The sequence below is a fragment of the Lepidochelys kempii genome, chromosome 16, assembly GCF_965140285.1.
Source record: "Lepidochelys kempii isolate rLepKem1 chromosome 16, rLepKem1.hap1, whole genome shotgun sequence".
Lineage (NCBI taxonomy): Eukaryota > Metazoa > Chordata > Testudines > Cheloniidae > Lepidochelys > Lepidochelys kempii.
The window spans coordinates 9,618,577-9,751,603 of NC_136395.1; the positions used below are offsets into that span (position 1 = coordinate 9,618,577).

Consider the following 133,027-nt stretch of genomic DNA (forward strand, 5'->3'; position numbering starts at 1 on the left):
TTAGTCATTGGGCTAGAAGGAGAGACAGCATGAGAAAGAATTATTCCATAGCCCCAAGTTTAGAGCACCCCCTGTGGGAGACCCAGGATCAAGTCCCCCTTCTCCACTAACTAATTATTTATACCCAAAGGAACAGCTTCAATAGGGGTTATCGAGGGAGCCTGACACCAGAAAATCCCATAGTTCAGGGGATCACAGTGATGCTTAGAACTGGGATTTAGGCCTCTGGGACTTGGGCACCTAAGGACCTTTGTGGATCTGGGCTTTAGCTCCTCAGCATCACTCTGCACCACGGAGCAGGTTGGGGAGATACCAGCTCTAGACTTACTCTCTCTCAAGAAATAAAGAGGAGGTCCTGTCAGACACTGAGGTGGCAGAAAAGGAGGTGCTGAAAGAATCAGATGAAATACAAGGACCAGCTGGCACTTCTGAAGGAACTTAAGTGTAGAGTGGAGTGGCTGGGCTGCTAGCAAAGACATGCAATCTCATTAAAAGAAGCTGTTATACTGGGGGGAAGCAAATTTTGTACCTGTCTTTAATAAAGATGCTCGGAGTGCTCCTAGGAATTATATGCCAAAGAGCCATACTTTTGTATTAGAGGGATTAGCCCAGATGTTTAATAAAATAGAATGATAATTTCACAATAACCAGGACATGTGGAGGAAAAAGCACCACTGAGCTTTCGTAAAGGAAAGTGGTGCCTTTTCGCTGCTAGAGCTATTTCACAGCATCAGCCAACCGGTGGATAAATGAAAAGTAGCTGACCAGTTGCACCTGCAAAGCATTTTGACAAAGACCTTCACAAGAAGCTAATTAAGAAAGTGTAGTCGTCACAAGACAAGAGGTAAAGTTCAGACATTGACCAGAAACTGGCTAAGAGAGAGAAAACAAGGAGTAGGAAGAAATGGTCAGTTTTCAATATGCAGAGAAGTTAACAGTGTCCCACTATTTAGGGCTGGTGTTTACTGCATTTAACAGAGCTGGTAGGGAGTTCTCAGTCCATCTTTTCTTGACAGAAAATACCTTTTCCACAGAACTGAACTTTTCCAGGGGATCTTCGTTTAGGACAGAAAGAGAGGTTAAGATAGTAGAATTTCTGGTGAGATGGAAATTCTGATTTTTGACCAGCTCTAGAGTTACATGGGATATGGAGAAGGAGAGACCACTCTAGAGCGAATATCGGAGATATAATTATTGAGATGAGTCTGGACTAAAGTACATTGAGAAACTTCAAAAAGGACCTACCAAAGGCGGACAAATGGGCAGCATGATGTGAATTAAATTCAGTGGAGGCAAGTGCAGGATAACACACACTGGAAGGAATCATTTGAGCTACTCATCTTCATTGCTGGGATCTAACTTAACAACAACAACAAAAATTTTAAAGCCAAGAAGAGAGACCTGGGCATCTCTCTGGGCAGAGCTCAGTGAAAAGCTCTGTCCTTTATTTAAAAAAAAAAAAAAAAAAAAGGAGGGAGGGTGGATAGGAAACCATGAATATATTTTAGGGCTGTCGATTAATCGCAGTTAACTAACACAATTAGCTCAAAAAAATTTATCCTGATTTAAAAAATTGTGATTAATCGTAGTTTTAATCACACTGTTAAACAGAATACCAATTGAAATTTATGAATTTTTGCATGTTTCTACATTTTCAAATACATTGATTTCAATTACAACACCATACAAAGTGTACAGTGCTGACTTTATATTATTTTTATTACAAATATTTGCACTAGTATTTTTTAATTCACCTCATGCAAGTACTGTAGTACAATCTCTTTATTGCAAGAGTGCTACTTACAAATGTAGATTTTTTTGTTACATAACTGCACTCAAAAACAAAGCAATGCAAAACTTTAGAGCCTACATGTCCACTCAGTCCTACTTCTTGTTCAGCCAACTGCTCAAACAAGTTTATTTACATTTACAGGAAATAATGCTGCCCATTTCTCATTTACAATGTCACCTGAAAGTGTGAAGAGACATTCACATGGCACTTTTGTAGCATTGCAAGGTGTTTACATGCCAGATACGCTAAACATTCATATGCCCCTTCATGCTTCGGCCACCGTTCCAGAGGACATGCTTCCATGATGATGCTTGTTTTTTAAAAAAAAAAAAAAAAGCAATCATTAAATTTGTGACTGAACTTCCTGGGGGAGAATTGTAGGTCTCCTACTCTGTTTTACCAGCATTCTGCCATATATTTCATGTTCTAGCAGTCTTGATTGATGACCCAGCATATGGTCATTTTAAAAACACTTTCACTACAGATTTGTTTCTTTACATTAGTTCTTCTCCCTGTCCTCCCTCCCCAGGGAATAGATTAAAGCAACACAGCCTCCTGAGAATGCTGCAGGCTGTTTACTCTCATAGAATCATTTCCTTATCCCACCCCACCCCGCCTTTGGCCCAGGCTGGGACGTGATGTGAACTCTGCAGATGCGCCTCGGAACTCAGACTGCACAATCCAAGGACAGCAGCCATGCGTGAGGTACATCCGATGAAGTGAGCTGTAGCTCATGAAAGCTTATGCCTTAGTCTCTAAGGTACCACAAGTACTCCTGTTCTTTTTAGGGAAAGGACAGGCATGTTAATGGGACTTGTGTTGCTGGACTTTTCTTTCTTTCTTTCCTTTGTACATTTATGAACCCTGTTTGTGCTGTTTCCCCAAAATAATGCTGCATTGTTTCCCTCCTTTTATTAAAAGATTTTTTGCTACACCCAGACTCTCTGCTTGTGAGAGGGGAAGTATTGCCTCTTAGAGGCACCCAGGTGGGTAGTGTGTAATTGTCCCAGGTCACTGGGTGGGGGCTTGAGCCAGTTTTGCACTGTGTTATTGGAACGGAACCCCTAGATATTGAACCCAGCCCTTGTTGCTGCAACCCTGATGGGCAGAAGGGTTATGTTAATTTATAAGGGCGGGGTGGAGGTCACAGTCAGAGGCTTGCTGTGTGAAAGGGGTCACCAACACAAAAAGTTTGAAAACCACTGAGCACTTGCCTTTGAAGTGTGTTTGTTTAAAGGTGCAAACAGCCAAATTCTGAGGTCATTTTTATTTAACTGTGCAGAGACTGATGCCTAGCTTACAAAATGGGCCATTGTGCTCCAAGCAGGCAGCTACAATTTGTGGACTAAGGCAGGACGCACCTGCAATACCAGGCTTGGCTCTGCAGAGGGTGCTACAGAGCAGCCCCACCTGTGACAGGTGTCATTTCTGAAGAACGCTTTTTTCCTTTATAAAAACAGAGATCAATGTCAGAAGCCCAACTCTCATAAGCAACAACAAATCAGGGTATAGACTCCAGTTCTTAAGAGCAGCCCACCTGTAAAAAAAAAAAAAAAAAAAAAAAAAAGAGCACCTTCATCCCATGCCCGGAGCAGCCCTATAATAATTGATCTATCTACACAGAAGCAAAACCCTGCGGTAATGAATCTGTGGGCTTATCACTCAAGATGCCCACAATAAATGACGTTGTATGTTGAACAAAATATTCATGAGCAACCCTACAACGATAAGCAGCCAAACCCTTGTTCTTGTTGGGTTAATCAAAAAACCTTGTGAGTGCAATGAATGAAAACAGATTTCAGTTTCTAGGTAAAATTTTTTGCTTTTTAGGAATTCTCTCTTACCCTGTCGAGGTTCATCAGTGGCCGTTGGCCACTGGGGCGGAAAGACTGGGAACTCCAGATTTTCTACCCAAAATTTCAAAAGCACATAAGTGATTCCGCAGCCTAAGTTCCATTTTCAAAATGGATCCAGGCACTTACAGTCTGGATTCAGGAAGGGACGTAGGGGTGACTACACTGAGCATAACAAATCACTGGGACTGACAAAGCCAGAGTTCAGCGCTCAGGCTCCCTGTAAGATGCATGGAGGGCGCCTCGAAATAAGATTCACAAAAGCCAGCGTGTTAGGCAACTCCCCACCTGAGCTAGGCAATACCAGATACCAAGGAGAGGGCTGTGTCCTAAGCCCACGCCTCTCGTGGAGTCTGTTGCCTAAATTAGGGCTGAAGGGAGGCACTCCACCCCACCTTCTTTGGTTTCTCAGTTGCAACCCCTCTTGGGATTAGGCAGAATGCTATGCCATAATGTGGCCAATTAAATAGTTGAGGCCCTATCTTTTAAGAAGAAATTCAGGGTCCTGACTGATCAGTCTCCATTAGCATGATTATATAAAACAAAGGGCTCCCATTCAAAACTACGATGGAGCATGACTCTCCAAGAATATGATATGGAGATTGTACATCTAAAGGGGAAAGAAAATATGGTGGCATAGAGCCCTGTCCTGGACAGGGCTCTGATCTGTTGCCTCCAGGTCAGCCAATGGCTAACCCTCCAGCATTTTTGTAAGGCGGTGGGGGGGAAGGTGTGACCCTAACAGCACCCCAATGCAAGAGGCTCACTGGCATCTGGCAGTAATTTTCAACTGGCCTGACCAGTTTGGTGTACCCCCATTCATTAATGTCAAACTGTATCTGATGTCAAGTATCAGAGTAGCCGCTGTGTTAGTCTGTATCCACAAAAACAACAAGGAGTCCGGTGGCACCCTAAAGACTCACAAATGTATTTGGGCATAAGCTTTCTACCCATGAAAGCTTATGCCCAAATAAATTTGAGCATCTTTAAGGTGCCACCAGACTCCTCGTTTTTGTATCTGATGTGTGTCATGTAACATATAATTGGAAAATTAACACCCTAATCATTAATATTTTTGTATGGTATATGTATGGTAAGTGCCAAAGGGATCACACAGATCTGAAGGAAATGTGGAACTAAAATGTGTTTACCAGACACATTTACAAAGCCCGGACTCTTCTCCTCACGCTCCTCGTGTGGCTGGGCTCCAGTTGCAGCACGTGCCCTGTTGCGAACTGCAGTCTGTCTGTCACCCCATCACCGACACGCAGGAGTTTGAGGTGTGTGTATCCCCATCTCTGAGTGCTGGGAATGAGGCTGCACCCCGATCCCCCTCATTGCATCCCTCCCCGTCCCATCCTGCCCCCAACACCTACCCATCCCAGCCCTGTACCCCTTACAGTGCTCTCCCACTCATCCTCTTCATCTCCCAGAGCCATCCCCACCATGTCTCTCATCCCCCACAGCCCTGCACCCCATTATGTCCCTATATACTCATGCCCCCCACATCCTCATGTACCTGTAGCCTTCTGCCTCCCTCTGCATCCCCATCCACCCAACATACCCCCTCCTCTCTCCTTCACAGCCTCCTCTCACTCCCACCCTGCTCTCATCCTTGGCCTCTTTCCCTCCCCATCCTCTCTCCTCCACCACCACCCCTTTTCCCCTCCAGCCCACCCTCCTCCCTTCCTGGCTGGGTGATTTAGACAGCCCCTGGGAAAGTGTCTCTCTGTAGGCAAGTTTGTGCGTATGTGTTTAAGAGACTGTCTCTTGGTGTGTGTATTGCCATGCGTGTGTGTAGCTGCATGAATACAATGTGCAACTTAACTCTGTCTTTTATTCCTTTTGCTGGCTTTCAGACACAAAAATTGATGACAGAGAGTGAGTGTGTGTGCGCATTCATTTTATAACAAGTTTTTAAAAGAGAGGGGAACTCTAAAAGAAATGTACTATTTCTTAAAAAGTGAAAGTTGGTGACTAGTAATTGCAGAAGAGCCAATGTATCATACATTTCTCCCCGCCTTTGTCTAGCTACATTGTGAACTCTTTGCTGCACTTTTTTTTTTTTAAAAAAATGAGTATGTCCAGCAGCTACCACCCTGGATCTCTGATCTTAGTTGGGGTCTCTAGGCACTAAACAACTGTAATATTAAATAATGTGGCAGTATATGCATTAGTGCATTCTAGATGTGTACACATGAATACACATGTGCATCTGCATGCAGGTGTGGGAGTCAGTTTCTACAGATTTATTTATATAGGTATCTGGACAGGTGTGCATTTCTGTGGTTGTGCTCTGTGGATTTGTATTTGGGCTTCAGGAATGGGCCTTTAATGGACCCGTAGCAGCTGTGATAATGTGTGGTCCTAATTCCACACACAGAACCATAGAACTGGAAAGGACCTCGAGAGGTCATCTAGTCCAGTCCCCTGCACTCAGGGCAGGACTAAGTATTATCTAGGCCAGCGTTTCCCAAACTTTTTTGGCCATGGAACACCTGGTATATATTTACGGAACACTTATATTTTGTAGTCGTTTGGTTTTCAAATAAAAAAATTGTTTTATAAAATAAAAATCGAGCATAAATAACGCAAAGCAAAAATACAAATTTAAAATAACTTGAACTAAATTTCTAACTGGAAAGCGCATATAAAGTAGCAAAAATCAAGTGCAAGACCCCCCTTTTTTTTTTTTTAATTACGATTCTTTCACGGAACACCTATTCACATCGTGCGGAACACCAGTAGTCCACGGAACAGTTTGGGAAATGCTGATCTAGACCAGTGGTTCCCAAACTTTAACAGCCCATGAACCCCTTTCACTAAATTGTGAAATCTTGCGAACACCTTCCTAAAAATAAATAAATAAGAATATTTCCAGGGATTTAAGTTTAAATTTCCTCAGTGCGATGGATGTGCTTGCTTTGCTCTACATAGCTCTTGGAAGTCCAGAACCACCGGAGAAAGAAAGTCTCAGGTCCGGTTCAGCATCAAGTCTGTTTCTGTATTTGGTTTTCAGATGTGCATATGAGGAAAATGTTGAAAATGGTAACAAAATTGCAGCAGCTTTTTCTGCCAGAAGGGGGTACTCATTTCTTAAACTCGGCCAAAAGTTGATCAATGACAGATTTCTGAAACTCCTTTTCAGTTCATAATCACAGGAGATCTCAATGAATTTCTCTTTTTCCTCAGTGCTCAATATCTGTGTTGAGAAGGTGGTATCATTGAAAGGGTTGCGAAGCCAATCATGCTTGCCTGACGTAGCTGGAAAGTATTCCCTGAAAGTTGTGCAAAGTCCTTGTAGGTGTGCAATTATATTGGTTTTAGTGCACTGATCCAACTGAAGTTGATGTTCTGCCAGGAAGTCATGAAGATTACTGAAACACTCAGTTTGATTGTTTTCCAAACATCTTTCCCAGAACTGCAACTTCTTTATCATGGATTCAGCTTGCTCTTGCACATTGAAAAAACTGTTGGATTGAGGACTTGAAGAGAGAAATTTAGGTCATTAATCCTTGAAAAAATATCTGCTAAATAAGTTAGGCTCTGGAGCCAGACATTTTCCATACAGCTGGCAAGGTGGAAAGGGTGGCTTTTGAGAAAACAAAAACAAAACAAAAACAAAAACAAAACTAGGATTTTGGTTCCAAGCTCAAACAAGCACACAAGGATTTTGCACTGTGAGAGCCATCTAACTTCAGTATGGGTCAACAGACAATTGTGTATACTACCCATTTCTTCACAAAGTACGTGAAATATTCTGGAATTTGTTGGCCGTGATTTTATTAAATTCACCATTTTCACTGCATTGTTCAGCACTTTCTTCAGTCCCTCAAGCATGCGTTTTGGTGCGAGAGCTTTTCTATGGATGCTGCAATGAGTCCAAGAGACTTTTGATGCAACCTTTTTTGTTCGAGCTACAAATCCAGTATACTTCCCCGTCACTGCAAATGCCTAGGCAAGGAGACCAATCTATTTCCTTTTCTTGAAAAGCTGCATTAGTCAGATTGAAGATTTCTCCAGTCGTACGTTCTTCCAATGGTCGGCAAAACAACAAGTCTTCTTCAACCAGACCTTCATTCACATAACGTACAAACAGTACCAAAATAGCTAGATTAGCTACATCAGTTGATTCATCCAACTGTATAGCATAATACGGACTATTTTTCACTCATGTACAATTGTGATCTCTACATTATTTGACAGGTCATTAATTCTTTGTGACAATGTATTATTGGACAAAGGTACCATGTCAATCCTTTTTGCAGCCTTTTCTCTGAGCGTGCAACGTCTTTTATACATGGACCGATCAAGCTTTCTGCTATGGTGTGAGCTTCTGATGCTTTTGCTACAAGTGCATTTTCATTATCAGCATTTGCTTTGGATAGAACACTGGCAATGTCACTTTTCCTCTAGCTAATTTTCACTTGAAAAAAATCAACAGGCTTGTCGAGTTGTGCAGGGTGCCTAGTTTCTAAATGGCACTGAAGCAGAGAAGGTTTGAGGCTGCTGTTTGCTAGATCACCACCACAAATCTCACACAGTGGTACTGAACGTTCTTGATCACCAATGCACGTAAAGCCACATTTTATATAATCGTCGTCATATTTCTTTTCTTTGTAAGTGACTTTCCAGGACCATCTTGATCATTAGACTTCAATTTCCCACAGTGTGGACTTGAGGAAACACTAGCTGATTCTTGCGTCTTGACACTTTCCGTTTTCAGCCACTTATCCATTGAACTTGTGCACAAAAGTTCTAATAAAAACAGAGAGAGATTGCTAACAACCAACAAACTAGAAAATGAGAAGATTCACTCAACTCTCACTGAAGCAAAACAGCACTCCAGAGAGAATGACAATTACTAAGGCACCTTAACACTGCTACACTGGCTACAACGTGCTCCCGGCTGGTTTTGCTTGCAAACAGCTTTTCTTCCACCATGAGGTCTGTCCCCACGAGGGTGCCCTCCAAGGAGGAGATTAGCTTGGACCACCCCCCATGTACAGCGTGGCCCCGGCTCACTCTACCCTCGATGCCAACTTCCCCTGTCTGACAAGGACAGGGGTCCGAGCTGCCACCTGCGCACCTGGGGTCTCAGCTGCCCCCCTGCCCATCACAGGGCTCAGGCTGCGGGCTCCGCACCCCATGGGGCTCCTGCTGCTGGACCCCATTGACCACCCCAGTCAACTGAGCTCCACTGAGCTCGGGTTGCAAGTCCCACTGACCCTGGCCCCGCTCTCCCTGGGGCTTGGGTTGCCAGCCCCACATGGAGCACTGGGATTCAGGCTGATGGCTCCCCTGCTGACGGGGGCAGGGCTTGGACTGCCCAGCCCCACGCGGAGCATTGGGGTTCAGGCTGCCAGCCCCACGCGGAGCACTGGGGTTCAGGCTGATGGGGGCAGGGCTCGGCCGCCAGCCCAAACTGCCCTGCCCCGCTCTCCCTGGGGCTCAGGCTGTCTGCCCTGCAACCAGGTCCCACTACTGCCTCCAATGCCCAGGGTCCTCTGGCCACTATTACTGAAATTTTTCTGGCGCACCCCCTGTAATGTTCTGCAAACCCCCAGGGGTTCGCAAGCCCCAGTTTGGGAACCACTGATCTTGACCATCCCTGACAGGTGTTTGTCCAACCTGCTCTTAAAAATCCCCAATGATGGAGATTCCACAACCTCCCTAGGCAATTTATTCCAGTGCTTAATGACCGTGACAGTTAGGAAGTTTTTCCTAATGTCCAACCTAAACCACCCTTGTTGAAATTTAAGCCAATTGCTTCTTGTCCTATCCTTGGAGGTTAAGGAGAACAATTTTTCTCCCTCCTCCTTGTAACAACCTTTTATGTACTTGAAAACTGTTATGTCCCCTCTCAGTCTTCCCTTCTCCAGACTAAAACAAATAGATGTTTTTCAATCTTCCCTCATTGCTCATGTTTTCTAGACCTTTCATCATTTTCGTCGCTCTTTGGACTTTCTCCAGTTTGTCCACATCTTTCCTGTAATGTGGTGCCCAGAACTGGACACAATACTCCAGTTGAGGCATAATCAGCGCGGAGTAGAGCAGAAGAATTACTTCTTGTGTCTTGCTTACAACACTCCTGCTAATACATCCCACAATGATGTTTGCTTTTTTCGCAACAGCCTTACACTATTGACTCACACTTAGCTTGTGATCCACTATGATCCCCAGATCCCTTTCCGCAGTACTCCTTCCTAGGGAGTCATTTCCCATTTTGTAAGTGTACAACTGATTGTTCCTTCCTAAGTGGAGTCCTTTGCATTTGTCCTTATTGCAAATAGGATGAAATTCTTCAGACCATTTCTCCAGATCATTTTGAATTTTAACCCTATCCTCCAAAGCACTTGCAACCCCTCCCAGCTTTGTATCATCCGCAAACTTTATAAGTATACTCTCTATGCCATTATCTAAATCATTGATGAAGATATTGAACAGAACCAGACCCAGAACTGATCCCTGTGGGACCCCACTTGATACGCCCTTCCAGCATGACTGTGAACCACTAATAACTACTCTCTGGGAACGGTTTTCCAACCAGTTTTGCACCCACCTTATAGTAGCTCCATCTAGGTTGTATTTCCCTAGTTTGTTTATGAAATTACAATAAGTTTAGTGAACAAAAAACATGGAGCTGGTTACAAAAAGTGGGAAGAGGGGAGGGAAAGAAACATGAAAACCTTTGTGGAATTTCATTTTTTTTATTTTTGGTTAACCTTTTTCACTATTTTGCTACCAGCTCTAGTTTCCTATAACAAATAAAACCTGAACTTAGCAGAATACATCTGTCAAAACAATAAATATGCCTGTTTGGGCCTTGCAGTGAAAATGAGCAAGAGAGAGAGGGAGGGGGAGCACAAGCAACAGAGGAAGGGGGGGATGGAGTGATTGGGGGGGGGCCTCAGGGAAGGGGCGGGGCAGTGGACAGAGCAAGGGTGTATGGTTTTCTGGAATTAGAAAGTTGGCAACTAGAATGGGTTGTCATGGCAGGAGGGCCTTGCCTGCACACACACAAATGTGCCACATGATACCATAACAGGCTCCTCCAAATCTGTGAGTCGCAAGAGCCAATGTGCCAGAGCGGGGGACAGGCCCAGACCCACAGGACAGGAGCCGCCTTTGCGGGGTGAGTATGGGGCGGCCAGACTTGCTCTCCAACCCATTGGGACCTTAATAGCACTTAACATTAAGCACCCCAAAGAATATTTTCACCCTCTGCCTGTGGCTCTCAAGATTTCTGAACAGGTGTCTGCCTTTAACTTCAACACATTAGCACATTTTCATAACATGATAACAGCAGCATCCTGCCCATCACTCAGGCCTGTAACCTTGGCATTGTTCTTGACTCAGACACCTCTAGGTCCTCACATCCAGGCTATGTCTAAACCTTGCAGATTCCTTCTGCATCTTATTGCTAAGATGCAGCCTTCCCTGTCCATCCACACAGCTAAAACTCTTGTCCAAGCTCTCATCAACTCATGGCTCAATTACTGCAACCTTCTTTTCTCAGGCCAGATTACGTGTATCAAGGCCAAACTCAGACCCATTCAGAATGCTGCTGCAAAGATCAGGTTCCCCTCAGAGCCCCCTAGGTCTCCAGGCATAACAAGGAAACTCCTTACAATTTAAAGTCGCAACATATAACATTAAATAGAGTTTTCAAATATACCCCAAAACTCTTTACAGTGTTGCCCTTCCTAGCATGAAGGATCTTGTTACCGTTGTACCTAAGCTCCTACACAATGTTGAATCTATTTATCCTCACAACAGCAATGTAATGTAAGACAGGGCTATTTCCCCATTTTAAAGATGCATACGGCGGCCTGGAGAGAACAAGCCACTTATCCAAAGTGTCCCAGATCCACAAGATCTGTGCAACACCCCAGCTTTTCAACAGTCTCTTGGAGGAACTTCGTGTGCCAGATCCCAAAGCGGTCCCACTCTTCCTTCAGAGGAGGCAGTGGTGGCTGTGTGGCCTACTAGGCTGAGCTACTGAGCTCCAGCACTCCAGTTTCACACCTTGAGCTCTGCTCAGCAAGTCCAACAGAGGCAGACTCCTGGTAGAGACCTGTACATTCTTCACGGACTGATGTACCCCAGCAAGTATTTGCAGTGACACCCAAGCAGAGTTTTCAAAATAGATTGGGATTTATTAGTCAACTGGAACACAGCATTACAAGCCCTTAGGTTAGCGCAGAGAAATAAAGGTTTAAGCATAGTCCTTTCTAGTCAAGCCAGAGCAATTCACCAGCTAAGCTGTAGTAATCTCCATTTTCAGGATCTCTTCCTACCCTAATCTTCTATGAAAGGAGGTCATCTAGTCCAATCCCCTGCTCAAAGCAGGACCAACACCAACTAAATCATCCCAGCCAGGGCTTTGTCAAGCCAGACCTTAAAAACCTCCAAGGATGGAGATTCTACCACCTCCCTAGGTAACGCATTCCAGTGCTTCACCATCCTCCTAGTGAAATAGTGTTTCCTAATATCCAACCTAGACCTCCCCCACTGCAACTTGAGACCACTGCTCCTTGTCCTGTCATCTGCCACCACTGAGAACAGCCTAGATCCATCCTCTTTGGAACCCCCTTTCAGGTAGTTGAAGGCTCCTATCAAATCCCACCTCACAGTTTTCTCCTGCGGACTAAATAACCCCAATTCCCTCAGCCTCTCCTCATAAGTCATGTGCCCCAGCCCGCTAATCATTTTCACTGCCCTCCACTGGACTCTCTCTGATTTGTCCACATCCTTTCTGTAGTGGGGGGATTAAAACTGGACACAATACTCCAGGCGTGGCCTCACCAATACCAAATAGAGGGGAATAATCACTTCCCTCAATCTGCTGACAATGCAGCCCAATATGCCTTTGGCCTTCTTGGCAACAAGGGCACACTGCTGATTCATATCCAGCTTCTCATCCACTGTAATTTCCTGATCCTTTCTGACTTCCTTGGTCAGTTCCAAACTTCCAGGTAAGAGCTGCGAGCTTCTTTCGCAGCCTAAAGCCTAAACTTAACCCTCTGTCCCAATCCTTTGTTTTCAAACTGGTGTCTCTGCTGAGCTTTGCTGCTGAGTGTGGATTCACGAGTCATAGGAGCTTGCATTGTCTCTCTGGACCCCAGTTGGTCTGGGTCAGTTTCAACCAGTTCATTAATGACTCTGCTGCTCTGGGTGGAATGAACAAAATGAGACACACACATGCGCCTTTGTCTCTTACAATCTTCTCCCCCCACCACCACCACAGGGTAGCAATGCACAGTATAAAGGAGAAACTGAGGCACACATAGGCCACAAATATACTACAAAAAAATTCCCCACTTCACCACACAAGGCCCACTCAGGGTTTGTGGCAGAGAACTGAACCCTAGTCTTCCCAGACACGGGCTAGTTCCCTAACCACTAGAGCATGCTTCCTCTTCAACAGCTGTGATATTCCCTTTACTTAGCATAGGTAATACGGAGCCACCAATTACTGGCAATGGCATCTCTAAAGCTTTTAATGGTGACCATTTTATTTTTCTGAATTGCATTAACCTCAATCAGAGAGCAGAAATATATTTATAAGGATACACTCAGATCTTTGCCAGTTCGTTGAGACACAAACCAGTATAGCCCTCAGTTAAATAAAACATTGATTGTATACAATCACATTAATTTTATACCTGTTGGCCACAAGCCACTTTCCCAGCATGTCGTATCATCTACACCCATGGTTGCATTTTAATCAGCTTAAGAAAATTTGTTGTTTGAGTCAAAATTGCTGCAATGTCAGCAGTGGGCAGAGACGCACAGGACAAGTTTAGGCAAACTGTGTAATCTCCCGAACACTTCTTTGATTAATATGGGATGCCCCATAATACTTTGTGATTAATATAGAGTGCCCTGTAATTTGTGAATACTGTATGTTGGTCTGGTTTTCTGTATAAATATTTTGATTTAAGCGCCTCTGTCATAAATATAAAGGGAAGGGTAACAGCCTTCCTGTATCCAGTACTATAAAATCCCTCCTGGCCAGAGACACAAAATCCTTTCACCTGTAAAGGGTTAAGAAGCTCAGGTAACCTGGCTGGCACCTGACCCAAAGGACCCATAAGGGGACAAGATACTTTCAAATCGGGGGGGAAGAAAGGTATTGGTCTGTCTTTTCTGTGTGTGCTTGCTGGACACAGGTCAAGGAAGCAAGCAATCCAACTCCATTAGAATTAGTAAGTACTAGCAAGGGAATGTGTTAGCTTATTTTTGTTTTGGCTTGTGATTTTCTCTGTGCTGAGAGGAAGGTGTATTCCTGGTTTTCTTTTTGTAACTTTAAAGTTTGGCTCAGAGGGAAATCCTCTGTGTTTTTGAATCTGATTGCCCTGTAAGATTATCTTCCATTCTAATTTGAGAGTGGTGCCTCTTTTACCTTTTTTCTTTATTATAAAATTCTGTTTCTTTTAGAATCAGATTGGGGTGTTTTTTTTTTCGTGTCCTAAAAAAAACCCAAGGTTGGCCTGTGCTCATCTTGTTTATTCTCAAGCCCCCCCAGGAAAGGGGGTGTAGGGACTTGGGGGAATAATAGGGGGGAGTAGGAACTCCAAGTGGTCCTTTCCCTGAGTTTGTCTAACTTGCTTGGTGGTGGCAGCATTACCTAATCCAAGGTATAAGGGAGAATTTGTGCCTTGGGGAGTTTTTAAACCTAAACTGGTAGAAATAAGCTTAGGGGGTCTTTCATGAGGGTCCCCACATCTGTACCCTAGAGTTCAGAGAGGGAAGGGAACCCTGACTGCCTCTCTCTAGTAGACTGTCTAGGATGGGTCAGGCAGCCAGCCAGCAATGGCTCAAGATGGTCACGTATCAGTCTCCACCAAAGAGTTAAGGAACAAAGCCAGAACTATCAGTAGTGAGGACTCTGGCTTGGTCTTTTCACAGCCTAGGAGACTGATTTAACTGGGGGCGGGCTGGGGGGCAGAGGGACAAAGCCCATGAACACTGGAATAGACAACCTGCAGAACAAAGAACACTTGCAGGGTTTAAAAGCACACTCTCAAGTAACAGGAGGATAACCGGACTGAAAAGCCATTCAGAGGAACCTGGGGGGGGGGGTAAGAACGAAGCAGGATTTGAAGCAGCTAGGCCTGCTAAAGTCACCGTTATGGGATGGTAGGACTTCAGGTCAGATAGACATGTGTGTAGGCTTTTTATAATCCTTTGTCTCGCTGCTGCATAAAATAGGTTTAAGAAAGCTGTTTGGGGCCCATCTCATTGTCACAGGATCCCAAAGGGAGAAATCATGGGTGCTTGAAACCTCATCAGATCTGCAGGATGAAAATGGTAGGTATACACCGCGTAGCCTTACCAAATCTTGGTTTAGAGAAGCGGGGGGAAAATCGTGAACCTAAGACAGGTAAGTGTAGGAGCCCAAGACCTGAGCATAGGTGCTAGGTGTGCTTCCGCCCCCACAGCTTGAAGGAGTAACAATCCAAATACAGGGTTCCAGAACAAAAAAATGTTCCAGCACCACGGGACCCGAGTGCACTTGGAGAGACCCAAAAGGGGACAGAGGTGCAGCTAGCCCTGTAAGCTTAGGCTGAACCAAAGCCAACAGGGTCAGAAGCTGATATTAACTTGTTATCCACAAACAAAACCAGCCATATACTCACAGCCTCAATAACCTTTATATTAGATGAATGAAAAATAAGATCAAAAGCAATCTTACAAAGAGCACATTGTCTCTCTTTCTCTGCATCATGCTGCATGCATACTGAACACCAAATGGGGCATGGGCTGGCAGGGGGTGGGAGCAGGTTTAAGACCATCTTGGGGATTTTCACTCCCCGAGTGTCTGGAGATTGATTTGATTGCGGAAGTGATGACTCTGACCTTCCAGTGGGAGGGAGAGCCACCCAAACAGTCTCCAGAACTCTGATCTTTCCCCCTCCTCCACACACCGGTTGACACATGGATCAGCTCCCTTAGCTGGGGAGTTCTGCACAGTCAGAGGTGGCAGTAGGGGTAGAGGGATAAGAAACAATCAAGTGAATAATGGAGGCTCTAAAAAGAAGATGTGAGCATCTCCCACCCTCAGGCCCAGGGTAATGAAGGAGACCCTGTCCACAAAAACACAGAAAATAAATGGTACGGAAAGAACTATTTATCTGAGTAGCACGATAAGCGCGGAGTGCTCTTTTTACTGGGAGCTGCCTGCTGGGTTAACCTGGCCTACTTTTCATTTCAGAGAACCTTCAGGAATAACTGTGACCACTTCTTGCCCTTCCTTCCATCAGCATGGCTCCCTTGTTTCCTCTTCTAGTAAAATCCACTCAGGCTGAAGTCATGACGATGTGCCTTTTAGCACCACCCCTGTAGGCGGTAGCACATTTACCTATTCTCAGGTTATTGTTGTGGTCCATGGTTGTACATGGCAAGTTCTTATGAAGGGAGAGGGAATCACCTGGGGAAATCATGACTGCAATTTCGTTTCTGTTTATCATAATGTTAAAGTTTTGTTCACCAAATGCTGGACTTACTAGTTCTATGTTCTTTTGTCTCCCTTCGGCATGGTGTCAAATTTTTGTACATTTTTTTCCATTTTCATAATGAATATACATCGATGTAAAGCTCTGAATGTCCTAGCACACCATTCAGAATGCAATTAAAACTCAGCCAGACGGCTTAAAGTTGGCATTGTGTGTGGACCTAAAAATCTTAGGTCAAGTACACTTAAGAAATCCAATACACAACAAAGATGTAACCCTTCTTCCAGATGTTGTCAGCAGTGGCAAGGGCCAGGTTCAATATTAGCAAAACCAGCTCGAGCCTCCACCTGGAAACCTGGGAAAACAAAACACCTCTCCTGGGTGCCCTTACTAAGCAATACTTCTCCATTCACAAGCACCGAGTCCATGTATAACACAGGAAAAACTTATTAAGAGAAGAAAATTTGGGAAAATACAGTAACGATGACTCAGAAGCATGCAAATAATAAGCAAAACTCTCTCCCAGAAGCATCTTGGGCAGTAGTCTTTTGCCTGAGTTTCCCATGGGGAAGTCCAATAGACAAATATCCCTTTAACACACCACTTCCTTCACTGTACCCCACTCACAGTTTGTTGGCATAAGTTTGTTGTCAGAGGTTAGCAAAGTCCCAGAGTCCAGACGTGCATTCAGATAGGTTCACCTCCACCGCCTGGGAGAAGGGAGGCAAGGTTTGCTGCCTGGCTCCTGTGAAGAAATGCCTGTCCCTTGTCTCACTGCTTCAGTTTGTTGCCTCTCATTATACGACCTCTTGCCACTGCTTTACTACTGATAGCAATTGGGCTACTACTTCTTTAGCATCTCATTTTCCTGGTTTACTGTTATCACTAGGAAGAGAGGAAGATTCTTAATTGAATCTATTCAGCTGTGTCTTTAAACTCTGCAGTCCCAGCAAGGATAAGAATGTTCAAATAACACATAAGACCCTTCAACAGAAGCCATACACCCACCCAAAAAAAGAGAAACATTAACATTCCTATCTTCATTTCTCCCCTCCCCCTGGCTTGGCTTTTGGCTCACTACCCAGCTGTTCAAGAATGGGCTATAGGTTATGGTGATCCCCCTTAATCAGGGCATATGAAGTATAATTCTACTGCCCTTTATTCATACAATACAGGGAATAACATTTAATTACCCCTATATCTAAGACTTATGTGAATTTTAACCCAAAACAGCCAAAAATGATCACGATGATACAGTAGGAGTCACTTATGCAAATAAGATCTGCTCATGAGGTCTTTTCCTCTCATTCATCAATAGATGGCCACAGAAAGCTCACTCACCCCAGTGGCTTACATCTATAGTCACTGAGGTGTATTGACCATAGAATTATCTCCCAATGGAATGGGTGTGATCTCAGATTTTAATAAATGCTTGTAAAGGGATATATACTCCAGGTCATCCTGACAGTTTTGTGTGATAGTTTTAATACATTTTTTTTTCCAAGGAGAATTTCTGCATTCTAAAAAAGTCAAAATTTACCAAGTTCTCTAGCAAAAAATGTACCTACCTCAGAACAGAGAAGTGCTTGAGGTTCAGGAGTATCTGATTTCCCCTTCTTCTAAATTATAATGATTAGAGTTACCATAATTTCGTCTCACGGAGCTAGTGCTCTGGCAATAAGCTTATAGCACCCAAAAATCCCCACAGATGTCATTGATCTACCTTGAACCTGTGCTGCTGAGATTGATGTGGAGGTCTGGGTGGTTTTTGGTTTTTGTTTGTTTTGGGAAGTGGGGGTAGGGGAGAGTTTGCTAGAAGGCACCAGCCCAAAGCAGGTAGATGCTACTTTGCCATTCCATCTCAAACAGCTTGTCACAGCCCTTAACTGGACCCTCATGAAATTTCACATCCCTGATATCAGGTTCAGAATTCCTGCCTAGAAGATGGGTGGTGTGACGGGGCGAGGCCAGACAGCTATAGAAAAGTAGTGGGAGACATATATTAGCCCCAGGCTAAACAAATCCCTGTGACCAGGATAAGTAAATGGCAACTGCTCCAGGTCAATTAAGACACCTGGAGCCAATTAAGATCTTTCCAGAAGGCAGGGAAGATAACTAGGTTGATTGGGACACCTGAAGCCAATTAAGGGCTGGCTGAAACAAGTTAAAAGCTTCCCAGTTAGTCGGGGGGAGCTGAAGGAGGATGGTGTATGCTAAACTGGGTAGTACAAACCAAAACAGGTAGAAGGAAGGCAGTCCTGAAGTAAGGATGAAGGAGATTTTGGGGAAGTGGCCTAGGGAATTGTACATGTCCTGTTTCTAAAAGGTCAGCTAATATAGCTGATGCTATTAGGGTTCCTGAGCTGGAGCCTAGACTCTCTACTGAATTAATCAGTGAGACTGAGAGACAACACAGATGGTGTGAGAGAGAGTTGCTTCTCTTCACCTCCCTTGCTGGCTTATGATGAAAATAACTTAGTAGGCTATGACCCTTCTCTCTAGAGAGAGAGAAGGGCTATGTGGAGGGTCACACTGAGCCTGAGGCTAGCAAAATCTGCCAGGAAGTGTGGGACCCAGGGAGACGAGGACAGAGCTTTGTCACAGGGGGTAAACTATTAAAATAACATTTATAAAGGATGAATAGTAACTCTGTTCTATCCCCTATAGTTTCTTGAGGGGACATTTTACCAGTATAGTCTCTATGACTGTTATCACAAGCTAAGTAAACTTGATTTGATTTAAAAGTGTATTTTTTCTCTGAGAGGCTATTTCACATCCCAGATGGGAAAGAATTTATCTTGCTTTTGCAATAGGCTGGTGTATATTTATTAGAATTGCATGACTTTCCCTGGCTATGAGAGGTATAGAATAGGGGTGAGCAAACTCTTTGGCCCGAGGGCCACATTGGGGTTGTAAAACTGTAGGGAAGGCTGTGCCTCCCCAAACAGCCTGGCCCTTGCCCCCTATCCGCCCCCTCCCACTTACTGTCCCCCTCAGAACTCCTAACCCATCCAACCCCTCCCTGCTCCTTGTCGCCTGACTGCCCCCTCCTGGGGCCCCTAACCATGCCCTATCCAACCCCTGGAACTCCCATGCCTATCCAACCTTCCCCTGATTGCCCCCCATCCTCAGAATGTCTGCCCCATCCAACTGCTTCCTGTCCCCTGACTGCCCCCTGGGACTCTCTGCCCCTTATCCAACCTCCCCACCCCCTTACCATGCTGCTCAGAGCAGCAGAACTAGAAGCTGTACTGCCTGGCTGGAGCCAGTCATGCTGTCTGTGCAGTGGTGTAACTAGGGGGCTAGGGGGACAGCAGGGGAAGGGCTGGGAGCTCAAGGGTCAGGCAGGCCGATCCCACAGGCCGGATGTGGCCCACGGGCTGTAGTTTGCCCCCTAAGAATCCACCTGCTGTGCTGCCAGGAAAGTCTTCCAGAATCAGTTTATATTTTTCCATTTGCCCTCTATTTTTGAATGACTTGTACCTGGCAAATACACTATTCTCAGAACCTCTGGGATTAATACAAAGTCCATTATTTCCTATTAAAAATCTGAAAATAAATTATTCAGCATGCCCCATTAACAGTCTGTACGATCTTTCAGGGACCTTCTTGGCACGCTTTGGCTGAATGAGGATTCAGCTTGTATCCACTTTCCCCTCTCCAATTGTAGGGGGCTCTCGCCTGCCTGCTGCAGGAGGACCGGGCCCTGCGGGCTGAGCTGGCACAGCCTGCAGCAGTACCCGGGCCGAGCAGAACGTGCTCTGCCTGCACCAGTGATGGGCAACGCCAAGGGACCTCAGCCACACCCCCACCAGTGCTCCTGGGGGGCAGAGGCTGAGGGACCTTGCTTATGGTAAAGAGTCAAGGACATGGAGCTTTGGCTTGATTTGGGGCGGGTGAGGTCAGGGCTTTTTCCCCAGCTCGGTCAGGGAAGGGGTGGGAAAGGAAATGTACGTTATTTACAGTATTATGGTTTATTTGTATGTATATAATTTAAAATGTTCTCGGTGTTAATAGTGGCCCGCGGTGCTTACTGCAGCTGCACGGGGGGCCTCAGGGAATAAAATTTGGGAATCCCTGCCCTAGAGAAGCCCCTCAGCCCCTACGGTCTGGCTTCTGCCCTGGCCTTGCATGCAATCCATTCCTTAGCTGAAACAATGGAAGCCGCCACCAATCACTAAACAAAGGGGCATTTAACTGATTCCTCATTCAGCCTGAATGAAAGGCAGCTATCCTGCCTATCCACTTCAGCGAAGTCTGTGACTTCTTATAGATTAAAGACAGGCTGGTTGGAAGCAACCTAACCTGCACGTTAACAATAATAATATCTAGTTCCTATCTAGCACTTTCCACCCACAGATCTCAAAGAGAAAAGGAAAGCGGGGGTGGGGGATATGGGGAAGGAAGAGGCACTATCTGAGCTTCTACCCTCTTCCTTTTCATTTGGGGGCTTCTTCAACAGAAGGTGGCACTCCAGGGGAGCCTCCCCACGAAAAGCCAACTCTGGAGAGCAAGGGAATTGGGTGAAGGGACAGATAATCTGTCGCTTCACCACCTCAAACATTCCCTGTGTAACTGCTTGCCCCTGTATCTGTCTAGAACTCCAGCCTCTTCCTCTGGCCCCCTCCCATGCTGCCCGATAACCCTTCTTCCCCCAGTTCACCTAACACTCCTTTGCTCTCCTATAACCCTCTCTTCCCCCAACACTCACCACTGCCTGTAACTTTCCCTCATAGCCTGAGACTTTTTTTCCCTCTGCATCAGTTTTGGCCCTGTTTTTTATTTTATTTTTCTGTGAACAATTGAAAATTCAAGTGGAAACTAATTTTTTTTGTTCATTTTCATAGAAAATTTCCACAGGAAAAATTTAAAATTTCAGACCAGCTCTACTCCTTAAGCCTTGCGGATTATTTACTGGGGCTCTCAGCGCATCACAAAATGTTTCCCAGGTCCTTCACCCCTCACACAATATCTCTAGTATCTCCCATAGTTCCCTGAGCCTCAGAAAACATATCCCAGGGTACATGCTTCACAGAATGTCACCTTTGGCTCCCAGCCTCACAAAATGTAGTCTGGGCTCCCTGTGCCTCAAAGAACTTTGTCCAAGGCTAGCAACCTCTCACAGGAGGTCTCCTGGGGCTAACTATCCCTGACAGATTGTCCCACAGAGCTAATAACTCCCAGAGCTCCCGTCCCCTCAGAAAAACACCTTTAGGGTTCCCTACCCCTCAGAAAACTGCCACCAGAGTAGAGCTCCCCAAATATCCCTTGGACTTCTAATTGCCTGTAGAATGGCCTCCTCAGATTCTAGTTCCTCACAGAACCTTCTGGGTCCCCCACACAAGCAGAGAGCATCACGGGGTGCTCCTGGAAGCCTTCACGGCATTCCTTACACCTTAAACATAAGGTTAATGCCGCACTTCCTGAGGTTAAGCTGATTCCTCAGCCTCTGACCTTGTCCTTTAAACCTAAATGTAACCTCCACCTAATAACCTGTCTCTGACCCTAGACCTAAAACATACTTCCAGGCCTCAAAGCCTAAATCATTATCCCCTAATCCAAAACCACCACAAACTTTGACTAAAACTAGTCCCTCACCCTTAGACCCACACCCTGTCCACCTCTGACCCCATCCACTTAAACCTAAATCCCTGTCATTTAAACTGGAATTGAAGTCTTTGCCCTGTAAACCTAATGCCCTGGCTGCACCCCTAAGCCTAAATTCAAGCCATGCCCACTTAGCCTGAGCCCCAGTAACCCACTTCAAACCATGACCCCTAAACCTTAATCCCCATTCCCTAAACCCAACTCCATCACCCCTAATTCTAAAACTGAACCCCCTCTCTCTAACCCTTAATCCTCTTCACACTAACACTAAACTGACATCAGCTAATCCTGCCTCACCATCCCTTAAAGCTAAATCTATATCCCTATGTTGACTGTCTGCCAGCAGTGAGGAATGTCACACTTGGAACTGTGGAAATCTTCCCGCTTCTTCTACAAGAGGCAAACCTCACACCAAGTACCTTCCACAGGCTTTGGGTAGGGGAGTAGGAGACCTAGTCCTTCCCATGCCCCTTATCCAAGCAGCCCAAGAGGTCACTCAGAACTGGAGCAATTGATCCCAGGGATGCAAGGCAGAGAAAGTCTTCCAGGTGCAGTGCAGTTGCTCGAATTACCCCTAGCATTTGCCGCCTCTTTCAGGATCATGCTCTTCTAAAAACTTGTCCATTAACATTTGCCTATTAAGCTACTAACAATAAAAACCAAAGCAAAAGCACCATGAGGCCTGGTTGAGACTAGCACAGGTTGGCCATTAGAACAACTTTTTATTACAGTTATACTTAAAACAGATATGCAGCCCCCTGTTGCGGTTCAAATACAAGACAGAACAAGGCTTTAAGCAAGCAAGCAGGCTGGTCTGCCGACGGGCTGGTCTCCCTGTCAGCTTTCCACCCTCTCTTTTATTTCTCTCCCTCCTCCTGCGCATTACATACTCCAACAGATAAAAGGAATACACTGGCTTTGTTTAATATTCTTATTTACCAATTTCTATCTACCGCATTCCTTGCTCTTGGGCCTTGAGCCCAGTCCTGGGAGGCTTCCCACGGTTCATGTCATCTGGGCGAGTTTCCAAGGTTCATGCCCTTGAGAGGAGCCGTGTGTGCACTGCTCCTACACAACACTCCGGGTGTGCCCTGAATGTTGCCAAGTGCATGAACCCCATATGAATCCTACAGCCCCCCAAAAAGCAAACTGAAGGTTCCTACCTCAGCTTTCACTGTGCCCCCATGCCTGCCCTCCCCCACACTCCACCTGTGGGCTTGAGACCAGCATGAGCTGCCCCAGAAATGTTTCAGCTGCCTTGCTGTAATGTACATTTATGAACAACATTATTGTGTGTGACTGACTGAGGAGCTGAAGGTCCATTTTCAAAAGTGAAGGTCAATGGGACCTAGGCTCCTAAGTACCTAAATCATTTTAGAAAATGGGGCTTAGGCTTCTATGTGACTTAGTCCCCTTTGTCCCCAAACTCCTCTCTTCTATGGGGAATAATTGTTGGAAACACCATGAGATGAACTGTTCTTACGTTACCTGGCTCTGCTCCCTCAGGGATGATCACACTAATGTTATTGGCATGGACTGAGTTTTCAGGGAGTATGTTTTATTGTTAATAGCCTTAAGAGTCTTATTACGGCAGTGAGAGCACTGGCTACTACCCAAGTTCCTTTCCTTCCACTTAATGCTAGAAGGCAAAAATAGATTTACTAGGACAGAGAGGGAGGGAGGCACTGAGGGACTCATAAATATTCATCTGCCTAGTTTACGAAAGGAAACCTATCTTTGTTCACAACAGCTGGAGATAGGGTATGGATGGATGTGACCCCTCCTGGAGTGTGATTGCAGTGTTTATCCCCAGGGCGATATAGAACAATGAAACATTGTGGAACTCAGCCATGGGGGAAGTGTCCAACAAAGAGTGTCAAAGTTCAAGGATTTTTACAAATGTTCTGTGCTGTGTTGGTGTAGCTATAGTGGTCCCAGAATACAAGAGACACAAGGTGGGTGAGGGAATATCTTGTATTGCCTTCTGTTAGTGAAAGGGACAAGTTTCTGAGTTACACAGAGCTCTTCTTCGGGGCTCTTCTTCTTCAGGCTCTGTGAAGCTCAAGAGCTTGGCTCTTTCACCAACAGCAGCTGGTCCAATAGAAGATATTACCTCACCCACCTTGTCTCTCTTGATTTTAAAAAATGGCAGCCTAATCTGGATGACATTGGACAGGGCTGGAACTTCTGCTGAGCACAGACAGAATCTTGACTGTGAAACAAAATGAAACCTTCTATATCCACAATAAAAAAAGAACAAAGCAAAAGCACCACGAGGCCTGGTTGAGATTAGCACAGATTGCCCCTTAGAACAACCTTTTAGTAAAGTTATACTAAGACATGCAGCTCAAAAAAAAAAAAAGAAGCAAACTGAATGTTCCTACCTCAGCTTTCACTTCGCCCGCAGGCCTGCCCTCCCCCATGCTCCAGCTTTGGGCTTCAGACCATCATGAGTGCCCCAGAAATGTTTGAGCAGCTTTGCTGTAACGTACATTTATGAACAACATTATGGGTGGGATTTTCAAAAGCGTCTGAGTGACTGAGGGGGCCTAGGACCCATTTTCAAAAGTGAAAGTCAATGAGATCTAGGCTCCTAAGTACCTATATCCCTTTAGAAACTGGGGCTTAGGCTGCTATATCACTTAGCACTTTTTTAAAATGTTACCCAACGGGTATGTCTACACTGCAATAAAATACCTGCAGCACAGTTGGGGCTGGCCCAGATCAGCTGACTTGGGCTCACGGGGCTCTGGCTGCCCGGCTAAAACTTGCAGTGTAGGCTTTTAGGCTTGGTCTGGAGCCTGGGCTCTGAAACCCTGTGAGGAGGGACAGTCTCAGAGGGGTTCCAGGCCAAATGCAAACTGCAATTTTTCGCCCTGCAGCCTGAATCCCAAGCCCCAGCTGACTCAGGCTCTGAGACTTGGTGTCATGGGTTTTTTATTGCAGCGTAGACATACCCTGAATGACTTAGAAGCACACATGCCATTGACTTTTAATGGAACTTGTATTCCTAAGTCACTCAGGTCCACATTGTTAAAGGGATTTAGACACCTATCTCCCAGGCACCTACATACCTGTAAGAATCAGGCCAACAAGACACCATGCCCCTCCTGCAGAAGCCCTTCCGCATGACCTTTGTATAGGATTGCAGAATGGGGATGCTCATTATCTGGACAACAGAAACCTGCTCAGAAGGATATTCCTATGTCAGCCCTAATTATCTGGAAACAAAGAAGTGCAGCCTCAGTTCCATTATAAAGAAATGATTTATTTAGTTCTCAAAATGATCAGCAATGCAGAGCAGACAGCGTGTGAAAGATTTCCAGTTGTTCTCAAACCCTTTGATCCATAACTCTGTCTCTCCCCACCTTGCACTGCCACTAGATGAACCATGGAAAACCTCAGCTGGCAGGTAAAGTAAGGTTGACTGTGTAACAAAGTGTAACATTCTATATCCACAATAAAAAAACAAAGCAAAAGCACCACGAGGCCTGGTTGAGACTAGCTCAGATTGCCCATTAGAACAAACTTTTATTAAAGTTATATTTAGATTCACAGCTCAAAAAAAAAAAAAGCCACTATGCAATAGCAAGTCAGGTGCCAGAAGAAAGTAGCAATCTTAAGGAGAGGGGGAAGAAACTCAAAATTATTGATATACACGTAGTGGCATACAAAATAAGTTTACTCCTGTGATGCGCTCACTGCTGTGTGATCGCCTGCCTTCCTGCTGGGCTAAACGGGCCTGAATTTCATTTCGGACCGTTTGTAGGAGTAGTTGTACCCTTTGCCTGCCTGCCAGTTCACCCCGTCTGCAAAGCTGCTGTGGGCTCCCAGCCAGTACATCCCATTCAGGTTGGAAGAATGGCAGCTACTGTACCACCAGGCCCCCTTGTAGGTTGTTGCACATGCGTTCGAACCAGGATCTTGCTGTCGGTCTTTAGTGGAGAACAGCATGTTGTTGTGGCCGGATAACGAATCCCCTGTGTGACGTAAATGAAACCACTGTTTATGGCAGGTCGCAGGCAGTTTAGTTCCTCAGTGGCCAAATCTAACATTCCTGGAGTCGTGCTGTCCATTTCCCCCTTTCATGAGGCACTCGGAATCCCTGGAACTATAGAAGGAAGTCTGAAGCTCAATTTAACCGCTTCCATCTGGGTTCCTGATGCAGCAGGTGCTGGGTTACATACCACCTCCAGCTCTTCTGAGGTGCAGGTATTCCACAGAACGCCTGTGGCTAAGTCACCTGACTAGGACTAGGATTGTCACACACCTCCTGGGTAACCTGGGACAAGTCGCTAGAAAGTCAACGGGAGTTGGGTACCTTAAGCCTCTCTGAAAGTGGCAGTCATAATACCTCGGCACTTCAGTTCCTTAGTTGTAAATCATAATTCCTTACCTGCACCCCCTGCCTTGTCTATTGAGATTGCCACTTCTCTTACCATGTACAGAACCGATTAACTGATAGTACAACAGTACCTGATCTCGTTTCGGTCCTCTAGGCGCTATCATGATATAAATAAACAATAACAGTACGGGCACTTCAAAGATCATGGCTGTTGACTGCAGCAAACCCAACAGGACCATGGCCAAATTCCTCTGGAGAAGGATGGGATGAGTTGAGAATCCATTTAGAACCAGAGATTATACACAGGAGCCCCGAAAATGGACCCATATCAAACCAGAGTGTGAGATCGAGTTTAGACAACAAAACAGCTAGCTCCTCAGCTCCCTGGTGGGCAGGCTCCCCAGCTCCCCAGCGGGCAGGTGGATGCCAAATAGACTGTTTGGTTCCACCAGAAATTTCACACTATTAGTGTCGCATTCTGATAAGTAACAAAATGTCAGCAATCTGGAATTTCACATTACATGGACATTCCCTTTTCCAGTCAGTTTTACTCCCGTAGCAAGGCTCCTGTGTGAGATTGCTACTTCTTTCTGCCTCTACTCTCAGTTTAAGTCAGGTGGAGCAGCAATTCATGAACATCATAAATACAGCTAAACAAACTTTTTCTAACCTCAAAGGTCCAATTCAGGATCCATTTGAGTTTGCGGTGAAGATTCAGCTCTGCTCTTCTTTTATCTGAATAACTTTCCATCTGTAATGACGCTCACCTGCCATTTATCTGGACCACGTTCTGAGCTCCTGACTCAGGTAAAATGCCCAGTGACTTTGATGGGAGTTTGCCTGACTAAGGACTGAGTAGGAGAGGGTAATAACTTCAAGATTTAGCCTTAGGAAATGGCAGAGTAATTGTAGATGAGAAGTTTAATTTACTTTTGTTGTGGGATTCTGTACACCTCCAATGGCATTGTAGCATTTCTCTGTGCTATGAAATGTAGAGACCATGTATGGCACCTACCTGCATTACCCCCAAGGAAATCTCCAAGAATCAGCTTGTAATTTTCAGTCTCTCCTAAAATTTTGAATGACTTGTACTTGGCAAATGCATGGATGTTATCGAAATCTGTGAGGTCAATGCGAAGTTCATTATCTCCTAATGGAAACAAATTGGAAAGAAAGAAAATAGCTCATCACACATTCCATCCACATTTTGCATCTTTAGGAGTTCCTTCAACTTCACCTCACCTCTAATAGAGGCAAACCAGCAGCACCCTTCCCTTCAGCTCTGACACCAAAATCTCCTCCTTTCCACTGGATTTATTGCTGACCCATCCTGGATGGTAGGTTGCATCTCTTATCTTGGTTATATTTACATCTTAGTGGATACATTTACATCTAAGTGCCAGAAAAACTAGAAGCAACTATAAAGAAACCCTCGAAACCTTCGCTGGTTATGTATGACTGAATGCTAGCTGCTAAGCAAGAAGATATTTGAAATCGGTTTCATTAGCCCCTACTTGCAGAGCAATAATGACTTTTTAAGGTGTGTTGCTAATGTGTTGAAAACTTGATTGATCAACTGGTTTGGGGAGGGACAGAGAAGGGCTATGGGCAACTGGAAAGAAAGTTCTCAGGAGGCCCAGATTTTGCAAAACAAAGCCTTCTCTACATTTCCTGCGTTATTTTTAGAGTTCCTGTTTGCCACAGTAAGAAAAATCAGCAGTCTCTGGGTACATGCTCTTCCTTAACTTGAGACCAAGAATCAACACTCAAACAAGAAGGGCATAAACAGAACAGCCTCTAGTGCTCTATGTTCTGGAGTCTGGTCAGCCAGTCCATCTGTCTCTCATAGGCAGGAGAAGATAGGAATTTCTGGTAAGGAATATTTGCCATTTGATTCATCACTCTATTTACCAGGCCCTGACTGGAGCCACCAGAGCTACAGTGTTAGCTGGTCCAATGAGATTTCACAAAAGAACCCTTTTTTGTAACATGCATGTCCACTATTACCAGCATTTAACATGTTATGGCTTTGCATAGAATTAATAGTGAACCTTAACAATTATGGGATGGCAGCCGCTGTGACACTATGACCCATATTCACCATAGTAATATTATTATGGTATGATTATGGCATAATTATTATGCATTTTGTACAAGAGGAGTCATGTAAGGTGTCATTGGAAAAGTTTCAGAGTAGCAGCCGTGTTAGTCTGTATTTGCAAAAAGAAAAGGAGTACTTGTGGCACCTTAGAGACTAACCAATTTATTTGAGCATGAGCTTTCGTGAGCTACAGCTCACTTCATTGGATGCATACTGTGGAAGTGAGCTGTAGCTCACGAAAGCTTATGCTCAAATAAATTGGTTAGTCTCTAAGGTGCCACAAGTCCTCCTTTTCTTATTGGAAAAGTTATGATTTGCTGAATATGATTATCCTATTTGTATGCATGCATCATTTTTGTATCTAAAGTTATGAATATTGACTAGGGATCTGTATTTCACATGTAGTTACACTTGGGTGACACCCACTAGGCAAAATGCTACCAGCTTAGACAGCTGCTTGGGAAGGGCCTATTCAAGATAATGGGCCATTAGGAAAAACAATAGGCCTTAGGAGAAGCTCATCCACCACCCAGTGAGCCTTCCTGAGAACGCTCAAGACAGCCTGTAAGTAATGGCTGCTATGACTCTGGAGGGGGATGTGACCAGACCACATGACTCTGGACTCCATTTTCGGTACCTGTATTTTTCCACAAACTGGGCTGGGAACTGTTTTTGGAACAAAGGGTTCCCTCCATATGCTAAAGCTATATAAGGCAGGAAGTGACATTATCAGTTGTTCTTCACTCCCCCACAACTGAACACCTGAGAAAAGCTCTGAAAGAAAAGGACTTGAAACGGGGGTGGGGATCCCAACCTGCAAAGCAAGTGCAGCTTGTGCCTTGAGAATCTGCGAGCCTGCTTGTATCATCAGTCAGGCCGAGAGATTGTTCATTCTAAATCTATCCTTCTAGTATGTTAAGCTTAGTTTGCGTTTTTGTTTATTTACTAGGTAATCCGCTTTGATCTGTTTGCTATCACTTATAATAATTTAAAATCTATCTTTTTGTAGCTATTAAACTTGCTTTATATTTTAACCTAAACCAGTGTGCCTTTAAGTGAAGTGTCTAGGGAAAAATCTCAGCTTGGTTACCACAAGTGTGCATATTCCTCTCCACATTGAGGGAGAGGAGAACTGAGTAATAAATTCATACTGGTTGGGATTTTGACCAGAGCAGAAAAGTACAGCTCTGGGGTCCTGGGCTGGGATGCTGGGGGTAATTTTGGCTGCAGCCTCTCTATTGTTGGTTCATATAGCGGCTGGCCAAAGCCTGCATACAACTGGGTGTGTCCCTGCCTGTGTGAATGCTGGTGGGAGTGTAGGACTGGGAGCCTGGCACAGCAGCACAGTGCAGAGAGGGAGACCAGGCTGGTGAGTCAGAGGGCTCAGTGGTACCCCAGTTCCAGGTTGCACCCCAGGGGGAACCCATCACAACCGCCACCTTAAATCCATCTCTCTCTAGAAAAACACACAATAAGGAAAGTCAGTAGCTGACCTATGGCTGGACTGTCCTTTTCCTTATCAGAGAGCCTAGTTAAAGTTATAAAGAGAACACTCTACAATCAAGTACAGAGCAAGAACTTGGTGGGGAAAAGTGCACACGATGCATGTTGTTTAGTTACCAAAAGAGGTTAATAGGTGAATATTGTCATTTCCCAACCAGAATTCTGTCAGGCGGCTGCCAAAACCTCTCTTGTATGAATGCCAGTCACGGAAAAAATCCACTGAACCATCTGCCCGCCTCTGGAACACCTGTGGGGAAATGAAAGGGATGCAGGTCAGTTTCTGTCCTGAACAAAGCAAGAGTACCAGAGCAGAATTTTAAAGCATCCACAGTCACTATTAAACTAGTCAAATTCTACTCTGCCTCACAGGATATAAATGAGAGCTCAGATTGGCATTTAATTACTGGTACTTATTTTCATCTGTTTTGAAAATTGACAAAGTGGATAGATGCTGTAACAGATTCATAGATTTTAAGGCCAGGAAGGTCTCCTCCATACATGGACCATAGAATCTCACCCAGTACTTTCTGCATCGAGCCCACAAATAGAAGTCTAAAGCAATGAACTAATACAATTTCACCTCTTACATGCTGGAAAGCTAAGGAATTACTTCTACATAAATAAGTGACATAAGATAGCAGCTGCGGACAAAAATGACCGATAAGGAGCTTGTCTACAGCCATGTTCCAGTTGTGCAAGTGAAACTTTCTGAGCACCTGGTGCCTTAGCACCAAAAAGGGAAATCCTCCCACTGCTGTGTTAATAGGCTTAACAGGGAAATTGGAAGTTAAAAGAATAAAATATTAAAAGCTGGTCAGAAAATGCAGTCCCATTGAAACTGAAATGCTTCATAAAATTGTATTGAATTCTCAACCTCTTGTACTATATATTATAATATAAACAAAAGTCAAAATCAAAATGACACACTTGTGCTGATGTTAGCTAAATGAAACGTTTTTGATTGATCCAAAACAAAACAAAAATCAGAATATTCATTTGGAGAATTTTAAAATTTTCAAGTTTTATTCTGATTTGTAAATAAGCCAAATTCTGCAATTGTGAATTCCTAGTGAAACAGAATTCATCTGCATTGCACATATTTTCCCTCCTCTTTCAACTCCATTTAACACAGTGGACTACGGGGTTTTTCTTTTATATGGCGATAGGTATTGGATACAAAGGTAACCAGAACCTGTAAGACCTCACTCCCTTAACACCATCAGCTCCTCACTTTTTTCCTCACCTTGTGCACCTCCTCTTCCCCCAAATTCTAACAGAACAGATTTAAACAAGCTCCCAGTTCAGCCTCAATTTTATCTTAAACACACTGCCAAGATGGGAAGTTTCTGTTTGAACTCCTGCTCCTAGTGAACATGTATCACTGGGACAGCACAAAGAAATAGATTTCATTTTCAACCAAGGTTACAAATGCCTTCACATGGTTGATGTCCTTTCTAGGAACTGACTTGTTTGAGCAAACCCTTGGCCCCATCCCACGCCCTGTGAAATCCATCAATGATTTGCATTGGCTTTGATGGCAGCAAGAACGAGCACTCCATGATTTGTTCTCACTTACTATCCATCCACCTCCGTCTGTGTCCATGTCACACAGCACAGTCATGGTGTTACAGTCATGGGGGTAGATGGTGTACCAGCCGCTCATGATGTTCCCTCTGGCTAACAGCTCCTTGCAGTTCTTCGCTCCTGGAGAGGATGGTAATTTAATGTTATAAATAAATTACTTGCTGGAATGGATAATTACACAAGCATCATTGATCCCTTTTCAAGGAACTAGGAATTTCAAATAGTTGTCTTTTCCAAACCCTAGAGTACTGGATTTCTTTTTAAACAGCTTTCCTAAGTCCTGACTTCTATTTGAAAAGACATCAGCAAAACGGTACATTCCCGATTAAACTGACTCCTTCAGACTTCATATAGAAATGTACACAAGGATCCACAGTGGCTTTTAGTCATTAGCCCATTTTACAGGATTACCTGCTTGTATTATAGTCAGGAGGGTTTCTGGTATAACAAACGCATGTAAGTCAATAATGCTAACATATCAGAAAGAGGTGTCAGTTACACTAGTTGCTACAGAAGTCGGAATGAATTCCAAGCACCTTTGACTGTGTCTCTACCCTGTGAGCTGACCTCCAGGTCCCTTGAATGGGATGAGTTGACAGCTCAAGTAATGTGATTCTAGGAAACACTCACCTGTCTTACAGTGTACGTCCTTCAGCTCCTCCTCAGCTGTTCAGGAAGGCAAACAGAAGGAAGGGGGATTGAAACCAGGAAAAGAATGATATTTTCCTAAACTCCTGCTCAGGCCACAAGGCATGTATGTATCATGAGTTAAGAGACAGTAAAGCATCTTAACGCATCTCTAACCCCAGCTACCAGTATGTGGAGACAAGTCCTTCCCTAGACAAAGATCAGTGTCCTAAATTCTCTCCAGCCATAGATTTTACTTCCCACACCCTCATCCATAAAAATAACATCCAGTTACACCTTACCTAACATTCTTCACAAGCTGGGAAATATTCAGGCAATTGTAGGGTGTGAAATACATTTTATCCCTTTAGTTCCTTCTGCACCAAAGTAGCATAATTTCACACATTGGCTGTGATCTGAGCCTCCCCAAACTTTCAGGGGAGATCAGTTCTCGATCCAAATGCAGATGCACATGTGACAGCCCATGCTCATCTCTAATTATTGAAGTTTTTTCACACTCTTGGATAGCTCATCAGCTCCAGGGATATTAACAAATTCAGTATTGTGTGCAAACAAATTGCACTCTGAAAGTTTCCTGAGAGGTTCAAGTGTACTTCTTTTAAAATGAAATCAAATTATACTCTTGCCATAAAAGAAATTGCAGATGTTCTTACTTATAGTTCCAGGTATTCCACTGTCTCCTTTATCTCCTAAAAACACCAAAAAACACACAGGAACAAATCATTACACAGCCAAGAGACAGCATCCTGATCTGAGTGCTCATCCCAGCATTTGTTATTAATTCCATGTTGGTGTAAAACCCCAGTTCCCCTACATCACCCCATAGAAAAAATATTAACCCTTCCAGAGTTTGATAAGTGTGACACAGAGGAGAGAGGGACAAATTCTTTTTCACATCAGTACCACCCCCCTGACTTCATCCGAGTTGAACGAGTACAAATAAGAGTGTAATTTGGGCAACTGTGTATGTTGGGGTGGGCTCTTTTTATTTTATTTTTGAGGTGAAGGCTGGAATTTCCAAAGGAGACCAAAAAAGTTAAGTGCCCAACTCCCATTGACTCTGGGACGCATTGGGTGCAGAGTTCTTTGAAAAACTCTTAGCATGTCACAACTGCACTCCCTACTGACTCAGTTTCTATCACTAAGGATAACAGCATAAAAGACAGGAGTATAGCTCAACAAGTAAAAATTATTGGAGGTCTCTTACCTTTCAGACCAGGAACACCAATGTCACCATTCTCTCCTGGTGGAAAATGGAAAGAATGAACAGAGACGTAGCAATCTCAATGAAAGCTTAGAACTGAGGTTCTATTGGGATAAGAGCTGGGTGAATACTGAAAACACAGATCTATGAATTTGTTTGTGAAAAAATGGCCCAAAATGTCATTAGTGTCCATTCAATGGAGTCCGACTATTTGCTGTTCATGAATATTTAGATCACTGCTAGTATTAATGAAACTACTTACTTGTCCTGCAGACTGCATGAATTCATACCAGAAGTTCTTCAGTCATCACTCTCATATTAAAAGGTTTCAGTCAACTAGATCCCGTGACTCCACATCATAAATTACCAATGCCTGTAGCAAGCATTTCACAAAACAGCCAGCGGCTGAGAATACTTTGGTGAACACCAGGAATAATGGATACATTCTTAGCAATTAGGAACAGTTCATGAGTGAGTCATAAAACAAAGAGAGGCCTAAATTTGATTCATGCTCTAAATTGAGAGAAAGATGGGAGGAGGGGTATTGTTAAATGTTTCATAAAAGGAAAATTCAAATGTTAAAAATTATTTGATGGTAGTTAAACAAATTTACTTAGTCTTTTTATTACTTTACCTTTCTCTCCAGCTGGTCCCATCTTCCCAGGGCTCCCCTGAGTTCCCTTTTCTCCTACAAACACAGAGAATGAATTTAAACATTTTATATTTTCAAACACAGAAGAAATTAGAACAGATCTGAGCTCCCAATTCTACCCTTTCTGGCTGAATCCTCAGGCAATGAAAAAGGACACTGAAGCGAATGGAACCAAGCCAGTTTTCATCAGTTGATGATATTGGTCAAATCCTGCATGTAATTTACATGGTCTTTTAATCAGCAACACTATGGTTATATCTGATGAAGTGAGCTGTAGCTCACGAAAGCTTATGCTCAAATACATTTGTTAGTCTCTAAGGTGCCACAAGTCCTCCTTTTCTTTTCGCAGATACAGACTAACACGGCTGCTACTCTGAAACCTGTTATTTATTGAGTAATTCATGTTTGTGCCTGCACCATCCAAAGCCAATTCTCACTCAATGCTGAGGAAAGTACCTCTCATTCCTGCAGCTCCGGGTTCTCCTTTGAGACCTGTGGCACCAGGAACACCAGGGCATCCTTGCAGAATAGCGAGCTTCTCATTACCACCAAGACCCACCATTTTCACTTCTGGAGACATAAAATAATATTTATCAGACACGGAGGATATGGGATGTTCTGCAAATGTGAATTCCAGGTGGAATTCTCTGTGGTTCCCACTGTGGAGGGCTGCAGAAGAATCTTCTTTGGACCGTGGGGGAAGGTAGAGTCAGAGTGGAAAGCCTCTGCCCCAAACTCCCTGTCAGGCTGTGGGTTTTCTGGCCTGTCCCTCTGTGGTTCAAACTACCCTGTCCTCTCAGTCCATATTTCCTCTTGCTCGCAAACTGAAGTTTCAAGAGCTTCCATAGTCCAGACTGCATTGAGATTTGCATTTAAAGTCGGGATTAAGCCTCCTTCTTACATATGTGTCATGTAATTTATCATCCCCAAATTTACAGCACTAATTCGGTACATAGAATGGAGTTTCTGCGAAGTCCACTAGTTTGAGTTATAATTGTTTAAAAGTCAGCCCTTAGAAAAAGAAGTTTAAAAAACAAACACTTTGGTCCCTCTAGTAAAGATGAAGAAGGGGACATGGGGGTGGTATGTTCATGACACCTGCATAAAGTAAAGATGATTTCATCCATGATTTCAGAGATGATATTACATTTAAACATGGCAAATCTTTAACACAGTACAGGCAGTCCTTGGACTCGTAACACAATTAGTTCCTGAAAATTGCGTCGTAAATCGAAACGTCGTAACTCAGAACCGCAATCCACTCCACTGTGGGACCGAGCCTCAAAGTCTAAACCAATTGTCTTAAGTCAAAGCAGGGTGTAAATTCAGAAATGTCATAAGTGCTGTTTGTTGTAAGTCGAACGTTGTAAAGTCGAGGACTGCCTGTACAGTACATGACCATGACAGTCCTTCATTGTGTGAACAGCAGTTTTCAAAACAAGGCTGCAGGAAAGAAAGGGGTAAAAGGATCAGATCTTCAGCTGCTGTAAACTGGCAAATTGACTTCAGTGGAGCTTTGCCAATTAACACCAGTCCATCTAGCCAAAACACTGATGCATTGACAACTGTGTTAAAATTAGAAGCTGTCACTTTAAGTTCTAAGGGGCTCTAACTCTCTCTGTGTATGCCATGAACACAACAATTGTAGGTTGATATAACAGCAGGATCAGGGTTAGAAAAAGATCCAGGAACATTTTATAAAGCCACATTGTGAGAAAGTTACAGTTATTAACCCATACAAGACATCACCTATGCAAATACTGAATAGTATTAGAACAGGGAAATGAACAATGAAGACATCAGCAACTTCCTCCAAACAGAAATTGCCAACATTACAACACATAGGAAACTTGAGGTGTGAGAAGCATGTTTTGAGTCTGGGATTCTGCTTGGAAGTTGTTCGCTGATGGCTTTACTGTTCTTTTCCCTGTTTTCAATGTCTGTGTTGGTGATGTAACATATTGGTTAGTATCTCACCCTTTCTTACCAGAGCTTTTAGTTTTTTACAAGCTGGAAGCCATTTGTGAAGGTGATCTAGGAACGAGGTTTATACAAGAATGTGTATTAAGAGGGGGGATTTAAATATATATAACATGTTAGAAAATTCCAAGTCTTGAACATTTTAAAATACTTTCTGAACTGAAAGTCTGTGGAACAATAGAATGGATTGAAAATTAACAGCCGCGCCTCTGAATTTCATGGGTTCTGTTGGTTTATAGCAGCCTGAACCTGCAATAAAAACTATCCATCCCCAAATAGCTCAATCAATGCAAGTCTGTATGGGGAGCAGGAACGGCTTTCCCAGCTACTTGTATCCAGGTGCAGAGGGTAATAGAGCCTGTAATCAGCATCTTTTGGTGCACATGTTGTACTAAGGTGCCATTTATAAATGTTGAAGAGATGTTATAAGCACATTAGAAACCCATGTAGTATGTGTTATAGATGGTTCTAAACACGTCAGCAGAAGATGTTATAGATGGTTTTATTCAAAGGTTTATTACAGTAAATAATCATTCATATTATTGATTTAAGACGTGGTAAGCACCCCATTGACTTAACAGACTCTATAACAATCTGTAACCATAGACAAGCCTTGTATTAAAACAAGTTAATCATTTAATAATGGAACCTTAATATAAAAGATGACTGTGTTTTGTATGTGCTTTAGTACAGCTGCATTTTCCCCCTTATTCTAGATTCCACATTAATTGCAAAACTCTGGGTAGTACCTCCCAGGGGCAAGGGAATGAGGAAACAGTGTTGTGTGGCCCATACATTGGCTTTGTGGGGGCTGGCACATAAGCAAGTGTTTGATTTCATGAGGATGATTAATGAGCCAGAATTGGAGCAGCTTGGGATGCTATTGGAGATGGTTTCATTTTGAGAAGGGGAGTCTTTCAAGGTTCCCTCTTAGTAACTGGGAATTTTTCAGCCTTGTCTCCCTCATCCCCACCTCCCCAGGTCTGCCACAGCCCAGAGAAGATCCCAATACTAATGGGGAGAAGCTGGAAGCTATGAAGTGAGTCTAATGTGTCCGGTTCCTCCCTGTTCAGAGCTCTGCTGTATTGTGTGTGATCCCCGCTGTTCCTCAGAAATCAGCAGAAAGTCCTCTCTACGTGCTCCATGGAGTTAGGGCCCCCTGGCTCTGGGGTAATGAGGGAATGGAACTAGGGGGGCAGATGCTCCCAGCAACATGCTCCGTTTGGGACCTAGGGAATTTCCCATCAACACTAACTCCCCCTCCACAGCATCCCCTTCCCAAAGAGGAACAGTAAGGCGGATAAGCATGGCGGGGTGGCCACTCAGAGAGCCATGCTACTGAGAAGCATGGGGGAGGCTGTGCAGCACTGTGGAGGAGCTTCCTTTCTCCACAGTTCTCTGGGGTTTGGAGGCTGGGACCCTGCTCCCCTAGCTCCCAGATTCCTCTCTCCTATGGGGAGTATTTCTTAGAAATCCCATGAGATGAACTGTGCCTGATTCCTTCGCCCTGATTCCCCTTCCTGAGACCTCACTGCAGGCGAGTCTTCAGTGGTGCTTCACCATCAGGGGTGGACAGTAACTACTGCAAAGTAGCTAGTCGGACCCATGTTGTTAAAAGGTAACAGCTTTGTTCCTCACTCACCTGGGCAGGTGTCCTGAGCCTCACAAACCACAGCTGCTAGGCAGAGTACGGCGAGGAGGGTTTGCTGGGCAGCCCTCCCCATGGCCAGTTGCTGGTCTCCGCAACGGCAGCTCCACTCGTCTTCTCACTGCCCTCTCCTCTGCTTTAGCATTTCAGAGCTGTGAGAGTTTTCCAGGCAACACAAATTATAATATTAAGCTCCACCTCTGACCTCTCAGTCTCCTCAGCCAGTCTCCATAGTCCAGTTTTTTCCCCTGCCGAGATCACTGTAGAGGAAGTGTTGCCACCTGGGTGCAGGGAAATCCTCAAAAGGGTTGACACTTTTTTTTTTTTTTAAATATAAAACCTCCTGTGGCCTTCTGGTTCCAGTCTTCTGGTTTCCCTTTGGTGAGCCGGGGGATTTACACTGAATGTAGAGCTGTCGGGGAGAGGGTTATTAGGAGCTTAATTCCAAAATTCTGAGGAACTAACCCACAACTAAGGAACTAAATACACCTCCGACACGTCACTTTCATGCAGCGGGTACTGTATAACTGGTTACCACATTCAAATCTCTTGCCCTTTATAAATCAGCAGCAATGCCCAGCCATGCTCTGGGTATTTGTATAATTTTGGTCACACACATACACATTTGTATTCTGCTCTGTTCAGGTTCTTATACCAGGCCCATCATCTTGGTGTGTGAGCACCTTCCAGAGACGCATTAAGCCTCATAATAGTTGGATTCTTCCTAATGGACTGTGCCACCTACTTTAGGATCCAAGCCAAACAACACTGAAATTAGTGGAAACCCTCCCATTGATTTCAATAGATCAGGCCCTGAATAAAGACCCACCAATAGAACAACAACCCCCTTCTGTGGCAGGTATCTTAAAAAAAAAATCCTCAATTCCAAAACGTTTGGACTATTAGCACATCCTGGCTCTGAAGGACCACATCTTGTGGATATCATAGAATCATAGAATATCAGGGTTGGAAGGGACCCCTGAAGGTCATCTAGTCCAACCCCCTGCTCGAAGCAGGACCAATTCCCAGTTAAATCATCCCAGCCAGGGCTTTGTCAAGCCTGACCTTAAAAACCTCTAAGGAAGGAGATTCTACCACCTCCCTAGGTAACGCATTCCAGTGTTTCACCACCCTCTTAGTGAAAAAGTTTTTCCTAATATCCAACCTAAACCTCCCCCACTGCAACTTGAGACCATTACTCCTCGTTCTGTCATCTGCTACCATTGAGAACAGTCTAGAGCCATCCTCTTTGGAACCCCCTTTCAGGTAGTTGAAAGCAGCTATCAAATCCCCCCTCATTCTTCTCTTCCGCAGGCTAAACAATCCCAGCTCCCTCAGCCTCTCCTCATAACTCATGTGTTCCAGACCCCTAATCATAGTACACCAGATACATAGTGCACCAAGGCAGACACTAACCAGCCAAGGTGTTTTTCATCCAATTTTTGTCACTGTTTTGCTCATCAAGGAATCCTGCTTGGTGGTGGCATAGTTGTAAGATCTCTGATCAGGTTAGATAAGCATTTAGAAACCCATCCTGTGAACTCTGGTTCATCTGAGTAGTCTAACTGAAATTAAAGGGATGAGTCACATGAGCGAGGGTTTGCAGGACTGGGCAGTAAGAGACTCCCTAGTGCGCCTTTACCTAGCACCTGAGCAGAGCACAGGCAGAATAGGAGGTGGGTTAGCACTCTGAGCCAGCCCTCAACCTTGACAAGAGCCATGCTTCATATGGACACCAGTAAAGGTGCCTGCCGTGATGTATCCCTTTTGGTCCTTTCATTTCTCCCCCTGGTTCCCTATAGATTGGAGCCCTCTTCCTTGAGACCAATGCACAGCCTGCTATCCATCTCTCTGCTGTCAGAACTGCCTTCTTCCACTAACTCCGCTGTGTCTACCTGCTACCATTTCCATTCCTCCACCTTCTCAGACTTGCTCCATGGCAGAAGAGAACTCCATAAACAGGGAAGTTTACATCTTTTCCTCCACACCAGTCCCCCTGCTCCTGGAAACCCAGTTTGTTGCCTCTGCCACATGCTCAGTCTTCACTGGTCCAAAAACAGGTGTTCTGAGGTTTCTTTGGAACCCGGGTCTCTCCTGTAGCAGGATGACGTGAAACCCATCCCTTCAACGTTCTTACATTACCTGGCTCTGCTCCCTCAGGGCTGATTGCACTAATGTTATTGGGGTGGACTGAGTTTTCAGGGAGATTTGTTTTATTGTTAAGAGCCTTAAGAGCCTTATTACAGCAGTAAGAGCATTGGCTACTACCCAAATTCCTTTCCTTCCACTTAACACTAGAAGGCAAAAATAGATTTAGTAGGACACAAAGGGAGGGAGGCACTGAGGGATTTACATCCATATTAATCTGCCTAGTTTACGAAAGGAAACCTATCTTTGTTTACAACAGCTGGAGATAGGGTATGGATGGACATGACCCCTGCTGGAATGTGATTGCAGTGTTTATCCCCAGGGCGATATAGAACAATGAAACATTGTGGAAATCAGCGTGGAGGAAATGTCAAAGAGTGTCTTAAAGTTCAAGGATTTTTACAAATGTTCTTTGCAAGTGTTGTAGCTGCATTGGTCCCAGAATATGAGAGACACAATGTGAGTGAGAAAAAAAGGAGTACTTGTGGCACCTTAGAGACTAACCAATTTATTTGAGCATAAGCTTTTGTGAGCTACAGCTCACTTCATTTGGAAAGGAAGATGATGTCTGTCTGTATCTGTACGAGTTTTTTCATGAAGTTGATAGATTTCCACTCCATACGGCTAAATGCAGTGCCTTGCATAATGACAGGTTTCAGAGTAGCAGCCGTGTTAGTCTGTATTCGCAAAAAGAAAAGGAGGACTTGTGGCACCTTAGAGACTAACCAATTTATTTGAGCATAAGCTTTCGTGAGTGAGAGAATATCTTTTATTGCCTTCTGTTAGCAAGAGGGACAAGGTTCTGAGCTACACAGAGCTCTTCTTGTTCACGAGGCCTGGTTGAGACTAGCACAGATTCCCTATTAGAACAACTTTTTATTAAAGTTATACTTAGACATGCAACTCAAAAACAAAAAAAAAAGATGAAAAAAGATCGTTGGATGAAGTGAGCTGTAGCTCACAAAAGCTTATGCTCAGATAAATGTGTTAGTCTCTAAGGTGCCACAAGTACTCCTTTTCTTTTTGCGAATACAGACTAACACAGCCGCTACTCTGAAACCTGTCATTAAGTGACATAGGAGCCTAAGCCCCATTTTCTGAAGGGATATAGGTATTTAGGAGCCTGGATCCCATGGAAATTCAATTTTGAAAATGGGTCTTAGGCTCCTCAGTCACTTAGAGACTTTTGAAAATCCCACCCAAAATATTGTTCATAAATGTACATTACAGTAAGGCTGCTCAAACATTTCTGGGGCAGCTCATGCTGTTCTCAAGCCCACAGGTGGAGTGTCGGGGAGGAAAGACCTGGGGGCCAAGTGAAAGCTGAGGTAGGAACCTTCAGTTTGCTCTTTTTTTTTGTTTTTGAGTTGCATGTCTAAGTATAACTTTAATAAAAAGTTGTTCTAATAGGGAATCTGTGCTAGTCTCAACCAGGCCTCGTGAACAAGAAGAGCTCTGTGTAGCTCAGAACCTTGTCCCTCTTGCTAACAGAAGGCAATAAAAGATATTCTCTCACTCACGAAAGCTTATGCTCAAATAAATTGGTTAGTCTCTAAGGTGCCACAAGTCCTCCTTTTCTTTTTATGTCACTTAACACTTTTAAAAAATGTTACCCAAAGGGTACGTCTACACTGCAAAAAAAGACCTGCAGCACAGTTTGGGCTGGCCCAGATCATCTGCTTTGGGCTCAGGAGTATCAGGCTTTGGGGCTAAAAATTGCAGTGTAGTTGATCAGGCTTGCACTGGAGCCTGGGCTCTGAAACCCTGCGAGGGGGGAGAGGATTTTTATTGCAGTGTAGATGTACCCTGACTGACTTAGAAGCACAAATGCTTTTAATTTTGGAGCTTGTGTTCTTAAGTCACTCAGGGCCTGACTGTTAAAGGTATTTAGGCACCTAAATCCCAGGCATCTAAATACCTGTAAGAATCTGGCCAAGTCAGTTTTGAAAATCACACTCTAAAGTCTTTAGTTGAAGGATTACATTTTATTTTATTTTATCCTTTCCATTTCTTTGAAAGCAACTTCCTCAATAGCACTGGGCTCTTTTACAAGAGTTTGAAAGTACCCATGGCTTTACCTAGGGCAGTGGCTCTCAACCTTTCCAGACTGCTGTATCCCGTTCAGGAGTCTAATTTGTCTTGCGTACCCCCAAGTTTCACCTCACTTAAAAACTACTTGCTTACAAACTCAGACATAAAAATACAAAAGTGTCACAGCTCATTGTTACTGAAAATTGCTGAATTTCTCATTTTTACCATAGAATTATCAAATAAATCAACTGGAACATAAATACTGTAGCACATTTCCATATACAGCATATAGGAGCAGTATAAACAAGTCATTGTATGAAATTTTAGTTGGTACTGACTTCGCTAGTGCTTTTCATGTAGCCTGTTGTAAAACTAGGCAAATATCTAGACAAGTTGATGTACCCCCGAAAGACCTCTGCGTACCCCTGGTTGAGAACCACTGACCTAGAGAACCACCGTTTCTTCCTAGGATTGATGTCACTGTATGAAGGGTTAGTACCAAGAATTATGGTAAAGCAGCAGAGACAATGATTGGCCAGCGATGTGACATCATTCCCAGAAGCACCATGTTCCAGGAATACTGGAATAGCACACGACACTAGAAGTGCTCAGGTATCATTGCAGCCCTCCAAAGGAAATTTGGATGTTGGAATATAAACTAACCGCTTAACTTTAATCCTGGTCTAATGGATAGGTCATTGGACTGGAAATCAGAAGATCTGGCTTCTATTCCTGGCTCTGCCACTGACTGGATGCATGATTTTGGGCAAGTCATTTCACCTTCTGGGCCTCAGCTTCCCCTCCCACCTTTTGTCTTTCTTGTGTACTTAGATTGCGAGAACTTTGGGATGGGCTGACTCTGTGTGTTTTCACAGTGCTAGCACAGTGAGGCCCTGATATTGATTGAAACCTCCAGGTGCTACCTCAATACACAACATAATACCACCAAAGCCAGAAACAGAGATCATTCATTTTTGAAGATTCCCACTAACAAGAAAGGAGGAAGCTGTCAGGAAGATGAGCATGGATATTTTCTTTGTTAAAACTAAGATGCTGAAACAATCAGATAATTACTACCAACACTGAAAAGCTACTTTCGTAATTGGAACATGACTGTGAACTGGCAGTTACATTACAGCTGAATTTTAAGGACGTTCAGTTCCCAATCAGTGGACATAGGATCTGCTCTTCTGGGCGGGAACAGCACCTTGTACAGCAAATTCTTTTCACAATCTGATCATATCTGATCACTCTGCCCTTCTAGAATTGACAGGAATGTCCTGATTCCATTGTGATGACAATCGTCGTATTAGTGTGCCACTTCGCTTTGAGGCTTGCTCAGGAAGCCATTTTTCCTGCAAAAGCTACTGATTGTGGTCTCTGTGGGCCAGAGTTTCAAAAGAGCGCAAGGCCAGATTTCCATTATTTTCAGATTTCCAATTGATTCTGCTATCCGCCACCACGGTGCAAATCCGAAGTAACTGACTGCCAGGGAGATACCCCAGAGTACCTCAAGGAGTGACTGAAATCCAAATCTCTTCCACTGGGATCTGCCTCCTCAGCTCCACAGAAAACAACTACCAGCATGTACCCAGCATTCAGGGCTAGTTACCAGGCACTTTCTATGGCATCAGTGTAAACTACATGTTTACAGCCAGTCTGGCTTGGGGGGAGGCCCAGCTGGCTGAGCACCATGCCGAACTCTGGAAGCCCCATCTGGCTGTTTGTCTCTTGAAAAAGTGATTGGATGAAAAAAAGTAAACACTGAAGAGCTTTTTCTGACACCTATGCAACAGCTCTGCAGCGTCTCATATTCCACAGGTCCAGGAAATTGTGTAGCTTGCCAGCTAACTGCAATCCCAGATTTCCTGCAGCATGAGAGTTGCTATCTCTATTTGCAATGCTGAAGCCTAGTAGCAGCCCACCAAGTCTCAGAAATCTCACAGGAGAGACCTTCGTCTCTTCAGGCCACTCCTTTGTGCGCTCTCATTCTCTCTGTCCTGTAATTGCCCTCTGCTGAGAGCTGACAACCCCTGGGACAACAGTCAGAGTTCTTCCACAATGTCATCCTGCCCATTGTCCTTAGCCATCACACGGTATGCGATGCGTGTGAAGGAGCCCGTGAGCATCAGGACAAAGAGGATGAAGAGCAAGGGCCAGATCCCATATTCAATCCCTTTTAGGGAGCTCGGCTTATCCTCTGGGATGGTGTTGGTCAGATTCAGCATGTACCCAAGAGCCCAGCCAGCTGATACGTTACCAACCTAATGAAACAAAACAACAGAGTAAGACTGGGTTCGTGGCAGGTGACTAGTGATAGGTGAAGCCCAGGGCTGGAGGCTCAGACAGATATCTCAATGCCCAGACCCAACGCTTAGTTAATTTTATCCTGGTCTCAAAATTGGGTTAGAAGACTCAAAAGACCAGGCTTTCTCGGGAGATTACTAGTTTCTGAAGGGCACTTCTGCTTCCAGTCCTGGCCAAAGGCAGGAAGGGAAGGGATGTGACTTTTCTTTTAAAAGATGTGTCTAACCAATCTAACCCTGCCCCCCAGTTTATTCAAAATCTGAACCCAAATTTCACAGCTGGCCCCCGGCTCTGTAACAGACCACACTAGCTCTCCAGATGTGAACACTCCCAAACTTTGCAAGGCATTCAAAAACCAGAAACAGACTGGGATATTTTTTGACTCAGGCCCATCTCTCAACTCAGAAAACCATGAAGATGTCTTTTTGCCCTTAGTTTTAAATTATCTCCAGGCCACCTTCCCTGATCTACCACCTCGAATGGTGTCCTGCACCCCTCGATACACTGCATTCTAATAGAGGACTAGTTGCTCAATGTTAGGGTTGGAATTTTGACCCATTCATTCGTGATGTCTGTCAAGTTTCACAACAGTGACTGACAGAGATGATCATCTTTCTGTGGCTTAGTTGATGGTCCTGCTTGTCAGACTAGTCACTTTATTTTATAAAAATATAGCACTGGGGTATAGCTGCATAGCTCAGGTTCTGAACGTTTGGACTCATTTCTTATTTTATCTACACTATTTTTCCCCATCACCTTTGCCTGGGAGGAACTGCTGCCAGCCGGGAATGACAGCATCCGTGTAAGATATCTCAAAAATGATCATGGGAGAGGACATATCCCTCCCAGGCACTGTTAGCTACCTCCCCACAGACACATCTGTTATCTAAAGCATCACATTACTGACCTTCTCCTGGAATGTAATCTGGCCAGAGCTGTCCAAGTCGAACAGGAATCCCCTTGTACTTAGATGGTAGATGAACGTGGATACGGAACAGTGATCAGCAAGACTGTCTGGTCGCATCTGGAACCTCTTGCTCAGCTTAACAGCATTTGCAAAAGAAGTTAGACAAGTAAATATTCACTAACTGCATTTCCGAATGCTCCTAATATGGTAAAATCCAGTCCTTGTTGCTCTGTGCCACCAGTTGCTGAATTGCAGGAATGCTCTCAAGCATCTTATTTATGGCTATGAAGTGAATGCTTCTTTCAGCCTGCTAAGCTGAAGACTTTTAGTTCACCCTCAGGGAAGAGAGAGACCCTTCTTCATCCAAATCACTTTACATTTCATTTTTGTTTGTCTTTTCAAAGAAAAAATCTCTTGAATTCCCCATAGAAGGATCTCCATGGACCCCCTGGGTGTTGAAGGACCTCATGTCATGGGGCGCTCCATGTGGGAGGGAACAAGAGGATGAGGATAGTTTTGTATGGAAAGAAGAGTAACAGGAGACATAAGTATGTAAAATACAGGAGGGCCAGTCAAAATCCCCTTTCTACTCCTTAATACAAAGGAATGAGCACTTGACTAAATGAGAAGCCCAGGGAGAGGAGCTTGGATCACAGCTCCCATGGGTGATCTCTCTCTTCTGCATAACACTGTACAGATTATATCAAAGTCAGGGACCCTATTTGTTCGGCACAATGTACCTATTCTCCGATGCTGAGCAGTCTTTGGAAGCCACAGAGCAACCACAAACCACAAAGCTAATAAAAATGAAAAATACAAAACAGGAAAATTTAGATTGGATGATGTTTGACATTTGCGGAGATTTGGAGTTTTTTATAACCTGGGATCTCACAGTGATATCCCAAACATATGGTACAAAAGAGCCTATGTGCACTTCCTGATGAGAAGTCCCATTCACAGCGAGATGGCACCTCCAGCCAGCTTGAACCACCCAACCATTCCAGCCACATCTCGGTGGTGTCAGCAATGAGGTGGAAATATTTCTACCAGGAGGATCCACAAAATGGCTGGAATTGTCAGAAGGGCTCAAGCACGGACAATCACGGCCAGATTTTGAAAAGAGCTCAGCATGTTGTGCAGAAGTTGGGTGTGGAGCTCCTTGGAAAGCCTGGCCCTGACTGTGGATGTTCAGCCCTTGGAAATCTGGCCCAGCAAGACCAAGCAGGACTCGTTACATTCAGCTGTTTTCAGAAGCTGGAAACACCCTTGTCACAGAGGAGGCTGGAGAGTGTGTCTGCTCCTAGTACTTTCTCTCTCTGCCTTAAGATGGAGCAGAGGCTTGTGCAATGCTTTACAAAGTGTACAAGGAAAAGCTCACCCATTAGGTCATTATAGCCATTCCCACAGTACCGTGTATGGACAGGTGACTGCCACATGCGCTGTGTAGACAAAGAGGCAAAACAGTCCCTGCCTGCATCCATGGAGACAAGAATACCTCATACTGACACGAGCATCAGACCAAATAGCCAAGTAACAGATAAGTTGGGCTTGCTTCTCAGTGACACCAGTGGAGTCCCTCTGCTCAGCCCCATTGTAACAAACACCACAATCTGGCCCACTGAGGGTGTGTAGAGAGTCTGGGTTTAGAGTATTTTTGCATTGACTGGATCCCACTTCTTGAAAGTCCCACGGCTTTGGAAATGGGCTAGATCTTAACCCAGCACCCAAGAGAACCCCCGAGCTCCCCTTGGCTGGGGTCACCTGCTCGCAGCACTTTCAGGATAACCGAAGGTCTGAGTCGGGTTTTGCCTGAAAGCGTTGCCTGCCTCATTTATCCCCATGGTACAAGTGGGTTAGCTCACAGTCACCTCTTCCATAGACAGCCCACAGAATACGTCGACTGCCTGGCCCAGGTCGGTAGAGGGTGTCATCTTCTTCACAAGATCCAGAGCCTCAGAAATCACCTAGAACAGCAGCAGAAATACTCATTGGAAAATTCAGCCCGTTTGTAGAATGAATAAAGCAAGGCAGCGGCATGAGGGCGCACATGGCATGTTCCCAGGACGCTCTCCCAGCACGTCTCTGTTTGGTAGCTGTATGTCTCCATGACATGCACCAGGAGATCAAGCAGAATTCATTACACCTGGTTATTGAACAAAGGGGCAAACAATAGAAATGTCTCTGGGAAGCTGCTTTTCTGGCCTTTAGCACGGACTAGGGCAGCCCTTGAGCTCCTCAGCACCAGACCTCCGGCTGGGGCTTGCAGCAGGGAATAACTGGGGTGCAGAACCGCCCTGGCTGGCCACAACTCTTCCCAGCCCTGATAGCCTCAAAATGCCTCCAACGTGCCCCCCTGCACCAAAGGTCTGGTGGAGGCTCCCTGGGCCAGGAGTAGGGTAACTAGTTAATCTGATCCTCCAGCTACCACGTTGAATTACTTTCCCTTGTAGCTTGTATGGTAAAGATGTGGCTGGAGCTGCTAGATGCAGAGCAGCACCCAAGAGAGAGTCGGGTCTCATCTAGCACCTTTCACCCTCAAACTTTCCAAGCGCTCTTTGTGGACAGCGGAGTGAGGTACCGGCAGTGCAATAGCTGCAGCAGTCGTATGTTCAGCCCTGGCTCCCATAAAACTCTGGACACAAGGACCTGTGGTTCAGAGAGGGGATGTTGGGCAGCACATCAAAGTAATTCCCTACAGTATGTTTAGAACGTGCCAGAGGATCTGTAGCTTCCCCCTGAACAATAAGCAGATATGAGAAAGGATAGCGCCTCCAGAATCGCAGCACCCTGGTACTTCACTGCAGGCTCAGACAGCCTAAGCCTCTGTTCCACCATAGCACTTGAAGCCAAAGCCTTCTAGCCTAGAGATCCTCTGGCTGACACCCATGATGGATATCTGGTTCATTAAACCCATGCCCACATAGACACTTGAGAATTGTCACTAACCAGAAAGTTATCATCGTTTGGAACCTCAAAAAGGCAGTACACGTCAGATCCTCTTGGCTTGACGGGAGACCCCTACCACTTAAGCTAAAAAAGAATCTGTTGCTATTATTAGTGGAGGGCCCATGACACACCATAGAATAGGTCTCATTCCATCCAGTAGAGGGCAGTGCTGCACATATTTACTACCCAGAGCAATTCCAATTCCACCCAGCAGAGGACAGAGAACTAATACATACTAGTCAATCTCACAAAGTTTATTAGATGTTGAGCTGGGTACATCTCTTAAGAACTCCATGCGTAAAGCACACCTTAATGTCCTGGAGAACTTACCTGAAATCTAGTTATATTGGGCTGGAAAACTCCATTTGGGGAACACTGTGAGAAGCCACAGAACAAGGAGTCGTCGAACAAACTTCCCATGAGTTTCCTGCAGGCGGAAGAGTTGCTGGAGCCATTTACGTGAAACACATCTTCAGAGGTAGGTATGTTTAAAGAGGCGTTACTTCCAGTGCAGGGCCCAGTATGCACAGAACCGAACCGCACTTCCCGGAAATAGGAGAGAGGCCAGCAGGGATTAGACACAGATTTCACGTAGCCATCATCCTAGAGGGAGAGGATAAAACAGGAGCACAGAGAGCAAAAGGCAGTGCTGCAGTCTGAACAGGACTTTTCAAATAAAGACAAAATACAATGAAACTAAGAACGAGAAGTACTTGTGGCACCTTAGAAACTAACAAATTTATCTGAGCATAAGCTTTTGTGGGCTAAAGCCCACTTCATCAGATGCATGCAGTGGAAAATACAGTAGGAAGATAGATAGATAGATAGATAGATAGATAGATAGATAGATAGATAGATAGATAGATAGATAGATAGATAGATATACACAGAGAACATGAAAAATGGGGGTTGCCATACCAACTCTTAACGAGACCAATCGATTAAGGTGGGCTATTATCAGCCGGAGAAAAAAAAATTTTGTAGTGATAATCAGGATGGCCCTTTTCAAACAGTTGACAAGAAGGTGTGAATAACAGTAGGGGGAAAATTAGCACGGGGAAATAGTTTTTAGTTAGTGTAATGACTCATCCACTCCCAGTCTTTATTCAAGCCTAATTTAATGGTGTCCAGTTTGCAGATTAATTCCAGTTCTACTGTTTCTCGTTGGAGTCTGTTTTTGAAGTTTTTTTGCTGAATAATGGCGACTTTAGGTCTGTAATTGAGTGTCCAGGGAGGCTGAAGTGTTCTCCGACTGGTTTTTGAATGTTATCATTCTTGACGTCTGATTTGTGTCCATTTATTCTTTTGAGTTGAGACTGTCCGGTTTGGCCAATGTACATGGCAGAGGGGCATTGCTGGCACATGACAGATTGACAGAGCCAGAAGAGTACCCAGAAGTCACCTACTACACGACAGGCCCAAAAAAGAAAGTAACAGAAAGCCACTAGCCATCACCTTCAGCCCCCAACTAAAACCTCTCCAGTGCATCATCAAGGATCTACAACCTATCCTGAAGGACGATCCCTCACTCTCACAGATCTTGGGAGACAGGCCAGTCCTCGCTTACAGACAGCCCCCAAACCTGAAGCAAATACTCACCAGCAACCACACACCACACAGCAAAAACACTAACCCAGGAACCTATCCTTGCAACAAAGCCCATTGCCAACTCTGTCCACATATCTATTCAAGGGACACCATCATAGGACCTAATCACATCAGCCACACTATCAGAGGCTCATTCACCTGCACATCTACCAATGTGATATATGCCATCATGTGCCAGCAATGCCCCCCTGCCATGTACATTGGCCAAATCGGACAGTCTCAACGCAAAAGAATAAATGGACACAAATCAGACGTCAAGAATGATAACATTCAAAAACCAGTCGGAGAACACTTCAGCCTCCCTGGACACTCAGTTACAGACCTAAAAGTCACAATTATTCAGCAAAAAAAACTTCAAAAACAGACTCCAATGAGAAACAGTAGAACTGGAATTAATCTGCAAACTGGACACCATTAAATTAGGCTTGAATCAAGACTGGGAGTGGAAGAGTCATTACACTAACTAAAAACTATTTCCCTGTGCTAATTTTCCCCCTACTGTTATTCACACCTTCTTGTCAACTGTTTGAAATGGGCCATCTTGATGGTCACTACAAAAGTTTTTTTCTCCTGCTGATGATAGCCCACCTTAATTGATTGGTCTCATTAAGAGTTGGTATGGCAACCCTCATTTTTTCATGTTCTCTGTGTGTGTGTGTATATATATATATATATATCTTCCTACTGTATTTTCCACTGCATACATCTGATGAAGTGGGCTTTAGCCAACAAAAGCTTATGCTCAAATAAATTTGTTAGTCTCTAAGGTACCACAAGTCCTCCTCGTTCTTTCTGCTGGTACAGACTAACACGGCTGCCACTCTGAAATGAAACTAAGGAGAGTTTGGTTTCAACATACTAGGTTTATAACAGAGAAAAGGTGGATTTTAAAAGTTTTGCATAAACCAAGCCCCCGCCATTCAGATTCTCATCCAAACTATCCAACCCTCTGCAAAGTTGGGACTTGGTACTGAATGTTTTTACCTTCTGTGGATTTCAGTGAAGCTGCAAGTGTTTGGCACCTTACAGAACCGGGACTTGTAGTGAGAATTTAGAGAACATGCCCCTTATAAGTTTCCTGGTCTTTCTTGTCGGACCAAGAAATACCGCTCCTCTGACCTTCCCCTTCCCAGCCCAAAGCAGACATGCAGGGAAGGTAAAGGATGTTCACAGGTCAGACTTTTATCAAAATTTCAAGAACAGGCCGTCTGAGTTTGGGATGAATGTTCAGTCTACCAGTCAGGTCCAACCCTAAAGATAAGAGATCCCCATGCCCAAACTCTTCTCATCCCTCTGAGACTGGGGAGACATGGCTGGGAATTTGGTTAACCACTCTGCTGTAGCTCTCGTCACACTGATTCTCTAGCGTGAATCAAAAGGAAGAATGGTCCATTGGTTAGACCACTAGCCAGAGCTGTGGGAGACTGGAGTTCAATTGTTGCTCTGCCACAAACATCTTGGCATTTCACTTAGTCTCCCAGTGCCTCAGTCCCCTGTCTGTACAATGGGGAGAATGCACTGCTTTATCTCACAGGGGCATTCTGAGGATAAATACATGAAAGATTGTGAGGCGCTGCTCAGATGCTCTGGTAATGGGTAGTACCATACCTAGGACTAGCATTTTGGGCTGGAAGCTTCATTTCCTGATGAGCCCTTTGCAGGCACGGTCATTCAAGAGCTAGTGTTTATGAACCCCATTACTCTACCGTAATGCAAGTGGGGCAGAGCAGGTCTCTCTGGGTTAAATCTGGGTCCAAAACGAGGGCAGGTGCAGCAGAGAGGTTTTTAACCTCTGTGTGTGTCACTTATACATACGGTACCCAGTGTCCCTCCGGCCATGTATGCAGTACCCATATTGCTCAGCAGCCATGAAGTAGATGTAGACTTGGCAGAATTCAATTTTTTATATATAATTTGGGTGGAGAATATTGATGTTTATTTTTAAGCATTTTTTCTATTTTTATTGATTTCAATTTTCAGTTGCAGGAAATTGGGGGGGGGCAGACAATTATTTAATAGCAGTAGATGTTGAGATTCAAAAAAGTTAAAGCTTTATAGCTATTTAAAATACAAACTGCCAACACCACATCCAAATATACAAAGTAAATATCCTTAAATCAAACTCTCATAAGTTCTTAAGCAGCGTTTTTCTTACTGTCCCTTTCTGTACATTTCAACGAGCATTGATGGAAATATTTTTTCGTGGGTTTGTGTGGGTGCGGTGAAATCAACATTTAACAATGAAAATCTAATCCTTCCAAGCCCAAGCATATATGCCTGTGTTCATGCCACAGACACGCATTCTATGCACACGAGTATAACCAGTGCTTGTGACACATGCTCTGTGCTTGTGTACTCATAGGCAAGCTCCTGCATTAAAGAGGGTGTCTGATGTTACCCGACTATGTATGTACATGGACTATAACTTAAGACATTTAACATTATAGGTCTGAAGCAGCCATGAAGCACATGAGCTGCACTCACCTGTATGGCTTTCAACAGCAGCCGCTTCCGGAGCTGGTCTGTGCCATAGCACAGGAACTGGTGGGTGTAGACCCTGTGTGCTTGCCCATACAACCACAGCGTCACCTCGTTCTCAGGATCTGTGCTCCTTTCTTTGATCTTGAAAGTGATCTGGGTTGAGGCTTCTCCTATGGTCATGACTCCAACTGTTCCCCTCTTGGAGCGGCTCCACCGTCCAATCCAGCCATACTAGACAAAAAGGAACCAGAGAGGAAGATTTTAAAAATAAAGCCCCGTACACTTGACAAGTCTCTGAGTTCAGATGCTCTGGAGGAATGAATGGGGAGGAACTGGAAATGCAACATCACACCTGCCACCGTCGGGGGCACCAGCCACTCCAGCCCCTGCCACTTCTCCTAATCATCCACTTCCCTTCCTTCCAACCTCAGCAGCAAACTACTCATTTTCTCCCCTGCTACTATTTCTGTATTGGTGGCAGAGGTATCTATTTAAATAACGATAATAACAGGCCGTACCAACATTAACATGATACAAAGTCACCCAGGGAATTTTCCAAAGCCTTATTGCGTATCTAGCAAAATCAACTTCCCACTGGAAAATGGGCACGACCTTTAACCCCTAGCAGGACATCTAGGAGTCTGAGGTCTTGACACTGAATTGCTGCCACGCTGTGGAGTAAACCTGCAGCCAGAGGAGTACAACCTGGTAGCATCATTTAGGTTCTTGGAGCAGTTTTGTTTATGGGATAGATCTCATGTGTTTGAGATAAATGGACGGTAAATACAGAATGAGGGAAAGGTGTATGCTGTGTCTGGACAGCCTCTGCCAATCACATGCAGGAGGTCATTGAGTTAAAGACTGCAGCCAGGTTCTTAAAGACTGGATCATTTTTAGAGCTGAGGAAATACTGGATAAAAATATCCCTGGACTAATATATATGAGAACTACTACATCATTCCGAAAGCTATAATAACTCTCACTGAGTGGCTGGGTCACTATAAAAAGTAATTTTCGCTCTGTTGATACTCACACCTTCTTCTCAACTGTTGGGAAGGGGCAACATCCACCTTGATTGAATTGGCCTTGTTAGCGCTGACCCCCCACTTGGTAAGGCAACTCCCATCTTTTCATGTGCTGTAACATATATACTGCTTACTGTATTTTTTCATCCCGATGAAGTGGGTTTTAGCCCATGAAAGCTTATGTCCAAATAAATTTGTTAGGCCACATCTACACTACCCACCGGATCGGCGGGTAGTGATCGATCTATCGGGGATCTATTTATCGTGTCTAGTGTAGACATGATAAATCGATCCACGATCGCTGTGCCGTCGACTCCGGAACTCCACCATGGCGAGAGGCGGAAGCGGAGTCGACGGGGGAGCGGCCACTTTTGATCCCGCGCTGCGAGGATGCAAAGTAAGTTATTCTAAGTTGATCTAAGATATGTTGACTTCAGCTACGCTATTCTCGTAGCTGAAGTTGTGTATCTTAGATCGATCCCCTCTCCCCCCACAGTGTAGACCAGGTGCCACAAGGACTCCTCGTTGTTTTTGCTGATACAGACTAACACCGCTACCACTCAAACTCTCACTGTGATTCACTGAATAATGTACTCATTTAAGATCCACATCAGTTGCTGAATAGGTGACTCCAGCTACAGCATTGGACTAGCTCCAATCATTTAATAACAATCATTGCAGACATGAGCACTGAGAACAGCAGAATCTCACCTATGTTTAAAGGCATGGGTCAGTAAGCAGTGATTTGTTACACCATTTCTCTCTACAGAGGCATATTGATGACTACACAGGACTCTCTTCCTAGCCCCACTGAAGTTCAAGTACTTCAATTCCACAGGGAGCTCTCCCTTCAGGAGCATCTTGTAGTCTCAGTTCTCATTCCCCGCTGCTTCTTGCACAAGCAGATTTGACTGGTGCTGACATTAGTGATAGAAAGGGGCCACAAGAAAAGGCAAGGACATGTACAGTCAATACAGTAGCTGCTGTTCTGAATGGCACTACAAATCTTGTTAATTACCGTGCCTGTTTTTGAGTTGTCTCACTGCATTCTACAGCATGGTATAATAAGCCCTTTGTGGAGGATTCACAGACTCATAGACTTTAAGGTGAGAACGGAACATTATGATCATCTAGTCTGACCTCCTGCACAAGGCAGGCCACAGAATCTCACCCACCCACTCCTGCAATAAACCTCTCATCTATGTCTGAGCTACTGAAGTCCTCAAATCATGGTTTAAAGACTTCAAGATGCAGAGAATCCTCCAGCAAGTGACCTATACCCCATGCTGCAGAGGAAGGCGAAAAACCCCCAGGGCCTCTTCCAATCTGCCCTGGAGGAAAATTCCTTCCTGACCCCAAATATGGCGATCAGCTGAACCCTGGGCATGTGGGCAAGATTCACCAGCCACACACCCAGGAAAGAATTCCCTGTAGTAACTCAGATCCCACCCCATCTAACATCCCATCACAGGCCATTGGGCCTATTTACCAGGAATAGTCAACGATCAACTAATTTGACATGTAGGACAATCTTAACTGCTTTGGGGTCAGTGTGATCAGACTCCCAGATGTGACTTTTAAAAAACAGCTTTCCACAAACAAAATAATGAAAGGTTTATGGACTGTCGCCAGCAAGCACGTGGAATAACGAGCCTTTCCCTTGTACGGCACTGCCATCTTGGGAATACAGTGTTCTGTTTAATCCATACACCCTTGGAAGAGAGCGAAGGAAAATGTAATGAACTGGCGGGAGCGTGACAGAGTGGGGGGTGCATGAAGGCATGCACATTACTGCCCTCTACTTGCCGAAGTCAGAACTGCTCACAGCCGCAATACTACCATAGATAAACGAGATTCTACCTGAGACGAAATGCTAGAGGCCTGTGATACTGGAGCAAAAGGATATGAATTCTGTTCGCTGTCTTTGGCAAATCCTGAGAGGTAACTGAACAGAACTAAGTGACCCACCAACCTGGAACAACAGTGAGGAAAGTTGGTGGTGGTTACTGTCTGCACTGGAGCTGCAAGACTGAGGGGTCATCTTGGTTTTTTGTTTTAAACGACCCTTAAGTCTTGGGCCAGGTTTACTAAGAATCACAAATTACTTTAAAACCTGGACAAATTTTCCTGTAAGCCTTGGGGAGTTTTTGGTGCAGACGGCAGCATGTACACATCTGTAGGACCCTATCCTAGGACAGCCGTTCTATTAACCCAGTAGTAACAGTTTGACCTCTTCCACACTGGCCAGCCAAACGCTATTATCATATAGACTGGCCATAACTAAGTTGAAAGAGTGTTTAAGAACTGTTTCAAAACTTTGCTGGAAGCCCCATACAGGTAGAACCCTAATGGTCCCATCACTATCTCCAGTTGGTTACTATTTCCTCCTCCAGCCCCATTCTTCTCTCTGCTATGGAACCACTGAAGTCAGTGGAATCACACCAGTGTGATGGAGCGGAGAATCATACGGGTGTCCTACACCAACCCTACAGCCTTTACCTTGATGAAGTTCTCCAGGAGATAGTTCACAGTGACCCAGCCAAACACCCCCTCATTTTGACTGGACAGAATTTCTGCTCCCTGAAAGTCAAAGGGGTATGACTTCAGCGTGGAGGTTACAGCGGCAGGAAGAGTATTCGACACAGTGGGACTGGTGAGGCTGGGTGAAGAGGGAAGAAGCACATTAGTTGATAAAGGGCCCCAAGAACAATCCTGAGTGACAACAGCCTCAATGCTTCTGGCATGAGGCACATTTTGGGGAATCATACAATATCAGGGTTGGAAGGAACCTCAGGAGGTCATCTAGTCCAACTCCCTGCTAAAAGCAGGACCAATTCCCAATTTTTGCCCCACATCCCTAAATGGCCCCCTCAAAGATTGAACTCACAACCCTGGGTTTAGCAGGGCAATGCTCAAACTACTGAGCTATCCTTCCCCCCATAACACAGTGTAAGTTATAATACGGCACCAGTCAATTGCACTGATCACCAGCTTGGTCACATGGCTGGAGAGGAGCACACACAGGCTCTGCCCTTGGGAAGCAAAGCTTAAGGTCTTAGAGAGGACGCAAGGTCCAGCGGTTAGATCATGAGGCTGGAAACTGGGAGATCCAGATCCAATTCCCTGCCCTACCACAGACTGCCTGTGTGGCCGAGAGCTAGTCAGTCCATGGGACTTAGACCCCTAAATACCTCTGAGGAGCTGTTCCTCCACTCCTCCTCTGTGAAATGGGGACAACAGTGCTCCCCCACCTCTCAGGGCCACTGGGAGGATAAATAGGTTAGACTGTGATGTGCTTAGAGAATGGGGGCCACCTAAGTACTTCAGATGGTTTACCTGGCCAGTGTAGTCAGGGATGAACAGAGGTGGGGAGCACGGGCAGAGTATAATGGAAGCTGCGGCAGGCTAAGCCTCCCCAAACCTCGCACCATCGGGGGGAAGGGCAGTGTCAGATTTGGGGCCCCTGGAAAAATCTCCCCCTGCCACGGCTCCGGGGCTGGAGGAGCTCTCGCTTTTCCGGTCTCAGGGCCACAGCAGGGAGGGGGAGCGGGAAGAGGAGCGAGCGGGGGCAAAGCCTTGTGGGGGGGGGGGAAGAGAGTGGGGACAGAAGGGGGTGGGGCTGTGAGTGGAGCCGCAGGTGGAAGGGGTGAAAAGGGGGAGGGATGCCAGGAGCTCCACCATGGTCCCAGCTCAGGCTGAGAGCTCAACCCGTGGCTCCAACTGAGCTCTCAGCCCCCGCTGCCCTGGCCAGGACTATGTGGGGGGAGAGGCCAAGCTCTCAGCCTCCCTCCCCCACTCCAGCCGGGGCCACAGGGTGGGGCTGAGAGCAGCAAGCAGGAGTGGGGCCTTGGCTGGAAGAGGCAGTGAAGGGGGCTAGCCTCCCCAAGGGGAAGCTTCACCTACCGCCCATGATGGGGAGGCTAGTTTATAAAATGGTCATTCACACCCAATGTGCTATCAGCACAAAGGTAGCTGAAACCTTGACTCACTTCAGCAGCCTCATGTTAGCAGTTGCTCCCAAATAGATAGGGGTTTGGTCATGCTGTTCCTCAGGGATTTCCTTCATTGCCTGGTCGAGGCATGGCTTTAAGCTGTTCCCAGCTTCCCCTAGGGATCCAGAGTGGCTGGAGATTCCAGGACCTAAGGACCCAAAAGAAACATAAGAAATATTATGACAGGGTGGGGTTAGCCATTAGCCACAGCAATACACGCACCTTTTGAGATAAACGCAGTTCTGTGCAGAGTTTAGGATTTGTTACAGCAGATCTGTAAGGTGATGAGTCACCTGTGCTAGGCTCCAGCCAATCCACAAGCCAGGGACTGGTCTGGTGACACTCAGGGCTGGTATATAAGCCTGACTGGCGGAACAGCAGCTGAGTCTGCTCACTCTCATTTCAGGGCTTGGAACTCTCTCCTGCCTGCTAGTGGCAACAGACTACCCAAGCCTTAGCCTGCCCCTGCCCTGTTCCTAGTCCTTCTCCATCCTTGCGCCAACCCTGCTCTGGACTCCTGATGCTGGCTCTGACCCTTAGGCCCAACTGCCACAACTCTGATGACTAGGCCTGACCATCCCCCTCATGGTTTCTGATAAGATCAACCAGAATCCTGCCTCTAATAACGGCTAATACATGATGCTTTAGTGGAGTGAGATAAAAAGTGAATGCATGTAAATATAACACAAGGCACCTAATTAAACCAACAGATGCAAATTTAGGGTGTCTACCAAACTATATAAATCAGCATAAAAGACCCACATCAGAGATCTGAGAGAGATAAGTGGGAAAGCATGCAGCAGACTGAGCTGAGGCTGTCAGCTTCCTTCTTAAGTCATTTCCTCATGTTCACAGGGAGGTATCTACACAATCATTGTGGCTGCTCTCAGCTATAGCACAGGAAGCCTCTGTCTAGGAGGCCAGAGGAAGCTATCAGTGCAAAGTGTCCTGTACATGCACACGGACACTGCTGAAGGAAGATGAATGTGGCATTGAAACTGGATTGTTTTCAGAATAGCCAAACGACGTGTCTGCTTTCCGGATTCTGGTCACTTGCACAAAACACTCAAGAGGCTTGTTCTGTTTTAAGACCTCATGAGAAAACGTATCATATGGTCTCCCACAGTATTCTTGCCAGCAAGTTAAAGAAGTATGGGCTGGACAAATGGACTATAAGGTGGATAGAAAGCTGACTAGATCATCGGGCTCAACGGGTAGTGATCAATGGCTCCATGTCTAGTTCGCAGCCGCTATCAAGCGGAGTGCCCCAAGGGTCGGTCCTGGGGCCGGTTTTGTTCAATATCTTCATTAATGATCTGGAGGATGGCGTGGATTGCACCCTCAGCAAGTTTGCAGGTGACACTAAACTGGAAGGAGTGGTAGATATGCTGGAGGGTAGGATACAGAGGGACCTAGACAAATTAGAGGATTGGGCCAAAAGAAATCTGATGAGGTTCAACAAGGACAAGTGCAGAGTCCTGCACTTAGGACGGAAGAATCCCATGCACCACTACAGACTAGGGACCGAATGGCTAGGCAGAAGTTCTGCAGAAAAGGACCTAGGGGTTACAGTGGACGAGAAGCTGGATATAAGGCAACAGTGTGCCCTTGTTGCCAAGAAGACCAATGGCATTTTGGGCTATATAAGTAGGGGCATTACCAGCAGATCGAGGGACATGATCGTTCTCCTCTATTCGACATTGGTGAGGCCTCATCTGGAGTACTGTGTCCAGTTTTGGGCCCCTCACTACAAGAAGGATGTGAAAAAATTGGAAAACGTCCAGCGGAGGGCAACAAAAATTATTAGGGGACTGGAACACATGACTTATGAGGAGAGGCTGAGGGAACTGGGGTTATTTAGTCTGCAGAAGAAAAGTGTGAGGTGGGATTTGATAGCAGCCTTCAACTACTTGAATGGATGGATCTAGGCTGTTCTCGGTGGCAGATGACAGGACAAGGATCAATGGTCTCAAGTTGCAGTGGGGGAAGTCTAGGCTGGATACTAGGAAACACTATTTCACTAGGAGGGTGGTGAAGCACTGGAATGGGTTACCTAGGGAGGTGGTGGAATCTCCTTCCTTTGAGGTTTTTAAGGTTAGGCTTGTCAAAGCCCTGGCTGGCATGATTTAGTTGGGAATTGGTCCTTCTTTGAGCAGGGGGTTGGACTAGATGACCTCCTGAGGTCCCTTCCAACCCTGATATTCTATGATTCCTGCTGAGTTCAATTTATTGTTCAAAACTCAACTCTCATTCAGATATAATTGCGGTTTGTAAAGCACCATTAGCATGCACAGCACTTTATACAACAGCTAGAAGACAAGCTCCTTACCCAGTGTGGCAACAGCATTGCCAACTCTGATGATTTTATCACAAATCCCCAGTTCCTGGAGGCATGTGATTATGTGATAATCTCAGCTTTCATTGTAAAAAAGTACGGTTTTGGCCCACATGGTTGTGGAGAAAAGCTTGAAAATATGACCCCGAAAGGTTACAACAGCCGAAGACAAATAAAAAGAATTCAGAAGTTATTTTTAAAAATTGCATGGTTTTTTGGGCCCTGACTCATGATGTTTGAATGTGTAGAGCCAGCAACGCTGACATAACCAGAATTAGTCGTGGTTTCTGCCAAACTTTTTATTTCATATCCTTTTCATTAAAATATTTTTAAACAAAATACCTTAGAATTAAACAGCCAGAGCTACAAATATCCCATTCAATTTAACATGACTATCCAATGCCACACAGGCCTAAACAGAGGAACAACTAATATATTGTTAAGGACAATATGGTGTACATTGTTTATAGTTGTACAGTACCAGCTAGAACAATGCATTGTCATGTGGGACCTGACATATGCCCCCTGAAGTCAATCTAAGCATGGCCCCAATTCAGGGAAGTATGTGCTTGCAGTCAAGCTATTCAGCTTTTCCCAGTATGCACTGGGATCAACATGATTCAGCAGCAAAGCAGACGCAGAAGCTCAAGCTCAGTGACAGCACATGGCTATGTAGTGAAAAACAAGTTGTAACTGGGTGAGATGACTTGTCACAGTGAGTCAGTGGCAGGACCAGGGACGCGAAGTCTCCAGCCTGATGCCTTTTGCATTAGCACATTTTGACAATAGCTGAGGTAAAATCATAGGTGCTGACTCCGTGGGTGCTCCGGGATTGAAGCACCCTCGGGGAAAAACTGGTGGGTGCTGTGCACCCACCGGCAGCCAAGCTCCCCGCCCCGCCGCCTCACCCCATCTCACCTCCTTCTCCATCTCCTCCCCTGAGTGCACCGCATCCCTGCTTCTCCGCCTACCTCCCAGCGCTTGCCGCAGCCAAAGTAGCTGTAGCAAGCTCCGGGAGGGAGGGGGAGGACCAGGAACGTGGCACGCTCAGGGGAGGAGGCGGGGAAGAGGTGGGGTCGGGGCAGTGATTTGGGGAAGGAGTCAGAATAGGGGCAGGGAGGGGGTGGAGTTGGGGTGAGGACTTTGGGGAAGGGGTTGGAATGGGGGCAGTAGGGGGCAGGGCAGGGCCGGGGCTGGGGGCAGAGGGGGGTCGAGCACCCACCGGCACCAGTAGAAGTCAGCGCCTATGGAGAAGACTAACTATTGTGGGACTCATAGACCTACTGAAAGCTATTCGTTTTTGTGTGTGAGCTTAAGTGCTTTCCTGAATCGGGGCCTGTCAAGGTTCCTTCCCCACTCTGAACTCTAGGGTACAGATGTGGGGACCTGCATGAAAACCTCCTAAGCTTACTTTTACCAGCTTAGGTTAAAACTTCCCCAAGGTACAAATTAATTTTACCCTTTGCCCTTGGATTTCCACTGCCACCACCAAACTTTATCTGGGTTTACTGGGAAACGTAGTCTGGACATGTCTTTTCCCGCAAAATCCTCCCAACCCTTGCACCCCACTTCCTGGGGAAGGTTTGGTAAAAATCCTCACCAATTTGCATAGGTGACCACAGACCCAAACCCTTGGATCTTAGAACAATGAAAAAGCATTCAGTTTTCTTACAAGAAGACTTTTAATAGAAGTAAAGGAATCACGTCTGTAAAATCAGGATGGGTAGATACCTTACAGGGTAATTAGATTCAAAACATAGAGAATCCCTCTAGGCAAAACCTTAAGTTACAAAAAAGACACACAGACAGGAATAGTCATTCTATTCAGCACAGCTCTTTTCTCAGCCATTTAAAGAAATCATAATCTAACACATACCTAGCTAGATTACTTACTAAAAGTTCTAAGACTCCATTCCTGTTCTGTCCCTGGCAAAAGCAGCGTACAGACAGACACAGACCCTTTGTTTTTCTCCCTCCTCCCAGCTTTTGAAAGTATCTTGTCTTCTCATTGGTCATTTTGGTCAGGTGCCAGCGAGGTTACCTTTAGCTTCTTAACCCTTTACAGGTGAGAGGATTTTTCCTCTGGCCAGGAGGGATTTTAAAGGGGTTTACCCTTCTCTTTATATTTATGACAGGGCCTATATGAGTTCTAGTCTGTTAGCGGATTAGTAGCTTCTTCAGTGTATTCATCAGGCTTAGAGGTTTAAGGTAATTAATAAATTCTTTCTTGCAGGTTTCAACGGATGGGTGTGTCCCAGAACTCAGGTCCCTCATAAGTCTAGCATTGTCATTGATAATTCCAAGCAGCCACAGCACTGTCATGAACTGCTGCACAGTTCCCATCATCTCATAACAGACATGTTGAATTTGGGACCAGAAAAAAAGAACTTTGGTGAAAGCTACTTGCAAGAGCATAAAGCAATCCTAGGCAGATGATAGTTTCAACTAATCGTTAGTTCTATACACTAGATCTTGAGAAGACAAATCCAGTAAACTACATTCTCTCCTTCTTTCCAATTTGTCTTTTCTACAAAGTGTCATACAAAAATGTTAGATTTTCTGAACTCTGTTAAACAGTTCCATTGCTAAGATGTTATAATTCAGGTACCCCTTGCTCAAGTCACTTCAAATTTGGTAGAAATGATTTATCTAGTCCTAAAGCCTCATTACTACATTTTTAATCCAATAAACCATTGCTTACGGATTTTATAGGGGGACCAAAATCAGGCTTATAATGGAAATTCACTGCAAATATGGAATTTCCATTATAATAATAATATGCTGCTCCATAAAATAATATGACTTTCTGTTTGTCTATGATCAAATCTGCTTGCTTTACTCATAAGTTTTCAGTACTACTGTTAGCCCTAGAACCAATGCAGCTGTGGGAGAGTGAGGTGGATTCTAGTCCACCCCGTACATCACGAACAAAATTGCCAGCTAAATACTGTTTGAATTGCAGAAATCTTTTTCCACAGATGACGGTGTAAGAGGCAGAAGGATCTTAGCTGGATTTTCAAATCCCAGGAGGAGCCATTAGAAAAAGTGTCTTCATTTGATACGAAAAATCATCCACAGAGGAGTCAGTTTTAGGTCCCATTTTTAGGTCCCATTACAGTTTTGACCCATTTTGTCAGCAATTAGTGGCACAGAGGGATCTGAACATAGTTTGTGTTCACAGATCATGCAGTTTATCTAATACCTTAGGTATTTACCCTACTGCCACAGTATCTGATCAGCACCTCACAGCCTTTAACATATTTATCTTTACAACAGCCCATAAGGCAGGCCTGGGCTATTATCTCTATTGTATAGAGGGGGAACTAAGGCATAGATAGGCTATGTGACTTGCCCAAGGTCACTGTCTCGTGGCAGAGCAGAGATTTCAATCTAAGTCTCCCATGCCCTGCGCTCGTGCCCTAACCACTAGACTAACCTGCCTCTCTCTAATTTCTGTCCTTCATACTCACAGATTATGCCTACTCTAGGAGCGCTTCACTGGCATAGGAATACCCCTATATGGCAAAGCACTCCTTGTATGGATGCCGCTAGCCCAGTAAAACTGTATTTTGTGCGAGCAGAGTAAAACCACACACGCCCAGAGCAAAACTAGCTCTACTGGTAAACGAAATTTTTCTGGTATAACGGCATCTACACTAGGGGCTTCTGTCAGCACATCTCTGACTGGCCTAGCTATGCAGGCAGAAGTCTGTAGAGTAGATCTGCCATCCATAATCAGGGAACCAGGTTTATCCCCCTGCCAATGGCCTATGCTGGCACACGGATATTTGCTTGTAACTTGTTCGTGTGTAGATGGGACATATCTCTCTACAGCTGGTTTGGCCAGTCTTCCTCCTTCCCAGCTGCCTCATGCAGTAAGGCATCCCAGAGTGCATTGCTCCACATGCTGATGGTGCTGCTTGAGGGTGTCTGCCCAGCACTCCTGCATCTGCTGGGGCACTATAGGATAGCTGTTCAGATTTTCCCAGTATGCACTGAGATAAACATGGTTCAGCAGCAAAGCAGATTCAAAAGCTCAAGCTTGGTGACTGCACATGGCTGCGTGGTGAAAAAAATTGCTACATGGACACAATTCAGCGGCATCCATTGTAAGTGGGTCAGATAACTGTCATGCTCCTTACAAGAACAAAGATACATAGATAGATAGAGCTTACTTGTGATTTGGGCAAATTTCACACTTTATTGAGAATAAGAGAGATGGGATGGGAACAGCGCTCACACTTCTGCTGAATCAGCTGTGAGGGAGGCGGAATTTCACACCTTGGTTGCTGCTGTGGTCTAGCTAGAGGCAGTTTTCTGCATGGCTCAGTTAAGAGGATACCTAGAAGCCTTCTTTGCAGTGAAAAGGGCTAGAAACCCGATTTTGCTGTCCATGAAAGATGTGCTCTTGCCAAAAGTGGATATAAGAACTAATAGCTTTCAGTAGGTGCTAATGGAAAATGCGTCAGGCTGGAGATTTAGTATTCCTGGCTCTGCCGCTGACTCACTGTGACACCTTCAGCAGGTCCCTGCCTCGCTGTGTGCCTCAGTTTCCGCATCTGTAAAGTCGGGGCAAAAATGTTTACCTATTTTTGCAAAGAGTTTTGAGATCTCCAGCTGACAAGTGATCTATCTATCTATGAGGTCACTCAGTAAGGTCGGGCATCATGGTCTTCAGTATCTAAAGATCAGGATGCTTATGATATATAGTACTTGACCTGAGGAGCTTGCAAAATCAGGTGCTGATCCTACAAGCTGATTCCCATGGGTACAGAGCCCCTTGGAGTTGTTGCAGCACAGGGAGAGCTATTGAATTGTATTCAAACTCAATACCTACTGTTCCCCTAACAGTTAACACACAGCACTGACGAGTGCTACCGACACCAGATGTTGTTACCAGTGAAGAGACAATGCCATAAACACAGTCAATACCACTCCTCGCAAGACACACAGGCCTCTCACATGCTTCAGCTAGTGCCATCTACTGGAACAGGCAGTTCCACTTCATTTCCCACCAGGTGCTTCAGCCATCAGGCAGAGTAGAAACAGCTGCCTCGGTTTTAGTTTGTAGGGGATTTATCTGCACCTCATAATAATTCCTTTGTGCAGAGTTAGCAGAAGAGCATGTGGCGGGAAACGACTATGCCATTAAATGGCACCCGGTGCAAGCGTCCATAAATGAGCAGCAGAACAGCCACCTTACCTTGCACAGCACAGGAGCGATGTTCACTGATCACCGCAGTATTGTTCTCTTTGCTGGCTGACCACTGGTATATGAACAGGGTAGTGCGGGACAGGCCAGCATCCAGCACAATGCCGTACTGAAAAACAACAGGAAGGTCATTAATAGATATGCCCCTGAAGACACGCATTTGCACATCGGTTTGTTATTGTGGGGTTGCTCGGCTGCACAAATACTCAGCATTGTCAACTCCAAATGTACCCATTGTGACCCTAAGAGTATCCCAGTGCTCACTGGTGTCAGGAAACGCATTTCAGATTCGTTGACCAGTTCATAGAATCATAGAATCATAGAATATCAGGGTTGGAAGGGACCTCAGGAGGTCATCTAGTCCAACCCCCTGCTCAAAGCAGGACCAATTCCCAGTTAAATCATCCCAGCCAGGGCTTTGTCAAGCCTGACCTTAAAAACTTCTAAGGAAGGAAATTCTACCACCTCCCTAGGTAACGCATTCCAGTGTTTCACCACCCTCCTAGTGAAAAAGTTTTTCCTAATATCCAACCTAAATCTCCCCCACTGCAACTTGAGACCATTACTCCTTGTTCTGTTATCTGTCATCTTCAATGTACCTCAACTCATAATCTGTATTTAATATGTGGGATGTAATAAATCCTTGGAAAACTAGTAATTTACTGATCATGAATATTCTTGTATGGTGTATGTATGGCAGTGGTCACCAACCAGTCAATCGTGATCAACTGGTTGATCGTGGAGCCTCTGACAGTCGATCTCAGTCTGAGTCTAGGATTGCCAACCCTCCCAGTTTGACTGGGAGTCTCCTGGAATCGGGCTCGAGCTCCCAGAATCTCCTGCAGTCAAACCAGGAGATTGGCCACTAACAGCCTGGCAGCGCAGCAGGGCGAAGGCAGGCTCCCCGCCTGCCCTGGCCCCACGCTGCTCCCGGATGCGACTGGCACGTCCCTGCTGCCCCGGGGGAAGGCAGGGGGTCTCCGCACGCTGCCCTCACCAGCAGGCACAACCCACACAGCTCCCATTGGCCAGGAACGGGGACCTGCAACCAATGGGAGCTGCGGGGGTGGTGCCTGCAGGTAGGGATGGCAGGCAGAGCCACCTGCCTCCGGAGCCACTGCCGGACATGCCGGCTGCTTCCAAGAGCAGCGTGGGGCCAGGGCAGGTAGGGAGCCTGCCTTAGCCCCACTGCACCTGCACCACGGCTGCTGCCACCCGGGAGCCACCTGAGGTAAGTGGCGCCCAGCTGGAACCCACACCCTGAACCCCTCCCGCACCTCAACCCTTGTCCGAGCCCTGAACCCCCTTCCACACCCCAATCCACTCCCAGAGCCCACACCCTGCACCCATTCCTGAACCCCAACCCTCTATCCCAGGCTCAGCCCAGAGCCCCTCCCACACTCCAAAACCCTCAACCCCAGCCCAGAGCCCGCACCCCAACCCCTCCCCCAGTCCGGTGAAAGTGAGTGAGGGTGGGGGAGAGCAAGCGACAGAGGAAGGGGGAATGGAATGAGCATGGCGGGGCCTCGGAGATCTGTGGGGCCGCTACTCTCCTCTGGATCTGAGGGGTCCTGATAACCCATGTGCACTTTTGACATCCTGCTGCAGTGACTGAGAAATCAACCCTGGGAGAGGGTTAGAGGAGAAAATGCATGCGTGAGTGCAGGCTTGCACTGAACCTTTGGTAACAGCAACAAACTAGGAAACGGTGTATGGGAAAACCCCAGGAGAGTTACCACATAAACACAACTGTTAAGAAAGTTATTCACAAGCAGCCAAGTGCTGGTTGTAGATGTTTATGTTACTTGTTGCTCCTAAGAAGTTGCATGGCACGCTGTCCAAGGTTTAACTCTGCGGTATCTTTTTAAAGTCCTGAACAGAGTGTGGTTCAGCAGAGCAGGAGCCGGAGGGGCAGCACAGGAATGTATTCATAATATTATATCAGCACCTTCCTAACCTGTTATACAAGAGCAGACCAAACCCACTTGGTGTGGCCCTCTGTCCCCCTCTAGTACTGGCTAGGCCCCATGAGTTGATGAGCCTGCTGCAGGATTAGCTAACAGAGCTGGTCTACACTGGCAATGCTAAAGTGCTGCCATGGCAGCGCTTTAATGTGGCTTATGTGGTCGCAGCAGAGAGCTCTCCCAACGCTCTAAAAAACCACCTCCACGGGGGGCACAGCTATCAGTGCTAGGAGCACTGGGTACACTGGTGCTTTTCAGCACTGAAACTTGCTGCACTCCGGGGGGTGTTTTTTCACACCCCAAGCGAGAAAGTTGCAGCGCTGTAAAGTGCCAGTGTAGACAAGCCCAGAGACAGGACTTTTAGCTCAGACAAGAAGCATTAAGATCTAGAAGTCCCAGTTCCAATCCCTGCTGCCGACAACCCACGCAGAGGTGTTGGTGCTATACAACCATTTCAGAATCAGGACTCCTGCCGCAAAAAAAATCCAGGAGATTGGCTTAAATCATGAGATATTACAAAAATTGGGGTTGTTTTCTTTTCGCTATGGTTTCAGGGCCTTTCAGTTTCACTCAGGTCACATTTTCAAGCTTTTCTATACAACACCAAAGGCTAGAAACTTATCTTTATTTTTAATAAAAGTTGGGAGGCTCACATGTTCACATGATTCCAGGAGCTGGGGCTTTAAGAAAAATGCCAAATAGCAGAGATTTGTGGTAAAATCATGAGAGCTGGCAAGTGGAGGAGTTACACGTGTGAGGAAATACATGTCTTATAAGCACGAGGGAGTGTCTATTAGACATTGTTTGCCTAATGCACCAACTGGCCTTGTAAATGTCACTGTCAAAGTAGTTTTCAGGCCCTTCCCCCTCTCCCCCCCCAGAAGTTTGCAATAATCCCATAGAAGCATAAAAATCAGATCTGCTTCCACCTTCCTTACTGGGAATGTTTTATCTCTATCTAAGCTGCATTTTGGTTTGTTATTGTAGGGTTACTCAGTAAGGAGGACTGAGTTATGCACAGTGCTCTTTGATTATAATTAAAAATTGGTGAGTACTGCAAGAAAATTCCTGACCATTCAGTCAAAATATCAAGCAAGCTCATGTGATCAGTTTTTGATCCTTCTGCATGCCCCAGAGTAACTGCAAAAAGCAAACAAATTCCCTGGGAAGGATGTTCCTGAAGCATATGTTGAACAAATGCCACCAAATAGTTCCAGAAAGTTTCAGATTCGTAACAGTGAGCATTTGCCCCTGCAATGCCGATTCTCCTCATCTAACTGGGGAGCAACATGACATGAACAACATGTCCAGTCCAAATGCTCAGGTTGGGATTTTTAGGGTCCTAGAGGGTTTGGTCCCTCAGCTCCTATTGAAAGTTGATATAAGTTGAGTGCCTAAATCCTATAGGCCCTTTGAAAATCCCAGCTTCTAAGTCCAAAATGTGAATTCAGAATGCTCAAAGTAATAGCCACTAAACCGTTTGCCAGCAAGCCACAGGCTTAATTCTGTTTGCATATAAAGTGCGCCGAGGGCCTGACTCATTTACACTAAGGTCACGCTACACTGCTTAAGTCATTAAAGTGAGATAGATTTAAGGTCTCCATTTACACCATGAATTGGCCTTAGTGTAAATCAGAATTGGGTCCTGGATAATTTTTGAATGAACAGATTCATCAAAATGGCACAGACCAGCCACAAATAGAATGAAGGGCTACATTTGACTCAAAATCTGATGTGAGTAGTTCCCCCAGCCCTAGTTAGAAAGCTGGTAGTGAGCATTTGTAAAAGACTTAGGATGACAGATGCTGTAGAAGTGTGAAGTATTATTCCCAGTCGCTGCTCTCCCAGTTATAATAGCAAACGCTTGCCTGTAAAAGTTACACAAGACTGTTTCATTACTATATTGTATGCCCCCTACGCGAGGGAATGAGGACTGCTTCACTACGAATCGATCTGTGCGGGAAACGGCATTCAAAAAGTTTCCTATGCCGCATTGGGATGAAACCAAGACTTTAAGATGGTCATGAAAAACCAACAAGAGACACCCACCCCAGAAAAGCCAATAGCCTGGTAGGGAAGGCACTTCCTGGGATGTGGAGGACTCAGGGGTCGCCCACATCCCAGGTGAGTGCCCTTCCCACCAGGTTATTGGCTATGATGGGAGGACTCCTTCCCATCCTGAACCTGAGAAACTTCCCCACAAAAGTTTCAGCATATCTGGCCCTTTCCCCTGAAAAGTTTCGGTTTTCATAGATTGGTATTTTCTGACCAAACATTTTATGAAAAAGCTCCCCACCAGCTCTAGCCAGATGCCCTGTGCTGCTAACGGTTCATTGTCAAAGGGCAGGGCTCTGTCCTTGAGGCAGGGGGATCTGAATTCCATCCCCTGCTGTCATGGTGATGTTCTGAGGCCACACTGAGTAGCAAGGTGACAGCACAAGGTTGTTACAGCATGTATATTCCACTTTCACACGATAATAATTGCCCAGAGCAGCAGCTACTAGCCAGCTCCCCAGCCATACAAGGGCTTGCTTTGCCTGAACTGCTAATAGCTGAGCACATGCTCTCACCAGTCCACACATCCAGCTCTCCACATCTATCCTTCATCCCCATTCGTTCACACTGACCAGACATCTAGCAGTGAGAGGACTAAACCCACTAGCTAAAGGCCATGACAAGAGATACTGTCCCAAGGCAAAGCCCAAGGGTGAAGCCAACTCTCTCCTCCCCCAGCTGCTGGAAAAGAGGATTGTGCTGAAATTCCTGTCAGGTGCTGACCCTGCTTTGGGCTCTTTCATCTCCCTGATGAACAAATATCTGATCGCTATTAAGCCATCCCCATCACCTCTGGCTGCTAGAAAGAGTTTTGTCTGTGTTTCCCAATTGGTGTGTGCTGAATGCTATGAAGGAGCGTGTGCGATCACTGTTAATCTACCCCTCCCTTTCCTTTTCAGCTGGTGCAAACAGGTAATCTCTTTCCCACCCTCAGTCTTTATTTTTGACTTAACCTCCACCCTGTGAATAGTCTCAGCCTCACTGCTGCTGGCCAGAGCTATCCCAAGCATGGGCAAAATGAAACTGCCCTGATTCTGGTCAGTTTCACAACTACTTGCAGGGTTCTAAATAGCAACAGTGAAAGGGGACAAAAGTGGCCAGTTTTCATTCATTTAACCTTAGGAAAGCTCTGAGCAGCAGCAGACACACTAGAGCGGTCGTTCTGCAGACTCAGTCAAAACCAAAACACGAAACCACCAGTGTGCCACCCACTCATACAGTCGCATTCGATGGAAATGCTACAGCTGATGTGAGCAAGGTTGAACTTCTTGGAATAGGAAAGTGTAGGGCGCTCAAATGTGGAGGTCCTTATATCAAGAGATCATGGTCAAACTGAACAGCTGTTGGGGAGTTCAAATGAATGCTCACAAACATTTTTTGCACTATTTAGACAGCTTTACTCCTGGCTACAACCAAGGATGAAGCTAATGCAAAGTATTTTCATATCCTGTCCAAACTATCTTCATATGTCAAATTAGAGGTCACTGGAGCACAATACCTCTGTTTCCTTATAATGCTATTATAGGGAGAGCCCAGGCAGTTAGCAGTCGTAACCAAATGCACCCCTGTATTCACAACCTACACACCATTGTAAGAATCTTTGTACAAAATATGCCTTGTAAAATATCATTTGAAAACTAGTAACTCACTAGTCAATAACATGCTGAAATGTGTGCAGTAACCTTATATGTAAAAAGTTATAAACATAAGCTGAAATTAGGTCTGAAATATGTTTACCAGACAAGTCTGGATAAATCGGTTTCTCAAAGACAGATCTTTGGCAAGAGAGGGGGGCAGGAACAAGCAGATCTGCATCTTAGTGAAGAACAGCCTGGAACCTCTCTCACCACCAGACACCTTGACTGCAATCTCACAGCAGGAATGAACTTTATCTAGGGGTAACCCTCGGGAAAATGCATTTCAAAGGGGGACCGGACGATAAAAGTGAGTGGCAAAAAAACCCCAAGTTCTCTCTGCCTATCCATCTCTCCCCTTTCAGAGAAGATGACAAAGGAAACAGCCTTTGGACTTTGGGAGAGAATCTTGGACTGAGTTTGGTCAGCAATGTTCCTGGAAACATGTTGTAAGGGACTTCACCTTGAACCAAGTCTAGTTTGCTATGTTTAGTACTAGGAAGCATTTTATCTTTATTTCTCATGTAACCATTTCTGACTAATGCCTTATGATTCTTCTCATTTAAAACCCAACTTGTTTTATTCTTTAAATTAAAACTAATCCAGTGTTGTGATTGTGTGGGTAACTACTGTATATTGATCCCCTTAGAGGGGCAATGGACCTAATAGATCTGAAATATATAGGAGAGGGCTGGACAGTGTAGAACACACTTTGAGGGGGGGAAGGGGGAGGAGAAATCAGAGATTGGGAGTATGTTGGGGTCACCCTGCAAGTGGTAACCAAGGCTGTTGGAAGCCAGAGTGTGGCTGGAGTTTGCTGGACCAGGGCTGTGGCTCTATGCAGACATGCAGGTACACGTGTAACCTGCATGCTGTTTGTGAGGAGCCCAGGTTGGGAGCCACAGCAGCACAGCATTGTGAGACACGCCAGGCTGCAAGGCAGGGGTGACACAGCCCCTCATTGGTCTGGACTGCACCCCGGAATGTCATAGCAGTAAGATATTGTACAAAAAGGAAGTTCACTGATATTAGTGCTTGTTGCAGCTGCAAGGAGCCATATGCCAGAGAGCAAGCTTTCTGCTTGTGGCCCTTTGAAGAAAGAGGGCAGGCACTGCTGAATTTTGCTACTAAGTTAATTTACTTACTGGTACAGTGTGTTTAACAGCATAAAACAAGGAAGTTAATGGATTTAGAGACAATGCTGCAACAGATGCAAGTAAAGCCTAAAGTAAAAAAACAGATTCCCTTTTACAGGCTGACCACATTAGACTGTGATAGATAATAGTCAGTGTTTGCTGATGTTAATATTCATCCTGGCACACCTTGCATGCCATATGCCAGGCTAAGCCCACCTCTGTGACAGCCATTCCTTACCTTGCACCTGGGAGGGTTCTGCACATCTTTAGTGGTGATACAAAGCAGCAGGATCCCAATCAATCCAGCTAAAATCACCAGGGAAGGGGGAAGAAGCTCACGCCAAGACATCAGGCTCCTTTTCCTGCTTCTGCTGAACGAAAGAGGAAGCTGTGAAGCAGCAAGCACAGTGACTGTCTGAAAGTTATTCGCAGCCTTCAAGAGGGGGTGAAAGGTGGAGCCAGATGCTAGCTTTCAACACAGCTCAAGCCTCATGGCATAGACCAAGACTTGATGTGTGTAAAGTGGTGTCCTCTTTACTGCCAGCAGAGTAAATGAAAATACAACTTCGTGCTTATTTAGTCTCCAATGCTCAAAGACATTAATGGAGCTCCTGGTTAGTATTAGCCCGTCTGTAGGTGGGTCTCTTTTCATATGCCGGATGTTCTTTTCCTGTGTGACAGTATGGAGAGCTTATTTTAGGCTACTCTTAATTGACACCCTAAAGCCGAAGAAGCCATGCATTTGCCTTTGAATAGCCATTGCTGCCTCCTTTATGTGCAGATTAGTGTGGTCAGGAGACCACGTGCATTTCTGTGCTCTCTAGTATTGTCTATGTCCAGTGGAACTTTGCCCCAGAAAACCAAGTTTAAAGTCCATAAAATTAAGGGGAACTTCAGCAGAGAAGTTTGTGCAAGCAGTACAGGATAAGTGTCCAGAAACAGATCTGGCATCAGCTCAAGAGGAGCGGAACTACCTCAGATGAATGTGGATTGTGGTGGTGGCATAGGTTTATAAATGAAATGGGGAAAACCAAGGGAAAGAGTAGGAGGGGTGATGTACCAATGACGTGCAAATAGTGATGTGAAAAAAGAAAATGATTCATAAAGGGAAAAAAATACACCCATACACTGTGAATAAAAACGAATGCAAAGAATCAAAGCAGGCTGCCAAGTGGGCGGTGAAGAAGGCCAAAAAGAGTGCCCTAGATATCCTGTATGCTTGTGCTTTTAGATGACCAACATCTGGCTGGCAAAAAGGATCTATAGCATTGCAAAAATGAGATGCAAAGGGAAGGAGGATGGTATTGCAGTACCATTGTAAATCACAGAAATGTATGGCTGGAAGGGACCTTGAGAAGTCATTAAGTCCAGACCCCTGCATAGAGGCAGGACCGAGTAAATCTAGACCATCCCTTACAGGTGTTTGTCCAACCTGTTCTTAAAAACCTCCAATGATGGGGATTCCACAACCTCCTTTAGAAGCCTATTCCAGAGCTTAACTACCCTTACAGTTAGAAAGTTTTTTCTAATATCTAACCTAAATCTCCCTTGCTGCAGATTATGCCCATTACTTCTTGTACTACCTTCAGTGGACATGGAGAACAATTGATCTCACAGTTCTCTTTATAATAGCCCTTAACATACTTGAAGACTTATCAGGTCCCTCTTCAGTCTTCTTTTCTCGAAACAAAATGTGCCCAATTTTTTTAACCTTTCCTAATAGGTCAGGTTTTCTAAACCTTTTACAATTTTTGTTGCTCTCCTCTGGACTCTCTCCAATATATCCATATTTTTCCTAAAGTGTGACACTCAGAACTGGACACAGTATTAAGGCTGAGGCCACAGCAGTGCTGAGCAGAGCAGGACAATTATCTCCCACATCTTACATGCAACAGTCCTACTAATACACCCCACAGCGCTATTAGCCTTCTTTGCAACTACATCACATTGACTCATTCAATTTGTGATTGACGAGAACCCCCAGATCTTTGCAGCAGTATTACCAGCTAGCCAGTTATTCCCCATTCTGGAGCTGTGCACTTGATTTTTCCTTCCTAAGTGAAGTACTTTGCGCTTGTCTTTATTGAAATTAATTTTGTTGCTTGAAGACCAATTCTCTAATTTGTCAAGGTCATTTTGAATTCTAATACTGTCCTCCAAAGTGCCCACAATCCTTCCCAGCTTGGTGCCATCCCCAGATTTTAAGCACATACTCTCCACGCAGTTATCCAAGTCATTAATGAAAATATTGACTACTACCAGACTCAAGACTGACCCCTGCGGAACTCCACTAGGTACAGCCTCCAGTTTGACAGCAAACCATTGATAACTACACTTTGAGTACAGACTTTCAACCAGTTGCGCACACACCTTATAATAATTTAATTGACACCACATTTCTATAGTTTGCCTATGAAAATATAATGTGGGATTGTGTCAAAAGTCCTACTAAAAATCCAGATGTATCACATGCATTGCTTTCCCCACATCCGCTAGGACAGTAACCCTGCCAAAGAAGGAAATTAGGCTGGTTTGGCGTCATTTGTTCTTGATAAATCCATGCTGGCTATTCCTTAGAACTCTATTATCCTCTAGGTGTTTACAAATTCATTGTTTAATAAGTTGTTACAGTATCTTTCCAGGTATCTAAGTTAGGCTGACAGGTCTATAACCCTCCAGGTCCTCTTTGTTCTCTTTTAAAGACAGGTCCTGTGTTTGCCCTTCTCCAGTCTTCTGGGACCTCACCTATCTTCCAGGAGTTCTCAAAGATAATCACTAACCATTCTGAGATTGCTTCAGCTAGTTCCTTAAGTCCCCTAAAATGAACTCCATAAGGTCCTGCCAATCTGAATACATCTAACTTATTTACATATTTTTAACCTGATCTTTCCCTATTTTGGCTTGAGTTCCTTCCCTCTTGTTAATATTAATTGTGTTGAGTATTTGTCACCATTAACCTTTTTTATTGAAGGCTGAAACCAAATAGACATTAAACACCTCAGTTTACTTGATTACATCAATTATTAGCTCTCCTTCCCCACTAACCTACACTTGCCTTTGTCTTTCTCTTGCTCCTAATGTATTTAAAGAATCTCTTCTTATTGCCTTTTATGTCCCTTGCTAGGTGAAACTCATGTGGTGCCTAATCCTTTCTGGTTTTGTCCCTACATGCTTATGCTATTTGTTTGTACTTCTCCTTAGCACTTTGTTCATGTTTCCACTTCCCATAGGATTCCTTTTTGATTTTCAGGTAATTAATTTGATTTTTCAGGCTCCTGATGGAGCCATATTGATGTCTCACTATTCTTCCTACATTTCCTTTGCATTGGAATAGTTGGCAGTTTTGTGCTTAACATCTCCTTGAGAAACTGCCAGCTCTCCTGAACTCCTTTACCTCTTAGATTTTCTTGCCATGGGACCTTATCCACCAGTTCCCTGAGCTGATGATCGGGGGAGGCTGCTGGTAACACCTGAACAGGTGAAGAAGAAGTGGAAACAATACTTTGAGCATCTCTTAAACGAGACAACCCCATTTAGGGCAGAGTTGCCAACATGGTGCCTGATAAAACAAGTTTATTAACTACAAAAGAGATTTTAAATGACTACAAGTAATGAGGCATACAAGTCATAATTGGTTACAAATAAATACAAAGTAAATCACAACGAATACCTAACTTAATCAACTAAGTGAATTCAAAGCAAAGATCTCTCTTACCACATTGCAGCAGTCTTCCTGGCTGAAGTCCTTTCAGCCAGTATCCCTCCCCAGTCCAATGATGCTTCCTTTGTCCTTCAAGTATTGTCAACGCTGTAAGTGGAGATGAAGGGAGAGATGATTTGGGAGCTTTGTTCTTCCTTCTTATATTTTTCCTTCTTGTTGAGGGTCATCTCCAACCAAGGTTCAGGATAAATCTGTTGGATGGGAATCCTCAGCTGTTTCTTTGTCAAAATGTAAATCTTTGCACAAATCTTCCTGCCAAAGAATGGCCAATGAACCAGGTGATAGTCCACTTGATTTTGTGGATACCTGGCTGAGGCTTTGGCTAGCCTTTTGTCTCTGGGGAACTGGTTTGTTGCTGTTTTCAGTACTATCATACAGTAGAATCTTATAACTTTACATACAATGTTGCCACACATATTTTACCAGGACAATGGTGATCAGCAGATTATGAGTTTTTAAATGATACCTCACAAGGCATACTTTGTAAAAGATGCTATTAAAAGGGGCACATGTAGGGATACAGACTGTCACACCAACAGGATAGCTTCTGGGCTTTTATAGACCAAGAAAAGGCATACAATAAAGTGGACAGAAGGATGTTCACATCAGTGCTGAGGAAATATGGAGTGACTGAAATTTTAATAACTATGGTGAATGCCCTATATAGATCACCTAAAACAGTGACCCAAACATTTTTTGGAATTAAACATCCATTTGAAATGAAAGTCAGACTGAACCAGGGATCAGCCTGGACCAAGAGCCGGCCCTAATTCTGCTGCTGGTTATCATATTGATGGACTATGTCCACAGGAAAATCCCAGTGGGGAAAGGTGAGAAGCTGCTATATGCTGATGACATAGCAATAATGGCATCCTCAAATGAAGTTCTAGAGGTAATAGTAAACTAGCGGTATGACCAGCTAAGCTGGCAAGGGATGAAAATGAGTATGATTAAGACTGAGGTTGTGTGAGGCAGAAAACTGGATGTAGAGATTAATGGAGTGAGACTAAATCAGACTGACCAGTTCAAGTACCTTGGCAGCTGGGCCATGGAAGATGGCAAGCTTTAACATGAGATTTGGGGATGCTGGAAGACTGAAATAACTCAGGTGGTGCATTTGACAAGCATATTGTGACAGGGTGGGGGAACCCCATCCAGTGCAAGGTGAGTGCACCCCATCCTCCAAGCCACCCTCTACCTCAGGGCAGCTAATGTCAATATAGTTGTCTTTGCCTCCGGGACAGTATGGCCAGTGGTCAGTCAGTTCAGCTGCCCTTGTCCTCAGAGCTAGAAGACCTAATGGGGTAAGACTTGATATGGTTGCCCTTACCCACAGGGCAAGAGGCCTAGTGGCCAGAGCCAAAGGGGTTGCTCTAACTCGCAGGGCAGGGAGGCCTAGCAGCCAAAGGGTCTGCCCTTACCCGCATGGTAGCCAGGGTAGGGGTCTAACCTGCTCCACCAGGTCCCGGCCCAAGACCCTAACAGTGGTAGAGTGCTCCACAACTGAGTCATCAGGGCTCCAACCAAAACACGGCAACTTCCCACAGGGCTATAGCTAGTCCCCCCAGCCACTTCCTACCATGTCTCTCAGAGCAGTAGTTGGGGCAGCATCTGGGTCTCTAGGCTTCCCAGCACACACGGGTCCCAGTGACTCCAATCCCTACTGGGCATCCATAGGGACCTGGGCATCTGTCTGGGTCTTGGCGCCACTGGCTTCCGCGGTCGGGGTTCCAGCTGCGCCCAGGCCGGAGCCTGCAAGGTGCCTCCTTGCTCCTCGGCAATTAACCCCAGCCTGACTTGGGCTGGTCCCTACTACACTAGTGTTGCACTTGGAGCGTGCCCGGCAGGGACGGGGGGTGGTCCCCTCCCCCATCCCGTGCAGGGTGAGTGCCCCCCACCACCCATGTGCCGCTGAGACTGAAAACCCAACGGAGCGCCGTACAGGGCAGAAGCCTGGGCAATCCAGCGATGGCACGTTCAGCGTCCACAGGCCTTGAGACGAGAGGTCTTCACGCCGTGAGGGGAGTTACACAAAGAGACAGGTTTACACATGAAAGGGTTGGGATGGAAGCCGACGCCTGTGATGTGGCCAGCAACATCCAGGACAGGTGCGGAGCAGGACTGAAGGGCACTTGGTGAGGACAGCATGGCAGGGGGCTCGAGGGGAGGTGGCAGGAAGGCTCTGGGGTCTCTATAGCCAGGGGAGCAGGCAGCACCCGGGGGGGATCTACGGGGAACGGGCCCTGAGAGCCCTGGGCGCTCAAGGGCGCCCCGCAGGCCTGCGGCAAGGCGGAGCCGGCTCCTAGCCCCTCCCGCCGCAGCCCGGAACCTGCGCGCCGAGGAGCAGTTTCGGGGGGGGACGGGGACAGCGTCGGACCCGACAGGGCTGGGGGGCGACAGCGGGAACGGACCGGGCCGACCCTACGGGCACTAGCGGGGGGGTGGGGGGGCCCGACCCGGCTGGGCCCGCCGCCATGTTCGCGGGGCTGCAGGAGCTGGGGGTGGCCAATGGGGAGGACCTGAAGGAGACGCTGACCAACTGCACCGAGCCGCTCAAGGCCATCGAGCAGTTCCAGGTGGGGAGCGCGGCCCGGGGGGCAGGGGCAGGGGCTGCGGGGGCGACGACCCCCGGGGGGGGCATACCCGGATGGGGGCTCCCCGGGGCTGGCGTTGCTCTGCCCCAGCAGCGGCCGGAGCTCTCAGTTGGGTCTCGGGCGGCCTCCCGCCCCGGTGGGGTCGTTCAGGGCCGAGGTCCCAGGACTTGGGGGGGCGGGGGGGCGGAGCTGATAACTCCTCGGTAAAAAGGGTTGCGGATGCCGTGACATCCCATCGTGGTGGTGTCCGGTGGCCGCAGGGTCCTGTCCTCTGACACCTCTAGTTGTTTCTGATCCCGGCCTCTGCCTGCTGCTGGACATGGGCTTAACTTTCTCACCGCCGGTCATCCTCCTGTTGTATTGCAGCCTCATTTGCTCTCCGGCCAGATCTAGCAGACGAGTTGTGGGGCAACTTCAATGAGGGATTTTAAAATCGATCCAGGATATTTTTTTTTAATGTCATAATTGAGACAAACGTTGGAGGCCCCCATCACAAGGAGAATCTTAAAAAGCAGCTTTTAAAATGAAGGGAGTCTCTCTCCCAATTGAATAGGATTTGACAGTTGTGAGAGTAGCTTTCAGGTTTGGGTTTTTTGCAGCTTAACACAGGATGAAATGTGAAAAGGAAGCTTTGGTTACTCTTGGCTCTTAACACAGTGGCGCTCTGTAGTATCTTTTCACCTCTGCAATGTAATTTTCTGTAATACAAATGGAAGCTGACTGTGTATGTTAAGTGGCATCTCTAAAACTTCATGGAACTATTGCATGTGTAGTTACACAATGCTTCAGTGTTTTTAGGATTGGGGCATAAAGCTTTGGTATATTTCGGCAGTGGCAGTTTATATATTTAGATAATAAAATTGGGTTAATGGAGTTTAGCATAAGCTAGCCAAATGCATACGTTTTAAAAGTCCTGGTAGATTGTTGAATGATTAGAGAAACATTGTAAGGTACTTCATGCCCCAGATTTAAGGATAATTAAAATAAAAAAAAACCTTGTGAATGTTTTTGTATACAAATGGATAAATTTTAATGGAGCAATACTTTTTAAACAAATAAATAGTCCTCTGCACTGTTTACTACCTGTGCCTAGGAGTCAGAGGGATGGACAAGGACTCTGTTATGCTAGTGTGTCCACATTTTAGTGTTGCACTATTGCATGAGAACTAGAAAAGGAAACTTGCTAGTCTGTCTTCATTGTTGAGTTAAAAAGTAAATAAATGGCATCAGTGATGAAAAGTGTACTAGACTTTTAAGTTATTTCATCATTAATAGTATTATGCTAGTGCTAGTAACATAACTAAGGACTTTTTTTAAAATGTTATATTGTTTCTTACTCAATAATGACCATTTAAATTGAGCTGAGTGCTTACTTTTTCTTAACATAAGTCATTTTAGTACTGTCTCTTGTTATTTATTGCCAGCAAGAATTTGTGTTTAATCCAAACTTATAACTCTGTATGGTGTTTGTTTTGCTAGACAGAAAATGGAGTCCTTCTGCCCTCTCTCCAGTCTGCTCTGCCATTCTTGGACCTCCATGGTACTCCTAGGCTGGAATTTCATCAGTCTGTATTTGATGAGCTGAGAGAGAAATTGCTAGAGAGAGTTTCAGCCATTGCCTCAGAAGGAAAGGTTGAGGAAAGGTGTGTTACTGATCATCATTAGAAATTAATTTCAAAATTAATCATGGCAGGTAAAGTTTTCAGAAAGCTTAAGTGACTTAAGCACTTTTTCAAAAGTGACTTAAGCACTTAGGACCCTAAAGAGTCACTCAGGAGTTGTGAAAACTTTACCTGGCAACTTTTCTTGCTTGCATGTTTCCAGATACAAAAAGCTGGAGGATCTGCTGGAGAAAAGCTTTTCCTTGGTCAAGATGCCATCTATACAGCCTGTGGTGATGTGTGTCATGAAACACCTGCCCAAGGTAAAATCTCTTGCATCTCTTGGTTACAGCCCCTTTCATTCTCTGCTGTTAGCTGGGCTGTATGCCACGTTTGCAAACTCTTCAGTCAATTTATCATTCACTGGTAGATAATTTGGCTTATGCTTTGTTTGATTCTCATATCAGTTAATTTAATGTAGTTCAAAAGCATTTCATATTTTCATATTTCATAAAGTACACACTAATTAGAGAGAGAAGTTTGTTCTTCTGTTTTTAAAATGTGCATGCCCCCCCCCCATCCTTCCCAAAAATAGTTTGAGCTCAGTGGTAGGGGATTTTTCCAGAACTGATTTATATGGCAAGTATTTTAAGGATGCAGCTAGATTTCAAAAAGGGGCAATATTTCTGGAAAAGGGTACTTAAAAGGAAACAACTCTTCATTTAAGGCACTACTGCATCTTTAATGTAATAGCTTCAAAACCTGTACTAGTGCTAATGTGATGCCTTCTCTAAGAAGCTAAATACTTTTAAAACCAGGGTGGTATTGAAGGGGCAGGGTCATGAAAGAAGGGTCTCTGCTGTTGCCTTGGGTTTTAATTGCACTGGTTGTAGATGTTACTGGCCAATGCAAGGTTGTGATTTAGATCTGCCTTATAGTCAACTACCTACCATTTTAATAGTCAGGTAGGTGAACCCCTAAATTCTTTACTGACACTGCACTGTTGTTTACAGGTCCCTGAAAAGAAACTGAAGTTAGTGATGGCGGATAAGGATTTATACAAAGCATGTGCCGTGGAGGTGAAGCGCCAGATCTGGCAGGATAACCAAGCTCTGTTTGGTGATGAGGTGTCCCCATTGCTGAAACAGTACATCCTGGAGAAAGAAAACACTCTCTTTAGTAGTGATCTCTCTGTCTTGCACAACTTCTTCAGTCCCTCTCCAAAAATGAGACGTCAGGGAGAGGTAACAGCAGGGAGAACTTTTACAGTGAAGTTTGGAATGGAATTCTCCAATCTCTGTCTTGAAAAGAGAGCATATTGGGTTCCTATACTGCCAGCATCATCAGATAATTGAGTGTCCATCTGGCCTTACAACTTTGCTACCACCTGAAAAAAATTATTTAAATATTTTGGCTAGTTATTTAATGTTAGTTCATCTTCATTAAACAATTCTTAATCAAATCAACAGGTCAATCTTATATTTAATAGTTACAAATAAACATAATGTTCAGTATTGTTATATTAGAATAGCACCTCATGACATAAAGTAATAGGTTAATCTTTTGTTTAAGCAGATTTTTTAAAATAACATTTAAATAGCTAAACAAAATGTTTAGCCAATAATATTTTCCCCCAGTTCTGTTTATCAGTCTGGGATTTAATCCCATGCCCATCGTTACAGTATCTAAGCACCCTTGGCGGTTAAATCAGGGATTTGGGGGTTTTACCATTTTTATTTTGTTTTTGAAGGAAATTGTAATAGTTCAACAAAAACTTGGGAAGAAGCCTCAAAAGCTGCATATGTAGCTAGCCTATGGGACAGTGTGATCTTATTAATGTTCCCTTCGCCTCAGCCACTCTTCCCTCCTGCTGCATACTACCTCGTTAACTTGTCTTAAACTCAGTTGTAAGTTCTTCAGGGCAGGGATTGTGCCTTCCTATGTAATTGTAGAGTGCCTGTTGCAGTGGGGCTTTTAGACACTCCCACTATAAGCATTTTATTAAAATGTTAAAACAAAAAACAAAAAAAAACCCAACATCTATGCCCTAAGCAGTGTTTTTACTCCAAAAAGGGAGGAATGCCAGATACTCCATGAAGTCTCTAGGGACTTTGTTATTACTTTTGATTTTACGTGGTGGGCACTCTGGAACTATGGTGATAGATGGCAGTATAAAACCGTAAGATCACTTTTACAACAAAAGTAATTCCTACTGGTATACTTGGTATAACAGATCAGATTGTTTAGCAAAGGGAACAGAAGGTCTTGCAATTACAAAAGTCTAGACAAAAAACAATTAAAGCACAAATGGAGTTGAAATGCTGAAAAAGTCTGGTGTGAAATGTCTTTTAAAGCTGTATGTTTTAGTTCAGGCATTCCACAACTGATGGGGCAAATAATGAAATAGTTTGAAAGCTGTCATGTAGGAAAATCTTTTGGTACTAAGTGTGCGTTTTTCCATTTGGGCTTTAGGTGGTTCAGAAGCTGACACAGATGATTGGGAAGAATGTGAAGCTATATGACATGGTGCTACAGTTCCTAAGAACATTGTTCCTTCGGACGAGGAATGTCCATTACTGCACGCTACGGGCAGAGCTCCTGATGTCGCTGCATGACCTGGACATCAGCGAGATCTGTACTGTTGACCCCTGTCACAAGGTAATGAATAGATGGACCAGGCACAAGTGGTACTTTGGAATTTTCAGTCTGAGCAGCTCTCATTTGTGCCTGCTGCCTTGAAGGTCAATAACCCAGAAGGGATATTATCTTCAGGCATAGAAAGCGGTTCAAACCTCAAGTCTGAAATTCTTATAGTCCTTGGAATGACAGGTTCAAATCCCAGCAGTGTTAACAAAGCCCTTTGTCTTTGCGTGGTAGATAAATTGTTCATCATGCTGTCTGTGGTGCTTGGTATAAAATCTTAAAAAGCAGTGTACCATCTCACCTACATGGATGCTGCCAAAAACAAAGTTCATGCCATTGGTTTGCCCCAGTGTTCTTGGACAAAGTTTCCTTCCCCTCCTTGTTGTGCATAGTCCTATGCACAACCTGATGGTCTTTGCCCAGAAGTGATCGCATTTCATTAGTTTAGTTTGTGAAGTGCTATGGATCTTGAAATATAAAGAGCTAAAATTAATAATTATTAAAATATAAGAAGTTTTGCTAGCTTATTTAGCCCTGCATTGGCATTTATAGTGTGAATTAAGTCATTCATCCACTATAAATGCAGAGTCACATTCTATTCTCTACACTTCTGTCCTGGTTACATTATTTACAAGGTTTATTTCTCATGCGATGTGTGTTTCTGAAGAAAAGATACCAGTGATGAGAAATATATTTAGCACCTGCACAGTGGGCTCCATGCACTTCAGAAACATGAATTGATCAAGACCCACAACATCGTTGTGAGGATTATGTGGTTTTAATATGGACGGGGAGACCAACACATAGGGGTTATGGCTTGTCCAAATTTCCAGTGTACGTCAGTGGCAGAGCCAGGAATAAAATCCGGATCATCTGACTTCCAATCCCATGTTTTTACCACCAAGTGATATTGCCCCCTCAGTTACCATGTACTCCTTCATGTATGGCCATGAGATATGTTCACATACTACATGGTATATAGTACGTGTTAATTTTCAGGCAGTGCTTGTTGTGGGAGAGGAAAAGGTGATGCCAGTTGAACCTGCTGTACAGCAGCTTCATAGAGCGATCTTGGGTGTTTGGATGTCTGCTGGGCTTCCTCTGCTCCTGACATCCAACTCCCTCTAGAACTTCCCAACACACACAGGACTGTACAAGCAGCAGATACTGCTGGTCAGAGGTTGATGCTGTTTGTGTGGATGGGAAACTTTGTCTTCCCCCTTCACATGCTGCCACATGAACCCATGTTCTGTTGCACTGATGGAGGCATTTGAATATAATTCGAATACCTGCAGGAGCTTAATGTAAAAGGCTCGCCGATTAACGACCTGTTTTGTCACTAGATCTGAAGCCTTTGAAAAGTCGGCAAGAGTCTTAAAACTTATGTTTGGTGTATCTAATGTTGCAGCCTCCTGTACAACTGTTGGGGACGGTAGGAAAGGCTTATGCCTTTAAAGGTGTATTTAATTAAATATCGAGCCAACAGTGTTACTTTGACGCCTTGAGGTGATTCATATATTGTAATGCTAGTTTAGAGGAGTTGCCATGAGTGTGTCATCAACGTTTCCTTTCTTTGCAGTTCACCTGGTGCTTAGATGCCTGCATTCGGGAGAAGTTTGTGGATAACAAGCGAGCTCGAGAGCTGCAAGGGTTTCTGGATGGAGTGAAGAAAGGACAAGAACAAGTACTGGGGTGAGCAGTTCAGGCTCATGAAACTGAGGGGTTGACAGGGATTGCTCCCATTATCCAGAATGGCTGAGAATTACTTCAGTTGTTAATTCTCCACAAGTGTCTAGTAACAAAACCAATCATTGCCAAACACAGTCCTTCTTAGTGCATTCAGCAAGACAGGTTTATTCTCAGTATCCTGTCCCAGTAACCTGTAACTCTAATCAGTGGCCTGTAAAATAAAAGTTAAAGAGGTTGTTGTTTTTTTTTCAGGCGGGACTCACCACTTTTAAGCATCTAATTAGTGATCTAAGGCAGAAACATATTTCAGTTGATATAATCAATTAGGTTTTATCATTATAGTTTTTGCTGCATGTCTTCCTTCCCTCATAGGTTTTTAACCTGGCAGTCTCCCTTTAAATATACATTGAGCCTATGTATAGTGTCTCAGATTGGACAGGTTGAACAACAAGAAATGGACATGACCAAGGTTGTTTTTTCCAATACAAATACTTTCTTGAGAAGCAGGTAGTCTATGGCTGGGTTTGTGGTTGGGCCATGGGGTTTGTTAGTGTATATATAAAATGCATTTGTGGTTCTGTTTCCCTTCAGGGATTTATCAATGATCTTGTGTGATCCCTTTGCCATTAACACCTTAGCTCTGAGTACCATACGGCATCTGCAAGAGCTGGTTGGGCAAGACACCTTACCCAGGGTGAGTCTGAGAAACCTGCACAGATTACAAATGAGCCCTGTTCTGGTTATAATGAGACTGCATTTTACAGCAAGGGAGAAACTGACTGACAATACAGGAGAACCAATGAGACTGTGTGCTGTCAAATGCACAGGTAAACTGAAAAAGCGGAAAAACATACATTTTGTAGTAATTTTAGGTGTCGTGTAATTATGGTAGGTACCAGAGTAACAGCCGTGTTAGTCTGTATTCGCAAAAAGAAAAGGAGTACTTGTGGCACCTTAGAGACTAACCAATTTATTTGAGGATAAGCTTTCGTGAGCTACAGCTCACTTCATCGAAAGCTTATGCTCAAATAAATTGGTTAGTCTCTAAGGTGCCACAAGTACTCCTTTTCTTTTTATGGTAGGTACACAATTTTCAGACAAATGTGATTTTTCCAAGTTGACAGTGCCCCTTAACTTTTTTCACTCTCTACTAGCTACATGCTCTTCTAATTATGCATACTTGCAGGCAACTGCTTTCTGTCTACTTGAATTCCTGCTTCAGTTACAGCATTCTTTACTCCCTGTGCTAAACTTGGTGTCTTGCTTTGCTGATGGTAGGGGGATAAAATAAAGTCAATTCCTGCTGAATGGTGTAACTGGAGAGTTATTTTTCTTGTACACTTGATTGACCCATCTGAATGTAAAATTACAGTTGTTGCTCTACATTTACATCAGCCACTCGGAGAAGAAGATTATACACTTAATTTTGTGAGGCACTCGCTCTCTGTAATGCTGTGTTTGGCTCCCCCTGTTTGGCAGGGGAGGCAGAATTACATCGGTAATGTTGGCTGGCAAGTGACCACCATTCAGCCCTAGAAAGGACTTAGAATGCGGTCTGCTGTTTGTATCCTCAGTTTCCCTGGTATGAACTGAGTACTCACAGTCTGTGCAACAAGAACGTGAATCTTTGCCCCCAGTGGATCAGGACTCAGATCCTATGATGGGAACCATACAAGGATCTAAAATAAACCCTTCCTATATTTCATCTCTTGCACTGCTTTTTCATTGTCAAATTAAATCATTTATTTTTATCCTTTCAAGCTTGCAAAAAGGCTAATATCATTTTTAAACACTCTGTATTGGATATTTACTGACAAACACGTATAGTTTCATTCTGCCACATATTGTACTTTATTATGTCAAATTGTTTTTGAAAGTTCTCTAGCCAATTGTCTGATCAGATGGCCTGAATATCTCCAAGCACACTGTAAAAGGTTACAATGAGGTGTGTTCTGTAGCATTTGCAGCTGTTTGGGGCCCTCTGAGCTATAATTCATTATTTAAATCATAGAAATTGACATCCCCTAGCAGTATTTGTGATCTAATGTCTCTGGATAATGCTTCTGAATCCAAGAAAACCACTGAATATAAATGACTTCCAAATAAATCTCCAACATGTACAGAATTGTGGAAGAACATAACTTTTATTAAATTTGAATTTCCAGGAAAGTCCAGACCTCTTGTTGCTGCTAAGGATGTTGTCTCTGGGACAGGGAGCCTGGGACATGATTGACAGCCAAGTCTTCAGGGAGCCTAAAATGGTAAGCTTCTTGAAGAGTATTTCCTCTTTGATTTCTTTGTCTTCCCCTCTCTCAAAGACTCCTCAGTGTCACCTTTTCCAAATGCCTCTAATAAGCACTTGCAGAATTTGTAAATGTCCTGATTGTACAGATGACACCTTGCATTTGCATGCACCAATAGGTTGGGAGTGTACACAAGTGGGTCCTCTTGGAAATCCCGCCCCCCCCCCCTTTTTTTTTTTGCAGTCTTGAACATCTGGGCTTTAACTTCTTTATATCTCAGTTTTACCTCTAACAAATTCAGCACCAATGGCTCATAACTCCCGGGATCTCTGCCCACAATGGTGAGACTGTAGATCAGAATGAATGTGAAAATAGTATTTCTGGGGCTGGCCCTGAAGTGTGATAGCAGCTCATTGCATTGTCGTTCAGGGGCTAGCACTTCTGCCTCCCCAGTGTTGTGATAGGGATGGTGTGGAGGTAGCACAGTCCACCCCTGGAAGCATATTTTGGATCGCTCAAGTGACCCTCCTGCCACGTTCCCTCTGGCCTGCACTCTGAACAGGTTTGGTAGCTCTTGGAGAAGTTCTATTCAGCTATCTACAGAAGAGAGGTTAACCACAATACTGGGCAGTGGGAGGACCTCTAAAAATTCCACTGCGGTTTCTGTTCTGTGCTGCAAAGTGGGACAGCTCTTCCCAGGGAGGGTGATTGAGGCATTGACCGTATAAACTACTAGCTGACTGCACGTTTACCTCCATGATGTACATTTTCCATAGGTGTTTGCATAGGTGCTGGAACTAGGGGTGCAACTGCACCCCCTGCCTTGAAGTGGTTTCCATCACATACAGGGTTTCCAGTTTGGTTCAATGGCTCTCAGCACCCCCTACTATACAAATTGCTTCAGCACCTGAGGTGGTTGTGCATGAATAGTCAGATACTAAGGTGATTAGGTACTTGCATGGCCCTCGACAGAGCCTGGGCTTACCTCATAGCTTAATTGAAAGGTTCCTTCTTCACCTGTTGGTGCTGTATGGAGAAAGCTCCATAACCTGCTTCGTTTTTAATGACCTTTTTGTGGTTCCGTACGCTGCCACTTCCCGTTGTTTTAATTTGATATAAAATAAGTAATTTTCAACTGCTGTGGGCATGGAGGAAATGAGTGTGAACTTTCCCCTGGCACTCCTCCTGGGAGCATGACTAAGTGTGTAATGGTTAATACTGGTTCAGGGAATTAGCAAGATGACTTGTACTCATTACCATACTGCTCTGTCCTTACCCAGACCCTCTGTGTCCAGCACTTGCAATAATATAGGATAAGGTGCTCTAGACCAGATGTGTATATCACCGGGTAATTCTGTTACAGCAAAAAATTCATTCAATAGTTTTTTTGTGTACAAAGTGAAGGATAGTTTTCTGATTAACTCTTTATATTCTACTGGAGGACATGAAAAGAGAGGTCAGTGGTTAGAGCAGGGACTTGGTGTCTGGATACCAGTGTTTTATGTTCCTGTCTACCATTGATATGCTGTCTGGTCATAGGTAAATGGTTTACCTTAGTTTTTCTAGCTGTATGATGGGAATGTTACATGCTTACCTAAATACTTTGAGATTCTTGGATGGAAAATTACATACATGCAGACTGTTTGTTTTTTTTATATTGCAATGGCTTTTTTCCCCCTCTAAGGAACATGAGTTGATCACCAAGTTCTTGCCGATGCTGATGTCTTTTGTGGTGGATGACTACACATTCAACGTAGATCAGAAACTGCCATCAGAAGAGAAAGGGCCAATTCCCTACCCCAGCACCATTCCCGAAGCTTTTACCAAGTATGTCATCAACCTACATACATTAGATCCTTTTTCAAAGCAAAGCATTAGGCTATGTCCACACTACATCATTATTCACACTTCTGTGTGATGTAAGTTACACTGAAGTAATTTGTAAAATAGATGTAGTTTTAGGTAGCTAAGCTATACTATAGAAGAAGCCTGGCACAATTAAGAGAAAAGAATTAACCCTAATTAATTCAAGGCTTCAGTTCCATTCATGTAGCTCTGTCAGTGGAACACTTGATTAAAAAGACACCAGAAAAACTACAGATCTTGAATAGATCAATAGAAGGGATCTCTGGCAAGAAGTATGAGAGAGGCAGCGCTGCTTTGGAGTCAGTGAGGGTGCTGTCCAGTTTAGAAGTTTCCAGTCAGAGAGCTCAAATACTGTGGCCTTTTAATCAAGGGCTCAGATTGAAAGTCAACTGCACAAGAAACAGAATAAAACACTAAGGACCTGATTCAGCAGGGTACTTTAAGTACACGAGTAGTCACACTGACTATAAAGTTAGGCCTGTGCTGAATCGGGGCCTATGAGAATAGAATAATATTGTCTTGGTGCCTTTGGCCTGAGTTATTTCTACATGGACCCTACTGAGGAGAGTCAGTTGTAAGCAGAGCTGACATTAAAAAGAAAATTTCGCTGTGTAACATATTGCCAAAATTAACCAACCATGAGCTACTGCTGCTTAAACCAGGTGGTGCATAAGTGGGTTAAAGAGACCTTGGAGTGAAAGCACAAGAGGTTTGCTATATTACTTAAAGATTTGGTTACCCATGGAAGAATGAAGATCAGTTCAGGCCTTCATAGTGGTTAGAAAGAGAATAGTTCTGTGACTAACACACATGGCTGCTGCTCAGCAGTAACGGAATTAGGGAGGTGTGAGTGACTGATCGTCACCACTGTTTTTAAACTAGGCACATCAGATTGTTTTGCCCTCATTTTCAAGGAAATGGCGCCTGTGTCATCCTCTTATCATGTTCTCTGTGTCCTCTCTATTTGAAAACATTGAAGCAACCTGGGTGGAGCAATATTTCTTACTGTTGATTTTTATATAGGCCTGGCCCACAGAGGTGGACCATCACATTAATGACAGGTTTCAGAGTAACAGCCGTGTTAGTCTGTATTCGCAAAAAGAAAAGGAGTACTTGTGGCACCTTAGAGACTAACCAATTTATCTGCGCATGAGCTGTAGCTCACGAAAGCTTATGCTCAAATAAATTGGTTAGTCTCTAAGGTGCCACAAGTACTCCTTTTCTTTTTGTCTTCTTAAGGTCCTCTTTAGTATATGGGTTCTTGTTCTATTGGTTAAGAAACTTTCTTTGTGCCATAACAGATTCCTTCAGGAGCACAGAATAGCCTGTGAGGTTGGGCTATATTACATACTTCACATAACTAAACAGAGGAACAAGAATGCTTTTCTCAGGCTCCTGCCAGCACTAGGTGAGTCTTGTTTTCCTCTTACGTTTTGTACCCACTTGTCATATATAGAAGGCCTAGAAGGAGGAATATAAGGGCCTTGGGGATGAGTGTGGTTAGTGTTGACAACTCTTGGATTCTAGTTTCAGGTCTGCTAGTGATTCACTGTGTGAGCCTTTGCAAGTCCCGCAAGTTTACTTACCTGTTCAGTGGTGATGTTTTCCTACCAAGCAGGAGTTTTGTGAAGATTCTTGAATGTTTGTAATTCCTTGGATGAAAGTCACTGTACTAGCAATGTGATTAGCTGTAGGCTGGTTGGAATATTACTAGAAGATAAATTGTCTCTCTGAGCTGGTAGCTTCCTGCTCTAAACAGTCCCCAAAAGTTTCAGTGGATCAGAACTTTCCACTTTATCCAAAAAAGGAACTCGCAATGAAACAACACCGAATGTAGCCCAGGCTTAGCTGCTCCCAGAATTCTTCCTCAGTGGCTGCTCAGCCCACATCCTGGGTTCTTTCCCACCTCCCTTTATACCTAGGTAGGGTAGTGAGCCACCTGCAGTGGCCAGTCAGAAAAGTGCACAGAAAGTTTTTCAGCAGGCTCGTCTTCTGCTAATATGGTAAAGCTTTCAGGCAAATGCTTGCCTGCCTGTTAGTCATTGTCCTTCGTGTTGTGCAGCTGAGACATTCAGTGACCTGGCCTTCAGTGATATTTTCCTGCACCTGCTCACCGGTAACCTCACGTTGTTGGGTGATGAATTTGCGCTGGAGGACTTCTGTACCAGTCTCTTTGATGGGTTCTTCCTCACTGCCTGCTCAAGGTAACTGACATCCTTCTTCAGAAAGCACAATATTTACAAGATGAATGAGACAGTTCACACCTCTCTGAGCTATTGTTTAGCCTGTCTGCAGACTCTTCACTTAGCTCACACTGGAAAGACTATGATAGCCGTTGCGGTGGTTTTTTATATGTTTAGATTTTGCAACCAATTCTGTAGCAATAAAATAGCTGAAAAGAGAAAGTGTTGATTATAAATGATTACACAAACCCTAAATTGTTATTCAGAGACAGAAGGTGCAGTGGGGCAACATCCTCCTTACAGTGCAGTAGCAGATCGAATTTCTGCTTTAAACGTTAGATTTAACTTCAGCTCTCTAATTTATAAATGCACATAAATAACCTGTTAGTAGTTCTAAATGCTTGTATTAATTCCTGGCAAGCCTATAGAAGCATAACATCCTGTAGCATGCAAGCAATTCCTTTACAACTTAAGTATTTTTGATGATTGAGAACAAAACTCCCAGTGTTTGAACACCCAGGCACTGCTCTGATGTTGTTGCTGTAGCTTTCTCTCTAACGTGTGGTTGTGTTCTGTACATTGGTTTCACCACTTTACAATTGCTCTTTACAGAAAAGAGAACGTCCATAGACACGTGCTAAGATTGCTACTTCACCTGCATCACAAAGTGGCACCTACCAAATTAGAATCACTCCAGAAGGCTTTGGAACCTACCAAGCAGGTAAGAAGGGTCACAAAAGGAAAAGTAATTGCAGATGAAGGCAACTGCATTCCCTGAAGCTGCTTACCAGGGCTTATGTTCTGTTTAGACTAGCAGCTTTCAGAGTGTCTGGAGTATTGACTTAATTATATCATGACTTACTCTTCCCACTTTCCTCTGTGTTGAAACACTCCCAGTAGTCCTAGTACTTACTGTTCCAGCTAGTAACAGCGAGAATGAAGTGTGACTCTTCTTTCGTTTGTTTGTTTTCCCAATGCTCATTCCATAGAGCGGCGAAGCTGTGAAGGATCTTTATAACCAGCTCAGCGAGAAACTGGAGCTTCGCAAACCCAGTCCAGCCCCGGTGGCTGAAACTCCATCCATGGAACTGACTTTGCCCACAGTGCCCACCCCAGCCTCGCTCTGAGCCACATGAGCGGGACTCTGAGATAAGAGAAACTAACCTTTGCGTCCTGCAGAGTGGAGGCGTTTCAATGTACTGCTAAGTGTCTCTGGCTACCATGGTGGAAACTTACCGAAAACCACTGAACCTTTTGCAGAAGCAGGACATTGTCAGACACTGCAGTTTGTCCTTGAGCACTGTCTCTTGCTGGCTAGAAGGCTCAGTATGCAGTGTGTTGCATAGGTTTACTTTGCCTAAGGATAGATAGGTAGCTTCTTGTGGATCTACCCAGCTTGTATAATTTTTTTCAAAAGACAAGTCTTATTTTTAAACCTCTGTATCTTCTTGCATTTTTAGACTTACAATTTTCTGGGGCAGTAAAACCCTGGTTGTGTAATCAGGCAGAGGGAGCAAACCCTTGAAGTCTGAGCAGTTTCTCTCTTTGCCCCCAGCTTGCTTCTTTGGGTCTTTAAAGCTGAGAGATGGTTCTCAACAAAAGGGAACAAGGCTGCAGATTTTATATATTGTTCAAAACTGCTGCTTCCCTGTGACCTCATGGAGACAAGTGCTGTGCATACCTATTGGCCAATCCCCATGAGAGCAGGACAGCCAGGGCAGGGCCTAATTACAGCTCCCTCTTTGGGTTTATGGATCGCCCTTAGACATAGGGGGTGACATAGTTGTAGTGCACCTGACAAGTTAGGCACCTGCTTCTGATGTCAGGGGTTGGCTGTTCACCAACCTGATCCCCAGTTTATTTCACGGCAACTGGTAATTGGCAGCCATCCCGGACCTTGGACAGCAGCCCCAGTAGGAAGGAGAGGAGAGGGTTGGAAAAGATCAGGAGTTTCAATTTAAAGGCATGCTTTTTGTGGAGCCCCAGGATTTCTGGCCATGTGGGGTCTGGTCCCAAGGGGGGCTTCTCAGAACCCAGAGTCACAGGCAGGCTGCACCTCCCATCACTCTCACATCTCCCCTCAATATTTGTACCCATCTCCCTAGCTCAGGCTGGTTGACTCGCTTTGTACTGAAGAGCGTCCACGAGGTCACTCCCCTTCATCCTCACATGATGCTGCCCTGATGCTGTGGCAGCGTCTACTGGGGCCATCACTGGGACCTGGAAACTCAGGACATTAGTAGGAACGGGGCAGATGTGTTGAGTTGCTGCCAGCAGGTGACTGAGGTCCCCAGTCCAAAGTGAGCAGTGCTTGATACTCCCGATGGTCCAAAGACCATAGAATCATAGGACTGGAAGGGCCATCAAGAGGTCGTCTAGTCCAGTACAGCTCCTGGCCAACTGCGGGACCCTTGAGGCTCCTTACTGGCCAACCTGCCATTTGCCATCTCTTGCCTCATTGGTCGAGGGGGCTCTGGCGCTGCCGCTGAAGTGGAGCAATGGAACGCAGATATGTGGGCTGGCCCCTTGGAGGCTAGCTGCACTGAGCAGAGGGCCACCCAAGTCCCCTCACTCCATGCTTGTGGTGGTTAGGCACTTGGAGATGGTTTGCATGAGCCAACATACCACCAGAGGGGCCATGGGCTCATAACAAGACTATCCCTGCCCTCAAAGGGCTGCACCAAAGGGACAGGGGAGTACAAGGAAACAGTGGTCAGCATGGAAAGTAGCAACCACAGCACAGCAGCTGCCTAACCACTGTTAATTCTTTTTGTAGACATCACTGCAGAGAGGAGCCTGCAGGAGGAAAAACCTTGCAGATGTTTTACGGGAAGCTACTCCCATGTTTGAGGGGTGGCATTGGAGAAAGTGTGTGTATGCCAGGATGGGGTTTCCTGGAGCCACGGGCTCAATTTCTGCCTCCAGGACACAGCTCTGTAATAAAAACACCTAATTGTTCTCAAGCGTTTTTCATCAATAGCTTTCAAAGCGCTTTACAAAGGAGGTCAGCGTCATCATCCCCATTTCACTGGGGAAACTGAGGAACAAAGCATTGACGTGATTTACCTGAGGTCACCTAGCAGGTCAGTGGCAGAGCTGTGCATAGAACCCAGGTCTCTAAGTTCCAGTCCAGTGATCTCTCTATTCTCTCCCTCACTCCCTCTGATGTACTGGGGCTAGGCCATGGTTGCGGCAGTCACTCAGGGTTAGTACTGCAGTAGAGTTAGTTGCTTTAGGACTGCTCCTGTCCCCCGGCTGCTATACCAGTAATCCTGCTCCCAGTGCACCCTCCCTCCCCATTCCATATGCTGCTAACTACCCTGTGGCACATACCCTCCCTGACTCCCTGTAATTTGGGAAGGGAGAGCAAGGAGCAATGGTATCTGAGGCTGACTGCAGACAAGAGGGAGACCATGGATCTGAAGCTGTTGGAAGAGCCGCTCTCCTGCCAGAGTTTCCCCAGCTAGCAAATCACGGACAGTCGACCAGCCTGCATGCTGGCCCCATGTGGTTTCCCCCCAGTGACCACCACACATCCATCCGTCCCAACTCCCCAGCTGCTTCTGTTCCTTGGCCACCCTCCTTCTCTGGCTCAGGGGTTTGGTTGGGGAGGGGGCACCTTGGCAGCAGTAGAGAATGGAAGTAGCTGCATAACCCATACTCTCAGTTGGGTTGGCTTGTTGCAAAAGGAAAAGATGAAATACAAAATGTTGACGCTCAAATAGCTTGTATGATGCGTGCTGATTGGAGCAAGAAGGGTTATGCCTTCAAAATATTGGAGTTATGAATTTCTTAAGTTACAGAAGAGCAAAAAGAAGGGAAACACTCTGGGTAGAGTATCAAGAATGGCCAATTTTCAAATATTTATTTTTTAAAATTAGATAATTTTTCAAAAAGTGAACATCCTAGAGAGTCTGCTTCTATCCGCAGCTATTGCTATGCAAACTTGGAGATGAAAACGCTTTCATTTTATTGCCAGAAATTACAGAAACTTCTGTTTCAAGGAAAATCTCAACACAGTCTCAACTAGAAGTTGTGTCTATGATGCACTTTCTCTCTCTCTGTGTTCCCCCTGGCCCTGAGTGCAGACTTCGGAACTCTGTATTGCTTCAGAGATCCTGTCTGCAGTGGATCTTTTCCTTTCCTTGGGTCTGAATGTGTTCTTGTATTGGATCTTGCCACTCTTGACTCACCTGGCAAAATAAAACTAGACTATCAAGCAGCAATTTTTATTTATTTATTTATTTATTATGAATTCTCATTGTGCCTCCATATGTGAACAGATGTTGCCTTGTCTGGGTGTTGTGGACCATGAGTCATGGCAGCAAAGATGCAGTGGTGTGTGTTTAATCCCTAAATGTCTCACATTGGGTACCTGGAATTAGTGGACACCTCTGATAATTTTGGCCTCACTCTGTGTCTCAGTTCCTTAGCTGTAAAATGGGAATAATACCACCACCTAATCTTCAAGGGGTGTTGTATAGATAGATAGATTCAGTAAGTCTGTGAAGCACTCCGCTAGTAAGGTGAGAACACATGCCTGAGGAAACTAATAATTCTGTATTCACTGCAGGGTTTGAATGGCGTGTGGTAAATAAGCCTGTGGGCCACACGTTGAATGAGGATAAGAAGAAATACTGGATTAATTCACTGAATGAGGCAGGGGTCCTTTAGAAAAAAATGTGTGAGCATGTAATTAAAGCCTGCATTATAATGCACATGCACAAGAAGGCTGAATTAAGGCTGTATTCTGGAATTTCTTAATTTGGGAGTGCTTGACTTTGCTACCTGAATGTTCTCTTAATGTACGTTTACTTGATATAAAAATCATAATAATTGGATAAAAACAATTGCTAGTAACTTAGTTTAATTATAACATAATTCCTTCAAATGCTGCCTCTGCATAATGTTAACTGTCTGGGAAGTCTGTATTATTCTGTTATTAAGTTATTTCAGGACAAAGAAAAGATTGACAGATGCTAAAGTTCTTAAAAGACCAAGATTTAAATTAAATTTCCATTTAAGCTAATTGTACAGGTTTACTAGTAAATGCTCAGAAAATTCATTTCACACTCAAAAAGTAAGTATCATTAGTTTGAGGAGCCTGCTGTATGAGTAAAATGGAAACTCACCCCTAATTATGGAACTTTGACCAGTGTCTCCATAATTCATTGGGAAAGTCTTTAAGGAGCAGCAGGTGACTTTAATTTCCAGGGACAGACTGCAGTCTAAGTGCTGGTGTCCACGAACCAATAATGTATGATTTTTCAGTGTACTTTATCTGTTCAAAGCACAGCTCCAAGCCACTTCAGTTGCAGCTGTACATGCTCAGCATGGCTGCAAGTCTGTTGCCAGCTGTCACATTAGACACCCAGAACGTGAGGAAAACACAATTTAGTGGCCACTTGTAAAAAGTTTGGTTTAAGTGACTTCCTCAGAATCACTCATGAACTTGGTGGCAGAGGCAGGGCTCGAACCCAGGGCTGCACTCAACTGAGAGTTGAGGAGGATTGGGCCAAAAGAAATCTGATGAGGTTCAATAAGGATAAGTGCAGGGTCCTGCACTTAGGACGGAAGAACCCAATGCACAGCTACAGACTAGGGACCGAATGGCTAGGCAGCAGTTCTGCGGAAAAGGACCTAGGGGTGACAGTGGACGAGAAGCTGGATATGAGTCAGCAGTGTGCCCTTGTTGCCAAGAAGGCCAATGGCATTTTGGGATGTATAAGTAGGGGCATAGCGAGCAGATCGAGGGACGTGATCGTCCCCCTCTATTCAACATTGGTGAGGCCTCACCTGGAGTACTGTGTCCAGTTTTGGGTCCCACACTACAAGAAGGATGTGGATAAATTGGAAAGAGTCCAGCGAAGGGCAACAAAAATGATTAGGGGTCTGGAACACATGAGTTATGAGGAGAGGCTGAGGGAACTGGGATTGTTTAGTCTGCGGAAGAGAAGAATGAGGGGGGATTTGATAGCTGCTTTCAACTACCTCAGAGGTGGTTCCAGAGAGGATGGTTCTAGACTTTTCTCAGTGGTGGAAGAGGACAGGACATGGAGTAATGGTCTCAAGTTGCAGTGGGGGAGGTTTAGGTTGGATAGTAGGACAAACTTTTTCACTAGGAGGGTGGTGAAACACTGGAATGCGTTGCCTAGGGAGGTGGTGGAATCTCCTTCCTTAGAAGTTTTTAAGGTCAGGCTTGACAAAGCCCTGGCTGGGATGATTTAATTGGGGATGGGTCCTGCTTTGAGCAGGGGGTTGGACTAGATGACCTCCTGAGGTCCCTTCCAACCCTGATATTCTATGATTCTATGAGAGATCCTGCAGACAACCACCTCCTTCAGCACGCAACCCTGATTCATCCCAAGAGTAGGTCTGTCCTATGCGCTGAAGGAAGACTTTCAAAAATTAAAGAAATTAGTTGGGGAAGTGGATTGGACTGAAGAATTTATGGATCTAAAGGTAGAGGAGGCCTGGGATTATTTTAAATCAAAGCTGCAGAAGCTATCGGAAGCCTGCATCCCAAGAAAGGGGAAAAAATTCATAGGCAGGAGTTGTAAACCACGCTGGATGAGCAAGCATCTCAGAGAGGTGATTAAGAAAAAGCAGAAAGCCTACAGGGAGTGGAAGAAGGGAGGGATCAGCAAGGAAAGCTACCTTATTGAGGTCAGAACATGTAGGGATAAAGTGAGACAGGCTAAAAGTCAAGTACAGTTGGACCTTGCAAAGGGAATTAAAACCAATAGTAAAAGGTTCTATAACCATATAAATAAGAAGAAAACAAAGAAAGAAGTGGGATCGCTAAACACTGAGGATGGAGTGGAGGTCAAGGATAATCTAGGCATGGCCCAATATCTAAACAAATACTTTGCCTCAGTCTTTAATAAGACTAAAGAGGTTCTTAGGGATAATGGTAGCATGACAAATGGGAATGAGGATAAAGAGGTAGATATTACCATATCTGAGGTAGAAGCGAAACTCAAACAGCTTAATGGGACTAAATCGGGGGGCCCAGATAATCTTCATCCAAGAATATTAAAGGAATTGGCACATGAAATTGCAAGCCCATTAGCAAGAATTTTTAATGAATCTGTAAACTCAGGGGTTGTACTGTATGATTGGAGAATTGCTAACATAGTTCCTATTTTTAAGAAAGGGAAAAAATGTGATCCGGGTAACTATAGGCCTGTTAGTTTGACATCTGTAGTATGCAAGGTCTTGGAAAAAATTTTGAAGGAGAAGGTAGTTAAGGACATTGAAGTCAATGATAAATGGGACAAAATACAACATGGTTTTACAAAAGGTAGATCGTGCCAAACCAACCTGATCTCCTTCTTTGAGAAAGTAACAGATTTTTTAGACAAAGGAAACGCAGTGGATCTAATTTACCTAGATTTCAGTAAGGCGTTTGATACCGTGCCACCTGGGGAATTATTCGTTAAATTGGAAAAGATGGGGATCAATAGGAAAATTGAAAGGTGGATAAGGAATTGGTTAAAGGGGAGACTACAACGGGTCCTACTGAAAGGTGAACTGTCAGGCTGGAGAGAGGTTACCAGTGGAGTTCCTCAAGGATTGGTTTTGGGACCAATCTTATTTAATCTTTTTATTACTGATCTCAGCACAAAAAGTGGGAGTGTGCTAATAAAGTTTGCAGATGATACAAAGCTGGGAGGTATTGCCAATTTAGAGAAGGATTGGGAAATCATACAGGAAGATTTGGATGACCTTGAAAACTGGAGTAATAGTAATAGGATGAAATTTAATAGTGAGAAGTGTAAGGTCATGCATTTAGGGATTAATAACAAGAATTTTAGTTATAAGCTGGGGATGCATCAATTAGAAGTAACGGAGGAGGAGAAGGACCTTGGAGTATTGGTTGATCATAGGATGACTATGAGCTGCCAATGTGATATGGCTGTGAAAAAAGCTAATGCGGTCTTGGGATGCATCAGGAGAGGTATTTCCAGTAGGGATAAGGAGGTTATACAAGGCACTGGTGAGACCTCACCTGGAATACTGTGTGCAGTTCTGGTCTCCCATGTTTAAGAAGGATGAATTCAAACTGGAACAGGTACAGAGAAGGGCTACTGGGATGATCCGAGGAATGGAAAACTTGTCTTATGAAAGGAGACTCAAGGAGCTTGGCTTGTTTAGCCTAACTAAAAGAAGGTTGAGGGGAGATATGATTGTTCTCTATAAATATATGAGAGGGATAAATACCGGAGAGGGAGAGGAATTATTTAAGCTCAGTACCAATGTGGATACAAGAACAAATGGATATAAACTGGCCATCAGGAAGTTTAGATTTGAAATTAGACGAAGGTTTCTAACCATCAGAGGAGTGAAGTTTTGGAATAGCCTTCCAAAGGAAGCAGTGGGGGCAAAAGATCTATCTGGCTTTAAGATTAAACTCGATAAGTTTATGGAGGAGATGGTATGATGGGATAACATGGTTTTGGTAATTAAATATTCATGGTAAATAGGCCCAATGGCCTGGATGGGATATTAGATGGGGTGGGATCTGAGTTACCCAGGAAAGAATTTTCTGTAGTATCTGGCTGGTGAATCTTGCCCATATGCTCAGGGTTTAGCTGATCGCTATATTTGGGGTCGGGAAGGAATTTTCCTCCAGGGCAGAATGGAAGAGGCCCTGGAGGTTTTTCGCCTTCCTCTGTAGCATGGGGCACGGGTCACTTGCTGGAGGATTCTCTGCTCCTTGAAGTCTTTAAACCATGATTTGAGGACTTCAATAGCTCAGACATAGGTGAGAGGTCTTAGTGGTGGGTGAAATTCTGTGGCCTGCTTTGTGCAGGAGGTCAGACTAGATGATCATAATGGTCCCTTCTGACCTAAACATCTATGAATCTATGAGGATGAGGTCCCATGGAAAAACTAGTATGTAATCATGTAATTAAAGACTGCATCATAATGCATATGTACAAGTGAGCTGAATTAAGATTTATGATGAGAGTTAACTGGAGCTGGAGAGCTCCATTATGACACCTGGTTCCAGGGAAGCAGACCCAATTAAAGATGAGACCCCGCTGGAGAGAAGCTGGGTAGTTACTATAAAGGAAAAAGTTTGGAGCAGAAGGAGAGAGTGTCTGTGTGTGCAGTGTGAGAGTGTGGACAGACTGGCAGGATGAGGAGGAAGCCTGGGGGAGAGATGATTTGGGGGTCCTCTCCTGAATAGAAGGTTTGCAAGAGGCCAGGACAAAAATAGAACAGTGACTGGGGGTGGAGCAAGCTATGGTGGTGAGTCCTGGAAAAAGGGCAGGATCTGGACTTCCAGGGAGCTGGCCCTGGGAAGTGTTCAGTGGAGGAATAGAGTCTGAGAAATTTAGGAGGGGTTAACAGTCAAGCCTGAGGAGGTCAGAAGTTCGTTTAAGTTGGTACTCTTGGTCTGGGATTCATTGGGGATTACACAGCCCTGCAAGCCCTGGCCCTGAAAGAAACGTGAAGCTAGAGAGATTATAGGAAAAAGGGTGAAAGGCAGAAAGCTACAGAAGTCCAGGAAGGCAGGAGCAAGGAGTTTGACAGAGCAGATTGCAGTGGGAAGGCTTAGGTCCCCCTACCAGACCTTAAGAAGGGGATAAGGAGGACTGAAAACCCTAAGAGAAGGGTGCTAAGACCCTGCGGGCCCAGAGTTGGGGATGAAGACTTTGGACTGTTGGCTGTTTTTCCTGTTACCTAGAAGGTGAGGAGCTGGAACATAACCTAGCCAGAGCACTGAGTTGCATTAGGAGAGACTACCGCGGGTCTGAAGCAACCAGCGAGGGCCACTAGAGAGGAAACGACTGCTATACGACCCCTAACTCTGAGGAGGCGCACAAGTGGTGAGTCTGCTCTCGTACAGGTTGCATAGGCAACCTTAATTTCCTAATTTTTGGAATGCTTGACTTTGCAACATTAATGTTCTTTTCACTTTTTTTTTTTTTAACTGGCTGTTGTGGTTTTTTTTTATCGTCATCGTCATGGCATATCCCATGGGGACATGGTCTCCTTGCAAATCAAGCCCCACCCAGCTTGATCTCTGGCAAGGCACTTACGGTGGTCTGACTGTAAATTTTGTTTACGTCCATCACTAGCAATCTTGTTATGCCACCAAAGCTTTTGGCACTCATGTGATTGTTGGCGTGTAGTGGCATCCCTTGGTATACACACTCCAGAATTCATTGGAGTTCTGTTCTTACAGTATGTCCATACCAAGAAAGCTGCCACAGCCGACCAGTACTGATGGATGCAGTTGCTGGGTTCGCTTCAAATAGCCTCATTTCTGATCTTGTCCTGCTGCTTGATATGGAGCAGCTGAAGGAGGCAACAAGAATCAAAACTATCAATCTGGTGTTCTTCAGCCTCCCCTAGCTGTCGTCCTCTGTCTGCTGAACCCCAGCTTCAGTCCCTCTCCTCTTATCTAACCACCCCACAACCCGACCACCTCCCCTCTGCCCCTATATACTCCTAGCTTCTTCACCTCCTGCCTTGTTCCTATTCAACCTCTGGCTCTTGCAACCCATCTCCTCTCTACCCCCATCCCTCATCTCTCTGCATGCCCATGCCCATGTAGCCTTCTCCACACTGCCTGGCTCAAGTAGGGTGGCACTGGGACACAGGAGGCCTTGCTCTCTGTTCTGGGGCCCAGTGCCACAGTGGACCCCAGAAGCCAGGAGGCACAATTTCAGGGAAAGTCCTGATCAGCCCCTGCAGCCCCAGGCTGGTTCATACCAAGTGCAGATGGAATCTTCAGAAAATTGAACTGACAAGCTCTGACAAGTCTCTACTGAGCATGTGTAAACAGCAGGGTTTTTTTTAAGGCTTACAATTTGGCCAAATTTGGTCAGATTTTCATAGGGGACGGCAAAAGTCATGTACCTGACAGCAGGGCAACTCCCCCTGCCAAATTTCAAGTCCTTCCTCCAAAACATGGACGTGCTAAAGCTCCCCATGAAACAATTGTAAGTTTTTTGTTTGTTTGTTTAATATTAGCAAAACATTTTACCCTAATCTTGTTCTTGAGCCATTTTAGCTGAAATATTGAGCCCGAGGCAGACACCACCCGACATTCCAGCCTGAATGGTTAAAGTTTGGCAAGGTTATAAAAAAATGAAAATAGGGCCTTATAATGGAAAGTTTTAAGCCACCTTAACTATCGGCAGCACAAGCATCTCAGCTTATATAATAGGGCCAGATCCCCCAGATAGTGTCAATTAGCAGAGTTTCATCTGATTTACGCGAGCTGAGTATTGAACCCAAAACATGTAAAATAAAGTTAGATCTAAGTAAAATATTATTAGTGCATTAGACAGTGAAAGGGGCATTGGATTTACAGTCGGTGCCTGTCTAGCTCTCAGAGCACATGCTCAGTACCATTCATTCCACAATAAAGCCAGAATACAAACAGACCCATGGACTCTCAGCTCCCTGGAGTCATCTGATGAACGTCTGTGACACAAAGAAGGCCAATGAAGCTGTTCTGATAGGACGGATATGAAGATACCATGGAATCTGAATATTTGCCACATCATCCTAGCTGATCTGCTGAGAGCTGTTTGGATATAGGATGCTGCCTAGCAGTGAACAGGAAACTTTACCATGTGTTAGGTTTGATCACATTTGAATTAAGACAAAGGCATATGCAAAGAGACGGTTCAGGGGTGATGATCAGTCTATAAGTACCTACATGGGGAACAAATATTTGGCAATTGTCTCTGCAATCTAGCAGGCAAAGGTGTAACAACTTCCAAGGTCTGGACGATAAAGTTAGAAAATTCAGACTGGAAATAAGGTGTACATTTTTAAAAGGGAGGGTAATTAACCAGTGGAACAATTTACTGAGGGTGGTTGTGGATGCTCCATCACAGTCAATCTTTAAATCAAGATTGTGGTTTTCTAAAAGATCTGTCTAGTTCAGACAGGAATTATTTGGGGGCAGTTCTCTGGCCTGTGTTATGCAGATCTGATTTGATGATCACAATGGTCCCTTCTGGCCTTGGACTCTATGAACCTCTATCCAGTGACACTGCTGCACTGGTACATGATGACGCAGCTGTCGGGATTCTGGCTTAAACTCATTCAGAGCACATTTTACCCCTTTTGGTTATTGTTTGCCTCCTTTTAGAGACCCAGTACCCACAGAAGGGATGATGGCTGCTTGGTCTTGATTTCAGGCAGTGAGATAGACAGGTGTGGAGGTTGGCTGTGTAACATTGCTAGGCAATTGCCTTCCAAAGCCCAATTCTCTCCATGATTGTGAGCACGAGCTAAATGTTATGTGTCAAAAACAATAATGGAAACTGCTTCTAAAGGAATGCAACGCCCCGAATGTGGGTTTAAACACTATCATTAACATGCTCAAAGGAGAGAAAACAATTCCCCACTTGCTTTGCTACCACAAAATCATGTGGTCTTAACAAAGCATTTGTCAATTCATTCACGGATGCTTATTATATGTAAAGAAGGTCTTTGGAGGCAGTTATTCATCACATTTCATGCATGCACAATGGCTTTGCACAAATGGAGCCTTGGAATAATTTTGGGACAAAGGTTGGTTGTTAAAGAATTCTGGGCCCAGTTCTCCGTTACATTACAGCCCTATTATGCTCCTCTGGCAGAATAAAGGGGACTTAAAGTGGGTTGAAATGGCCCCCTGAGAATACCCCTTACCAGGGGGCCCGCCAAGCCAGTGCAGAGCGTTTATGTGAGCTCTCCACCATCCCTGCTCATGTCTGTTGTGTGACTGGGAGGTCCATGTGTTTATTAAGCTCACCAGGCAAACCTGCTGGTCCACTCTGGTAACTGGAGGAGCAATAACTCTGTAACCACTCCACAATGGCCCCATGACACAGGGTCCAGAGCAAGGGTGTGTCAGAGGCACAGCCAAAGTGCGCTCCACTGCACTACAGCTATCTTTCTCCAGTTCCCATGGGGGGGCAGGGGAGCAATTGGGAAGCACAGCTTAAGTTAGGGCAGCTCTCCGGCTGCAATAATTTACACCAAAGGCTGGATACAGGAAACCTAAAGATGGCTTAAAGCCACCCTTCCCCACCTTTTCTGCCTAAGTGCAGTAACTGAGAATCAGACCTTTTATTTTGTCACACCTACAAGTCGAAAAGTGAGTGGCAGTGACCTCAGATAGTTTCAGATCCCAACAAAATGCTTCCCACTCTTTCCCCCCGGCCCCTCAAACATGGTTCATCTTAAAATTCTTTCAGAGTCAATCCATGGCGAACAAGTTTGGAATACACTAGCAGAAGGCTTGGTAAGAAGAGTTAATAGCAAGTGGCAACGTTTCTATTCTCAAAGCTACTTAGCTTCCAATACTTCCATTTTCTTTAAAGCAAGCTTTCCCAATCCCCCTCAGTCAGTGTGAACCGCTCCTGGGGCCCAGCTGAAGTATTTGTCACTGGTTCCCTTCACTTTTCCTCTTCTACTCATCATCATCATCGGACAATGAAAAGAGGACTTCTGTTCCCAGGCACTTCCTTGGGAAGGGAACAGAAAGACTGTCCATACTACAGAACACATCCTTTCCATTCTCTGGGTCCAAGGGTCCTTGCAGGGTTCCTGAGAGGAGGCTATGAGTGCTGCATCTGCCCTTCTCCATGGAGATGCAGTGTTTGGGAACACCAGAAGGCTTTTCCCATAGTGAGGTAAAAGACAGGTCACTGGGTCTTACTGTTCTGGGATGAGATGCCTGACCCTTCTCCCCTGCTAGAGATTCAGCAAGCTTAGACTTGCTTGACTGCACATTGGGTAGCAATTCCATGTCTGTGCTCTCATCTGGTGTGAGTGGACAATCAAGCATGGGGATGATAATGGCACTGTCCTTACTGTCATGAGCTACCCCAGTATCTTGACAGTTGCCGCTTTGTGGGAGGTTCAACAAGTCTTCAGCAGTATCCTTTCTATCTGCCAAGTCCTTGCTAAAACTAAGCCCTACAATGTTCTTTAGAGCCTGGCTATTTCCAGTGCCACGTTTCTTTTTCAGAGCGATAACAGTGTGATCCCTTCCTGATGCCCCTCTTCTCTTGTCGATTATTTCCTGAACAGCTTTTAAAGCCTGCAGCGTCTTTATACCAGAACCTTGTGGCAACGTATTCACACCGAATCCCTGTTCCACGGCCTGCCCTTCCTTGCTTTCCTTTCCTTCCATTGCACTGCTTAGTTGGAGCTCCTCAGCTGAGCGGATGGGTTTTTCAGTGGTTGGCTGCGGCTGCACATGGCTTCGATTTGCTGCTCTCCTCTTGGTGGAGTTCTCTTGATGTTCACGCATTTTTTTGCTGACAAGCGCTAACTTGCTGACGTTGTGTGCTAGCTCCATCATGCCGTGTGGCATGGGGGATGTGCGCAAGCTGGAGGCATCTCCCAGAAACTCACTGGTGGCACCGGTGAGTGGATTTCTCCTACTCGTAAAGGAAAATACACACAGTGGGACAGCAGTTAGCATGAACTCCCAAGGAAACACACAGCCACCTGAGGTACAGAAAGGAAAACCCTGAGTGGATTCTTTGCTGCCAACACAGTGAGTTTGTAGCAGCCAATCAGACTGATTCACTGGTAAAAGTCCCTCTCTTCTCAGCTGGGACATAATCTGCAGGTGAAGGGGAGTTTTGTCTGATTGAAACTTGGCATTTCCATTTCATAGGAAACGTCATCATTTCAAAAATTGTTCTCCATCTGAATTGGAATGAAAACCAGTTTTCTCCAAATTTCCTGTGAAATGGACATTCTGAAAGTTCCATTCCAGAAAACTTAGAAATTTCATTTCAAAATGAATGTTTTGGTTTGAAATTTGTCTTGTTGGTTTAGTTGTATCTTCCTTTTATGTTTACACTATTTCATGCTATGTTAGCAGCTGTGTGCCATAATGACTCGTGATATCAAGTTATATCATGATAGTATGACACATTGTGTCCGATCCCCTACCACTATTGATTTGTTCTAATACAACATGATTTGCCATATTATGACAAATCTAGTAGTTGAAATATTTTAATTTATTTTATATTTTATTTCTAAATTCCTTGAGGGCAGCAGCTACTTAATACCAAGTGAAACATCTTATTTTCTCAGTGTTTCCTGTTTGTGTTATAGTGAAATGGTTTGGCAATTAAACAAGAAAAGAAGATAAGCACTCGGGCCTAGATCCTCAAAGGTACTTAGGTTCAACTTCCATTGATATCAATGGACGTTAGGAGCCTAAATATCTTTGAGGAACTGGGCTCCAGTGTAATAATTAGAGGAGCAGATTTTTTCAATATATTTGTGTTAGTCAGTAACCATTTCCCTAGGATATTGAAAACAGGTGCTCCTCATTAGCATCTGACAGAGAACTGCTTCAATGAACATTTTTCCATCAGCTCTAGTAAGGACCTCAGGTCTGGGCCCCGAAAGAGAAACCAGCTTAATGCACCAGAAACCTTTAGGAAAACATTGTAAACCATTTAGAAACAATTCTCTCTCTCACTTTCTGGGGCATTTTCCTCTGCCCTAAAGTTTGCACTTTAAAGGACCCCATCATAAAACTCTGATAAATGGATAAAACTCTGAAAGCAGGGGGTGCTTTTGCCTGTATGAGATGCATGCCCTAACAGGCCTCTACTCCTCCTTTATTCATGACGGGAAGCTGTTTTCATCCTGTGGGACACCACCCTAACTCTAGTTTTAACATAAGGGCTGAGAGATGAGAAGCAGCCGCGGCCCCTACACAAGCCTTAGGGATTCCATTGCTAGCACATGAGCTACTGAGCAGAGCTGATCGCATCTCTTGCATGCAGACCTGGAGGCGTCAGCATCTCCCACAGAGGGATGCCAGGAAGGAGTTAGAGAAAACTGCCCCGAGGAAGCATAGCACCTTGGGCAGTGAAGAGCCAACTGGCATGCTGAGTGGCATGTTACAGATCCTCTCCTTCAGCTTCCTTTCCCCCTTGGACTCAGTGCTGCTGGCATCTTTAAGCATGAACAAAAGGCTTTAAAAAATATGCAATGAAACCTGAATAAAAAAATCCAGCCTGAGCAGAGTTGGGCTCAAGGGCTCTGCACCAACAATTGAGGACAGATTTTCAACAGACTCAACTCCCATTTAGACACCTAAATAAGGGTCAAGTTTTCTAAGAAGTTCAACGCCCCCTGGGAAAATCTGGTTCCCCAGCTGGGTCCTGAGCCCTTCTGACGCTCCTGGCCTTAGAGTGTGATTCCACCACTCAGAAGGCTTGAGGGCCATTGATGGTACGGTGAGAAATGCACCTGGGTTCACCACAATGCATCTACAAGATGGAATATTTACAATAAGGGGTTTAATTCTGAGAGACAGTGAGCACCTGCAACTGCTCAGGGTGAGGCCAAAACTCATTCGAAATAGACCCTGTCGCCACATCCATCTCCTTGAATGTTCTGGAGCAAAAGGACACCGAGGAGGCCCAGAGGCAACCTCTAGCCCATTGACGTTATCCCTCAGAATGACACCTGGGACTATTATGAACTAATGACTCCAGCAGGCTGTGATGCCAAGGATGAAAAGGGGACAAGAACCAGTAATTTCAGGGTATTAGGATGTTGCTCTGCAAGTCTGATCATTAGAAAACGTGCTTGCTGGCCTAACACTGCGTTCTCCCTTGCTCCTGTGGATAATGGACCCATCTGAAAAGTACAGCTCTCATGGGCAGATATGACCTATTGTGATGCAGCTGGCTGGAGGGAAATTACACACTTATGTGTCAGGCCAGAGGCCAGCAAAGTGGGGAGCTGCTGTGCTAAGAGCTATGGGGAGGGAAGCACTGGATTGTCATTTGGATTGCTTCTCTAGGGCAGTTTTCTGGGACAATTGCTTTGGCTCTTTTCAACCACCTAATGATCATTTGCAGTGTGTATCAGGAGAGTTAAGATGTGCTCTCCCTTGTAAATAAAACCCCTCCCTATCAGTAGGCTGCCCTTGGCTTTGGTGGAGTTGGATCTAGCCCTGATAATGTAGGGGTCTGAGGAGTTGGCGAACCTGCTTCTGTTGTAGCCTGTTACTTAGCTCAGTTGTTTCGGTATAAGGGGGACACATGCTTTGGTTCTGGCTAAACTCTGCTTTAAACCGGATTCCAGCCAAAGTTGTTTCCTAACATAATTTAAACCTGTCTACACTGGGGTCTCATCAACACATGGAAAATTAGGACCTGAAAGTCCCCACCAGTGGTACCAACACTGTAGAATTGACAGGGCTCAGGCAATTTGATCACCTTCTTCGAGGAGGGTGGTTTAAAGAAATTCCTGGGATAGAAACACCCTGATGGTAAAAACCCCCGAGTACTGTTTGCCTATAGCCTGCACTGGTGGGGTCACTATGGGTCCCCGTTTCCCTATAGAAGAGCTAGCCTAACAGCCCAGAGAAGAGGCTGTGTGACAGCTTGTACCTGAGGGTCCTGTGTCTCTCCTGGCAGCAAACAGGAGGCCAGTTTGTTTGAAGGGCTGATTTAGGTGGCTTCCGACCTGGCTGATGAGCTAGGTAAATGGAGCGCAGATGCTGCTTCACGTTCTCCCTTGTACAATAGTAAAAGGTCTGTCCTGGAATAAAAGTGCAATAATCAATATGAGTGTTTCTGCCAGAGAGCCTTAGACAAAAGTAATTTCCATTTGTTGCCTTTGTGGTCTTGAGAGCACACCCAAAGCTGCAGAGTTTGCTGCCTTATTTTCCATTTCACTTCCCCCTGTGCTGGGATGCTGATGCCAGATATGGCTGAGAACCCAAGTGTGTCATTCAGAATACTTACAGGAATATGGAAGTCACCCATCTTCACTGCCACTGAACCAAGGTGCATCAAAACCACCTCCCGAGTCCTGCAAACTGCATCCTGGCATACAACACATGCGGGGGGTGACCCTGTGAAGGCCCAAAGCCTCCCCCCCCCCCGCCCTTCTAACCTTGATTTGAGTCATATAAGAACATATGATCCAATATGCACATATTCCAATCTTGCAGCCTTATTCCTATTGGCTAAATAAAGCCAATGAAGAGCCCTTTGCAATGAATGGAACAGCAGAGCAAGATGGATGCATCCAGCTTCTCTACACAGTTGTGGAGTCTGGTTTATCTGATAACAGGAACAGCAGAAAAGTGGTGATTGATCATTAATCTCCAGAGTCAACACTACAAACATGGGAGGTTTGTACTTCTCTCCAGCCCTGTCTATAACACAGAGACATTGTGTGTTAGCCAGAAATGTTAACACCTGAGCCTTCCCACAAAGGTTCTAGTACACTTTCAGCTCTGTTTCCCCAGACAATCCTGGCCTATGCTGGTATCTTTACCATGAAAAGGAGACATGGGTGACGGAGGGTTCACCACAGCTTCACTCTGTCCCTTTCTGACCTGCAGCTGGAGGTGGTCTGCCTGCTAGTGTGACGTAGGATGGGCCAAAGCATGATCAGCACTCATTACCCGAAGCATGGCCAACCCCTAGCTCTATTGGGGTCAGTCTGACTGCCTGGCATGGCCAAAGATCATAGTATGGGAACATCTACAGTAGTGGGCAAAACCATGTCAAGCCAAGATTGGGAAGGACTTAGAGAATTGTTGTGAACAGCTTTGCACTTTCCTAGCATAGTTCCTCTGTGCTAGAAACTCATTTGCACATTGTCTTAGTGCCCAGGCTATGTTTGTAAAGCAGTTCTTAACACAGTTAGGTCTGACCTACGCAGGCTGGAGGAACCAATGCTGACGTTTTTTCCTTTCTTAGAAGAAACCACATTTAGAAACGTGGCTAGTACCATTTCCCTATGATGTGGACAGGACCTTTGTGCTATTGTTTCAGTTTGTCAGCAGATTCACAAGTATGGTGCAGCCTTTCATGTTCTAGAGGCCATTTTCAAAACCAGATGGGGTCCAGTTTGTTACTGGTGTAACTCCACTGAAGCGGAGGGAATTTAGCCAGGGATGTTGTACAGACTTGTTCCAATGAAAGCTTAGAGGCTGGAGAATCCAGTAAATTCTATTGAAAATGGGTAAAGCTCTTGGATTTCTATTGTCATGAGTTCTTACCATCTGCTTTGGGGCCTATGGGAAATCAGCAGGGAGGTGGATTGATGATGACCACATCACAAAACCCCCGCCTTCACAACTGAGCCCCTTGTTGAGACTCCTGGAGGAGAGACACTGATTTCTAAAGAGAAGTGCTTATTTGTTTGCGTCTTAATTAATGCACAATACAATTTTAAATGCCAGGTGTCTTTTTGACAAGGTACATCGAATATAAAGCTTCATTTCCAGTGCAATTCAATCAACAGCATGGAAGTATCTTAACACAATGCTCCTACAGCGTCACCTTTAAACTTCCCAGCTTTACCCCGATGACGATAATACAATGGCATTCCATATAAGGAAACACTATGGATATTGTAGTAATGTCACTTTGTTGCAAAGTTTTTAAGGATGATTACAGCCTGCTGTGCTGGTTAGAAGAGCTTGTCTGATATGGGAGGAGAAAGTTACATGTTGTTAAAAATCAACTGTTTCTTGTAAGACACTGCCAATTGGATATGGACTTCTTACCTGGAGTCATAAACTGGTATGCTGCAATGGTTTGTAATCGCTTCTTCTCCAGATTTTCAGGGGTCAGCCTTTACCAGAAAACAAGACAGGGAAAGCATCAGAGTTAGACCAAGTGTTCACCTCTTCTCATGTCCAGGTGGGAGAAAAGCAGCTGACCAGACCTGAGTATCAAATCCTTTCACCTATGCTACTCAGATCATAGAGATTACATGTGCTACAATATAGGGGAGTGAAGGCTGAAGAGAAAGGATAGCATTTGTATCAAAAACATATAAAATACTATTTCAAAAGCTTAAGGGTGGTGATACCCTGAAAAGCAACTCTAAAAATAGCAGGACAGACTCCAGGGCCATGTCTGTTCTCTCAGTGACTCAATATGAAATTTTCTCAGTTTACAAGTAAAAAGATATTTTCTCTAGCTACCAACCCTCCTTGAGTCAAGGGGGCTCTTTCTGGTTCACACACTATCCTCTGGAATAATTCTCCAGCTGGAACTCAGTAGACATAGCTGATGATGCTTTGGCCACATGAATTCAGCTCACTCTCCCGAAACTGCTCTGCAGGGTTAACAGGAGCAAAAACTTCTTTGTTGTTGTTCAGTGAACTCGGTGGCAATGCCTCAGAGACATGCAAGAAGATCTGATGTGTGCTATTTTTTTACAGTCACCGTTCTGACCGTAGCTGCATTTAACAGGTAGCACATTGGCACAAAACTGAAAAGAAATGCTTTTCTTCCGAGAAGTACTTGCCCATTGGTCTATGCTTGCATTATAGCCTATAAGGCAATCAGTTAAGAATGTGTTCGGGAGAGCGTATTACCTCTTATTCTCCCCAAATCTGCTGAAAGCACTGCGTCTTTGAGCTTCTGGTGCTTGTAAGTGGCTGGCCACACTTCTGTCTTCACCTCTTGCCACAGGACTGCACAGCTTTCCCTGCAGTTAGAAAGGAAAAGAGACAAGTAAGAAAAGAAAGGTGGAATGTATTTCCAGATGAAGTGAATCCCCATGAAACACAAAGGAAGAATACAATTCAGGGAAGTTGGACAGAGTATTTCTTGGTGGCAGACTCTTAATTGTACTTCTCTTGCAAATAATACCATGCTCTGAAGTTAAAATGAAGGCGTTTGTCGCAAGAGATTATTAATGGGATAAGGAAACCTTCACCTCTAGGTCACCAGTTCAAAGCCGCCTCATGTAGGCAGTAACCAAAAGTTGTTCCCATCTGATGGGCTATATGAAATGGGTTTGATGGTCTCAGTCCAATCCCTAGTGGACAGATGACCACCTAATTACAAAGCTCCAATCACAACAGGCCTCCTTGTTGGCAATCCCTGCAGAGGCCAAAGACAGAATGGGCCATCGAGACTGACCTACCTTCACGCCCACTAGACGTGGTCCCACCACCACAGGGTGGAAACACATTGGTGAAGAAGTGATGGTGGGAATGTGGTTAGCACCACTGCTGCTAAGGCTGTATCATTCTGGTGTTCTTCAAGGAATTCAGATTCGAATACACACTTTCTCCAGCAATAAATACTTACACTTCCGGAGTTTAGTTTGATTGCTGGCTTTGGAGGAGCACTGTAGCATCTGGATTCTGCAGGTATCTTGGAGTGAGACCCCAGTGTGCTACCGTAGTAGTTGCTCCGCCCACTCTGTCGGTTTTGTATAAACACCCTGTGTGTGAGAAACTAAACATGTTTCCAGTTCGTTAATATATGAGCCAAATTAGTCCCAGTGGTTTCAATCGGCTTACACTAGGAACAAACATAGCCCAGTGTTTTCAGTGTAGCAAAGTTGTTTCCTCTGAAAAATGAATATTGCAAATAAGTGAGGGGAACCTCGAGCACCTCAGCCAACTTGCTGTTTGATTAGATATCTTAACAATGAGTTTTGCCTTTGTAGGTGAAATCTGTGTTGCAGCTTGGGGTTTGTGAGGCTTTCATGCTATTCTTCTGAAGTCTTAGTAAGCAATCTGATTAGCACCTCATGTGATTTATGGAACAATGAATTACGTGGCTTAAAAGCACTGCACCCACAAGGTATTTTTTCCAACTCAAGACTTCAATTAGACTGTTTTCTAAGTGGAAGGACTCAGTGGGGCTGGGGGTGGCTTCTAGGGAGCTTAAAGGTAAATGAATTCTGGCCTCACTGCACACCCAAGGTAAGCGGAGGTCTAAATTTGGTATTGGACTGAATGTAAGTACCAACTAAGGGACAGTGGGGATCTCCTCCTCTAGTGGTAACTAGACCCAAATCACCGTCCACATGAAAGAAAAATAGCCACTGCCAAAAGACAGTGACAGGACATAATAGCTCCTTCACTGAATCCAATTACTCTGACCCCATTCAGACTTCCCTGCATCCTAGGGCTTCCCCATTGCTGACACCCCAGTGTGCATGGCACGGCTAAAACCTCAGAAGCTCCAGGATTTAAGAAAGATGGTGCATCTAACTCACAGGGAAGTTCCTGAGCACAGGAGAGTGCGAATGAGGCTGCAGCAGTCGGACCAAAGGAGGAGTGACTAGGTGTTGCCACCATCTGAAAACTGGGGACTTGGTGGCATTTCAGCAGGGATTCTGAACTGTTCTGCATGCTCAAATCCCTGAAAATAGCAGGAACTAGTGTATCAGAGAAATACAGGTTGACATTGGTCCCAAACCATTTTCTCAAAGTAACTGTGCGTGCTAACGTGTTCATTCCCTAGGGATTTCTGGATGTTAACCACTACGTCGACACTGGCCCTGGAGGTGTAACTTCCGGATCAGGTGGGCATACCAGTGCTGGCTCTGATTGAGCAAGCACACAAAAAATAGAAGTGCAGCTGGGGGGGTGCAAGAAGTCGCAGGGTTTAGGCAACCTGCGCCTGATTCCATCCACGACCCTAGGTACGGACTCGGGCGGACTAACCTGTTCCATTGCAGTCACACTGCTATTTTTTGAGTTAGTGCAGGTATGTCTACGCAAGATGGAAATTACACCTTCCCACTCCAGTGCAGACATACCCTTAGAGAATGAGATAATATAAATGCATGCAAGGAGCAGCAGACAGGGTGTGTTTACCTCTTGTGGGTACTTAAATCCTGGTCTGAAAGAGTTCTCCTTTGGGTTGGTTTCTGTCCCACAATACCTGATGCTGGTCGTTTTGTGACCCCGTGGGAGAGTCTGGTTTTTATTTCCTTCTGTTTCTCTGAGTTTTTCTTAATTCTGGGCTGTCTAACATTTGGTCCTGAATCCTGCCTGCCTCCCACACCAGACTGTGAGAGGATTTCCTTCAATTGGGCTGCTTCTGCCATGTTGTGTTTATGCCTTCTTGTTCTTTGTCCTTTATTGTAAAACTAGAGAATTATTTTTCTGAAGACAAAACGAGAGGGGAAGGATTATTATTTTGAGAGAATCCGAGACCCACATTAAACAAATAACTTGCTGTTCTGCAAATGACAGATGCAAATCAAAGCTATAATATTAATAGTAATGTCTGTGTGTGCGTTTGTGTGTGTACACATGTTACATGAAGGTTTAGTATAAAGACTTTATTGGCATGGCTGCATTACTCCTGAGTAGCAAAGCAATGCACTAGTCAAATTAATACTCAACCAAAATCCTTAATGGTCCACAATGTTCTCGCTCACTGCTACTCGTCTCGCACCTCACTATTCTGGACAGAGTCATCAGGAATGTGATGTCAAACTGACTCCATTAGCGTTTGATTTTTACCAATAATATAGTGCTTTCCTCGTCAGGGTTCACACCTGGTTGCAGCAAGGAGCCAGCACTGGGTGAAACAGTAGCTTTTTATAGCTAGTGCCAGCTGACAAATATTCATGCTGATTGACCATGAGGGAATTTTGACCCATCCAAAAAAAAAAATGGCCTGCCCCTTCCTGGGCGCACACACTATTCAACAGTGGTGTCTCTGGGTCACTAGCATAGCCTCTTTACCCCTCTGATCTTCTTCTCGGGGCACCCACCTATAAATATGATGATGATTGTGGCTGCTTTTCTTAACTGTGTTTCGAGGGCCCTGCAGAACTCTTCAAAACCCACCAATTGACTACTTCACTGACCTCTGGGTTTGACAAAACGCTAACCCGAGTACATGTAACAATGATGTCCAGTAACCTTCCTACCTCTTGTTCCAACAGGGACAGCCTAATCTTATCTGAGCCCAGCAGCGCTTCCCCTTGTGACGGCAGCCTAGCTCTCCCACGCTGTCTGGGAAGCTGCTCCCTCTCCTCAGAGGAGCCAACGGACAAGCCTTCAAATTCAAACCCCCAAAGTTCCGAGTGAGCCAACTGGGTGGAGCTCTTGGTCAAGAGTCCAAGCCCCAGGATACATCTACACTGCTTTATAAACCCAGCTCTGTGGGACCTAGGCTTGTGGACTTGGTGTTTCCAAGCCCATGCTTGAGTGTCCACATTGCATTGTAAATCTGGGATTATAATTGCAGGTCTCAGGTCTCTCAGCCATACTAATTCATCCAAACTGCAATATGCAGACCTTCTGACTCGGGTCTGTGTCTTGAAGTGTGTCCACACTGCAAAGTGACAGGGCTTGGACCTGAGTCACAGAGCAACTCCAATTCCTATCCACCCTAAACCCCAGGTCCTAAGTGCTTGCTGACCTGAGTCAGACTGATTTGTGTGTGGACAGAAGGGGGTTTGGGTTCAAACCCAAGTCAGAGCCCAGGCTTAGTGTGCAGTGTAGACATATGCTCTTTGTCTTCATCCACCCAGTTCCTTTTTGGTCTTCACCCCACAACATACCCCATCATATAATTTTACTTAACGTATATCATATGAAAATATCTCATATTAAACAACTTTCAAATCAACATAGTTCTTTCTCCACAAATGCCAGTAATGCTTCTTGCCCAAGTCTAACCTACCCCATCATATGTTTTGTTTATGCCACATACTTTAGTTTATAGAAAACTGAAGTAGTTTAAGGAGATTCTAAAATATATATTGGTGATTTTCATATCTTTCCCTCATTACAGCAAAGCTGCATTAGTATTGTGAGTCTAACTGTACAGGCCTAGAACAGAGAGGGAAATTATAACTAATACATTTTTTAAAACCTCTGAAATAGTTTTTGGGTATATATAATAATGTTGGTTGACATTATTATATTTCCCAGTGTTTCTAATGGACAGAATTGATGACAGATACATTGGAAAGAAGGGTTTTCAGCAATCTGGTGGGATAACCAATGCATTTCTAGCCCTACAGGTTCACAAGGTATTTGTTTTTAAAACTTTTCACTAGTCCAGGTCTGAATATTGCTTTTTCTGCGCCTCGGGCCCTTGTAACTTGGGGCAAGGGGAGGGGAAGAGGGAACTCCACAGATGGGAGAAAGCAGAACGCACATTTTGTAGCAGCTTGGTGGTTTTGTTCTGGTTTTAAAAGGCAGCTTTTTGAAGCTGCGCAGAGGTTAGGAATGTTAAAAATTGTCACAGCAGAAGAGTCAGTGGACACAGGGCAGGTGAGCTGGTCAGAAGTGCAAGAGTAAATACTTGCCGAATTGGTTTTATGATTTGCTGAGCTCCTCTTGACTTAAATGTGAATTGAGGACTTCACAGGATTGAGCATGGAGCACATCACAGGATTGAGCTCCCTAGGATCCAGCTCTATCGCCTTTCTTCACACAGCCCTCAGTTCAGCAGAGCACTTAAGCAAGGGCTTAGTTTTAAGCATGGGCTTAGTTTTAAGCACATGCTTATCTGAGTTCCAGTTATCCTCAGTATTAGGACTAGACATTGAGAGTTTCTTTCTACTAAGCTCTTGATTTGAAATGAGAGTGGCGGGGAGGGGGCGGGGACAGAGTAGGGAAAAGAAATGACTGCAATTAGGAAATGAATTAGCATCTGATCATAAACCAAAGAGAAAATAGTACCAGTGTATGGGTGGTGAATTTAAAAAAAAAACAAAACTTTTTTTCTTTTTATGAAAGGCAGGATTGTCCAGTAGTTAAGATGTTAGCCCAGGACTTGGGAGACCCAGGTTAAATTCTTTGCTTTGTCATAGACAGCCAGGGTGACCTTGGGCAACATCTTTGTACCTCAGTTCCCCATCTGTAAACTGACAGATAATAGCACTGCTCTGCCTCACAGCGGTGGTGTAAGGATCAATATATAAAAAATTGTGAGGTACTTGGATACCCCGGTCAGGGGAGTGGGGGGACCATATAAGTAGCTTAGATAGGTGGACAGCTTTACCAAATTTGAGATCTAGTTAGAGGAAGATGATAATGTGCCTGTGTGGAGGGGACAAAGGGGATGTCGGGGAGGGATAGCTAAGTGGTTTGAGCATTGGCCTGCTAAACCCAGGGTTGTGAATTCAATCCTTGAGGGGGCCATTTCGGGATATGGGGCAAAAATTGGGGACTGGTCCTGCTTTGAGCAGGGGGTTGGACTAGATGACCTCCTGAGGTCCCCTCCAACCCTGATATTCTATGACTCTATGTGCTGATTGCTACAGACTGAAGGTGTCAGAGCAGACAGCAAGGTAAATACATGTTAACCCTCCCTGTCCCCTCCACACGTGTTACAAAGCTCCGCTGTCTTTCTGAATGAGCCTCCAGGGGCTTCACAAGCCCAGATGGGCTTCCCTCTAACACAGCAGTCTCCCCGACCAACATAGAGGGCACCCTAGGCGGGGGTCGTCCTGCAAAAAGGTCAATACAGAGCACCCCCTTGGTGTGAGAGCAGGCCAGGCCAAGGACTCACCCAAGAAAGTAGCCAGCTACCGGAGGGGGGAGGAGTAGTTGCCTCTCAGCCCCACACAGGAGAACATGGGGTGGGAGGAACTGCTCAGGAACCAATCCCTCCTGCTTGCGGCTCTGTCCTAGCACTGGAACGTTCAGAGACTGAACGTTCCAGTCGCCCCGCCCCGGAATGTTCAGACAATGAGCGTTCCACCCGCTTCCCCGGGGTTCATAGGAGCGGAGAATGTTAAGGTGATGGGCGTTCCGCCCTCCGCAGTCAAGGGCCGCAGGGCGCCTGCCGCAAGGGTGCAGGGGGGTCTTGGGGCTGCTGCAGGATTCCTTCAGCACCAGGGACAGCTCCCTGTGTCCTGCCTCTGTCCTGGGGCCGGAGTGCGGCGGCGCTGCATCCTGCTCCCTGCCCCCCGGGGTAGTGCACAGAGGCTGTCACACGGGGCAACATGCCGCCTCTGTGGGGAAGAGGCTTATAACTGGAGGGGTCCAGATCGTTGAAGGGGATCCTCTCTTTATCCCTGGCAGGGGCGAAGAAGTGCCTTTCTTATCATCATTGGGGGAAGAGGTGGTGCTATCCTTAGCTAGTGTGGGGATGCCCTGTGGGAAGAGGGTCTTATCTTGGAAGGAGAATTGTTTCTTGATTCCCTGGATAGTGGAACATGGGCATGGGGAGGACCCTGAGAACATTTTCCTGGACCCGGGAGGAAGGGTTGGGACACCTTATCCTGCTCCATGTGAAGGAACCTTGTTTTAATGCCCTGCTAATTATAGGGCGCAGTCAAAGCGGGAATGACCTTTCTGACCATTAGGATAGTCTAAGGAACTATATTTATAATAACAGAATAAAAAAACACCCAGGGCACTTTTCCTGCAAGCTCCAAAGCCATCCCATAAACATCAGTTTTGCCTTGGACACATAATGCAATAACGAGTAGCTGCTGCTTCTCCTCACTCCTACACAGGCTAAACTATTTTCACAAACAAATAATTGTCAAGTCCCTTCTACTTTTAAAGACTGGGCCAAATTTGCAAGAGGAACAATTAGGCACAATTCCATTGCCTTCAGACACGTTGTGCCTGTGTATACCAACAGTGAATTTAGTTCAGTAGATTCAAATTAGACTCACATACAGAATTCCTTAACTACGCAACGGTATCTGTCATCCTTAGGGTATCTGTCATCCCTAATATCTGGTTCTGGGCAGTTCAAAATAAGGTGTGTGTTTCAGTTCCTAAAAGTTTCTCTTTGGGAGAGGAGTGATGAATGTTTTCAATACAGCTGGTAAAATTATTCATTGCAAATCATATTCACTGTGAACATAGCCTTTGCGCTGTTTTGGAATCATTCACAAAGTAACCCTTATAGATGTGGATGTACTTGTGGTTCGTAAGTATTCACCAAACAGTTTGGAAGAACAGTTTTCAGCCTATGGTTTGTTTTTACTATTTGCCTTGTGTGAGTAGTCATTTATGTCACACAGGCCTTGTCTACACTAGAACAAGTTTGCCCGTAAACCTATACTGGCAAACCATCCTCATGTAGACACAGCCTTTGCCAGTTTCCTGAACAAAATAAGCGATGCTAGCAAAAAGACTTTTTTACTTTGTATAACTACATCTACACTGGAGCTTTTGCCAGCACAGCTGTGTCAGGTGGGATTCCCACCCGCCCACCCACCCTCACTCTCTTAACTGACATAGGTCTGCTGGCAAAACTTTGAAGTGTAAACTAGGCCATATAGTATTCTTCCTGTTCCCGGATTGGATGAAACCTTTACACAGGAAATTAATATATATCAAGTAGCAAATATTGTGCAATGCTTGTGCCTCCTGTGGCTTTTGGGTGAAGAATCTGTGTGCTAAAATTCATATAAATTTCAAGACGTGAACATTTTCAGATGTATCCAGTGGTTGCTGGAATGCTCATTATGGCAACATAGTGAAGTAAGGCTGTTTATTCATGAATGTACCTTCCAATCTGGGGGGGGCGGGGTTAAAATTGTTGTTGTCCAACCAACTGTAATTTTCTCCAATAATCAGATGGTATGGGAATCATTTTGTATTCACAAGATGCAGCACATCAAGCACTCTTTAGGGTCAAATTGTGCCTCCTTTTGTTCAGACAAGTGAACACTTTCTCACACGAGTAGGTCCAGTGACTTCATGTGAGCTCACCATTGTAATCAAAGGGGTCACACTATGGCCTTTATTAATTAAAAATTGTAGAGTGATTTATAAAATGTCAGTGTTGTCTTTTGTAGGAACTCCCATGCAATATGAGTTATGCAGTATATTTGAACCTATCTCCTGCAGCCTGGCAACTGTCTCTGTTGCTATAGAAACATGGTTTCACCATCCTTTCATGCTGAACTTCAAGTATTTCCATTCCTCCCTCTTGTTAACATTTTATAAGTTGCCAAACACACTCAGTTCTTGTTTATTTTATTCTCTTAGTTATATGAATAATTAGGATCGCTTCCCAAATTATGCAATTAAAAAAACCATTATTCAGCACTTCTTGTTTCATTAACTGAAGAGTATTTGATAGCTGAATAAAAGTTCTTACACAATTTAATCTATATGGTCAATTTGCACTGTAACTATAATTGGATGAGTTTAAGATACAGATTTATAACATATGTTTAATGTGCATCTTTGTGAATCATCATGTACATCATAGATGTGATGCATTTAAAAGAAAAATGTTGAAAATATGCCTATTGCACAAAAGTATCCATTAACTCAAAACACTTTTTCTTAACATAACAAACAGCCAGCCTTTGGGACTCCCTGGGACATGATGCTCCAACACTAGAGCAATGAAGTCTATATAAGTAGATAATATTATGTAAAGAGCTTAGCAGGATTCAAAAAAGGATCAGACCATTGACTGGACAGCTCAAGAGTGCTACATGACAGCAAAGTATTTTTCTTATTATCTGTGTAAATAATAAAAATATCTGCAGGCTACTTTCAATAGGGCAAAAGACGCTGGGAAATAGCTAACCTCATGCTTCAAAACATAAGGCTACCACTAACTGCCTGAAGTTGGGAAGCAAGGTCCCCATGGTTATTGCAAAATTTACATTATGGGGTTTTCCCACCTTTCCCTGAAGCATTGTGTATTGGTCCCTGTGGGAAACAGGATTCTGTGTTAGATGGACAGTGGATCTGATCCAGTTCACCAGTTCCTGTTTCCATAGTAGTCAGCAATGTAAAGGTCATAAGGCTCACTTTGTGTCATTCTGGGCCTGATCCCTAGCTGGTGTAAATTCTCACAGATCCATTCAATGGCACTAGACCGATTGGATTGGGCCTTGGATTTATCACTGGAAAGGTCCAGATCACTGACGGGTGAGGAGGTTGAAGGGGATCCTCGCTTTATCCCTGGCAGGGGCAAAGAACTGCCTTTCTTATCATCATAGGGGGAAGAGGTTTGGGACCAGTTTTGGGCCCCCCACTACAGAAAGGATGTGGACAAATCAGAGAGAGTCCAGCGGAGGGCAACAAAAATGATTAGGGGGCTGGGGCACATGACTTATGAGGAGAGGCTGAGGGAACTGGGATTGTTTAATCTGCAGAAGAGAAGAGTGAGGGGGGATTTGATAGCAGCCTTCAACTACCTGAAGGGGGGTTCCAAAGAGGATGGAGCTCGGCTGTTCTCAGTGGTGGCAGATGACAGAACAAGGAGCAATGGTCTCAAGTTGCAGTGGGAGAGGTCTAGGTTGGATATTAGGAAACACTTTCACTAGGAGCGTGGTGAAGCACTGGAATGGGTTACCTAGGGAGGTGGTGGAATCTCCACCCTTAGAGGTTTTTAAGACCCGGCTTGACAAAACCCTGGCTGGGATGATTTAGTTGGTGCTGGTCCTGCTTTGAGCAGGGGATTGGACTAGATGACCTCCTGAGGTCTCTTCCAACCCTAATCTATGATTCTAGACATTTCTATTGTTAAATGCCTGATCCTGCAGGCTTGATTCTGGCAATTGCTCACTGATGCAAAAGGGAGTTTTGCCTGAGGAAGGGCTTGTTTTAAAACCCAAGGTAGAGTCTTTTTTAAATGCCTGCTTCTTGATTTTAAGTGCTGAATAGATGTGGCTCCCTCCGTTAGTCTTTCAAGTATCCAGACAAGGCAGAGTATTCAGAGAAACCTTTACTGTTCTGTGAAATATAATGCCGGCTTATTTTGTATAGCCAGGGGGTTGTGCCCAGGTGCTGAGGTCAAGACCACCCTCCCTTTCCCATCTTGCTAAATAGGAGAGGGTCCAGAAAGTGGAGAGGGAAGTGCTGGCATAGTAAAGATTGAGATCCAATGACATTATGTACACCTTTCTCCTGCACTGTACAGGTCTCAAATCCTTTACAGAGTTAAATACCAAATGAAGGCTTAAATAATGAATAGCAGCAGCAGGAGAAAAAAGAGAAAAAAAAAGCAAGGGGGTGAAGAGATGTTCTGGCTGAGAAATCTATATAGAAAGAATTTGATTTGACACGTGTCAGTTGTGGATCATAATCCTAACAGAAATATTGGGAGGAGACTGGCAAGAGAATCCAGATCAGTTGATTTTTGGCATATACAGTGCTACAGTTCCTAAGCCTATGGGGTACAAAAGCCAACTCTCTCCTACTCCCGCCAATCAAAATGGATTGTTCTGAAGCTGGATTGCTTGTGTGATAAAAGTGTAGGAAGCCAATGGCTGCAGAGTAATGCAGAAATAGCATATGAGAGAGAGAAGAAAAGAATCAAGTTGCAGAGGAGATAATCAACAGCATTAAGGGAAGACGTCTATAACCTCAGCAGCTGTGTTTATGCTGCTTTCTGTAATAGGCATCAGCCTTCTATCCCTAGGGAGATTTTACAGCATTAATTTCCTCTGCACAATTCCTGCCAGCAAGGCTTCTCTTCAGCAGCAACCTTTACCAACCCTCCACCTCCCTCTGCTACTGAGAGAGCGAGAGGGGCCAGTAGGAACTGCACCCCTCCACCTGATCTTCCTTTGCTCTCTTGGCCCAATGTCTCCTGTGCCCAATGAAGCAGATCCCGAAGTGCCCCGAATGGACCCAAGGATTCTGATTTTCCTTCTCTATGTGATGATCCTCCATGAGCTGGTCAGTGGCTGGATGGAGTATCAGAAACAGGTAACCAAACCTAAGAAGCAAGCGGGTCCAGTCTGGTCCTCTAGGTGAGTTGATGCTTAATATTAAAGAAGAGGGGAATAGCCGGATGCTTGATTCATGTATGTAAAGACGGGGAAGGTTGCTCTCTTATAGATGGTTACATTGAGTATGTATATCTCCCTCTGCACTGTGTGAATACACTGTCATGGGGTTAGGGCTGTTTATCTTTTGACCACGCACCATATGAACACATTGTGGATTTGATTTATAGTCACAGATTTATGCTTGTGGTTTGTTTTAATGTGGATATATAGTATAACTCAGTGACCCTCAAACAGCGTATATTGGAGGAAAAGAGTGTGGCTAACTATATTTCATGCACAATATTGATCAGTGTAACATAAACCTCAGTAGACAACTTGTAATTTGAGTATTTTAGATTAAATCACTGGAGATTATGTCAATATCAAGTGCTTTTCCCCCCACTCTGTGTTTGGGCTCTGCCCGTTATCCTAATCTTTGTTTTCCCCTGCACAACATGAAATACGGTGTGGGGAGATGAGGCTGCAAAAGAAAAGCCCCAAATGACCTTAATACTTACACTTAAGTGTGTGTCTGTGCAATCGTTAGCCTTGCACTCCAGTCACATAACATCATGATGTTTGTGATAACCATGTCCGTAATAATTCTGGAGTTTTACGACAACATATGATTTGCCATCAATTCATCAGGCATGCGTGCCACACAAACTGCTAAAAGATTAAAGAGAACTCCTATTAAAAGAGAAAGAGGATCCATTAAAATACCACTCGAAAAAAGCTGTTCCCTTTTCCCATCATTCAAATGATACCAGGTCTCAGAGCCGTTGGCAATAGTGAAATGACAATCTTCTGGCCTTGGAGCAAAAGGTACCAGTGACACCATTCTCATTGGGTCTCAGAGCCAAAGCAGGAGTGAAACAGCTTGCAATGGAGCCCAAGAGCCACAAAGGGGTCATTGGTCCAGCTATACTATGTAAGCCAGAGGGAGGCACAGGAAATTATCAGTTCTTGCTGGCTGCTACGTTGGACCCTGCCCGATTCCTGAGCCCTGCTTCCCTGCCTTGTCCCTATTTCTGGCTTTTCTGCCTTGTTCCTGATCCCTGCTCCTGGTCTCTGACTCTGATTCCAGCTCTGACCCTCAACCCGACTTCAACTCTGGCTCCATCCCAGATTCCGACTCCTGCTCTGATCAGTGGGTCTGAATGCCCAAACCCTGGTCATACCCAAACCTGCCGGGGCCCACAATATAGAAAGGCCAGGGATTCGAACAGCACATCCCAGGACAACCCCACTTTCTGTCTGAAACCCCTTCTTCTCAAGGGAGTGAAGATGATTCTTGGGAGTTCATTGCTATTTTAAACAAGTTGACAGGGCCTAACCTGCCCCTGACACTTGTATAAAAACTTGCAGCATTACAATGAGCAGTCAATACCTATGTAGCAAGTAGCTATAGCACTGACCAAGTAGCCAGGGCTGGACGTAGTGAGACAAAGTGTCTGAAGAATGATATAAACTAGGGTTTCGCAAGCTGCAAGTTTCCCCGACCCCAGCCAAATGGTCTCTTTCTGGTTCTTTTATGTTCTGTCTTTCTATGTTTTATTAATTATTACTATTATTGTATTGCAGAAGCACCTAGAGATCCCAGTATGGGACCAAGGCCCCACTGTGCATATATATAGACCTAGTGGATAGCGCCCTGGACTGATATGCTGAAAACATGGGTTTTCTTCCTGGCTTGGCCCCGGCCTGTTTGAGAACCAGCATCTCCGTGCCTCAGTTTCCCCCTCTAAAAAATTGTACCTCCTTTGTAAAGCACTTTAAAATACTCTATAAGAGCTCGTTATCATTATTATAACAAAAAGGTTTTCCTTCCCTCCAAGAGCTTACAATCCAAGTAAAAGACAAGGAAGAACAGAGTCCTCCTTCCCTGCAGAGTTCCTTTTTCCAGCTACATTTTCTTTTTAGTTCACAGGACGCCACAAGAGCAAATCCTGTTTTAACCATGTTGGGTCACTGTTGTGTTGGGGACTTCGTTACACCCTGGTGGTAATTGTTATAACATGGACAGGCACTTAGAGGGGCAATCAATCAGTGACATGAGGTCAAATTGCCAGCAGCTTTCTAAAAGCACAGCTTCACTGCCCTCTCCTTGTTTCTCCTGGGTGAAGACTGGAGCTGGGCAAACAACATGCAGCTAGCCACGTAGTCTGGAAATGTATCTCCCTTTTCCTCTTTGTGAATCACTTCTGCACAGACTGCAATTTTCACAAGCATATTGCTGTTCAAAATAAATCAAAAAGTCCATACACACAAATTCAGCCAGTGCATTGGATTGCAAGCTGTGTCCTGGGTTGAGTCATTAATTCTCAGTGTCCGACTAGTCATCTAAGCTATATGGTATGGTTTCTATTCCCTCGTTGGAGAACAAACTTTATTATAAATTTCATTTGTCATTGTGGATTTGTTGTTTTGATGAACATAAAAGGTAGTATTTTTTAATTGGGTTAACAACCACTTTGGCAGAGCTCCAACCGTGTCTCAGTGGGTCCTGTGCTTCCTGGCAGATTATGCTAGCCTCAGAGGCTCACCGTGACCCTCTATGTAGCCCTTCTCCTTCTAGGGGCAAGGGTCACATTTTCATCATAAGCCAGCAAAGAGGTTGGTGAGAGAACTCCCACAGTCTCCTTTGTCCCTACAGGCTTATTCCAGAACAGTTTAGCCTCCTGTCCTGACAGGAGCCTGTCTTCCCCTCCCAGGAGGTGTTTCTGTAGTGGGGGGGGGGGGGGGGGGAAGAAACCCAGGCCCTCCCTCAACTCTGGGTTCCAGCTCAGGAACCCTATTAGCAGCCAACCTTTCACTGCCAGAATTGATACATTTCCCTGGGCCACTTCCCCACAGCTCCCCCACTTCTTTCTCTTAACACCTTCTTCACCTTAAGGCTCGCTGTCTAGTGGCTTGGCAGGCTCTTCAATTACCCAGACCTTCTGCTGCACTTGCTCTCCCCTAGCTCTTCTTAGCCTGACTGGAGTGAGCCCTTTTATAGGGTCAGAGGGGCCTTAATTAGAGTCAGGTGTTCACATTAACTTAACAGCCTCACCTGACTCTTTACAGCTTAATTGGAGTCAGGTGTTCTTAGTAGCCTAATGGCTTCAACTGACTCTTTGCAGGCTAGTTGGAGTCATGTGTTCACCCTAGCCCGGAGCAGCCCCTGCTCTGGTCAGTCAGGGAACAGAAACCTGTTCATCCAGTGGCCAGTAGATCAGCCTTTGACTCCTTTGCTGAACCTAACTAGCCTGGAGGGAGATTGCTGCTGCTGGGCCTTGGGCTACCGCCCCAGCTGCTCCCCTGGCTGGGCCAGACACCACCCACCCCCCTTCTCTGCTGCCTGGTTGCTGGTGAGCTGCTGGACCCTGCCCCCCACCCTTGGGTGCTGCTGCTCCAACTACAGCCCCGGGGGGGGAAGTGGGGGACCCCCACCCCAGCTGTTGCTACTGCTGCTGTGGACACCACCACCACCTGTGAGGGGTCCTCTCTGCCTGCCTGGCGGCTGCTGCCTTTGCTGCCTGGGAGCTGCTGGACCCCGAAGGAGGCAGGGATAAGGCCTTCAGCTGCTGGGGGAGCGCACAGGGACTCTGCAGACCACTGTGGAGGGGGCCTGAAGGCTGAGTAACTTTTGAACGGTACTCTTGTGGTGGGGGTTTTGACTGGGGGGGGGGATATGCAGGGGGTGTGGTGTGGAGCCTGCCCCCCAGTCCATCTTTGTGTCCCCCCCACCACCACTGTCGTCGCTGCCCCCTCCACCACCCCCAGTGGACACTCACCATCTGCCTCAAGCTCCTGCCTCTGGGACTCCGCTGCTTGCTTGGCCTGCCGCCCCCTTTCTCCACCTTTTGGGCCTGAAGCAGCAGCCAGCCTGCACTGACTCTTTGCAAGCGCATGTGGACACATGTCGTTCCCCCCACCTGCCCCGGACTGGCCCCCTTCAACAAGCCCCCAGCTTTGTCCCTTTCTACCTGCCCTATTTTGCCCCTTGCAGCCTTTTTGCCCTCCCGTTTACCCCAGCACCTCACTAACTTCAGTTTGTTTGCTTGTCCCGCCCTTTTCCCTCTGCAGCTTTTGTTTGTTTGCCCCGCCCCAGCCTCTGAAGCTTGCTCCTTGGTTCCCTGTCCTGCCTCCAGCCTGGTTCTCCCCCACTCCCCACGTGGTGCCCCTGCCCTGATTGGCCCCTTACTCAGTGCACCCATGCCCCCTCCCATGCGCTTGTGCCCTTCCCCTGTTTGAGTTTCCCTGGGTCTCACTGCACCTCCCCTAACATTGTTATGACCCTCCTCCCCTAGTGCAGCTAAGGAGCCAGATTTCTATCCTGAGTTGGTGACTGTCCCCCACAAGCCCTTGCTAGCCCTCCTGTCCGACCCACCCCTTTTGGCGCCCTCCTCCCCTGCCTGCAGCCTAGCTCCGATATGACCAGCAGCTCCTTTATCTCCATCCGAGAGGTCTTCCGCGAGACCTCTCTGGGCTGCCGGTCTTCTACCAGGACCTCCTCCAGACCTGGAAACTGTTCACAGCGACCAGGTCCATGGCGGCCTCTGTGGGGAAGATCTCCTCGCACAGCTCCTGCAACACAACCCCCAGCTCCGTGTGCAGGTGGCGGAGTCCCCCTCGGTGCGCCAGAGGTTGGTTCTGGCAGAAGTCACCAGAGTCGGAGACCTCCTGGACTACGACCGGGGAGATTGGCTGGATCCCCTGACACTCGTTCAGTGCATGGGGCTCTCCAGACCTCGTACTCCCCTGCACGTACTTCAGGAGGTGAGGACCGCTTTGGCGCCCGCTGCTCGGGTTTACCTCGACCGGGTCCTAAAGGGAGGGCGTGCCCTGCCCACCCTCCACCCCAGGCCCTCCGGACCTTTTCATCGGGCCCCTGTCCTGTGGACCCGACCGCCCCTTCAACATGAGCCGGCTATGTGAGCTGCAGCCGGTCCGTTTCCAGACCGCACCAAGGAAACATCTATACACACTCGTGCTGCACACCCTTCACGTCCTCACCCTTGTGTCCCACCCCGACACAAAGTGGTGGGACCTCCTGCCGCCTCTAGAGGGTGAGGAGCCCTGGTGGGCCAGCCTATGTTCCACTCTGGTCCCGAGGCTCACCGGGGATATCAGTTTGTGGCTCTTTCACGGGGCCATGAGCATGGGCATGCACTTGGCACGGTTCACCCCAATCCCAGACACCTGCCCCTTTTGCAGCGTGAGGGAAACCCTGGCGCATGTATACCTGGAACGTGCCAGGCTGCAGCTCCTATTCCAGCTCCTCACATATTTTGTTAAGATTTTGGTTGCACTTTTCCCCTCATCTCCTTATCTATGCACTCACTATCTGTGGCCCCACTAAATCACGGGACCTCCTGGTCAGCCTCCTCCTGGCCCTGGCTAAAGTGGCCATCTATAACACCAGGGTGAGGAGGTTGGCCGATGGAGTCTCCTGTGACTGTGGGGCCTATTTCCAATCCTCCGTCCGTTCACGCCTCCGGGCGGAGTTCCTCTGGGCAGCGTCCACTGACTCCGTCGACGCCTTCGAGGAGCAGTGGGCACTGTCCGGGGTTCTCTGCTCTGTGTCCCCATCCGGTTCCCTTCTTTTGACCCTTCGACCGCACTCCTGTCCCTGTTGTTCATTAGTTGTCCCCTGTAATTATTTGGTTTTCCAGGTCCTGTGGACCCCCCTCCTAGGCTGGGGGGGATCCTTTAGCAGTGGACCCGCCCACTTCCTGGATCCCAATAAGACTCCTCTGCTGTACCCAACTGATCTGGGTCTATCGCACCACGTACTAATGCCTTCTAAAACTCTAGTGCAGTCAAGGCAATCTGTAGCTTAGCATGTGCTGGGTGGTAGAGTTGAAAGCCTAGGGGAGGAGTGTGTGCTATAGTACGTTTTGCCTTGTCTAGAGCTTTTGAAGATATTAGTACATCCTAGCTACCACACTCCACAACACACCTTTGAGCCTAGTCAAGACAAATCCTGAAGGCAAAATTTACCCTCTTCCAGAGAGGCCAGCACTAAGAGCTAGGTGTCAGAGTATGTCTACCCTAATAGGTGTGTCTTTAACTTGGGTTAGCTCGATCGGTTGGCAGAGCAACCAGGACAAATGCCCACTTTTGTTAAAGTGGGGTGTGGAGGAACGTGCAGGGGGGAGGAGTGGCAAGGCCAGCCCCACGTAGGGCTCGGGCGAGCAGTGATGCTACTCCCACTCAGGCCAGCCCCACACAGGGAGAAGGGGAGGGCTTGGGCTAGCCCCACGTGGTGTCCTGTTTTCCCTTTGGGAAATAGGGTCACCCTAAGCGAAGACAATGGAGCCGCTGCCCGATTGGGTTGAACGGGAGCTGCTAACCCAAGTTAAAAGCTGTGGTGTTGTCTTTGCTGCTGTGTTAATTCAAGTTCAGATCATACCCCTCCTTTCTTTCCAGAGTAAATATACCCGTAGACTAAAGCTGCACCCAAAGGGTGACTAATCCTCCTGCTGGTCCTCGTCATGGGGGTGAACGTCACCAGTCTGAATTTCACAGTGTGATTCAGCTAAGCCAGGGTGGCCAACCGGAGCCTCAGAGGGAGCCAGAATTTACCAATGTACCTTGCCAAAGAGCCACAATAATATGTCAGCTCATCACCCTGCTCCCAGTTCCTCCCACCCACCGGCAGCCCTGCCGATCAGCGCCTCCCCGCACCTCCCGCTCAGCTGTTTGGTGGCCTGCAGAAGGCTCTGTGGGGGAGCGGGAGGAGCGAGGGCAGGGCAGGCTGAGAGGAGGGGGTGGGAAGGGGTGGGGTGGGGGCAGGGCCTGGGGCAGAGCCAGGGGTTGAGCAGTGAGCACCCCCCAGGCACATTGGGAAGTTGGCGCCTGTAGCTCCCGCCCCGGAGTCGGTGCCTAGACAAGGAGCCGCGTGTTAACTTCTGAAGAGCCGCACGTGGCTCCGGAGCCCCAGACTGGCCACCCCTGAGCTCATCTCTACTATGCAACTCGCTTCCCCCAAACATTCCTATGAGCCCAGCTTCACTCATGTGAGGGTTTACAGAAAAGCAAGCTACAAAAGGGGGCGCAAACAGTGACGTTCTATTTAGAAGCCGACATAACGTTCACAAATACACTTGCTAATTGCCCAGTTCAGGGTAGAGCAAAGCCCATCAAGTCCAAGTTTTTAAGGCTGGTAAAGGCAACTAACAAGCAGTTTCTAGCAATGTATCATGGAAGGCAAAAGTACAAGCAAACATTAGGTTTGTGTGCATTTATTTTGGGTTTTTTAGAAGAATATCTACCGGTAGGGTGGGGTTTTCAAAAGCACCGAAGGCAATAAGCAGCACAAATCTCTTTGGCTCTCAGTGGGATTTGTGCTCCTAACATCCGTGGGCACTTTTGAAAATCCCTTGCCCCTGTGGCCGTTGTATTGCAACATTGGGACACTCCTGATTTAGTAGCTGGCTTGTTACAATAACTAGCAGCTGTTGCAGCATTGATGGAGTTCCCAGAATCATCCCAGTTTCAGAAGCTCGAAGAAGAAATGGGCCAGACTTCCATGCCTGTGATCTCAAACCCTTGTGTAGCAGGAAGAGAGCCTGAAACATAAGCCCTTGTATTAGAGACCTGAGCTAAAGTGGTGGGCCAGCTTTGCTGATATAAAGCAAAGTTAGCAAAACTCAGGCTCTGCCTGCTTGCAAGTTCACAGAACCTGGCAAGAACAGGGCTGATATTGCAGAAAGGCACATTCCTAAGAAGTGCTCAGCACAGATTACTCATGCAAACACATTCCAGAAGAGTGGTACCAGAACATCCCAGTAACAAGGATGGTACAAAAACATTCCCCACGGATAACAGGAACACACTGACCCCTCCTAAAAGATAAGGTCAGAATAACAGTGTAATAAATAAGAGGTTTTAATCGACCCAACATGTACAAGGTGATGGGTGATAACTAGCCACGTCAGGGGCCAGTAGCTAACTATATCAGAGGGGCAGTACGTAACTTGTTTGTATCAGGGTATAAAGAGATATCTCTGAGAGAGTGTCTTGGTCCAGCCGAGGGGGGAATAAAAAGTCCTGCCATTCACTGAGCTGCGTCCATTGTCACAGGCATACGTGTCTTAGAATCCTCGTAAAGTCTGCCAGGGGCTATTACCATGCTTTGTCCACAATAAATCAGGCCTGGTGCCTTTGACCTTAACGGATCCTGTGGTCATGGGGCGGTTCACTCAAGGTCTGCTGTGCTGGCTGGCTGTGCAAGGCTGGGGCAGTGTAACCCACACACCTCCTCAGTGTGGTATTCTGTCCCATCTAGTGGCACCAAGACCACTTAGAGAGAGAGTTCAATGAGTCTGCTCTACAGCCTTAGTTAAGAGCCAGTTGGCTTTTAGCTCATGCAGTAGAGGCTCATGCACTAAGCTCCAGAGGTCCCAGGTTCGATCCCGCCTGCTGACAGCCGGGGTCTGTCGGCGTTACAGCCGCACACAGGGAGATCACACTCACATGCAGCCAAACATCTAACAGCACCTTGAACAGCAGGGAAAGTGCAGGTCCTCTTCCAAACCGATCAAGCATTGGCCCTTACCTAGGAGACTTGGATGCACCCGTCCTTGAGGCTAGAGTGCCCATTCCTGGGCCTAAGGTTATCAGCTCACAGAGGAGTCCCCACTAACTGCAAGGGACTGACTCCTAGCACTGAAGCATCTCAGTAACAATGGCTCATTTTATGTTTTTTGTAGCTTCACAAGATCAAACCACTCTGGCTCCTCCAGGCGTTTGCTGCACTCGGCGCGGAGAGAGCGGTACCGGGATTGGAGGAAACCGGGGCGAATCATCAGGAAGGCATGAGGATGCCTCGTGGGTCCTTTCTGAAGCTTGGCATGGGATGCTTTTTGATCCTGAGGCACACAATCCCTTGTGAAGTCTGCACTGTGAAGGCCACCTACCTGTCATCTTGCAGTAGCCAGTGTGAAAGCCTCCTCGAGGCACCACAGTCTGCATCTCTGCCTGACACGTCTCTTCCTGAGACTGACCAAGCTTCTATTGCTCCAAGATTGTTGAGTCGGACACAGCTGAAGAGGCAAGAATAAGCTTCATCCAGGGATCGAAGTGCTGTTCCTCAGTGAGGACACACCCAGAAGAGACTCATCACAGCCATTGGGTGAGATCAGCCAGGGGTGGGGTGCCGTTTATTTTTGTCATGCTGCAAAGAGAAGAATGAGCTTGTCCACATATTTCGGAAACATCCATTATTGTAGCTTTTGGGGGTGACTCTTCTTTTTCTTACCCAGGGCAAGTGGGTTGCATTTAACTGGTATAGAGTGAAATTCACCCCTCTGTAGAGGGCCAGCACACTATTTCAGTCCCACTGAAATTCTAATTTGAGGACTTAAATGATGGACAGGCAAAATTTTCAAAAGTCATTGCTGATTTTTGGGTGCCTAGCTGGGACACTTTATAGGGGCCTGATTCCCAGGAAGTGCTGAGCACCGACCCTCTAAAAATTAGTTTCCTTCACAGTGTCTCAATTTGGGCATCTAAAAATGGCAGGACTCAGAATTAATCACTTGGTGAACTGTTGACCCTCTGCACAGGGATGACTCTCACCTATAGGGAAAATATAACTGTCTCTTTCTTATACTCACCACTATGAAATGTATCTGAGGCACACAGATCAATCTCACTGCATGGTATAGCACCAAATTAGGAATGAGTCCACCAGCTAAAATCTATTAAAATGATCTCATAACCAGCGTAGTTCAGATGGATCTGAGCAACAGTGCCTAATGTAACAGCAGCTTTTGAATGAACAGAGAGATGGTGCTGAAAGATAATGTTTCTCTTTTAGTGGAGTCTTTATTTGACATTATGGTGTAGGGACAAGTCTCAGTTTTCACATGCTGCAGTCTCATGGAGCAGAGTCAAATTAAAAATGGAAGAGGATCTGTTACTATTGGAAGGACTCTCGTAATAAGCTTCGCACATCCTCTAAAAATGAATGGTGGCCTTTGTAGGTAGAGCTGGCTGCCTTATTTGTTGAACAGAATATTCAGCATGAACGTAGCTCTTTTTCTGTTTGCACCTCTTCATCCATCTGATTCCTGCTCTTGGATTCATTACATGGAAGGCTTCACCGAATACATTTGAACATATGTGGTGTTGGTTGTTTTTAAATTGTTCGCTTTGGCTATCGTGGTGTGTGATTGGCCCCTTAAGCCTCACGGGGTTGTGTCTGCTCCCTGATTGCGTGATTTGAATTTTTTAACTTAGAGGATCCAACCAATAAGTAGCAAATAACTCACTTTCTGGTACTGAATTTCAATGAATAACCATGCTTGCCAAAGGCTGTGGCACTCTTAGAATTTGAGGACATTTTCAGAAATTCCCAGTGAGTCATGAATAATAAATAACAGAACCCCTGAAGAGCAGCAGACCAAACACAGTGTGCTTTAGTAGGGGAAATATTAGTGAACCCCTTTTTTTCAATTATCCAGTCAGCTCTAGTTCTGTGGGAGAACCATACAATTGGATTGTTTTTCCTTGCTGTGCGTGGTCTGCTGGCCCTTCCCTTGTCTTTCTAGTCTTAACATGAATTTGATTCAGAGCAATTATATATAAAAGGTGGTTTTACTTAATTGTTTGTGCAATGCATGATGGGATTGGTCCTGGTTATAAAAGCCAAGAACCTGCCCTCAGCTGAAGCCAGCAGTCCTGGAAGCTACTAAGGGTGATGCAGTCGGACTGTCCTGATAACTGCTTTGTTAGGGAAACATTAATGGGTGTGAATACCTGGTTATGTTGACCATACGGTCGGTTTATATTCTGTGTTTACTTTTTCTGTAGATCTTCAAATAAACTGATTTACATGTAAAACATTCAGACTGGCTTCCTCTTTGCTCATTCCTTGCACACCTCTCAGCTGCCCTTGAGTTCAGTGGGCAGAATCCATCCCTGTGCTGAGGGGCAGCAATGAGCCATTTAGGAGACCCAGTGAGATGACTTGTTCAGTGAGGCGCTATTCAATGTGGCTGAAGGTATCTGAATAGGCCTTAAATAAATACATGGTCCTATTAAAACAATAAGACTGAAATGCACAAAGAATACACTTTCTTAGTGTCTAAAGCATGTCTTAAAAGAAGCAAAGGTCCTTTGCTAAAAGCCCCAAGCTCAATACACTATGAGTGCCTAGTGCAAAAGCCATCCTGCAGTGTGGCCATCTGATGTCCTTCTAAGGCAGGGGTGGGAAAACTACGGCCCGTGGGCTGGATCTGGCCCACAAGCCACACCACAGGGCTCGGCCCAGCTCTGGCCAGAGCACCAGGTTGGGGGCCCCACCGATGGGTTGGCCCCGTTCTGGTGCTCCGGATGGGGTGTCGGGTCGGGGCCAGACCACGTGGCTCGGCCCCACTCCAACATTCTGGCCGGGGTACTGGGTCTGGGGCTGCACCATGTGGCTCCCGGAAGCCACGGCATAGCCCTGCTCTGGCTCCTACATGCTCCAATGAGAGCTGAAGGGGCAGTGCCTGTGGATGGGGCAGCGTGCAGAGCCACCTGGCCACACTTCCGCATAGGAGTCAGAGAAGGGACATGCCACTGCTTCCGGGAGCCGCTTGAGGTAAGTGCCACTCAGAGCCTGCACCCCTGAGCCTCTTCCCACACCCCAACCCCCTGCCCCAACCCTGATCCCCATCCCACTCTCCAAACCCCTTGATCCCAGCCCAGAGCACCCTCCTGTACCCCAAACCTCTCATCCCCAGCCCCACCCCAGAGCCTGCACCCCTTCCCACACCTTTTCCTGAGCCCTGATCTCCCTCCCACCCTCCGAACTCCTCAGTCCCAGCACAGAGCACCCTCCTACACCCCAAACTCCTCATCTCCAGCCCCACCCCAGAGCCTGCACCCCCAGCCGGAGC

The 133,027-nt window shown here is 45.3% G+C and overlaps 3 protein-coding genes across 3 annotated transcripts; 1 reads left to right on the forward strand and 2 right to left on the reverse strand.

Annotated features, from left to right (window-relative positions):
• Positions 1-25,073: 25,073 nt before the first annotated feature.
• LOC140899223 (ficolin-2) lies at positions 25,074-39,999 on the reverse strand. Its single transcript, XM_073314299.2, has 11 exons — positions 38,795-39,999; positions 37,373-37,790; positions 34,207-34,320; positions 33,733-33,786; positions 33,102-33,137; positions 32,548-32,583; positions 31,877-31,912; positions 31,239-31,366; positions 29,780-29,909; positions 27,074-27,208; positions 25,074-25,693 (listed from the first exon to the last, which is right to left on the reverse strand). The coding sequence occupies exons 2-11, from the start codon at positions 37,452-37,454 to the stop codon at positions 25,446-25,448; spliced, it is 999 nt and encodes a 332-aa protein (XP_073170400.1). The 5' UTR covers positions 37,455-37,790; positions 38,795-39,999; the 3' UTR covers positions 25,074-25,445.
• A 1,111-nt stretch (positions 40,000-41,110) lies between these two features.
• On the reverse strand, positions 41,111-72,123 carry LOC140899224 (ectonucleoside triphosphate diphosphohydrolase 2). The gene is made up of 9 exons (XM_073314300.2): positions 71,398-72,123; positions 64,362-64,479; positions 56,821-56,971; positions 55,331-55,490; positions 51,810-52,037; positions 48,048-48,320; positions 46,640-46,735; positions 44,772-44,906; positions 41,111-43,821 (listed from the first exon to the last, which is right to left on the reverse strand). Exons 1-9 carry the CDS (start codon positions 71,506-71,508, stop codon positions 43,603-43,605), a joined length of 1,491 nt encoding a protein of 496 aa, XP_073170401.2. The 5' UTR covers positions 71,509-72,123; the 3' UTR covers positions 41,111-43,602.
• Positions 72,124-77,300: 5,177 nt separating this feature from the next.
• NELFB (negative elongation factor complex member B) lies at positions 77,301-93,921 on the forward strand. Its single transcript, XM_073313737.2, has 13 exons — positions 77,301-77,456; positions 78,954-79,117; positions 79,299-79,398; positions 80,089-80,319; positions 81,548-81,733; positions 83,298-83,410; positions 83,999-84,101; positions 85,573-85,668; positions 87,335-87,477; positions 88,818-88,924; positions 89,579-89,720; positions 90,312-90,420; positions 90,689-93,921. The coding sequence occupies exons 1-13, from the start codon at positions 77,355-77,357 to the stop codon at positions 90,824-90,826; spliced, it is 1,734 nt and encodes a 577-aa protein (XP_073169838.1). The 5' UTR covers positions 77,301-77,354; the 3' UTR covers positions 90,827-93,921.
• The last annotated feature ends 39,106 nt before the right edge of the window (positions 93,922-133,027 follow it).

Coding starts and splice junctions, on each gene's coding strand:
- LOC140899224 (XM_073314300.2), bottom strand. CDS start 71,508: ATGTCTTGGCGTGAGCTTCTTCCCCCTTCCCTGGTGATTTTAGCTGGA. Junction 55,491..56,820: donor GCTAACATGAGGCTGCTGAA/GTGAGTCAAGGT, acceptor CTCTTCACCCAG/CCTCACCAGTCCCACTGTGT. Junction 44,907..46,639: donor GTGGGCTGTCTATGGAAGAG/GTGACTGTGAGC, acceptor AATGCTGTTAAG/CTGAGCAAGAGGTTCCAGAT.
- NELFB (XM_073313737.2), top strand. CDS start 77,355: ATGTTCGCGGGGCTGCAGGAGCTGGGGGTGGCCAATGGGGAGGACCTG. Junction 77,457..78,953: donor AGGCCATCGAGCAGTTCCAG/GTGGGGAGCGCG, acceptor TTGTTTTGCTAG/ACAGAAAATGGAGTCCTTCT. Junction 79,118..79,298: donor GAAGGAAAGGTTGAGGAAAG/GTGTGTTACTGA, acceptor GCATGTTTCCAG/ATACAAAAAGCTGGAGGATC.
- LOC140899223 (XM_073314299.2), bottom strand. CDS start 37,454: ATGGGGAGGGCTGCCCAGCAAACCCTCCTCGCCGTACTCTGCCTAGCA. Junction 33,787..34,206: donor CGGAGCTGCAGGAATGAGAG/GTACTTTCCTCA, acceptor CTGTGTTTGTAG/GAGAAAAGGGAACTCAGGGG. Junction 31,367..31,876: donor GGACGTACACTGTAAGACAG/GTGAGTGTTTCC, acceptor CATCCTCTCCAG/GAGCGAAGAACTGCAAGGAG.